The sequence below is a fragment of the Choloepus didactylus genome, chromosome 18 (assembly GCF_015220235.1).
Source record: "Choloepus didactylus isolate mChoDid1 chromosome 18, mChoDid1.pri, whole genome shotgun sequence".
Lineage (NCBI taxonomy): Eukaryota > Metazoa > Chordata > Mammalia > Pilosa > Megalonychidae > Choloepus > Choloepus didactylus.
Genome location: NC_051324.1, coordinates 1,974,254 through 2,106,864, shown reverse-complemented (window position 1 = coordinate 2,106,864; position 132,611 = coordinate 1,974,254). Strand labels below are relative to the sequence as shown.

Sequence of the window (132,611 nt, the reverse complement as noted above, 5' to 3'; positions counted from 1 at the left end):
CCGAGGAAAGGCTACTGGCTTCCGGGGTTCCTCTGCCACATGGGAAGGCACATGGGGTGTCTTCCAGTCTTTTCTCCTGGTTCTGGTTTCAGTGGCTGTTTCCAAATGTCTCTGGGCTTTCCTGCTTTACCTGCCTTTTATCCTCTCTTAAAGGATTAAGACCCACCTTGAATGGGCTGGGTCATACCTCAAATTGAAACAACCTAACCAAAAGTACCCACCCAGGATAGGTTAAAAGAACACAGCATGTTCTTGGGCACACAACAGCTCCAAACCAGCACACTGTTCTTTACCATAATTATCAGCTGCTTCTGGCCTCCGGACTTTCACAATAGCTGTTTCAGACACTTCCTGCCTGTTTAATAGTTGTTTTGGTGGAAGGACTGAGTCCTTGAGCACCCTACTCCACCATCTTCTCACAGTTCTCTCCAATAAATATTTCCAATGACTCTATTTCCAATAATCAAGAGGGCACTGACAGTCCATGGCATGAGTTGGCAAAGGAGATATGTAAAATAGCACCGTTTGATTCTTCTAATCACACTCTTGTATGAAGCAAGGCTCTGGGTGACAGTGTTTTTGACACCTTCACAGAGTTTTGTAGAATTAAGAGGTATAATGAAGTTGGCTGGCTGCTCTTAGATACCTTGGATAAAGTTGTAAGAGAAAGGGACGAGCTAAAGGCTTCAAATTCAAAACTTAAACACCATATGACAGATGTAAAGGTTTCTATGTGTGCCCAAAAGAAAATCTTATTTCCTGTGCCCGCAGACTTGAGGTTTCTGAAAACCAGACGCAGACTCTCATTGTGAAGTAGCAGGTTTACAATGTAGACTAAAATCTCAACCTCTCAGGGTGTCTGCTGTTATAAAGGCATTGATTGGAAAAGAATGGGATCCCGAAACTTGGGATGGGGACATATGGATTGATAATAATGGCAGTGAGGACACTGGAACCCTGGATTCTGCTGAGTCATTGTTAGATTTACCTGTAGAGGGCTGTCCTGGGGAAACAGCTTCCCCACCGCCAGTCTGCCCTAAGGAGCCTGCCACCCAACCCCCAGCTAAGGAGATTAACCTTCAGAGCCTGCTAATCCTGTAATCACCTCCCCTGAGGAAGCAGCCCTCATTCCTCTGTCTGGAGAGATTAATCCTGTTTTAAGAGATGAAAATGCAACAGAATATCCTGAAGTAAATGACTTGAGGGATAATTCTAACTCTTTTCATGACCCACCCCCACCACCAGTCTTTGCTTCAAGACCTATAACTAGACTAAAGTCCCAACAGGCCCCGAAGGGTGAGGTACAAAGTGTGACCCATGAGGAAGTACACTATACTCCAAAAGAACTGTGTGAGTTTTCCAACATATACAGACAGAAACCAGGGGTGTGGGAATGGATATTAAGAGTGTGAGATAATGGTGGAAGGAATATAAGGTTGGATCAGGCTGAATTTACTGATATGGGCCCACTAAGCAGAGATTCTGCATTCAATGTTGTAGCTCGAGGGGTTAGAAAGGGTGTTAACAGTTTGTTTGGGTGGCTGGCTGAAACATGGATCAAAAGGTGGCCGGCATTACCAGAGGTTGAAATGCCAGAACTGCCCTGGTACAATGTGGAGGAGGGGATACAAAGGCTTAGAGAGACTGGAATGTTAGAGTGGATTTATCATGGAAGACCTGCTCACACACCCCTGGAATGTCCAGAGGACACACCTTTTACCAGGGTAACTGTGCATTGGGGAAAAAGAAATGATCAGATATTTTGTGGATTATTAGACACTGGTTCAGAAGTGACATTAATTCCAGGAAACCCAACACGTCACTCTGGTCCACCAGTCAAGAGTTGGGGCTTATGGAGGTCAGGTGATCGATGGAGTTTTAGCTCAGGTCTGTCTCACAGTGGGTCCAGTGGGTTCCTGGACCCATTCTGTGGTATTTCCCCAGTGCTGGAATGCATAATTGGAATAGGCATACTCAGCAACTGGCAGAATCCTCACATTGGTTCCCTGACTCGTGGAGTGAGGGCTATTATGATAGGAAAGGCCAAGTGGAAGCCACTAGAACTGCCCCTGCCTAGCATAATAGTAAACCAGAAGCAATACTGGATTCCTGGAGGGATTGCAGAGATTAATGCCACTCTTAAGGACTTTAAGGATGCAGAAATGGTGATTCCCACCACATCCCCATTCAACTCTCCTATTTGGTCTGTGCAGAAAACAGATGGGGCTTGGAGGATGACAGTGGATTATTGTAAGCTTAACCAGGTGGTGACTCCAATTGCAGCTGCTGTTCCAGATGTGGTATCATTGCTTGAGCAAATCAACACATCCCCTGGTACCTGGTATGCAGCTATTGATCTGGCAAATGCTTTTTTCTCAATTGCTGTCAGTAAGGACCACCCAGAAACAGTTTGCGTTTGGCTGGCAAGGCCAGCAGTTTACATTTGCTATGCTACCTCAGGGTTATATCAACTCTCCAGCCTTATGTCATAATATTGTCCACAGGGATCTTGATCATTTCTCCCTCCTACAAGACATCACACTTGTACATTAATATTGATGATATCATGTTGACTGGACCTAGTGAACAAGAAGTAGCAACTACTCTAGATTTTTTGGTAAAGTATTTGTGTGGCAGAGGATGGGAGATAAATCCAACAAAAATACAGGGGACTTCTGTTACGGTGCCCACGAGTTAAAGTTCAAGACAGCCAATTAGAATTTTAAAAAAAGCCTTTATTAGCCGGCTGGCGACTGCTCAGCTTGACTCCCTCCGCACAGGGAATTCAGTGAGCAGCCCCGACCTGTGTGTGCTGGTGCCTTATATAGACAGAAATCGTATCCTAGAAATGCAAGCAAGCTATTCTAACAGAAGCAGAGTTGGCAGTTAGCTCTTGATTACAAAAAACAATTTCACAAAGAGTTTCACTTGGAGCTGGAGCAGCTATTGATTGTTAAAGGGTTATGCTTGGCTGATGCGTGCAACCGCAGTTTTGCTCCCTTTAACTGGTACAGTCTCACTCCCCCCTCCTCATGGCCTAATGCCATTTACACAACATTTTTGCTTTGCAGATGTTATAGGATTAAGGGGAAAGGGGACCCCACTTCATTCCCCACTGGTTTTTAGGGAGAATCAAATCATTGTTTCTTTTGAGGATAGGTGTTGATATTGAGACTGCAAAATCATGAGTTTTACGCTTTGACTGCGTCACTGGACGAACTGAATTAAACACTTTATAACACAAGGACCTATGATCAGGGCTAATATGAGAAGGACCAAGGGTCCAGCGACTGCTGACACTAGGGTAGTTAACCATGGGGACCAAGAAAATAAATTTTCAAACCAGTTTGCCTCCTTTTTCCTTTGCTCTTCCCTATCTTGTAGTCTTTTTCAGAGTTGGCTCAAACTTCCTTTAATTATACCTGAGTGGTTAGTATAGACGCAACACACTTCACCTAGGGCTAAACAGAGCCCTCCCTGCTTCAGGAATACAAGGTCGAGTCCCCGTCGGTTTTGGAGCACTACTTCAGCTAAAGAACTTAGGGACTCTTCAAATTTAGTGACGCTCTCCTCCAGGGTTTTTAGATCTTGATCAATTTGGGCACTAAGACTTTTGAAGTTTTGGTCTCCTGTGACTAGTGCTGTGGTTCCTACTGCAGTTGCTCTGGCTACACCAATCCCGAGAAGCACTGGCACTAATACGGGCACTCCTCGCTTGACCCGTTTTAAGTTAGTTAATCCAAGGTGTTCCCTACCCCCTTCACCAGAATAGTAATATACCTGGGGGAGCACATGGGCGAGAATGCATAGTCCTGGGGCTTCAGGTCGCATGAGAGCCGGGGGGTATAAGCATGGAGTTAGCCCTGTGGTGCAGGCAAACCATGTTCCCTTGGGTGCTACTAAATAATATCCGTGATGCTTTGCAGAGCTGTTGCCAAAGGTGGTCTTGGAGGCACAAGAGTTAACGTAAGGGGAGGTTGACAAAAGGAATTGGGGGGATAGAAAACATGTTCCTTGTCCTTGAAAGTCACCTAAAGTGAGCTTAGAGGTAGTGCCCCAGGGACAATAGTGTGAGTTTTGGCGATCATCTGACAGGGAAATATTTTGGATATCATCTTCAGCTGTTCCTAAACTTCGGTTAGCTCCTAGACCTGCATAGTAGGGTGGTTCAGGGTTTAGGCATAACCAGCAGTCTTTAGTTAAGTTGGGGGAAGCCTGATTTAGGAACTTGAACATAAGTTTAAGTGTATGGAGTACGGACTTTTGGCGGGAGCTTGGGGGTGAAGGAAGGGGGGTTGCCTTACGTGGTAAGGGACGGCTCATGGTATCGGAAAGATGGGTAGGTGCGGAAGGAGTTGCTATGGGTATTTCAATTGCGATGGGAACCAGGGGGCCTATTGGATTTAGAGACTTTGGGATTGCCTTTTTCTGAATAGTAAATAGCACTCCAGGATCATATCCTGATACATATAGGCGCAATCCCCAAGTTTTTCCTCCTAACCACTGGGAGTCCTCCCAAAAGTGCTGTGGTTTAAAAGTAACAGGGTTACAATCTCCAATTCCACAGTTCTTAGTAGGAGCTTCTGGCCTTTTATCCCTCGTGACCCTTAACAGACGGTCTACATTTTTCCATGGGGCTATGGTTTCACAACCCCAACTGTAACAGAAGTAATCATCCTCTCCCCCGCATGCTGACCTTCACGGCGGTCGGTGTGCTTAGGATCACCTGATCAGGTCCAGCCCAGCGTGCTTCAGGGAGGAGGGGTCTCTTTTCTTGATTCACACCAAGTCCCCAGGTTCAGCAGTAGGGGTTTCCTCTTTCACAGCGTCAGGTTTAGAGCGGTGGGCGCGGACGGTGTGGTGGATGTTTTTGGAGTTGTAGTGTAAGGCCTGTAGGGACTTGAGAAGTTCAGAGTTAGACAGGGAGGCGAGCTGCTCCTCCCCTAACTTGGGGAGGAGCGGGGAGGGCCTGCCGAACATGGCTTCATATGGAGTAATACCTTTTACATAAGGGGTGCACCTAGCTTTGAGCAAGGCAAACGGAAGGAGGCTCACCCAGTTTCCGCCAGTCTCCAATTTCAGTTTGGTGAGGGTTTCCTTAAGCGTCCGATTCATCCTTTCTACCTGCCGTGCGCTTTGCGGTCTATAGATGCAGTGTAGTTTCCATTCAATTCCTAATGCTTTTACCAAATTCTGGGTAACTTGGGCTATAAAAGCCGGACCATTGTCAGACCCCATTGTTACCGGTAGGCCAAACCGAGGGATAATTTCAGCTAATAATTTTTAGCTACTACCTGGGCTGACTCTGACCGAGTTGGGTAGGCCTCAACTCATCCTGAGAAGGTGCCCACCAGTGCAAGTAAGTACTTGTATCCCCCTGGTCCAGGAGGCAGTTCTGTGAAGTCTACTTCCCATTGCTCTCCTGGGAGCTGACCTCTTAGGTGGTGACCGGGGGTAGCAGGGGTACTTACATGACTTGGGTTGACTTGGGCGCAGACGTGGCATCTTCTGCTTACCTCTTTTGCTACCTGAAAAAGCTTAGGTATGTAAAAGTCAGTTCTTAGCAATTCAGCTAATTTTGTCCCCCCCAGGTGTGTACTCTGATGTGTTTGTAAAATTAAGTCTCTTCCCAGTGCTTCTGGTAGGAGGATTCTAGAGTCGGGGAGGACTTTCCACCCCTTTGAATCATCTCTAGCTTGGAGCACTTGACTTAGACGAATGTCAGAGTCTGAATAAGTTGGGGCAGTTTTTAGTACCCGGGGTGGTAGGAGGGGCTTCTTTGGCTGTCTGGTTGGCGAAAGCATTTCCCTTTGCTTCGGGTGTGTTTGAAGTTTGATGTCCTTTGCAGTGGATTATGGCTACTGCTCTGGGAAGCCAAAGGGCCGTTAAAAGCTCTAGTATTTCTGAGGCATTTTTAGTGTCCTTTCCCCTGCTGGTTAGGAGGCCGCCTTCCTGATAGATGGCCCCATGCACGTGTGCGGTGGCGAATGCGTATCGGCTGTCTGTGTAGGTGTTCACCGCCTTTTCCTTGGCCCATCGGAGAGCTTGGGTGAGGGCTATTAGCTCAGCTTTTAGCGCAGATGTCCCATGGCTTACGGCTTGGGCCCATACTACCTTAGAGGCTGTCACTACTGCTGCTCCCGTGACTCTAGTCCCGTCTTGGATGAAACTGCTCCCGTCAGTATAGAGAGTTTCGTCTGGGTCCTGGAGCGGCAGATCGGTCAGGTCTTCACGCCGGTTGGTGGTTGCGGTGAAGGTTTCGACACAGTCATGAATGGGTTGGCTGGGATTATTCTCTGGCAGCAAAGTAGCTGGGTTTAAAGCTGAGGTTTGAAGAAACTTTATTCTGGATGGATCAAGGAGAAGAACTTGGTATTGAGTAATTCTTGCGTTAGAAAGCCACCTGTCCGGGGGGCTTTTGAGGAGGGTTTTGACTGCGTGGGGGGCAATGATTTGCAATTCTTGCCCAAAGGTGAGTTTAGAGACTTCTTTAACTAGCAGGACGGTGGCCGCAATGGCCCGGAGGCAGTTAGGCCAACCTGCTGCAGCCGGATCGAGGTGCTTTGAAAGATAAGCCACGACCCATTTCCACGGCCCTAAGCGCTGTGTTAACACTCCCTTTGCTGCCCCTTGCGCCTCGGCTACATGCAGCTGGAATGGTTCTCTGAGATCTGGGAGTGCTAAGGCTGGGGCTTGGGTAAGAGCCTTTTTTAGAGCCCGGAAAGCTCCCTCCTCCTTGTCAGTCCAAGTCGGCTCTATGTCCTTTCCCTGGTGCTAGCATAAAGGGGGCGGGCTATTTCGGCAAACCCAAGGATCCACAGCCGGCAATATCCGACCGCTCCTAAAAATTCCCGGACTTGCCGTTTCGTTCAGGGCTTCGGAATTTGGAGGATGGCTTGGATGCGTTTGTTAGGCAGTGCTCTCTTCCCTTCAGTTATATTGTACCCAAGATAAGAGACTTGGGGAACACATAGCTGTGCTTTCTTTGCTGATACCTGGTATCCTAGCTGCCCGGGAGCTTTTAATAATTCCTTTGTAGCCTCCTGGCACTCCTCGGAGGATTTTGCTGCAAGGAGGATGTCATCTACATATTGGAGGACAGTAACCTTGGGTGTCCTTCCCAGAATTCTAGTAAGTCCCGGCTAAGGGCTTCATCAAAGAGAGTGGGAGAGTTTTTAAAACCTTGGGGCAGCCTAGTCCAGGTTAATTGTCCCAAATCCCCTACTTCGGGGTCTGTCCACTTAAAGGCAAAAAGAGGCTGGCTGACCGGAGCCAGGGTTAGTGAAAAGAAGGCATCCTTCAAATCTAGTACAGTGTACACTTTCCGATTGGGAGGAAGCAAGCTAATCAGGGCATATGGGTTAGGGACCGTTGGGTGGATCATCTCGACCCTCTTGTTGACCTCTCGTAGGTCTTGCACTGGCCTGAAGTCCTCGGTCCCCGGTTTCTGGACAGGTAGGAGCGGGGTGTTCCAAGGGGACTTGCAGGGTACAAGGATCCCTGCTTCCCTTAGTCTCTTAATGTGGACAGCTGTTCCTTTTTTAGCTCGGTAACTCATTGGATATTGCCGAATCCGGACAGGTGTGGCATGGCTTAGAAGCTGGACAACTATTGGGGGCTGGTGGCCAGCCAGTCCCGGGGGATTGGTTTCTCCCCATACTTCTGGAATTTCTTTCTGCCACTTTATGAGGAGCTCAGTCTCTTGTTTATGAGCATCTTCCCCGATTAGGAGGAGGTACTCTTTGGACAGGGGGCAGGTAATTAAGATGGAACTCGGCTGTCTAGGAAAGTTTACTTCTGGCCCTTCATCTCAGAAGGAGATGGTTGTTCTTAGCTTGTGGAGCAAGTCACGGCCAACTAGAGGGTAAGGGCACTCAGACATGACTAAAAAGGAGTGAGTAACGGTTCCTTCCCCTAAGTTACTTATCCGGGCCGGTGTCCATGGATGGGACTTGATTCCTCCAGTGGCCCCCTGAATTGGGGTCCGTTTTTGCGATAGAGGGCCTTCTGCTTCCTGGAGCACAGAGAAAGTTGCCCCAGTGTCCACTAAAAAGTCAATGTCTCGGCCCCCTACTTTAAGAGTGACCCTGGGCTCCTGGGGGCTAAGGGCGGAGCCCTGGCCCCTTCAGTCTTCCTTCTCTAAAAGGACCTTTGACAGTCCTCGACAGGATTTTTTGGGGGCACTCGTTTTTCCAGTGCCGCTTCTCCTTATAGAAAGCACATTGGTTTTGGCCTAGAGAGGGTCCTTTTCTCCCTCCTCTCCCGCCGGACGGTTTATTTCCTCCCCCTGACTTTTCTCCGAACTTCTGACCCCCTTCTTGGTTTTTATTCCGCGTCTGGTCCTCACTCATGGCAAGTAGGACTTTCGCCATTATTTTTCCCTATTATTGAAGACTCGTTGAGCAACCTCCACCAACTTGCTCAGTACTTTTCCCTCAAAGCCTTCTAACTTTTGTAAGTTTTCTTATATCTGTGGCTGACTGGGCAACGAAGACAATATTAATTGCCTGCCTGTTTTCTGGCGCCTCCGGATCTATAGGGGTATATAACCGGTAAGCCTCCTGGAGGCGCTCTAGAAAAGCGGCAGGGGACTCAGTGGCTCCGAGTCACCTCAGTTATCTTGGGCATATTTGTAGGCCTCCGCGCTGCTCTCGGAGAGCCCCCATTAGATTTTGGCAGTACCATTCAAGAGCCTCCTTACCTTGATCATTGCTAGGATCCCACCAGTGTCGGGTGAAGGGAAAAACAGCCTCAAGGCGGTCTACTTCTGTGGTTGGCAGACCGTCTGGCCCCACGACTAGTTTCCGTCCCTGGGCACAGATTCTCTCTCTCTCCTCTGACATGAAAAGGGTCTGCAGAAGTTGTTGACAGTCATCCCATGTGGGCTGATGAGTAAAGAAAACGGACTCTAACAGAGAAATTAGTCCCTGGGGGTTTTGAGAGAAAGAAGGGTTTTGATTTTTCCAGTTGTACAGGTCACTGGTGGAAAAAGGAACATAAACCATAAAGGGCTTTGGGTCTTCAGGGGGGCCCTGAATGACTTGCCTCAGAGATAATTGGGCTGGGACAAGGACCTGACCATGTGGTACGTACAAACTTCCAGAACGGGTATGGGGGGGGGGGCTGGAGAGAGTTGTCGGGGGTGTAGTGGAATCCGGAGTGGGAACAAGGGGTCCCTGTGTTTTTGAGGTAGAGGGCCCCGAGTTGGAAGCAATGGATCCCGGGCTGAGAACGGAGGGCTCTGGACTGGGAGGAAAGGGCCTTGGGCTGGGGGCAGAAGGCCCTGAGCTAGGGGGAAAGGCAAGGGGCCCTGTGGAATAAGGTGGGGGCCGTGTTAAGGGGGGACTATCCTGTGGGGGGTCGAGGACTGGGGGCCTTTTGGGTGGCCCCTTTAGAACGAGCACATCTCGCTCTTTAGACGGTTTAGGTGGTGAGCAATTTTTAAGCCACATGGGGTGGTCAGTAAGGATGTCGATTCAGGTTTCAATGTAGGGAATCTGATCCGGATGTCCTGGTTTCCCACAAATAACTTTTTGAACCTGAAAAGCAATCGGCAAATTTAGAGTGCCCTCGGGGGGCCAATTAGAGTCTGGAAAAGTTGGCCATTCAAGTTTGCAAAGGGCCTGAAGAGTTCCTGGGTTGACTGTAGCCCCCAACCCTGCAGCTCGTCAGTGGAAGTCCTGAAAATTTTTCAAGAAACACTGCAACAGAGAGCAAGCGGAAGCAGACGGAGACTGACCCATTGAGGGACTGACAGTTGACAAACAGAAACAGAACAGGACAAAGACACTAACAACAAAACGCAAAACAGAGACTAGGTCTGTGCTAAGAGACAATTCCGAACCTGAACCAGAACCTGAACCTGAGGCCACCGGCCACCGTCGTGGTCCGAGGCCGGGTCTCGGAGTTATGGCTGCGTCCAGCCCTCCTAAAGACCCTAAAGGGATACCTCACCAGACCAGATTAGAGATCTCTTACCATTGTGGGCCCACGTCCAGATGGCTCCAGAGGCGGATTTTTGAATTTCGAGGCTTGACCACTCGGTTCTCTGCCAGGGCTGAGGAATGTCTCTCAGTGCGCCCCCCTGGGGGAGGACCGGTAGTCGGACCTTTGTCTCGACTGATGAGCCTCAGCAAACGCCGAGGAGATCTCGCTGGGGCCTCCAAATGTTATGGTGCCCGCAAGTTAAAGTTCAAGACAGCCAATTAGAATTTTTAAAAAGCCTTTATTAGCTGGCCGGCGACTGCTCAGCTTCACTCCCTCCGCATAGGGAAATCAGTGAGCAGCCCCGACCTGTGTGCGCTGGTGCCTTATGTAGACAGAAACCGTATCCTAGAAATGCAAGCAAGCTATTCTAACAGAAGCAGAGTTGGCAGTTAGCTCTTGATTACAAAAAAACAATTTCACAAAGAGTTTTACTTGGAACTGGTGCAGCTATTGATTGTTAAAGGGTTACGCTTGGCTGATGCGTGCAACCGCAGTTTCACCTCCCCTAAATGGTAAAGTTTCGCTTCCTTTAACTGGTACAGTCTCACTCCCCCCTCCTCATGGCCTAATGCCATTTACACAACATTTTTGCTTTGCAGATGTTACAGGATTAAGGGGAAAGGGGACCCCACTTTACTTCCACCTTAGTAAAATTTCTATGTGTCCAGTAGTGTGGGGCCTGTCAAGATATCCCTTCTAAGGTGAAGGATAAGCTGTTGCATCTGGCCCCTCCTACAACCAAAAAAGAGGCACAATGCTTAGTTGGCCTCTTTGGGTTTTGGAGACAACATATTCCTCATCTAGGTGTGCTACTCTGGCCCATTTACTGAGTGACCAGAAAAGCTTCTAGTTTTAAGTGGGGACCAGAACAAGATGAGGCTCTGCGACAGGTCCAGGCTGCGATGCAAGCTGCTCTGCCGCTTGGACCATATGATCCAGCTGACCCAATGGTGCTGGAAGTGTCAGTGGCAAATAGAGATGCTGTTTGGAGCCTTTGGCAGTCTTCTATAGGAGAATCACAACGCAGGCCCTTAGGATTTTGGAGTAAAGCTTTACCATCCTCTGCAGATAACTACTCTCCATTTGAGAAACAGCTGTTGGCCTGCTACTGGGCCTTAGTAGAGACAGAACGCTTAACCATGGGCCACCAAGTTACCATGCGACTGGAGTTACCTATCATGAGCTGGGTGTTGTCCAACCCACCAAGCCATAAAGCTGGCATGCACAGCAGCACTCCATCATAAAGCTCAAGCAGGTCCTGAAGTTACAAGTAAGTGACATAAGGAAGTGGCCCAAATGCCCATGGCCCCCACTCCTTCCACCTTACCTTCTCTTTCCCAGCCCACAGCTATGGCATCTTGGGGAGTTCCTTACAGTCAGTCGACCGAGGAAGAGAAAACTTGGGCCTGGTTTACAGATGGTTCTGCACAATATGCAGGCACCACCCAAAAGTGGACAGCTGCAGCACTGCAGGTCCTTTCTGGGATGTCCCTGAAGGACAGTGGTGAGGGGAAATCCTCCCAGTGGGCAGAACTTCAAGCAGTGCACCTGTTCACTTTGCTTGGAAGGAGAACTGGCCAGAGATGCGTCTGTATACTGATTCCTGGGTTGTTGCTAATGGTTTGGCTGGATGGTCAGGGACTTGGAAGGAACATGATTGGAAGATTGGTGACAAAGAAGTCTGGGGAAGGGGTATGTGGATAGACCTTTCTGAGTGGGCAAACAACATGAAGATATTTGTGTCCCATGTGAATGCTCACCAGAGGGTGACTTCAGCAGAAGAAGATTTTAATAACCAAGTGGATAAAATGACCCATTTGGTGGGTACCAATCAGCCTCTTTCCCCAGCAACTCCTGTCATTGCCCAATGGGCTCATGAACAAAGTGGTCATGGTGGTAGGGATGGAGGTTATGCATGGGCTCAGCAACATGGACTTCCACTCACCAAGGCTGACCTGGCCACAGCCACTGCTGAGGGCCCAATCTACCATCAGCAGAGACCCACACTCAGTCCCCAATATGGCACCATTCCCTGAGGTGATCAGCCTGCTACCTGGTGGCAGGTTGATTACATTGGACCACTTCCACCATGGAGGTGTCAGATTTGTTCTTACTGGAATAGACACATACTCCGGATATGGGTTTGCCTTCCCTGCATGACATGCTTCTGCCAAAACTACCATCCATGAACTTACAGAATGCCTCATCCACTGTCATGGTGTTCCACACAGCATTGCTTCGAACCAAGGAAACCACTTCACAGCAAATGAAGTGAGGGGATGGGCACATGCTCATGGAATTCTCTGGTCTTACCATGTTCCCCATCATCCAGAGGCAGCTGGGTTGACAGAACAGTGGAATGGCCTGTTGAAGACTCAATTACGGCGCCAACTAGGTGGCAATACCTTGCAGGGCTGGGGCAGTGTTCTCCAGGAGGCTGTGTATGCTCTGAATCAGCGTCCACTCTATGGTGCTGTTTCTCCCATAGCCAGGATTCATGGGTCCAGGAAACAAGGGGTGGAAACAGGAGTGGCACCACTCACTATCACTCCTAGTGATCCACTAGGTAAATTTTTGCTTCCTGTCCCTGCAAGCTTAAGCTCTGCTGGTCTATAAGTCTTTGTCCCAAAAGGAGGAGTGCTTCCACCAGGAAATACAGCAATAATCCCATTGAACTGGAAGTTAAGACTGCCACCTGGCCACTTGGGGCTTCTTATGCCTCTGAATCAACAGGCAAAGAAGGGGATTGCTGTACTGGCTGGGGTGATTGATCCTGACCATCAAGGGGAAATAGCACTGCAACTACACAATGGAAGTAAAGAAGAGTTTTCCTGGAATACAGGAGATCCCCTAGGGCGTCTCTTAGTACTACCATGCCCCGTGATTCAAGTCAATGGAAAACTGCAACAACCCAATCCAGGCAGGACTACCAGTGGCCAAGAAACTTCAGGAATGAAGGTTTTGGTCACCCCACCAGGCAAAGAACCATGGCCAGCTGAAGTGCTTGCTGAGGGTAAAGGAAACATGGAATGGGTAGTGGAAGAAGGTCGTGATAAATATGAACTACGGCCACGTGACCAGTTACAGAAACGAGGACTGTGACGGCATGAATATTCCTCCTTGTTTTGAAATGAGTATGTTTGTATTTGTCTGTAAAGCAAATATTTTTGCTTTCTTCTCTATCTTATCCCCTTATCATACAGCATAACCTGTACTGTTCATTTTACTGTACTTAAGCTAAAGGAAATCAATTTTAAGAGCTAATGTCACCCAAGAACTTACACCCTATTCTGGAGGGATTTAGTGTTTCCAGTTGTATGCTGCACAGCGGAGTATTGTTAGGCAAAATATATGTCTGTTATTGTTATCTACTTAGAGATAAAGTATGGTTTTAGGTGATGTGTATAACTGCCAAGTTGACAAGGGGTGGACTGTCATGGTTAGGTTCACGTGTCAACTTGGCCAGGTGATAGTACCCAGCTGTCTGGTCAAGCAAGCAGTAGCCTAACAATTGCTGTGAGGATGTTTGTGGCTGGTTAATAAACCAACAGGCTGGTTTATTAAATTATCAGTCAATTGGCTGCAGCTGTGACTGATGACTCACCAAAGGGCATGTCTTCCGCAATGAGAGAATGCAATTGGTTGGATTTAATCCAATTAATCAGTTGAAGACTAATAAGCGAGACAGATAGAGGACCTTCACTTCTTCTTTGGCTGCCCAGCAAAGCATTTCCTGAGGAGTTCGTTGAAGTTGCCGGTTCATTTCCTGAGGAGTTCATTGGACGTCTTCCTTGGAGTTGACAGTTTGCTGCCTGCCCTATGGAATTTGGACTTGTGCATACCCACAGTTACGTGAGTGACTTTTATAAATTTTATAGTCATAGATACCTCTCATTGATTCTGTTTCCCTAGAGAACCCTAACTAATACACCTATCAACCACAGTCACACACAATTCAGTACTGTTAATTATACTCACAATAATGTGCTACTATCACCTCTATCCATTTCCACCCACTTAAATTTAACCTAGTTAAAAATTCTGCACATCCAGAGCAACTGCTCCCCATTCTGTAGCCTCATTCTATCTCCTGGTAACCTATGCTCTAGATTCTATGTCTATGAGTTTATATATTATAATTAGTTCATGCTAGTGGGATCATACAATATTTGTCCTTTTGTGTCTTATTTTACTCAACATAATGTCTTCAAGATTCACCCACATTGTAGCATGCTTCAGGACTTCATTCCTTCTTACTGGCTGAATAATATTCCATCGTATGTATATGCTACGTTTGTTTATCTATTCATCAGCTGATGGACACCTGGATTGTTTCCATCTTTTGGCAATTGTGAATAATGCTGCTATGAACATCAGTGTGCAAATGTCTGTTTGCATCCCTGCTTTCAGATCTTCTGGGTATATCACAAGTAGAAGATAGCTGGTTGTAAGGCAACTTTATACTTAGCTTCTGAAGGAACTGGCAAACTGTCCTCCACAGTGGATATACCATTTCACATTCCCACCAGCAGTGAATAAGTGTTCCTATTTCTCCACATCCTCTCCAACACTTGTAGTTTCCTGTTTGTTTGATAGCAGCCATTCTAGTAGGCATGAAATGATATCTCACTATTGTTTTGATTTGCATTTCCCTAATAGCTAGTGAAGATGAGTATGTTTTCATGTGCCTTCTGGCCATTTGTATATCTCCTGTGGAGAGATGTCTGTTCAAGCCTTTTGCCCATTCTTTAATTGGGTTGTTCATCTTTTTATTGTTGAGTTGTAGGATTTCTTTGCATATTCTAGATATCAAACCCTTATCAGATATGTGGTTCCCAAATATTTTCTCCCATTGAGATAGTAACCTTCTCACCCTTTGATGAAGTCCTCAGAAACACAAAAGTATTAAATTTCGAGGAGGTCCTGTTTATCTAGTTTTTCTTTTATTGCCTGTGCTTTGGGTGTAAGGTCAATGAAATGACCACCCATTTAATCTTGAAGATGCTTCCCTGTGTTTTCTTCTAGGGGTTTTATGGTCCTGGCTCTTATATCTCTCATGGGTGTATTTGTTTTTTTCGTGTTTGGAGTTTGTTTAGAGTCTTGGATGTGTATCTTTATGTCTTTCTAGGACTCCCATCATGCTCACATTGGCACACGTGATGGTGCCCCATGCGTTCCTCAGACTTGTTCACCTTTCTCCATTTTTTCCTACGTGGGATCAGACACCCAGGGGAGTGAATCTCCCTGGCAACGTGGAATATGACTCCCGGGGAGGAATGTAGACCTGGCATCGTGGGACGGAGAACATCTTCTTGACCAAAAGGGGGATGTGAAAGGAAATGAAATAAGCTTCAGTGGCAGAGAGATTCCAAAAGGAGCTGAGAGGTCACTCTGGTGGACACTCTTATGCACACTTTAGACAACCCTTTTTAGGTTCTAAAGAATTGGGGTAGCTGGTGGTGGATACCTGAAACTATCAAACTACAACCCAGAACCCATGAATCTCGAAGACAGTTGTATAAAAATGTAGCTTATGAGGGGTGACAATGGGATTGGGAAAGCCATAAGGACCACACTCCACTTTGTCTAGTTTATGGATGGATGAGTAGAAAAATAGGGGAAGAAAACAAACAGACAAAGGTACCCAGTATTCTTTTTTACTTCAATTGCTCTTTTTCACTGTAATTATTATTCTTGTTATTTTTGTGTGTGTGCTAATGAAGGTGTCAGGGATTGATCTGGGTGATGAATGTACCACTATGTAATGGTAGTGTAAACAATCGAAAGTACGATTTGTTTTGTATGACTGCGTGGTATGTGAATATATCTCAATAAAATGAAGATTAAAAAAAATAATAATAAAGGAATTAGAAATTAAAAAATAAATAAATAAATAAAATAATGCCTTGAAAATACCTCGAAAGAATAGATCCCAGCAACATGGGTCCAGCTTAAGAATACCTGTTCATAGATCTCTAATTAGAGTATGCTTATAGACAAAGATAATAATCACACACGTATAGTAACTGATTATCCATTTAAATTTTTAATTATTTGTTACATTGTTTCTCAAAAGTTTATTTATTCAGATAATGATATTTAGTTTTTTTCCTTGCATTCTTTTCCCCTCCCTGCCTCTTCCTCCTCACTTGCTTTGTGAGCTGGAGTGCCCCACAACTTCAGAGGAGCACATGACACAGACAATGACCTGCCTTAGCCATGGGGGGGCAGAAGGTTAAATGCCTTTTCCTTGTGTTTTTAGCACCACATGAGCAGCCCCCCCCCCCACACACCCCATGCCCCCAGACTCTTGTGCAAACCCCAGAGACGGGGAGAGAACCCCTGGAATGTGTGAGGTTGAATTTCCTGCCCTCACTTCATCAAATCAGGCAGGATGAGGGCTCAGACAGAAGTAGGACAATAAGAAAAAAAATGGTATCTTTTTCTTGAGTGTCTCTTCAGTTTGTTCATTTCTAGCATATAGAAACATTACTGACTTATGTGCATTAATCTTGTATCCAGCTACTTTGCTAAATTTGTTTATTAGCTCTAGTAGCTGTATCATCGATTTCTCAGGGTTTTCTAGATATAAGATCATATCATCTGCAAACAATGACAGTTTTACTTCTTCTTTTCCAATTTGGATGCCTTTTATTTCTTTGTCTTGCCGGATTGCCCTGGCTAGCACTTCCAGCACAATGTTGAATAACAGTGGTGACAGCGGGCATCCTTGTCTTGTTCCTGATCTTAGAGGGAAGGCTTTCAGTCTCTCACCATTGAGTACTATGCTGGCTGTGGGTTTTTCATATATGCTCTTTATCATGTTGAGGAAGTTTCCTTCAATTCCTACCTTTTGAAGTATTTTTATCAAAAACGGATGTTGGATTTTGTCAAATGCTTTTTCAGCATCTATTGAGATGATCAATTGATTTTTCCCTTTTGACTTGTTAATGTGTTGTAATACATTGATTGATTTTCTTATGTTGAACCATCCTTGCATGCCTGGAATAAACCCCACTTGGTCATGGTGTATGATTTTTTTAATGTGTCTTTGGATTCGATTTGCAAGTATTTTGTTGAGGATTTTTGCATCTATATTCATTAGGGAGATTGGCCGGTAGTTTTCCTTTTTTGTAGCATCTTTGCCTGGTTTTGGTATTAGATTGATGTTAGCTTCATAGAATGAGTTAGGTAGTGTTCCATTTTCTTCAATGTTTTGAAAGAGTTTGAGTAAGATTGGTGTCAGTTCTTTCTGGAAAGTTTGGTAGAATTCCCCTGTGAAGCCATCTGGCCCTGGGCATTTATTTGTGGGAAGATTTTTGATGACTGATTGGATCTCTTTGCTTGTGATGGGTTGGTTGAGGTCTTCTATTTCTTCTCTGGTCAGTCTAGGTTGTTCATATGTTTCCAGGAAATTGTCCATTTCCTCTACATTATCCAGTTTGTTGCCATACAGTTGTTCACAGTATCCTTTTATAATTTTTTTAATTTCTTCAGGATCTGCAGTTATGTCACCTTTTTCATTCATTATTTTGTTTATATGGGTCTTCTCTCTTTTTGATTTTGTCAGTCTAGCTAGGGGCTTGTCAATCTTGTTGATCTTCTCAAAGAACCAACTTTTGGTGATATTTATCCTCTCTATTGTTTTTTTGTTGTCTATGTCATTTATTTCTGCTTTAATCCTTGTTATTTCTTTTCTTGTACTTGGTTTAGGATTGGTTTGCTGTTCATTTTCTAGCTTCTTCAGTTGATCCATTAGTTCTTTGATTTTGGCTCTTTCTTCCTTTTTAATATATGCATTTAGTGCTATAAATTTCCCCCTTAGCACTGCTTTTGCTGCATCCCATAGGTTTTGGTATGTTGTGTTCTCATTTTCATTCGTCTCTATATATTTAGCAATTTCTCTTGATATTTCTTCTTTAACCCACTGATTGTTTAGGAGTGTGTTGTTTAACCTCCAGGTATTTGTGAATTTTCTAAGTCTCTGATGGTTATTGACTTCTAATTGTATTCCATTGTGGTCAGAGAATGTGCTTTGAATAATTTCAATCTTTTTAAATTTATTGAGGCTTGTTTTATGTCCCAGCATATGATCTATTCTGGAGAAAGTTCCATGAGCACTAGAAAAGTATGTGTATCCTGGTGATTTGGGATGTAATGTCCTGTATATGTCTGTTAAATCTAATTCATTTATCAGATTGTTTAGGTTTTCAATTTCCTTATTGGTCTTCTGTCTGGTTGATCTATCTATAGGAGAGAGTGATGTGTTGAAGTCTCCCACAATTATTGTGGAAACATCAATTGCTTCCTTTAGTTTTGCCAGTGTTTCTCTCATGTATTTTGTGGCACCTTGATTGGGTGCATAGACATTTACGATTGTTATTTCTTCTTGCTGAATTGCCCCTTTTATTAGTACGTAGTGGCCTTCTTTGTCTCTCAAAACATCCCTGCATTTGAAGTCTATTTTATCTGAGATTAATATTGCTACACCTGCTTTCTTTTGGCTGTAGCTTGCATGAAATATTTTTTTCCATCCTTTCACTTTCAGTTTCTTTGTGTCCCTGTGTCTAAGATGAGTCTCTTGTATGCAACATATTGATGGTTCATTTTTTTTGATCCATTCTGCGAATCTATATCTTTTAATTGGGGAGTTTAATCCATTTACATTCAACGTTATAACCGTGAAGGCATTTCTTGAATCAGCCATCTTATCCTTTGGTTTATGTTTGTCATATTTTTCCCCTCTGTCTATTAATATCCTTTATTGTACCCATACCGAATCTCTTTAGTACTGAACCTTTCTCCAAGTCTCTCTGTCCTTTCTTTGTTTCTCTGTCTGTAGGGCTCCCTTGAGTATCTCCAGTAGGGCAGGTCTCTTGTTAGCAAATTCTCTCAGCATTTGTTTGTCTGTGAAAAATTTAAGCTCTCCCTCAAATTTGAAGGAGAGCTTTGCTGGATAAAGTATTCTTGGTTGGAAATTTTTCTCACTCAGAATTTTAAATATATCGTGCCACTGCCTTCTTGCCTCCATGGTGGCTGCTGAGTAGTCACTACTTAGTCTTATGCTGTTTCCTTTGTATGTGGTGAATTGCTTTTCTCTTGCTGCTTTCAGAACTTGCTCCTTCTCTTCTGTGTTTGACAGTGTGATCAGTATATGTCTCGGAGTGGGTTTATTTGGATTTATTCTATTTGGGGTTCGCTGAGCATTTATGATTTGTGTATTTATGTTGTTTCGAAGATTTGGGAAGTTTTCCCCAACAATTTCTTTGAATACTCTTCCTAGACCTTTACCCTTTTCTTCCCCTTCTGGGACACCAATGAGTCTTATATTCGGACGTTTCATATTATCTATCATATCCCTGAGGTCCATTTCGAGTTTTTCAATTTTTTTCCCCATTCTTTCTTTTATGCTTTCATTTTCCATTCTGTCATCTTCGAGGTCACTGATTCGTTGTTCAACTTCCTCTAGTCTTGTACTATGAGTGTCCAGAATCTTTTTAATTTGGTCAACAGTTTCTTTAATTTCCATAAGGTCATCCATTTTTTTATTTAGTCTTGCAATGTCTTCTTTATGCTCTTCTAGGGTCTTCTTGATTTCCTTTGTCTCCCGTACTATGGTCTCATTGTTCATCTTTAGTTCTTTGAGTAGCTGCTCTAGGTGCTGTGTCTGTTCTGGTCTTTTGATTTGGGTGCTTGGGCTTGGGTTATCCATATCGTCTGGTTTTTTCATATGCTTTATAATTTTCTGTTGTTTTTGGCCTCGTGGCATTTGCTGAACTTGATAGGGTTCTTTTAGGATTTGTAGACCAATTGAAGTCCTTATCTGTAATTTATCAGATCTGCAGCTTTGTGGAGTACACTTTCTCTAACTAACCAGCAGGTGGCGTCCACGAGCCACCTGTCCTCCACAAGCCAGTTCTCCCCTGCTTAGCCTTTTTGGTGAGTGGGGGAGTGAGTCTTGTGGGGTCCAATTGGTGTACCAAGCTTGCGTGTGTAGTTGGTGTTGCCTGCCCTGTGTATGGGGCGTGTTTCTGGGCAGTCAGGGAGGGGGGTGTGGCTCTAACAATCAAATCTCCCTGGTGATCCTAGAGTTTTAAAGCTGCTGCAATAGTCTAATCCTTCAGTTCAGTCCTGCCACAGTTTGTCTCTGCCACTGACCCACAAATCCTTGGTATTGGCGTATGGCTCCTGAGACTTGCAAGTGGGCCCCTCTTCCAGGCCGTGCACCCTGGGTCCTCTGTTGAGGGATGACTGTGCTATGTCACAGGTGAGTGCTGTCCCCCCAGGGCAGTTCTGGGCTGCTGGGCTGTGAAGGGAGGCTCCCAGTCTGCTGAAATGATGGCTGAATGGGGCTTTGTTAATTCACACTGCTCTACCTTCCCAACTCTGGGACAATCAGCTGAGGTTGCAGGGAAGGCTAATGTCCACGCCCAGTTTTGTGGTGTGTGCCTGTTATTTGAAGCACTTCTGTCACACTGGGTTGTCTGGGGCAGTTCTGGGCTATGGGGCTGGCGATGGGCAGGAGTGTTTCCTGTCCACCAGGATGATGGCTGTGAGCGGACACCCCCCTTTTCTTGGGAAGTTGTGTTGTTTAGTGAATTTTCTCAGCCACTGGATTATTGCGTTTTGTCTCAGAGCTCTCCTAGTTCTGCTCTTGACTTGACCTGCCCAAATTGCAAGTCTTTGAAGCTTTCTGTATTGGGCTTCTTAGAGTAATTGTTTTAGAAAAAGAAAAAAGGATTAAAAAAAAAAAAAAAAAAAAAGGGCCCTCCTCAGAGATCTAATGGGTTATTGAAATGCTAAGAGACAAAGGAACCAGGGCCATCAAGGAAAGGTCCACAGGGCAGAGAGATCAGCTTTTCTTCGGGATTTGCATATGTGTCTCAGGGCCTGAGCTCTGCCCTTCCCCCTTCTATGTTCACCAGAACTCCAAAAATCCTCCGCTTTTATTTTGGAGTTTTTCGTGTTGTTTTTTTCTATGCCTGTCTCCTCTCTGCTGGGCTGGCTGCTCTCAGATTCTCTGGTGTCTGGTCTCCGCCTATCTATGGTTGGTGTTTGGATCAGCAGAATGAGTTTCCGATAAAGGCTGCCACTACAGTTCTCCCTTCTCCTTCCCAGAGCTGACAGCCCCTCCTCCCACGGGACTGAGCCTGGCAGGGAGGGGCGCAGGTACCCTGGCCGCAAAAACTTACAGATTTCGCTGATCTCAGCAGTTCCACATTTTCATGAGTGTTGTATGAAGTATGCCCAAAGTCAGATTGCTCTGTGGTGTCCAGTCCATGCAGGTCCTGGCTTTCTACCTACTTTCCTGGAGGAGTAACTAAAACTTACATCTCACCAGTCCGCCATCTTGCCCCACCTCCTAGTGTGGTTTATATTTCAAATGTGCCTTCAGTAAAGAGCATATGGCTGGATTTTGCTTTTTTATACAATCTGACAATCTGATTTTTAATTGGAATCTTTAATCCATTTACATTCAATGTCATTAGTAATATGGTTGGATTTAGGTCTATCCTCTTGGTGTTTGTCTGATATTTGATCCATCTATTTTTAAGCATATGTTCCTTCTTTCCTGACTCCTTTCGGGGTAACTGAATATATATATATACTTTTACCATTCCATTTTTTTTCTACAACAATGAAAACATTGATTTTCTCCAGACGGTTATAACATTTCTTGCTTTTGTAAAAATACCATTACATTCCATTTTCTTAAATAACAAAATCCTCCCAGTATGTATTAAATTGTATACAGTGCATCACGCTTCATCTTATATTGTAAAATCCACAGTGTTTCTGTATGATTCTCAAAGTTGCCTGTTAGGAGCATGTTTACAAATGCGGCCTTGGCGTCGGGGCTCTGACTCCCCTCGAGGATGTGGGAAGGGCAGCTTCCCTTGCGGGCAGGGGCAGGGCCCTGGGGGGGGTGCTTCTAGACGCCTCCCTCCCGCCGCAGCAGGTGCACCTCTGAGCGCGCCGCAGCGCACCCGCCAGCCGACGGGACGCGGGTGTGGGGCCTCCCCGAGGGCGCGGGCTGCAGGGCGCTGCGCCCGGGATCCGGGGGTGGTGGGAGAGTGGGGGGGGCGGAGCCCTGCCGGGCGCCCCGCGGGTTGGGCTACCGGGGCGGGCACGGGGCTGGTCCTACTGGACGCGCGGGGAGGGGGCGTGGCTCTGCCTGTTGTCCGGGGGGCGCCCCCAGGAGCTCCGAGACACGCGGCGTCGCCCCCGGGGAAGGCAGCCACACGGGTGGGTGCAGGGGCCCCTCCCGGGCCCCAGGGCAGGGCAGGTCTGGAAACGGGGCGCTGGCCTTCGGGGTGTCCCGGAGCCCACCTCTGTAGTGGTCCCCGAAGCCCTTTGGGACGCTCCCCCCCGGCCTCCTCCAGGATCTTTGCTGCTGCGTCCTGTCCTTAGCTTTTTCAGGGTCAGGCTGCACACAGTACACTGGCTGGGGGCCCGGTGTCCCCACATGTGAAGTGGGGAGGGAGGGGGGCCCAGGCCCTGGAGGAAGGGCTGCAGCAGGCAGTGGCACCCCGCTTGGGAGAGGGAGGAAAGGGGTGCAGAGGGCACCCCTGAGGCTGGGACGATGCAAGCGCCAAGGCTGGGGCCTTTGGGAGAATCGTCTCCCGGGAAGGGCCTGGCCTCCGGGGCGCAGGCTGCTTGTCTCTCAGCGCGGTGGACAGAGCCTGCTTGCAAATGGCGGGGACCCCTGAACTGGAGGTGGCACTCTTTCTGCAGCTGGGGCGCTCAGCCTCAGGAGCCCTGTACCGGAGGCCTGCTGGTCCCCAACCCTCCCTCTCGCTCCTCAGGGCAGGCTCGAGGTGCAGGTCGCCTACCTGGCTGAGGACAGGTGCGGGGCCAGGGCGGGCGAGGCCGCAGAGCACGCAGCCCTGGGGCGTTTGCGTCTTCCCTTAAAAGGGGAGGCAGCTCACGGGAGGGAGGGAGGCCGGGGTCTCACATCCTGCTGCCCACATGCTGCCCGCCCGTCCTGAACCCAGTCACCTTAGAGAACTGCAGGGAGATGGGGCCTGGCGCAGGCCGCACAGGGCCAGGAGCTGCTCCAGGGCGAGGCCAGATAACCCCAACCCAACCAGCGGTCACTGGGCGCCTATGAACATGTCCAGTAGTGTTTGATGGGTGAATAAATGAATGGATTCTTTATATGACCACTCCCACTACTTGCTCTGCTGGCCACAGAGCTATGGACAGAAGCACAGAGAAAGAAGCGTACACGAGGGTGTCTGGGTATTGGGAACGGGGTCCCCAGATGGAGTTCTCAGGCTCTCCCAGGGTGGAGGACACCCACCGTGGCCTGGCACCTGGAGAGCAAAGCCAGAGAGCCAACACATGAGCCTGAGGCCGTCTTACACTTCAGGGGTGCAAAGCCCTGGGGTGCTCTCTTGTGTGGGGCCAGGCCAACCCTCAAGAGAACCTCGGGATTCTCCCCGTGCTCGTTTCAAACCATAAAGAGCAAGAGAAACTGTGTGGGGACAAAACAGAGGCAAGAAAGACAGAACATCCTCCCGGCGAACCCTGGCAACACTGGCATCACCATCACCTCCACCCCACTGCTCGGATGCCCCCATTCCGGGTCAGAGTTGGGGATGCAGGGACCCCGGGGCCTCGAGGCTCTGCGTGCAGCTGAGGAAGCAGGAGGATCCGGGCTGTGCTCCCCAGCAGCCTGGCACCCCTTCCCAGTCTGCGGGAGGCACCCCCATGGTGGCCAAGGTTATCCCCCAGCAGCCTGGAGCTCACAGAGGGACCCCGTGTCCTGGGCACTGGCACTTCTGGTCACTCACAAGGGGCTGCAGTCATCTTGTTCACTCTGACCCTTGAGCTGCTTCTTATGGATGGAAACTGAAGTGGCAGGTGGAGAATGTTCCAGATTTCTCCTGAGGAGCCAGGGTGATGCCAAGCCCTCAGGGCCCCTGAAGCAGGAACACGGCGGGACTTGACCGTGACGAGCAGCAGGAGCTTTGCCACGATGGCTGTGACCGTGAGGATCAAAACAGAATCTACCGTTCTGTTTTGATTCGTCTAATAGCAATTTAGCTGTACCATTTTTGTTTTATTTTTTGGTGGTTGCTCATGGCATTATGATATGCACCCTTAACTTATCACAGTCTAGATAGAATTAATACTGTATCGCTTCATATAAAATGTAAGAAACCTGCAAAATATGCTTTCGTTTTCCACCTGCTCCTCGTATTACTGCCGTCTTATATTTTACATTGACATGTAATAAACCCCATAACCCAATGTTAAAATTGTTGCATGATGCCGTTGGTGTTTTTAGAGAAATTAAGAAAACAAATACCACCTTTGTGTTTTATATTTCTCCACGTATTTACTATGTACAGTACTCTTCATTCCTTCTCGTGTATCCGAATTTCCTTCTGGTGTCGTTTCAGCCGGTAATCCTTCCTTTAGAATTTCTTATAATGCAGGTTCACCGAGTTCTTTCAGCTTTTGCTTTTGTATAAAGATCTTTATTTCATCTTTATTTTGGAAGGATATTTTTGCTGGGCATAGATTTCTAGGCTGACAGCTTTTTCTTTTGTTTTCCTTTCACCACTTCAAATGTTATTCACAATTAAACCACATAGAAAATCATGGATTGCATTTCTTTTCTGCACAATGTGTTCTACCCAAGGTTAGTAATTGTCTAATTGTTTTAAAATTTTTGCTTTAGTTTCTAGATACTTCCACTAATTTATTACCAAACTTTTTACTAGTTGTCTAAATCAGTGTTGCTCAAAATAATAGTCTGCAACAATATAAAGATCTTGCCCAGAATATAAATCGACATGTAGCTTTTTTTCCTTAAAAGTCTTGCTATGAAAGAAATGTCAACTGAAGTAAAGAATGTACTAAATGATGCAGTTTGATAACATTTTGGAGCAATTCCTCATCTCGCTGTGGACAATAACGAAGAGCTTAGGGCTATCACCAGTCTGCAGAGCGTATTTTGAGCCACACTGGTATAAATCGCTCTCACGTGGGGTTTTCAATCAATTTCACCTAAAGCATCCAACCCTTGTCCAACACAGACCGGCTGTTCTCTGACTTGGTACATCCTGAAATCCAGGTTTTGCAATCATCTAGGGATTCCTTCACCTCTCTCCTGGGTTGGACATTCTTTTCCTTGGATCCCACGTCTTCCTCGTCACTGCCCCGTTCTCTATATTGGTAGAGTGTACTCTCCAGCAGTTCCATAACAAAAGGTGTGGGAGAGAAAACTTTTTGAAACTCAATGGTCTGAAAATGCCGTTTTTTCACTCTGATATTTGATTGATAGTTTGGGTCTAGAATTCTAGGTTAAAAATTCTTTTGCTTCAAAGTTTTGAAAGTGTTGCACCGTTCCCTCTAAGCCTTTAGCGTTATGGAAAACTCCAGAGCCCTACTTCTGAATGCTTTGTGTGTGACTGGATTTCCCAGTCTGGAAGCTTGTAGAATACTTTCTTTGTCCCTAATGTTCTGAAATTCAGTGTGCCCTAGAGGAGGTCTTTTTTCATCCATTGTACTGGACCCTTCCAGTATTCAAGTCTGAGATTTTCTTTTTTTAACGTTTTCTCATTGATGATCTCTTCCCCTGTACTTTCTCTGTTCTCTCCAAGAGAGTTTCTTGAACACTTGTTATTCAAAATTTGGACCTTCTAAATTGGTCCTGCAATTTTATCTTTTCACTCCTCTCTCCTATCTCTATTTGGTTGTACTTTCTGGGAAATTTCTTCCACCTTATCTTTCAACCCTTCTATTTAGTTTTTAATTTTCTTTTATAACATTTTTAGATTCCAACAGTACTTTAAAATCTTCTCTGATGGTTTTACTCTATATCACCCTGTTTTGCATTAAGGTTACTATAGTTTCTGTTCCCTCTTTGAGGATATAAGTTTATTCCCTGCAAAGTATTTCTAGCTAGTTGCTGCCTCATATAATTAACTTTTTGGGGCACATACCCAATAATCCTAAATTGCCCTGAGTCCTTGGTGGGGCTTTGAACAGTGAGCAACACACTGGGGAATCTAATGGGCTTCTTGTTATGGAACGTCCGACATCGGCAGTTTTGGGACTTTTTCCTTGGCCTGGTCAGACTCTCTAGAGAAGCTCTAACAGTCTCTGGTGTTGAGGGAGAAGCCATAGTCACCAGCATTCCTGGAGCTGAGCAGAAGTGAACATAGATTCATTTTCTAGTTAATGTGAATGCTGCCCCTAAATTTGTTAAAACACAACAAAACTGAAAGTTATTTTTAAGATTGATATTATACCAAAATATTGTCAGGATACATTTTACATTTTAGAGCATTTATTTTGGAAAAGGTTATAAGGTAATAATACCTAAGATAGGACCTGATGTGCAGTAGGCACTTAATATCAGATTAAATAAATTAACTGAGAAATAAAAACAAAACTAGGTCAGCAATTAGTATCTTCTACAACAATGAACGGCTTTCCTTTAAGAAGGAGGATGTTCAAGATAAAGGGTGAAGAACACTCACACCAAGGGAAATCAAATGTACACATTTAAGAACCATGATAGAGTTGACATTGGGACAATAGGTGGCTTAAGGTTACAGCTCCTTTCTCGATCTCCAGTAGGACACAGCAGTTTGTGGAAAAACCAAGAAAAACCCACGGTTCAGGGCAAACCACTGCCCATGTGACCAGCTCACTTCCATGCCTTCCGTGTGGCATATGATTATCATTTCCAATTTGCAGGTTGGTGGTAATTCTGTTATTTTAGCCCCGGTCATTAAAAACTCTCACTAGGATTCCTGTGACGAGGACAGCGATGGCAGCGGCCAAGGCCATCCCGCGGTAGAAAATCAGCCGGGCCACCGTCCGGACGTCCCCGACGGCGGGCACGGCGAACGCGGCGTCCTCCTCCGGGGCCATCAGCTGGGTGCTCTGGCTCTCCGGTCTGATGACATCAGGCAAAACCACTCCGTCAGCTGTTTCTCCTTCTAGGACAGGGAGCTCTGTTTGCAGAGAGAACCGTGTGGGTGTTCACTTGGTACTGGATCAAGTAAAGGTACTTCACCCACGGTTATGCAAATATGCCCTTGACTGGTGTGTGCATGATTACACTGTAAACGCTCCATGGAAGAACCCCGAGCTGATCTCACCGATTACTGGGCAGAGACAGACACGTCTTACTGCTCAAGAGGGCAGGATCTCATTAACCAAGCAAGTCTGGCCACGTTAAGCTTTAGTCTGTAAATGGTGTCATCATCCAAAGAGAGTTTACAGTCCAACTTCCTGCCCTCTGTAGTTTATTCCCCAAATAAACCAAACTGAATACAATATACCAGTAAATAATGTTTACTAGAGGTGGGTCTTCTTTACCTGTTGAGGTCGGTATGGTCTCTTTAATCCCTTTTAGCCCAGCTCGAACCTGTGCCTAAAAGCAAAGGTCACATAAGTAACTGGAGAGTAAGCCAAATTAAACCAGTACTCTTTTATTAGGATTCAGTTTAAAGCAACTGCTGAAACTACTGCTAAAGGGTTACAACATCTGGCAGAGTCTTTCTTGATCCTGGCGATGCCATATGCCGAGAGAACACACCAGAAGACCACGAGTTTCCCCCAGCACTGCGCTCTAAATAAGACTATAAAAAGTTACCTATTGCTACAGTTGCAAGCCTAATATTTTCTTTGCACTTGTTCCCTTCAGAGTTAGTAAACACAAATAAAAGGAATAAAGTCTAACAAAAATGGTGTTATCATCTAATGGAGAGATTATGGTCCAACTTTATGTCCTTTGTACTTTACTCCTGTTAGGAAACCAACTGAAGATAGGAAAGATACAAAAGAGGTCACGGTGAGGCAAACTGAAAGGGAGCTGAAACCTACAAGATGGTCATGATAGGTGGTGGCAGTTCAGGCATCTAGAGTCGCCCTCCTGTCTCCTTGTTGACACAACCAAAGGGCTCCCGGTGCAGCACATCGACCCCCAAGCCAGCCACGAGCCTCATCCTCCGGCCACGCATGGTGGTTCTGCCCCCAGACTGCTCTCCGTTGATCACAGACACTTAACACACCACTTTTGAGTAAACCACAGGCAAAAAACTAAACCAAACTAAAAAACAGCTAACAAATCAGTATAAACAGGAAACGAGCTACAGTTTTTCTAAGACTATTACACTAAAACATCCGAATCCTTTGTAAGCTAATTTTTTTTTAAGGGTTGAGTCCCTGGTTAGTAAATAGTAAATTAGCTCCCTATTGATGGGAAAATTTTCTCTGTCCCCCTCACCCCACACACGTTATTAGATGGATCAGGATTCACATTGAATTCACCCTAAAAGATTCCTTACCAGGCCACGGGATCTAACACAGCCTCGTTTCTAACACGGCACACTGATTCGTACCTGCTCTGCAACTCTATTCCAGTTTGTCTTCAAGACGAACACCAAAAAGAAGAGTGCTTGAAAGAAGACACAAGCCGTCAGTCCAGACCAGAGACCTGGGGTGTCAAATAAAGACTGTCACACTTTAGATTCTCTCCAGTTCTGTTCCCATTACCATTAGAATTCTTCCCGGACTACTATCCAGAGAGTTAAAATCTCAATTAAATTAACTTCTCTAAAATTTTAGCAATTATGGACCAAGGATTAGACTCAACTTGACCATTGTGTTATCACCAGCAATCAATCAACCAACAATACAAACAACCCCCCAAACTGTGGGCTGTTTTAACATAAGTTGATTTAACAAGTATTTAGGGGATGATTTTTTGCGTGTGTGCCTGGTACGGTTCTAAGTGCTAGAGATGCAGATGTGAACAGGCAGGGCAGTTTACACTTTGTTGGGGGAGACAGTCAATCAACAAGGAAACAAAAAACACCATAATTTCAAAGCGTGTCAATGCCACAGATGACATCAGGCAGGGTGGCGAAACAGTGGCCTGCAGAGGACATTTTAAACAAAAGTCTTGGGAGGGCTCTCCGGGTGCCCTCCGGCAGTCAGGAGCCAGCTGTAGATCCAGGAAAGGGCATTCTGGGCTGAGTGAGCCACTGGGGAAAGGCCCAGGTAAGGAAAGCAGCTTGCACGAGGGAAAGAAAGGTCAATGCGGATGAGCACAGCCAGCGAGGGTCGTGTACAGAGGCTGAGGTCAGGGAAGCAGGCAAATGTCCAGCCATGCAGGGGACCTGTCAGCCAGGGGAGCTTATAGTTTTATTGTAACTCTAGTAAGAACCCACTGAAGGGTTTTCGACTGGTGCATACATTTAGGTAGGTGAGACCCGATGTTTTAAAAAGCTCACTTTGAAAACAAGCACTCTACCCACAGTACGGAAAAAATTATTCAGAATACAAAAGTGCTCCATAAAAGGACATGTAAACAACGCTTGCCTTCTTATGAGAAGAAATTACTTCTAAACGTTAAAAATATCCGTTTACATAATGCCAATTTCACTGCAAAGCAAGCTGCTCTGGCTAGTCTATAAATTGAAATAGTTGACTAATGCATTTGTAGATAAACGGGGTCTCCACATTGGCAAAGACACTCCAAGGCTGCCCTCCCGTGCACTCCCGACAATAGCCCTGACACTGGAATATCCTCTCCAGTTCAGGAGGAGATTGACTGAGGATTTAAACCCTTTGACTGAGTAACTGCATTCCTAGAAATCTACCCTAAGGAAAGATTCAGAAATGTTGTTCATAATTCATATACATGGGATGTTCAACATAATGTTATTTATAGAGAGAAGCAACTTAATGTCCAATATTTGGGAAGGATTAAATAAATAATACAAGGAAATATTATATAGTTAATAAAATCATGTCCTTTACAATTATACAGAGAAAACTATACATTCAGTATAACCCAAAATTTGTGAATAACAGAAAAAGTACTGAAAGAAAATACATGGGAATGTTGACAATTTTTATATCTGAGGAGTGAAATTTAAGGTGATTTAAATTTTCTTCATATTTTCCCAAATGCTCCCAAATTTTCCATGATTTTAATGTATTGCTTTAATAATTTAAAAAATGTTATTTAGAGAATTATGGGAAGATGGTGGACTAGGAGGCTCCAGGAATTGTCTCTACAGAAACCTCTTTTGAACTGGCAGGAACATTAGGGAGCTCTGCATCCACCAGGGAAGAGCTGGACAAAGAGGCTAGTAAACCTCAGTGAGCTGTGCCCAGGGGCCATCACACCCCAATACACAACCTCTTGGCAGGCAGCCGTGGGGACCGCAGCCCGTGTTCCTTATGTGGCTTCTGATGCCAGGTGGGTAAAAAGGGCCCTGTCTTCCAAAAGTCAGGGTTGTGTGTTTGGGCTGCTGATCGCTGCCTTAGAGCTCTGGGGGCACACAGTGAATGCTAAGAGTGTCAGCCCCACAGGCTGGTGTGGCAGGAGGTGGACATTTAAAGAGATGGTGCTTTTTTCCCTCCTTCCCCCATTTGGGAGCAAAAATAGTTTGGAAAAGTCACAAATGGACAGCTCTGGCACTCAACAAGCAGATTTCAGTGATCCCTGAGGCATGAGAGAATTTTATCTCCAGAGTTACCACAATATAATACTCAAAATGCAGAGTTCTCCACAAACAATTACAAAACATACAAAGAAGCAGGGAAGTACAGCCCATTCACAGGGAAAAAAGAATCTGACAGAAATCGTCCCTGAAGAAACACACTGAAATTATTAGTCAAAGATGTTAAATCAACTATCTTAAATATGTTTAATGAGCCAAAGGAAACCACGGACAAGGAACTAAAGGAAATTAGAAAAACGACGTCTGAACAAAATGAGATTATCAATAAAAAGACAGAAATTACAGGAGAAGCCAAACAAATTCTGGAGCTGCAAAGTACAATAACTGAAATGAAAAACTAACTGGAGAGCTCCGACACCAGATTTGAGCAGACAAATGAAGGATCCATGACCTTGAGGAAAAGACGACTGAAATTATCCAGTCGGATGAACAGAAAGAAAAAATAGAATTAAGAGATGTAAACAGAGCACGAGGGACCTGTGGAACATCACCACGCACTCCAACATATGCGTTACAGGAGCCCAGAAAGAAAAGAGAAGGAAAGGGCCAAAAGGAATTCAAAAAATGTATAGCAGAAAACCGCCCAAATCTGATGAAAGACGTGCATAGACACAACTAGAAAGCTCAACAAACTTCAAGCAGGAAATACTCGCCAAGACACACAAACTGTTGTCACCCAAAGACAAGACAACCACTTTAAAATCAGTGAAACAGCTGGTCACATATGAGGCATCCCTCATAAGACTAACAGCTGATTCCTCCCCAAAGCCATGGAGGCCAGAAGGCAGGAGATGAAATATTTCAATAAATTAAATAAATGTCGTGAAAGAAAAAAAGAAAAATAAACCATCAACCAAGAATTCTATATCCTTCCAGCATGAGGGAGAAATTAAGGTATTTACAGGTAAACAAAAGCTAAAGGAGTTCATTGCCTGCAGATGTGCCCCGTGAGAAATGCTAAAAGGAGCCCTTCAGGCTGAAACAAAAGGAAAACCAGACATAAAAGGACAAATGCTGTACGACTCGGTTGGTATGTGGTGTCAGGAACAGGCAAATACACCAACAGAAAGTGGAGGTGGTCGCCAGGGACTGGGGGAGGGGCGGAACGAGGAATCACCGCTCAGGGGGACAGTTTCTGTGTGCGACGATGAAAACGTTCCGGAGAGAGACAGTGGGGATGGTTAGACAACATCGTGTATGTGCTTAATGTCACTGGATTTTAAACTTAAAAATGATTCAATGTTATGTATGTGTATTTTACAATACAATAAGAAATAGTTTTTAAAGAGGGTAAAGAGATATAATAACCAAAAAAATGTGATTTAAAAAGCGTGAGCACCTGTATATACAAGAGCAAAAAGCTTTTAGTGGACAAAGAGGGAAATTTGATGTGTAACTTATTCTTAAGGAGCTTCTTGTCTAATATGGAAGCAGTTTGCTTTTGTGCTTGTGTGCTGGTTTGAATGTATTAAACCATTCAGAAAAAGCCATATTCTTTGATGCAATCTTGTGGGGCAGACACATTAGTGGGGATTAAGTTGGAATGTTTGGATTAGGTTGTTTGCATGGAGATGTGCCCCACCCAACTGTAGGTGACAACTGATGAGATATTTCCATGGAGGCGTGGCCCCACCCATTCAGGGTGGGCCTTGATCAGTGGAGCCATATAAATGAGCTGACGGGCAGAGGGAACTCAGTGCAGCTGTGAGTGACATTTTGAAGAGGAGCTACAGCCAAGAGGGACACTTTGAAGAAAGCACAGGAGCTGCAGATGAGAGACAGTTTGAAGACGGCCGTTGAAAGCAGACTCTTGCTCCAGAGAAGCTGAGAGGACAAATGCCCCAAGAGCAACTAAGAGTGACATTTTTGAGGAACTGCAGCCTAGAGAGGAACATCCTGGGAGAAAGCCATTTTGAAACCAGAACTTTGGAGCAGATGCCAGCCACGTGCCTTCCCAGCTAACAGAGGTTTTCCTGGACACCATTGGCCATCCCCCAGTGACGGTACCCGATTGCTGATGTGTTACCTTGGACACTTTAAGGCCTTAAGACTGTAACTGTGTAACCAAATAAACCCCCTTTTATAAAAGCCGATCCATCTCTGGTGTTTTGCATTCCAGCAGCATCAGCAAACTAGAACAGCTTGTTTTTGTTTTGTTTTAAATAAAGCTGAAATGTAAAACCCCGCCAGCTCCCGAAGGGAAGGGGCTCTCTTTGTATGGTGAAAGGTATTTCCTGTGTCCAGCACTACCCTTGGCAGAGATGAGGCTAGTAAATATTTGGCAGTTCTGTGTCCCAAATAGAGACCGGGATTTCAACTGGAGATTAATCAAATCACTCCTAGTCTCCCACCTGTTCTGGCCCTTACAGACAGAGATGACGGCGAAGACAGTTACTCATTTCCACCAGATGGTAACATTTTCAAAAGGAAAAGATAAGAAACTGCCTTTGGTGTGGGCACGAGAAAGCTCTGATGACAGCTTGAAGATTAAACTACATGGAGAAATGGGGATGGCACCATAGTACTTTTACAGGGTAAAAACTCACTGCTGGGACACAGAGCAAAAAGGGCTACCTGAATACACACGGCAGCATTCATTCAATTCTCTAATTAGGCTACTTTTTTCCTAAAGAAAATAAACTTCTTTGGTCTTGCAAGAAATCTCTGGAAATGCAGATGTGGATTTATTTGCAGAACCCAAATAGAGCAACTTATTTGCAAAGAACATAATACATTATTTTGCACAATAATTTCCCAGGAAAATATAATTTACCAACATTGACCCAAGAAGAGATAGAAAGTCTAAACAGACTAAGTTTTTGAGAAGACATTGAGAAAGCTTTAAGAAGGATAAACTCCCCCAAACCCCAGGTCCAAATGGTTTCACAGAAGAATTCCACTAAACCTTTACAGATCAGATGATACCTTTGCAATTATCAATTGTTCCAGGGCACAGAAAAAGGGAAAACTTGTGATTTTGTTTATAAACTGAGTATAACAATAATATCGTTAATATCAAAACCTAACAAAGATTATACAAAAAATAAAATGGCACACCAATCTTACTTAGGAATATTATTTTAAAATTTTTAACTAAAGTATTAACAAAAGGAATCATTTTTGCTCATTAAAGGAATAACGCATCATAACGAGCATTTTTGCTCATTAAAGGAATAACGCATCATAACGAGCAGGATGGCTCAATGAGGACATCAGATGGATAGGATTTATCATCTTGGTAGAGCTAAAGGAGAAAAATTGTAGGATCGTCTTCGCAGACATAAAAAGGTATTTCACAAAATGCTCAACTATTCTTGTTAGAAGGTTTCCACAGATATGTCCTAACATAGTTTTAAAATAGAAAGGAAGAAAACACACCCAGTTATCCATGTGTATGTGTGTTTCAGCCCCAAATCCAGCCTGATATTTAGTAGAGAAACATTGGGGTTGTGAGCTCAGGCATGTTTCCTGTCTTCCCCAAAGTTGTGGGAATACAAGGATCCCCACAAACACCCACAAACACCACAGCGATGGCAACGAAAGGATCAAATGTCTAGGGATCAACTTAACAGGATCATCTGAGCAGGAGCTAGCATTTCCAACAATGCCCACCAGACGTGTGGACATCACAGCTGAGCATGTCGTGGGGACGGAGGTGGCCCGGGGTGGGGCCCGGCAGGTGGCTCTCAGTCCTGCAGGACGGCTCGGGTGGGGCCGCGGGGCCGAGGCCTGGGAGGGAGGATTTCCCGAGGGAGAAACAAGGTGGCTGTGGAGAAGGGGTGCTGCCTCACCCCCTGCATGCCCTCTGTGGGAATGGAGGTCACAGCGAGAGGCGGGAGGATGCCCCAGCCAGGGCAGACCCCCAACTCCCCCTCGATGACCTCCCACCAACAGAGGGACAGAGCCAGGAGACTGGGCAGCTGAGGGGCAGAGGGACTGGACAGAGAAGAGGGGCTCCGAAGGGGGCGCGGGTGTCCCCTGGCAGGATGTCCCCTGGTTCCGCCCCACAGGGAGCCATCGGCACGGACAGGTGGAACCCAGGGAGGCTCAAGGGGGACAGGCAGGGGGAGAAACGCAAAAAGAGCACCCTCGGACACTTGGAGAAGGCCCGTATTTCAAGGGCAGAAAGTACTAGAGCCAGAGAGCGGCCGAGAGGAAGGAAAGCTCTGAGAACAGAGCTGAGCTCATGGAAGACGGGCCCTGCTTGTTTCTCCTAATATGAGTTCAGGGCCCGACAGACAAGAGCTGCTCAACTCGCGCTGCGGGGTGACCGGGGCCTTCTGAAACCCAGTGGGGAGCAGCACCCCGCACAGGAGTCACAGAGCGGCTCCAGGGCCAAACGCTGTGGCTCCCAGTCCTGTGGGAGTCTGAACAAATCACTCAACTGTTTCAGGTTTTTGGTTCTTCACGTGTAGAGCGGAGCTCATGGGGGATCACATCGTATGTAGTTGTCATAAATTTAAGTGAGAGAATATGCATAAAGGGCTTCGCATGTTTTTGACAAAAGTTCTTTATGAATATGCATTTGCATCCCATAAATTTTAGCTATTATGTAATTTATTTAAATTAAAAATAAAGGTACTGGGAGAAAATATAGAAAAGTTGTTAAAATCCTACAGTGGGATCTTACACCCAAAGCACAAGCAATGAAAGAAAAAATCGATAAATGGGACCTCAAAATTGCATATTTCTGTGCTTCAAATGACTTTGTCAGGAAAGTGAAAAGGCAGCTACTCAATGGGAGAAGGTATTTGGAAACCACATATCTGATAAGGATTTAATATCCAGGATATACAAAGAAATCCTACAACTCAACAATAACAATCCAAAAACAAAAATGGGTAAAAGAGATGAATAGACATTTTTCCAAAGAGGAAATACAGATGGCTAAAAAGCATATGAAAACATGCTCAACTTGACAAGCTATTAGGGAAAAGTAAATCGAAATCACAATAAAGTATCATCTCACACCTACTAGAATGGCCATTATAAAAAAACAGAAAACTACACATGCTGGAAAGGATGTGGAGAAACAGGAAACTTATTCGCTGCTGGTGGGAATGTAAAATGGTGCAGCCACCTTGGAAGGCAGTTTGACAGCTCCTCAGGAAGCTAAGTATAGAATTGCCATATGATCCGTCAATCCTGTTACTAGGCATGTACCCAGAGGAACCGAAAGGAACGCGGACAGACATTCGTACACCGATGTTCACAGTGGTATTATTCACAATTGCCAAAAGATGGAAACAACCCAAGTGTCCATCAACAGATGTATAGATTAAAAAATGAGGTATCTACAAACAATGGAATATTATTCACCTATAAAAAGGAATGAAGTCCTGAAACACGTGACAGAATGGATGAACCTGGACACAAAAGGACCAATATTGTCTGATCTCACTATGAACTGAATACAATGAGCAAACTCATGGAGTTCATATCTAGAATACAGATTACCAGACGATAGAATGAGGATAGAGAATGGGGAACTGCTGCTTAATTTGTGCAGAATTTTTAAGTAAGTTTAATTGTAAATGTCTGGAAATGGGTAGAGGTGATGGTAGCACATTATCGAGTGTGTAAATTACAGCACTGAATCATGTGTGATTGTGTTTGAAAGAAGTTTATTGTTGTGTACGTCACTAGAAGGAAAGCTAGAGGATGAAACAAGGGACTGTACAGCATAGTGAACCCCCACTGCGGATGACGAAGGTGGTTAATAGTACAAATAAAGAACGTTCTTCCGTGAACCAGAACAAATCTCTGCCACAACTACAAGGTGTTAACAATAGGGTGGTACATGGGGAAAAATGCACCTAATGCAGACTGTGGACTAGAGTTAACAGTAATATCTTAATGTTTTTACATCAGTTCTAACAAAAGTACCACACCGAAGCTAAGCGTCAGTAATAGGGGGATATAAGGGCCATGGGGTTGTTCATTTTGGAGCTATGAAAGTCTTCTAAAATTGATTCTGGCAATCAAAGCACAACTCTGATTACACTGAGAGCCACTGATTGTACACTTTGGATGGATTGTACTGTGTGTGAATAAAACCATTTTGGGGGGAAAAAAAAACCCTACGGCAGGATGTTCATAGACTCTAAGACTCAACATTGTGAAGATGTCAATTCTCCCCAAATAGACCTGTAGATTCACTGCAAGCCCAATCATAATCCTAGCAGGGTTTGTTGTGGAAATTGAAAAACGGACTACAACATTTAAATGGAAATACAAAAGACCTCTAATATCCAAAGCAATCATGAACAAGCCGTACAAAGTGGGAGAACTCAACTACCTGACTTTAAGTCTAACTAAAGCTATAGTCATCCAGACAGTGGTGCCGGTGTGGGATGGATCCGCGGAAGAGAACAGAAAGCCCAGAAACAGATCCGTACTTGTAAGGCCATTTGATTTTTGACAAACGTGCCAAAACAATCCAATGGTGGAGGAAAGTCTTTCAACAACTGGTGCTGAAGTAACTGGATATTCTAACGGGGAAAAAGGAGGCTTGATTCCTTCCCTCGCCCATTAATAAAAATTAACTGGAGATAGAGCACAGACCTAAACGTGAACCCTAAGGGAAAACAGGAGAATATTCCCATGAATTGGAAGAAAGCAAAGGTTTTTTTTAGGACATAGAAAACAATAACCACAAATGAAAAAAACGGATAAATTAGACTTCATCATATTAAAAACTTCTGCTCGTAAAAAGAATCCATTAAGAAAATGAACAGGCAAGCCACAGACAAAGAAAATATTTGCAAAACATATATGCGATATAGAACTGATATCCAGAGAACTGGATACAAAGAACTCCTACAACTCAATAGTAAAGACGAATATCCCAATGGAAAATGGGCAAAAAATTTGAACAGACACTTTACAAAAATGCCTCACAAAGAAGACACACAAATGACCAATAAGCAAATGAAAAAGTAATCAAGTCGGCCACCAGGGAAATGAAAGTCAACACCACAATGAGCTGGTGCAACACACCCACCAGAAGCGGTAGAATTAGAAAGAACAACCACGCCAATGACAAAGCCGCGGAGCCACTGGAAGCCTCACATCCTGGTGGTGAGAGTGGTTTGGTGAAACCATTTTGGAAAAAATGTCTAGCAGTCTCCTATAAAACTAAACGTACACATGTAATTCTACTCAGCAATCAAACTTATAAATATATACCCAAGAGAAAATGAAGACATGTTTCCTCCTAAGACTTGTATTACGAGCTTTATTCACGGTACCCCTAACTTGGAGACAGCCCAGGGCTCCAATCAAAAGGAGAACGGGCAAACTAAGTTCTATTCATCCCATGCAACCCTACCCAGCATTAGAAAGGAACAAACTACTGGTACATGCACCAACATGGATGAATCTCAAAAACATCGTGCTGGTCAAAAGAAGCTTTATTCAGAAGAGTGTATACTACAGGTTTCCATTAATATGAAGTTACAGAACAGGAAAAACTTGCCTTTGGTGGAAAAAAATTTGGCACAAGGGTTGCCTCTGGGTGAATGGGGAGGAGATTTTCAGGGGAAAGACATAATGGAACTTTCTGGGGTGTTGTACGGTTTTACATCTTGATAGGGGTTTGGATTACAAAGGTGTTTACATTCGTCAAAACTTGGTGAATGTACACTTAAAATTTGTTTTTATTTCATGTAAATTTTACCTCAAAAGAAAAAAAAATAAATAAATATTTAACTCTAGAATAATAAGCATACTGAAGAATCTCGGGAGAATAAATGAAACTAAATCTGAACGAATCAAAGAGAAATGATAGGTAAAAAGCTTCTAGTTCTACTTAACCTTCCAGAAGGCAACTTACTGACCTACCCAACAACCTAAAAGTGCCAGGAAAGGAGTCCACTTTTTATGACAGCAGAAAAAGCAACAGTTCAAAAGTCCAGGAAAGGAGGTGGGCTCAGAAAGCCCCTGACACAAAGAGTGCAAAGGACTATTTTTACAGTGTGAGGAACCAGAATTAAATTTTTTTTCTGGCTGGTTATAATATATATATATATATATGATAAAAATTTATATTATAAATATATATAATATATATATATTTATTGTAGAAATCCATAGTTTACCAACCAGAGACAATTACTGTGAATTTCTCAGTAAAACACCTGCTAAATTTGATCATGTCAGTCCCTTGCCTAAAACTCTTCAGTGAGTCCCACCTACTTCAGGATGAAGCCTAAATTCCTAGCATGGACTCCAGGGTGCCTGCTCCAGCCCCCACCTGCCTGCTCCAGCCCTCACCTGACTGCTCCGGCCCCCACCTATCTGCTCCGGCCCCTACCTGCCTGCTTCGGCCCTCACCTGACTGCTCCGGCCCCCACCTGACTGCTCCGGCCCCCACCTGTCTGCTCCGGCTCTCACCTGCCTGCTCCGGCCCTCACCTGACTGCTCCGGCCCCCACCTGCCTGCTCCGGCCCCCACCTGACTGCTCCGGCCCCCACCTGTCTGCTCCGGCCCTCACCTGCCTGCTCCGGCCCCCACCTGTCTGCTCCGGCCCCCACCTGACTGCTCCGGCCCCCACCTGCCTGCTCCGGCCCCCACCTGCCTGCTCCGGCCCCCACCTGACTGCTCCGGCCCCCACCTATCTGCTCCGGCCCCCACCTGCCTGCTCCGGCCCCCACCTGCCTGCTCCGGCCCTCACCTGCCTGCTCCGGCCCCCACCTGTCTGCTCCGGCCCCCACCTGCCTGCTCCGGCCCCCACCTGTCTGCTCCGGCTCTCACCTGCCTGCTCCGGCCCCCACCTGCCTGCTCTGGCCCCCACCTGTCTGCTCCGGCTCTCACCTGCCTGCTCCGGCCCCCACCTGACTGCTCCGGCCCCCACCTGTCTGCTCCGGCTCTCACCTGCCTGCTCCGGCCCTCACCTGACTGCTCCGGCCCCCACCTGTCTGCTCTGGCCTCCACCTGACTGCTCTGGCTCTCACCTGCCTGCTCCGGCCCCCACCTGTCTGCTCTGGCCTCCACCTGACTGCTCTGGCTCTCACCTGCCTGCTCTGGCCTCCACCTGTCTGCTCTGGCCCTCACCTGCCTCGCCGGCCCCCACCTGGTCTCTTTCTCACTCTCTAGGCTCCAACCCCTCTGGGATCAATCCCACGGGCCGTCGCAAACGCTGCTGCCTCGGCGGGAGTCCTGCCCCTGCAGGCCCGAGCTGACGCCTTCCCGCCCTGGCCCGGCCGAGACGGTCCCCAGAGGCCGTCACAGGCACACCCACGCTCTGTCCCTCCCCTCGGCAGCGCTCCACCAACCGCCGCTCAACACCGCACAGCCATTACTCCTGCTCTCCCCCGAGGGCAGAAGCACGACTATTTTGTTCAATCCTGTAACTCCAGTGAATGTACAGAGTAGACACTGGGCCCTTGTGAAGAGAATCAGTTTTCCTCTATAGAAACCATGAGTTACATTAAATTTCATTAAAAAAATTTTAAAAATATTTCAAAGGCTATATATTATTCTATTGGATGGAGGTACAGTTTCTTAATTTTTAAAAACTACTGTGCCTATACTATGCATTTAGTTGGTTTCCATTTAGCTATTATGAAGAAGGGTGCAATAAAACGATTTTAATGTATTTTTTTCTTCTTTCTCTGGTGTGTCCTAAGGAGAGAGAACCCAGATTTGGATGGTGAGGGCGAAGAGCTATGGAATTTTAAGAGGGAAGACCCAAAATGTCTTAATCAAGTTTATTCAGAAGTTTGGAGAAGATCTGAAAACATCTCTCAAACTAGATGACAAAACAGACTCTAAAGAGGCAAGGACCCAAATTCTCGCATATGCTCATTCCTATCCCACAGGGACAACCTGCCATTTAGCTGCTTTGCATCTCCAGCAGCCGATCTGATTCGGGGTGAGCTGGTGAGGGACAAGCACATACCTACTATCCCAAGTTTAGCAGCGAACATCAGAGAGACTCCAATGGGGAAACCAATCACATAATAGCCGATGGCATTCAAGATGGCACCGGCCTTCTGCTTGCCCGCTCCCCTCAGGACTCCGCCGCAGGTGCCCTGAGGAGAGGAAGATCACAGGTAACACTGCAGTCCTTTACCCACCGTCACGCCACGTTCAGGTAACTGTGCTAACACGTCACACTCTCGGATGTGGGCAGCAGAGCTGTACTGCAAAACAGGCACGGCACATGAGGTAAGAGACGAAGGAAAACGTTTTGCTTCTAAAGTTACGTTAACAACCACTGAAAAAAAAACTATAGCAGCTTTTATCAGAAACCCATCAGGCAATGTGATTTAAATCTCTGACTATCCTGACTGTTGAAAAATATTGTGGTAACAGCATATGTTACAAAAAGATTTAGAGGTTTTCCTCTAAATCTCATCAGGAACTGTCAGGTATCATGGCTGAAAATGTGAATGCAATCGTGGGGTTCAGGAGCACCCAGCGTCAGGAGGGCGACAACCGCTTTGCCGTCTTCCACAGTACTCTTGCCACAGCTGGTGTTTACTCTTGGGTCCTGCATCTTTATGGTGACAAGGACTAAGTAGAAGAAATTCCACTGGGAAAATGCAAGATGGCAAACGAGCCTAGGAATCATGTCATGAGGAATAATTGCCAAAACTGGGAATAAGCTTCAAGACCTGATTCTAGGGCAGAGGTCTTCAAATACCTGGAAAGCCCCAGAAGATCAGCCTAGAGAGGTACTTTCTAGGGGCCAGAATGAAATCAAGGGCGGCACGGCCTGCCTTGGGGAATTCAAGCCAAGATCACTTAACTTCTTGGCTAGGACATCAGGCACTCTTGGCTAGGATCCAAAATTTCTTAATCAAGTTTATTCAGAAGCTTGGAGAAGATGGGAAAACATCTTAGAAGAGGCTAGATAACTCTTCCAATTGGGTATGCTTCGATCTTAAGTAATCCATCTGCCCCTCAAATGGCTCAGAGTGCTTAAAGCAAGAGCTCTCTCTTTACAAAAAATGAAAGCACATGCATTTAATTAAAAACCCAGAAACACCAATTGTGCTTTACATTTTTCTACTGGACAGTCAAATCACTCCAAATACTCACTGCGATGGCATCAAACAGATGGAAGGGTGCAAACAGAGGCATCACGCGGCTCACAAGGGAAACGATATCTCTGTGGCAGGAAAAGAAAGTAGACAATAAACTAAAGTCGTGTTTACCTGGGACTCTAATCACTTACTGATCTAGCAAACATAGTCAGTCAATTCAATCAAAATAGTTCATTTCTTTTTGACAGAGTACACAATACAACCTCATTAGTTTAAATTTTACTAAATTAGAATTTAGGTAAAAGGGAAAAATAGGCTCGGCGGACACCGTAGAGGACACGTCTTAAAAGTTCTGTGCAGGGGACATAAATGTGTGGGTTGGGAAGAAAAAGGAGGAGCCAATTTTTTCATATAGGTCTTTTCTTCAAAAATGGAGCTCACAGTCGGTATTCGTATAGGAAACATTTGCTCTTCATGGAGCCCCCAAACTTTCCCTGATTATGGTGAAGGAGCTGCCTGGGGAAGAGCCACAGTGTGGGGTTGGGGAGAGACAGGGCATAGGCAGGGAGGGGTGGGGGGACAGAGGCCTCCATAATGGATCCAATGTGGATGCAATACAGATAGATGCAGCAGCTCTCCCCAAGGCAGAGGATTTCCGCTCTGCTCCCAACCACCCTAGTGGGAACCAGCTGGTCCACAGGTCCCTCCAACTCAGAGCCTGCAGTCAGCCGTCCCATTCAGAGGAGAGACCTCTTTGGATAAACCTAGAGGACTGCAAAGTCACTGAGCCGGTGTGCCGTCTCCACCAATATGGCAGTGTGGTATTTCACCCATAGATACAAAGTGTTGACCGGACACTGAGGAAAACCAATGGCACAAAAAAACGGAAAGACCAAAAGTAACATGTAAAAGAAGTGACACAAAGGAAATAGAAAGAATGCAATGATATATATATATATATATTTTTAATTATAATTACTATTCTTGAGTCTTTCATAAACTATCAATAGGCATTTAAGGAAAAGGAGCAGTTGGAAAAAAAGTGCTTGGAAATAAAAACTGTGAACACTAAAAACATTCTACTTAAGGACTGAATAATGAAATGGACGTGGCTAAAGATGAAATTTCAACTTGGAAGATGAAGTTGAGGAAGTATCCCAAACATCAAAGAGGCAGAAAATAAGAGAGAAGAGACATGCCGGACAAATGCAGAAATTCCATTATTCGTCTAACAAAAATTCTAAAAGGAGAGAACAGAGGAAGTTAATTGGGGATGAGGGGTCTTGAATAAAATAAAATAAATTTCCTAGAGCTAAAGAAAAATCCAATACTTTATATTGAAAGTCTACAAAGTGCCAAGCGTAATAAAAGAAAAAAGATTCACCCCGATATAAGTACCATCAAGGATAAAAAGAATATCTTAGTTTTTTGCCCCATGCTAAGAATGAAGACCATTCTTAGCATCCAGATGGTTGACAATCCAGAAAATGTTGATGTCATGCTGAAGGGACGACGTTACTGCGAAGGGCCCCCGAGGAAAGCTGAGAGAGTTAATCATGTCAATACAGAACTTGGTGTCCTTGGGAAGAAAAACAAGAGGCTTTGGGTTGATGAATAGGGAAAGAGAAAGAGACTGGCCACAGTTGTCACTATCTGTAATCATGCACAGAACATCATCAAGATGGTCGCTGGGCTTCCGGACAAAACGAGGTGTGTGTGTGTGTTCACCTCCCCACCGATGTCATTACTCAGGAGAGTGGGTCTCTTGTGGAAATCTGAAATGTTGAGGGTGAAACGTATATCTGTAGGGTTCAGATGAGGCCAGGTGTTTCTTGGGTAACAGCTCAAGCCCAGAAAGGTGAGTTAATTCTTGAAGGAAATGACACTGAACTTGTATCAAATCCAGCTGCTTTGATTCAGCCAGCCACAATGGCTGAAAGCAAGGATGTGAGAAAATTTATGGATGGTTATCTACGGCTCTGAAAAAGGGACAGTTCACCGGGCTGATGAATAAGATCTAAGAGTTGTCCAGCTATGGAAACAAGATGCCAGACCGATTTGTGGTATTTTAAAGATACAATAAAATCCATCTGTTGGGAAAAAAAGGGATTACTGAAAGCTGTCCTGATATTAAAATAAAAAAAGAATCCTGCAAAGGAATGAGTCAGATTGGCATGAAAATTCTACAGCCAGCCGAAAAATCAGTTAATTGTTAGAACGAAATAAAGACATCTTGAGTTATGCAAAGATTCAGAAAGTTTACCTCCCAGGCATCCTTTCTGGGAGGAAAAATGACTGTAAAATGAAAAAGGAATTCAAGAAAGAGGATGATAAACTCCAAGAAATGGTGGACCCAACCAAAGAGTGTCATGAAAGAAAGCCTAGACCGATAGCTATGCAGCAGGCCTAGAAAATAACCGGTTCAAGCTGGACCAAAATATTTAAGGAGAAAATAGACTCTAGTAATAATAATATTACTAGTCATAAATCATAGGGTTAAAAGCCTAGAAGGTGATGGGTAACAGTTTCTCTTTGGGATGATGAAAAAGTTTGGGCAATGGTTACACAACATTGTGAATGTAATTAATGCCACTGAATTGTACACTTAAAAATGGTTAAAATGGCAAATTTTATGTTACATATATTTTTCCACAATAAAAATTTAAATAAACCCTAAGAGCAGTTAATGATACAATGAAAAGATGTCTGTTTTGTTAATAAGAAAAAAAAAGAAATGGAAACTCCAGGAAAAAGAAAAAGTTACATGAGAAATTCACGGTCCAATTATGAAATATGGCATGATTTTAACCAACTGTCAGAACATAAAAAAAAAAGAAGAACCAATTTAAGTTAGCATCAGTTTAGTATCAGAGAGCTGAATCACCTCTCTACACCGCTTGGTTTTACAGTCAATAATATTTACACAATCATAATGTAAAAACTGACCAATGGCTTTCAGATTTTAGTTCCAAATAATAGACAAAGTACAGAAAACTCATCATGACAGAGCAGAATTTAAACGTTACAAACCTTGACAATAAACACAGCTGAAAGCAGTTGAAAGGTATGAGTACAGAAAGGAGTAGAAGTAAGTGGAAGTGGAAATTTCTCATCTTAGCAAGAAGTCAATAGATTTTGAGATTAATAAATCAAGAAACAGAAGCGTAAGTAATGTATAAGTATAATCATAGTCAGAAGAACTCCAAACAAACACATGTAGAATTGGTTACCTCTAAGGAGTGAGACAGGGCATACATATCAGACAAGATTTCACTTCCATCGGTACCCTTCTTTACTGTTTTATTCTTTTAAACCATGTTATTTTATAGGAATATAATTTTAAAAATTATTTTTAGTTGTACAATGAATGAAAAGATAACTCTTATTTGGTGTCCCTGCCCGAGGTGGGAAAATGTTCTGACTCATTCAATTTGTCTCCCTCAGGAAGCTAAAGCAGTTCTGCCAACAGGAGACCTTTTCTCCCGGTGGGAAAAAGCCTGAAGAGAGATAAACCTTCCCCACCCCACCCGCCTAGATTTACCCCTCGTCTCTTCACCTCATGCCTCAACTTTGGGAGGATGGACCAGTGAGAAGCTGATTTTACTCTGCGTGTGTGTTGGGGGTGGGGTGGGGTTGGTAGGGATGGCAGTAGGGTTGTTGAGAAGAGAGTTGACTCCTGGCCACAGACTGGGGCGGCTCAAGTTGACGTTACATTCCATTCACCCTGTTACAGTCCATTCACCTGCCTCGCTGACTCTACCCAGAACAGCTCGTTAAGTCAAGGCTCAGGAGAAACCAGTAATATTGCAACCCCCTAGTTACACCCTTTCGAGAAGAATCTTCTGTTCTGGGACCAGATGGTGTCCATCATCTGGTGTCCAACGTAAAAGTGGGTTTATGTTGGTTGTGACATGCCGATAGGTCAAAGACAATTGAAGTCGGCTGAATTATTGCAGTTAGTCCAGACAGGTAATGTTGTAAAAGCAAGTTAGGAAATGTCCAAATTACTGAGAAGCACAACTGGATAAACGCAACGGATCCTAATGCAAAGGCAACTGGAATGTCGCTGGTCTCCACAGAGACGGTTAGAAGATAAATGAGTCTCTGAAATCGGAGGGTTCCTCTCCCCTCACCAGGTACTCGGATACACCGATGCCTACTTGAACGTCTCTAAGGCCAGCTAAAATGGGGTGTTCTCTGCCTTAAGTGAAGCAACTGTGTCTGGCCAGGAGGGAGAGTGCAGAGGGGGTGAGCCAAGACTGATGCTTGGGCTCTGGAAGGTAGACGGCTAGACCAGGGGCCTCTGGGAAGCACCTGCTTTGTTTTCCTGATAATAACAGGTACTGATTCCAATGGACAGGCAAGACAGATACGACTGTTGTTCCTAATTTACACATGAAGAAACTGAGACTTAAAAAGAGGGACAGTACACAAACACTGACGACTGACAGCTTGATGTGCTGAGCCCTCTGTCTTGGGGCTTGCTCCTGTGAGGCTTGTTGCTGCAAGGAGATTGTGCCTAAGAGTCTCCCCGAGTGCCTCTTTGTTGCTCAGATGTGGCCACCCCCCTAGCTAAGCCAACTCGGCAGGTGAAATCACTGCCCTCCTCCATACGTGGGACCTGACTCCCAGGAGCGTAAATCTCCCTGGCAACGCAGGATATGGCTCCCGGGGATGATCTGGACCCAGCATTGTGGGATTGAGAACATCTTCTTGACCAAAAAGGGGATGCGAAATGAAATGAAATAAAGTTTCAGTGGCTGAGAGATTCCAAAAGGAGCCGAGAGGTCACTCTGCTGGACATTCTCACACACTACATAGATAACACCTCTTAGGTTTTAATATATTGGAATAGCTAGAAGTAAATACCTGAAACTACCAAACTGCAACCCAGTAGCCTGGACTCTTGAAGACGACTGTATAACAATGTAGCTTACAAGGGTGACAGTGTGATTGTGAAAACCCTGTGGATCACACTCCCTTTATCCAGTGTATGGATGGATGAGTAGAAAAACGGACAAAAAATAAATGAAAAATAGGCGGGGGGGGGATGATTTGGGTGCACTTTTTTACTTTTTATTTTTTATTCTTAATTTTAACTTTTTCTGGTACAAGGAAAATGTTCAAAAAATAGATTGGGGTGATGAATGCACAACTATATAAAGGTGCTGTGAATAGCTGATTTTACACCATGGATGACTGTATGGTATGTGAATATATCTCAGTAAAACTGAATTAAAAAAAAAAAAGGGTCAGTAACTTCCGGTTTCATGTGGCTAGGAAGTGAAGGAGCTGGGACTTGAGCCCAGGGGTCTGCTGTCAGGGCCCTGAATTTAACCAGGAAGAAGGCACCAAGCTGAGCGAACGGCACGTGCCTGGGCCTCGGAAGGTGGACAGATGGAGGGAAGTGGATTAAGGGGGGCTACAGAGTAGAGGAAGTGTGTTTTTTTTCAGAAAGAGAGAAACTCGAACATACTTAAAATGGATGGGAGAAGAGCAGTGTCAGCAAAAATGGCAAAGCAGGGAGCTCCGAGGCCTGTGTGTCCACAGAAACACTGAAAAAAACGGTCAAGATGGTCAGAATCAACTTTGTTAGAGCTCTGGAAAACAGTCCAAGATTTACAGCAACCAAATGCACGCCGAATCAGGAGAGAGGCAGGCTAGCCTTGCGGCACGCTTACTGGCCCTTTCACCACCCCTCACGTCCCTGGCTCGGCGCTGGGCTCAGAGACAACACCCCACGTTCCCAGAGTGGGTCCCTGGTCCCTGGTTCCGGAGGGGGAAAAGCAGACTTGGTTCTCCAGACTTCTGTTGGTCTATTTTGACCTTTCATGGCGACGTGAAGGACTGATGCCAGACACCTGCCTTTGTTTCACCCAACACAGGAATCCATCAGGTAGGAAAAGGTCTATGCAGAGGGCATCCCCGTGCACACACCGAAAGGCAAGTGAACAACCCATGGTCACTGAGGTTCAAAAAAAAGGCCATCAAGGTAAATAACAGAAATGTCAAGCCTCGGAGGAAAAGCCGAGGAGAGAGATTCTTTGGAGAATGAGGGCACTGAAGGCTACACGGAAAGCAGCAAGCCACATGCGTGCAAGGTTGGACGCACACCCCAAAGCCATGCAGACACCCTAAGTTCTCACCTTTAGCTGCTTTTTAGGGCCAGCTCAGGCAGGACGAGAAGGCTGAGAGAGCTGCAAACAGCCGGGTGAGGCACCGAGGGCATGCCCCAACACACAGCCAGTCTGCAAAGACTGGGAGAATTGTGGTGCTGGTTATTATTATTTGCTCCAAGTGTCCAAGGAAATCTCTGTCAACACACCAGCTGACCACAAGCTAAAGGAACAGACTTCGGAGACCACACATGACAAAGAACGCGCAAAAAAAGTTTAGAAAAGTCACTAGACAAACAGCCAACTACAACCTATGCAAGCAACAAAAACAAGCCCTGAGGAGGGACAACAATCTTATTTTCAGAGTTACCCCATTATAATGATCAAAATATCCAGTTGTCAACAAAATTGGAGGTCTAACTTCATTCTTTTGCATATGGAGATCCAGTTAACCCAGCACTGTATGCTGAACACCTGTGTCACAGCTTATACAAAAATAAACTCAAACGGGAACATCAACCTAAATATAAGAGCTAAAACTATAAAACTCTTAGAAGAAAATATAGTGGTAAATCTTCACGACCTTGGATGCGACAATGAATTCTTAGATACAACACCCAAAGCAAGAGCAGCGAAAGAACAAATAGACAAATCTGATGTCATCAAAATTTAAAACTTCTGTGCTCAACTGACATCAAGAGAATGAAAAGGCTCCTACAAAATGGGAGAAAATATTTGCAAATCATATATCTGATAAGGGTCTAATATGTATATGTGAAACAATTCTTACACCTCACCAACAAAAAGACGACAAACAACCCAATAAAAACGGGCAAGACTTAAATATACATCAGAAGACAGTCAGTAAACACATGAAAAGATGCTCAACAGCCACAGTTATTAGGGAAATGCAGATCAAAACCATGTTAAGATACCACATCACACCTGCTAGGATGGCTACAATTTTAAAAACGGAAAGTAAAAAATGGTGTTGAGGATGTGAACAAATTAGGATCCTTATAATTGCTGCTGAGAATGTAAAATGGTGCAGCTGCTGTGGGCGGGTCCTCAAGAAGTTAAACGTAGAATTATGTAACCCAGTAATTCTACTCCCCAGTATGTACCCAAAAGAATAGGAAACAGGTACTCAAACAAATACCTGTACACAAATGTTCACAGGAGCACTATTCACAGGAGCCAAATGGAGGAAACAGCTCAAGAGTCCATCAATGGATGAATGGATAAACCAAATACATTCCACTCAGTAGTATTCAGCCCTAAAAAAGTATGAAGTTCTGATACACACCACAACACGGATGAACTTATGCTAAGTGAAAGAAGCCAGACACAAAAGGTCACGATTCTATTTCTATGAAATGTCCAGGACAGGTAAATCTATAGAGACAAAGCAAACTGCTGCTTGCCAGGGACTGGAGGCAAGAACCTTAAAAAAGGAAAGAACCAAGGAAAGAGACAGCTAAGAAGAGCCAACCTGGAGTGAGAACGAACCTCGAAGGCTGGCCTCAAACATTACTCCTGCATGAACTTATTTAGATCAAATTGTGGAGCAATTTATGCCCCAGGGCATTGCAAAAAATAATAGCAGACCCAGCTGGTAAATGGGTTCATACTGTTGAAGAGAACATACAACGGTGCTTGCCTGTGGAAAAAAGTTTGGCCGTTACTCAATTAAACATGGGTCACCATAGAACCCAGCAATTCTACTCCCAGGTATACAACCCAAAGCCTTGAAAATGGGTGTTCAAACAGACATTTTTACATTAGATTCAGAGCAGCACCATTCCCGATCACCCAAAGGTGGAAATAACCCAGATGACCAACTGATGAATGGATAAAGAAAATGGTACATGCTACACCATGGATAGATCTTGAAAACATGCTAAGTGAAAGAAGCCAGGCAGAAAATGCCATGTATTATATGATTCCATTTATAGGAAATGTCTGAAACAGGCAAATAGGCAAATCTGCTCTGTATATTAGTGTTTCCCAGAACACAGAGAGTGACTGCCAACAGATACAAGGTTTCTTTTTGGGTTAATGGAAATATCTTGGATGAGATAGTGGTGATGGTTTCATAATACTGTGAATGTGCAAAATGCCATTGAAGTATACTCTCTGAAATGGTGGATGTTTAAAATGTGATATGTATCTTATATTCTAAAATCACAAAAAAATTACAAAACAATTATCTTATATGGTATTTAGTTCCAGTTCTGGTTTATAAGATTAAAAATTAAGTCTTGGTTGCATAGTCAGAACATGACAGTTGGGCGACTCACATTTTTCCAAATATTTCTTGAAATAAGTCTGAAATATGTTTTGTTTAAAAAATTGTATGAAACAATACATATACACTATTGCACTGTTGGACCTGTAACATATAGAAATGTAATATATTAACAATGATAGTACAAAGCAGGTAGCTGGCAGCAAAGTGTACGGAGTAAGGGAATTTCACCAGATGGTAACTCAAATCCAGAAGAAAAAAGGAAGAGGACCAGAAATGGTAACTAAAAAGGTTAATAGAACCCACTCTTTAAAAATATGAATGGGGGGACCCAACTGAGAGTGAAAGTATCAACAGTTCCTGGGAGGGCAGCGGGGACGGTCGCCTGGGGAAGGGGCAGCTCCTGAAATGGAACGGGGCGGGGCGGGGGGGGGGCGAGGACAGGTGCAGACACGCAGGTGGGGGCACGCTGACGGAGGGAAGTTAAAGGAGTCCCCTGTGGTGAGCGCTATTTCCTCCGTAAGGGGAGAGGCAGGGTCCTTTGCTGAGCAATGAGGGAGGGGCAGAGGTTTCAGGAGAGTGTTGGTGATGGACAGTGAGATGACCAGAGAGCCGAAGGAGAGGCAGTGCTGAGGGCTCAGTGGTGATGCAGGACATACGTTTCTAGTGGAACCAATTATGTCCCATCTGTGTGTCTTTTCTCAAGTGTGACTGGCTATTGGCTGATGTTGCACAATTGAGTTCCCCCAGTGTAGGGTTCTGCCAAGATAGGAGGGTCTAAGGAATTTAGGTTACTGGCCGGAGAACTTACTAAAACGATGGGCCAGGGCGTCTAAGCTGCACCAGGAGGGAAGTAAAGGCAGGGGTGTGATGACAGATTGAGAAAGGGTGTTAAGACCACAGGTGTCAACGGACTGGAAGGCCCAAGGGGCTGAGGAATTCTCTTAGGTGGTCACAGCTCAAAAGCATGCTGGAAGGACTACAGTTCTGACCAACTGAAGGAGAGGAGGTGGAATGGTCGTATACGATGACCAAGCCTGCTCTGATGAGGGGAGTGGGTGCCTGAAGTAGGGCAGACGTGCTGGGGTGAGGAGCAGGACACTGCAGCGAGAGGCTAGGCAACAGCTGGTTTATCCCTGTGGATGCCGAGTGCACCCAGGATGCCGGCAGGACTGCGGATAGAGAGGAAGACTGTAATGCAGGTGCCAGGTTTCTGATCAAAAAGGAAGAAGTGGAGACATCAAAGCATATACCACATGAACAGATGCCAGAAGCCAGAAAAGGACAGGAAACACTGTGACTGAGACAGAAGTAGGACCCCAAAGCATCCAGAGTCAAAAATAAGGAAACAAAGATTAATGGGGACAAATGTAAGATTCTGCACTTGGAGTCAAGAAGAAAATCACAAGTAAAGAATGGACGTGTCACGGCTGATCATGGGCAGACAGGCAGAGTTTTATCAAATTTGAAAATTTTTCTTGCCATTATTTTTTCAAATATTTTTTATATCCCTTCCTATCTCTTTTCTGCATACATCTACTAGGCAACAGCTCATTGAAGTGCCAATTCTTTTTTTTGTTTTTCACTTTTTTTTTTCTCTCTGCATTTCATTCTGGTTATTTACCATTGTTATGTCTTCAAGTTCACTGATCTTTTCTTTAATAGTGTCTAATCTGCTGTTAATCCCATCCAATTTATTTTTCATCTCAGACACTGTTTTTTAATCCCTAGATGTTCAATTTGTTTTGTTTTAATATCTTTGTCTCACCTTAACATGTTCATATTTTCCTCTATCTTTTAAACATATGAAACACAGATATAAAAACAATTTTAATGCCCTAATTTTAATTAGACTAATTAGACTAATTCTATTGTCTTTTTTATTTTTGGGTCAATTTCATTTCATTTCATTTCTATTTCTCATTATGCTGTTACTTACTTCTTCATATATGCTTGGTAATTTTTAACTGGATGCCAGACATTATGATATTTACCTTGCTGGGTGCTGGGTATTCTTGTATTATTTTAAATATTTTTCACCTTTGTTCTGCAATGCAATTAAGTTGTTTGGAAACAGTCTGATCCTTCCAAAGTCTGCTTTTAGGACTTTGTGAGGCGGGGCCAGAGCAATCTTTTTGCGAAGGCTGATTTTCCTCCACGGGTGAGCACGCCCTTTCTGAGAGCTCCACCAGCTGCCCCAGGTGTTCTGGCCGGTGGGAACACAGACTTCTCCCGCCCTCGGTGATCTCCAGGGGCCATTCTGCCTGCTCCTCTCAGGTGTCTCCCCAGCCGCAGGTAGGAACGTTACATACACACACTGCTCAGCTCTCTCTCCGTGGAGCTCTCTCCTCTCAGAAACTCGAGCCACATGGTCTCCTTGAGACCCCAAGTCCATCTCCTTAATCCAGGGAGACCGCCGGGCTTTGCCAGGGGCCCCTCCTGGGGCTGGGGCCTAGAACCTCATCCAACAGGTGGGACAAACAGGTCAGCTCACTTGTTTCCTCTCGTAGGGAAAACGGTTCCAGGCTACCTGCTGTCCAATATCTGAACAACATTTCTTCTTTCACATGTTGTCCAGTTTTTTCAGTTGTTTATGGCGGCAGGGTAAACCCCGTCCTGTTATTCCATCTGGACCATCTCCGTTACTGCAGAGATTTGATACAAATGTGTTTAGGCCTTGGTCTAAGTGCATCAGATGAAACCAGGAAAGCACACTTTCAAGGAATAAAACTTACTTCCTTCATGAAATTAAGACAGAGCAATTGCTGCAAATTATTGACGCTTTACTGTAGAGAGAATTAGGTTTATTCAAGAGACACCACATTGTGTCTAAAATACAACAAAACTCAACCTCGGATTGGGTCAGCAATTCATGCAAACACTTCCCAGAATGGTCTGTGGTTCAGGCAACGACGCCATGGCCCCATCCCTGGACCGGCCATTTCTTTCTGGGGGTGAGACACTCGATAAGCCTTTTCTGTATATCGCTACGCAAAACCAGCACGAGAACAGGACAGCCCCACCAGTGTCTTGTGAGTAAATGAACCAGGTGTTGGAGGAATGGGGATGATTTTCATGAGCTTCCTTCATTCACATTCATCACTGTGGCTCCCACTCCTGGCTGCCCACAGAGTCCCCTGCAAAGGGCACTGCCACCCCCGCTCCTGTGCAGAAAAGTAGAGTGAGCAAGGAAAGGACAAACTAGAAATATTTTTTCAGGAAGATGAGTACGTACTTGTCTCTGGTAAATATATAGCCAATCACATCCTTCAAAGCTGCAAGTAAGACGCCCACTACGAGTGCAGAAACGCCTGGAAGACAGAGAAGAAGCAAGAAAACATGAAAATTCTGCAGTGTGATACATCTTAGGACTGACTTCTGATGGCTTAAGAAATTTAAGAATTGAAGTAGTGTCTCTTCCTATTGTCTATGAAAAAAGCAACTCAGGTCAGGTGGTTCTGACTCCTTTTCCAAGAGACTCATAGAAAAGACACTCCATAAAGAGGCCAATGGAATCAGAAATCTTTTCTATTGTTGCAGATTTCACAGCATTAAAACTGATACTTAAAAGTTCTGAATTGGTCATGCAGAACTTTGGTCATAATGTAAACCTGCGTTGCCTTTGAAATGATTTCAATGCTACCAAGCTTGACATTGGCTGGTTGGTGCATAATCATAGAAACTCGTCATCAGAAGCTTTAATTAACCAAGTGAATTGGGAACAGCACAGAGAATAAGGGTTTTATTTGAGTTTGTGTATCCGACAATTCCTAGAGAAATTCTGCCATGTTTACGTGAACTTGTCAAGGCTGGTGCGGACACTGGGCAGCGGACGGCGTGTGCTCACCTGCACACACGATGACGGTGACGCAGGACCTCCGCGCCTGCTCGGCGTCCCCTGCCCCCAGGGCGTTGCCCACCCGGACGCTGGCCGACACCGCAAAGCCAAGGGGCACCTGGGAAGTGGGGACAACAAATCACAGGACTTGAAATTTAGATGGTTCGCACACTCGGGGCCCACTCCACGGAAACCCCAGACAGAGAGACCAGGATTCTAGAACTGGCCGTGTCGCATCCTGGCTGTGTGGCCGTGAACAAATGACTCACCCTCGCTGACACCCAACCTCTCACTGGTGAAGTAGCGTGACAGCTGTCCTGGACCTAACGTATTGGAGCACAGCCTCGCCGTGACTCTGGATTTGAGGGCAAAATGCCTCCTAAACACATAACATCGAGACATAATTCAACCCAGCTACGTTCTACTGAGAACGAGCTAACTGATTATGAACACAGAAGTCATTTGCAAAAGTCAAATGTGCCACGTGAAACAGCACTTAGAACAAAGCCTGGCACACTGTGGGAACGCGACAAATGTTGATTAAGTCTGACCCTATAACAATACCTCATGTGTCCAACATGGTGGGATGATGAAGCACTCCGATAACTGAGTATCCAGTAAATGGAACTAGGCCCCCTCCAAATGCCAAAACTTTATTTGAACCATAGCTTTTGGGAATCTAAAGCTAGAGGCTTCTTTGCTTCTTAAATGAAACATCAGTCAACCTTCAGGTTCATCTTCACAACCCCCAATTTGTATGCTGTGATTCAGTGCTGCCCTTGGGGGCTGTTTGGGCTAACGTGGGTTACAGAGACAACTGTGGTTTTAGGTATCATGTCTGCTTTTAACAATTTATGCATCAGCTTTAATTCCTCATTCCTAGTAGAAGCAGTGTCCCCTCAAGAGTCTTCAAATTTGTTACAATTTTGAAAGCTAACCTAAGTTCAGTTGATAAAAGATTGTATATTAAATTAAGGTCTAGCAACTTATTAAATTGTTAAGATTTAACAACTTGAAAAGCAATAAACTTCACTATATAAAATTTACAAGCCTTGCATGTCCAAAGTAGACATAATTGGCTCCCAGCTTTCAAAATGCCTGACTGGCTCCCACGCTTCATGCCCCGCTCTCCAAAAACACCATGAAAATATCCAGAAAAGCTGCTTAAGGAAAAATAAAGTGATTAACCACACTGAGAACAGGAAAGCAGATCCAAGGGCTGGTGAGCTTCTGGAAGAGGGGAAAAGCTGGTGCCCTCATACTAAGGTATAACCCCAAGAAGCCACAGTCTAACTACACGAACAGAAGGCCGAATCTTGCTTGTCCTTCCCCGTGGAGCCCCAGAGTGGCACAGATGAAACAGCAAAATCAAGATGACTCCCCAAAGGAGCACAGCCAGCAGCTGGAGCACAGAGCCTGCACAGACAGACCCGGCTGAAGAGGACGGAGTGTGGGAGCTCCCGGGGGGCCCGGGGTCCAGAGCGAAGCCCCTGGTTTGTCTCGGGGGAGGAGGGGGGTGGAGGATGGCGGCAGGGTGGTGCGTGAGCTGTCAGCCTGCCCGCTGCCTGCTCCCCACCCGTACACCCTAAGTGAAGACGGCCAGCCGACACGCTCCGTCCACGTACTGAGCGGAAGGAGCCGGAGGGGGACAATTTTCCTCATTTGACAACCTGGCAACTCAAGTCACAGAGGCCCAGGAGTTTACGTAAAGCTGTGACAGGGACCACCGAGGGTACTAGGAATAAAATAACAAAGCCACAGGGAGAGGGAGGTGCTGTTAGGGGCTCACGGTCCCCTCTTGCCCACCGGGGGGTCGGCCGGTGCTGCGTGACAGTGCCACGACACGAGGCCCGGAGGCTCTGGGCGCAGCGTCACAGCTAAAAACAGAGGTGCCACCAGGCCCAGCCCCGGGAGGTGGCCTGAAAAGGGGAAACACACTTCCTTTCAACTATATTAAAATACTGAGTTTATTTCACATGTATAGTTTTGTCTCCCACCATTTCCATTTGTCTGACCACGGCTACTACTATGTCCTATCGTAACATTCCACACAAACTTAAAACCAAGCAAAGGGTGGAGTTCCACCTTTAAAAACTAAACAGGCATTTTGGACAACACATTCTTGGCAAAGGAACCTGGACAACATTTATCAGACATGGCAGGGAAAATTCTCACTCTGCATTATAAAAAGGACAGCCAGATATCAACTGTTACACATATGAAATAAGACGGAAAATTTTAACAAACTATTTAAACTATCTTCTTAAAGAAACTTCCTCCACTGCCAGAGATGTTGAATAGCCTCCTGGTCAGTCATCCGGAAGCAATTCCTCACAGAATTGATGAATTTGGCTTCCAATTTGGGAAGAGAACCACGGTTTTCTATACTTGCTTGTGTTTTTGCTTTAATGTCTTCTACAGAACTAGGTGGTGTTTTAGGAGTTTTTTCTTGTTTTTTGAAGGATTCTTGACCTTTTGATCTTGGTGTTGATGGTTTTGAGTCTTTTCCATTCTGGTTTGATTTCTGTGCATTTTTGGCTGGAGTATCTTGTACAGATTTCTTCACTGGAGCTTTTTCTTCCGTTTCCTCATCATGAAAATCATCATCATCTTCTTCATCTTCATCATCACCATCATCATCTTCATCAGCAGCAAGTTTTACTTTTTTCTGTGGAACCATTCTACCACTTCCGGGGGCAGATCACTTTCCAGATGTATTTAAGAGTGTCACAGCCTCCACCCCTTCATCTTCTGACTCTCCATCTTCCTCCACCGCTACTAAGTGCTGTCTGCTAATATGCACAGGCCCTGAACCACACTTCAACCATAAGATCATGGGTGGATTTATTTCAAAGTCTCCAAGGGAAACCGTTGGTTGGACGGACATTTTCAAAGTTGCCAGCATTACTTTAATTGCACTGCCTTCATAATTCATTGCCTCTGCCTCAGCAATGTGCTGTTCATCCTTTGCACCAGCCCCTAAACTGACCGTTCTTAGAGATAACTGGCGCTCATTTTCACCATTATCCACCTTGAAGTGATAATCTTTGTCAGCCTTTAGTTCACAACCAAAAAGACAGTTCTGAGGCCTCAGGGGGCTCATGTCCATGTCCATGAATATTCCGGGGGGTGGTGGCACGCACTTAGGAAACAGAGAAGGCGGACGGATACAGACAACCACTGTTCCAGAGAACAGCCACACAGGATGGAATCACACCAGGATGAATTGCTTTCAAAACAAAACATTTTTAAGAATACATAAAAATTTTAAGGAAAATGGGAAAAAATTGCCACAAATACTACTGAAAGAAAACCAATAACTATTTTCTAGTTGGAAAGAACTCCTACAAATTGATAAGAAAACCAATAGCACTAAAACCCAAACTGTTAAACAGGCAAAGGACATAAAGAGATAATTAAAAGAAAAATAGCTAATCAAACAAAATTAGAGACAACCTCACTAACAGAAAAGAGCAAGGATGTTAAAATACTCACTTGTCATGCATAGTTAGCAAACATGTTTTGAAATACTCATTTCTGAGAAGATTTTCTCCAGGTTCCCAAGGATAAAATTCTACGTGGAAAGATATTCATTGAAACAACGCTAGTGGTCATAAAAGATTGGAAACAAACGAAAAGTCCAATTATAGTGAAGTGATTCAGTAAATAGTGCTATATTTGGAGGCTGATTTTACACAAGCGAATCAGAATTTTAAATTATTTTTAGGAAAAGCCTATGAAACACAAAAGAATGCTTGTCTGATAAAGTGCAAAAAGCAGGACACAATGCTGGAAAAAGAACACAGAGCAAAAAAGATTTGAAGGAAAATAACTGAACTGTTAATAATGATTCATATTTTTCGGTTTTCCTAAATTTTATGGCAGATGTACTTTATTTTCATAATTAGAAAAACCAATTTTGAGCCAGTAAGTAATTCCAAGTCTGGGAGTCTGGTCCAAGGAAATAATTCTGAATAAAAGGTTCATGTTTAAAAATGGTTATCATAGCATTATAACTGCAAAGCATTTGACAGGACCTAAATGCATGAAAGTGAAACCCACTTAATGGATATTAAGCGGCTGATGAGAAAACGTGGGAAAATGATACTCGTATGTTAGGAATTTTCCCGTCTTCAACTTTCCTACTTCTCGTGTTCTAAGTTTCCTTTAGCTACTAAGTATGTGCAGTTTTTATAGTAAGACTATCTTTTAGGGTGTGAGTGGTCTTGAACAGGGGCCGTGACTGCGTGGGCTCTGTAAACGAGATTTTGCTCACTCAGGCCTCTCCCAGGCGTGTGGGAGGAGGGCGGTGGGGGCGAGTGGACGTGAAGTGGACCTTCTGGAAGGGTGCTGAGGCTGCCTGGGAAAACAAGCCTTCAAGAAGTCCCCAGGCTTTGACCAGCTTTCCTTCCCCTTCCAACACACCTGAGAGATTTGGGGTTTCCATCAGAAACAGCGGCCACCTTCCACTGTGCTTTTACTGGAGAGCTGCCTGCATTTTGCTTTTTCCTGTAGGCTAAAAATCCAGGTATCAAAACACCCAAGCTTGTTCTCAGTGGACATGAGCAGTCATCTCCCCAAGGCAGGGGCCGCGCTGCACCTGGCTCGCTGCCAGAAAATGTGTTTTGAAAGAATGAATTGTGTTGTGTTATTACGATAAGCTTGGAAACAATAGAAATATCTAACACAATGCCAGTGAAATACATCCACGGAATGGAGTCTTATGGGGTAATGAAAAACATGTTTTAAAAGAGCATTTATAAGCCAACTTGAAAGGTGAAATCACTGCCCTCCCCCCTACGTGGGATCAGACACCCAGGGAAGTGAATCTCCCTGGCAACGTAGAATATGACTCCCGGGGAGGAATGCAGACCCCGCATCGTGGGATGGAGAACATCTTCTTGACCAAAAGGGGGATGTGAAAGGAAATGAAATAAGCTTCAGTGGCAGAGAGATTCCAAAACGAGCCGAGAGGTCACTCTGGTGGGCACTCTTACGCACACTTTAGACAACCTTTTTTAGATTCTAAAGAATTGGGGTAGCTGGTGGTGGATACCTGAAACTTTTAAACTACAACCCAGAACCCATGAATCTCGAAGACAGTTGTATAAAAATGTAGCTTATGAGGGGTGACAGTGGGATTGGGAATGCCATAAGGACCAAACTCCACTTTGTCTAGTTTATGGATGGATGTGTAGAAAAGTAGGGGAAGGAAACAAACAGACAAAGGTACCCAGTGTTCTTTTTTACTTCAATTGCTCTTTTTCACTCTAATTATTATTCTTGTTATTTTTGTGTGTGTGCTAATGAAGGTGTCAGGGATTGATTTAGGTGATGAATGTACAACTATGTAATGGTACTGTAAACAATCGAAAGTACAATTTGTTTTGTATGACTGCGTGGTATGTGAATATATCTCAATAAAATGATGATTAAAAAAAAAAAAAAAGAGCATTTAACGACATGGGGAATGCTTACATCTAATACTAAGTTTTTAAAAAACGTAAGGAAGAACGTGATATGTAGTTAATAATACATAGTATTGGTGTGCCCGTGTGAAAACAAACAAGACTCCAGTGATGTTAATGGCTTTTAGATATAAACACAAAAGAATTGAAAGCCAGGACTCAGACACTTGCACACCAATGTCCACAGTGGCAATATTCACAATTGCCAAAAGCTGGTAACAACGCAAGCGTCCATCAGCACATTTTTCCATGGCATTTTACCTGAGAAATCACCGTTGGAATGTCATGTAAAGGTCCTAGCGAGTGCTCTGATGCCTCCTCAGGGCATGCTAAATCTTCCCAATCCATTTCCTCAGGAGCAGAGCGCTGCGGGCAGGTCTGTCTAGGAAAGCCACCTGTGTCAGGTGCCTGAAACCTTGCACAGGTGACTGGCCCTGATGGTCACACTGAGGCAAGCACTCTTGATGCTCATCATTTTTGTCCCTGGCCTGTGTTAACAAAACCAACATTTTTCACTGGAAATTACTTCTGAAAGTTACTACAGGTCCGAAGGTTATGAGTAGAATGCATCCTTCGTCCACAAACTTGGCTAACAAAATCAGAATCCTCTCTGGGGCCTGTGGAAGGCACAGTGATCATAAAACAGACTTGGTCTCCTTCCACACATGCGGTCATCAGCATCCTTCCTAACGTCAGTGATTAGCAAGGAATGGACATTGGGGTCCTGGTCCCCCGTCACCTGCCTCTGCACGCTGTCACTGCACGGGCACTCACGGAAATCCCCAGGACGCTGGGCAGTGCTCTGCTGGCATAATCCTAATGCTCTACCTGGACATCATTTCAAGGGTGTTGATCATCAACAAACTTTGACCTTTCCCCAGACCCTGCTCATGTTTCCCAAACAGTCTGGAGAACATTAGTGTTTCACGTCATGGTAAGCTGCTCCGTGAAAATCTTCATTTGGGAACTGTATCAGTTAGGTTCTCTAGGGAAACAGAATCAACAAGAGACATCTATAACTATAAGATTTTATAAAAGCATCTCATGCAACCTTGGGTATGCACAAGTCCGAATTCCATAGTGCAGGCAGCAGACTGGCAACTCCAATGAACGTGTCCGATGAACCCCTCAGGCAGCGAACTGGCAACTTTTATGAACTCCTCAGGAAATGCTTTGCTGGCTAGCCGAAGAAGTGAAGGTCCTCTACCTGTCTCACTTAAAATCACTTAAATCCAGCTGATTGCATTCTCTCATTGCAGAAAACACTCCCTTCTTGATATAATCAGCCACAGATGCAGTTGATTGACTAATAATTTAATAAACCAGCCTTCTGGTTTATTAACCAGCCACAAATGTCCTTGCAGTGATGGTTAGGCCAGTGCTTGCTTGACCAGATACCTGGGTGCCATCACTTGGCCAAGTTGACACATGAACCCAACCATCACAGGAGTCAATCCCAGGATTACATGGTAACTCCAAGCTTAATTTCTTGGGGAACTGCCAGGCTGTTTTCCAACATAGCTGCACCATTTTACAGTCCCCCTAGCAAGGTATGAGAGTTCCAATCTCCACATTTCGCCAACACTTTTTATTTTCCATTTTTAAGATTTCAGCCATCCTACTGTGGGTATGGAGTGCTATCTCACTGTGGTTTAGATTTACATTGCCCTAAGGACTAATGAGGTTGACCACCTTTTCATGTGTTTATTGGCCACATGTATATTTTCTTTGGAGAAATGTCTATTTAGATCCTCTGCCAATTTTTTTTTGTTGGGTTATGTCTTTTTACTGAATTTTAAGAACTCGACATATTCTGGTTACAAGACTCGTATCAGATTTATAATTTGCAAATTTTTCTTTCCCATTCTCACAGGTTATCTTTTCACTTTGATGGTGTCCTGTAAAGCACAAGTTTCTTACTTTGATGAAATCCAATGTATCCGTTTTTCTTTTGCTGCTTGCACTTTTCATGTCATATCTAAGATACCATTGCCTAACTCAGGTTCACGAGAAATTACTTCCGTTTTCTTCTATGAGTTTTACAGTTTCAGCACTTACATTTGGGCTTCTGATCCTTTTTGAGTTATTCTTTGTATATGGTGTGAGGTAGGGGTCTAACTATTCCTTTGGAATATGGAGATCCAATTATCCAATTATCCTGGCCGCATTTGTTGAAGGACAGTTCTTTCCCCCAGTGAACGTTTTTGGCGCCCTTGACAAAAATCACTGACCACGGCCATATGGGATTACTTCAGGGCCCTCAGTTCTGTCTATCCTTATGTCAGTACCAAACTGGGTTGACCACTGTAGCTTTGCAGTAAATTTTAAAATCAGGAAGTGTGAGTCCTCCAAATTTGTTCTTGTTTTTCAAGATTGTTTTGTTAGTTATGGTCACTTGCATTTACATATGAATTTTTAGCACCAGCTTGTTCATTTATGCAAATACAAAGCAGTTGGAATTTTGATGGGGATTGTATTGAATCTGTACATCAATTTGGGAGGTATTGTCATCTTCACAATATTAAGTCTTCCAATCCATGAACATGGATATCTTTCCATTAATTTATTCTTCTTTAACTTTGTTCAACGATTTGTAATTTTTAGTGTGCAAGTTTTACACTTACTTGGTTACATTTATTCCTAAATATATTATTCTTTTTGACATTATTACAAATGGAATTGTTCTCTTAATTTCAATTTCAAATTGTTCATTGCTAGTGTACAGAAATACAATTGGTTTTTATATATTGATTTTGTATCCTGCAACCTTGCTGAACTCACTTATATTTTTTTTGGTGGATTTGTTAGAGTTTTCATAAAGTCTGCAAATAAAGATTGCTTTACTTCTTCCTTTCCAATCTGGATGCTTTTAATTTCTTTATCTTGCCTAACTGTCCTGGTTAGAACCTCCAAGACAATGTTCACTATGAGTCTTGAGTATTAAAATTCATGTCTTACTGTAACTGTGTTACTTAGCCAGTGTCTCCGAATATTTCAAATTGGCCAGTCTCTCCATTCTCTCCTTGTGGAACTCTAGCAAGATAGATGATGGAACTTCTTATTCTATTGCCTGTGTCTTATAATTTACCCTTCATGCATCCTATCTCTTTATAGCTTTTTTGCTTTATCCTCAGGAATGTCCACAGATCTATCTCCAATTTCATCAATTGTTTTTTCAGCGGTAACTCATCTGATCTTTGGCCTGTCTATTATGAAACTTCAATGACTCTATTTTCTGTTTCTGGAAATTCTATTTTGTTCTTTTCCCATGTTGTTCTTCTGGTTTCCATTCTTTCATGTGCAATCATTTTAAACACAATAGTTTTCCATTCTCTTTCTGGTTTATTATACCATCATTTCAATTTCTTTCCTGTTTGCTGTATCAGCTAACTCATGTTCGTGTCGAACTCTCTCTTTGTGTTTTATCATTTTTCTTGTAAAGCTCATCACTAATGGGGCTTATTTTAACCAAGCAAATAATGAAGAATTATTGTCTTCTGTCTCTAACAAAAGGAAGTAGATATTGATATAGGCTATTACACCATCAGCCTGTAACACAGCAAGTAGAAATCAGAACATAAGATGAAATTTAATAGACAGCTACTGTTTACCAAATACCTAAAGCAAGCTCTAGTGTCACCATTTAAGACAGAAGCAAAACCAATCCCACCACCACCCATTTCCTACCCTCTGCAACCCAACCTCTACACAGACTCGTCTACCTGGGCGGCCTCCACCTTCCGCCTCCTTCGAAAGTCCCTGTGCGTGAATCCGGCGTGCGTCCCTCGTCAGGCCACGAGATCGGGCGGACACCTCTCGGCCTTCCTGGCGGGCGTCCCACCGGGAAAGGGAAGTCTGTTCCCACTTCCTCAACTGCACGCGCCCGTGGCTTTCCTCCCCCTACCCGGCCAGCCCCTCGGCTACCATCTCCGACCTCTCCATCCAGGCTTGCCTCCGACACACTCTTCCTTTTTATTCCCAGATGACTACATCAATGCCCATGATAGGTTTTTTTGGTTATTTTTGCATTTTTAAGACTAAAAATATATATACAAACAGAAAAACAAAAAGAGGCCCATAATCCCATTCCCTGATCCCCTCTGTTCATCTTAAAAAGCAACATATGAACAAAACAAACCTATGGTCAGTACAGGGTGGGAGGGCTGAAAAGTGGTCAGAAATTAAAAGGCACTGTCCCCCTCCCGCCCCCAGCTGGCTGCTCAAGCCAGCAGCCCCCCAAGTCTGCTGATGCCCCCCAATGGCAGAACCCAGGTGAGCTCCATCAGGTCTGCATCCACCTGCTTTGCTCCCCGCCGGCTGCCCCTGCCTTGCCCAGCTGGAGGGTCCCACAGCCCCTGCTGCCCCCGCCCCACCCCGCTGCCCCCCAAGCCGTCTTCCACGTGCAGCAGGAAGGGCTGTGTCTTCCCAGAGCCCACAAGTCCCCGGCTGCTTTCTCCGGCCCCACGTGACGTCACCCCCCTCCCCAGCTCCCTCGGCTGCATCTCCCCAGCCTGGAGGCTTGGCCCAGGGTGACCCTCCCTTCGGGCTTCCCAGGCTGGGCTCTCACCTGTCGAGGCTCAGCTTAAACAGCGGCTCAGAGAGGCCTTCCCCGACTCCCTGTCTAAAAAGTTGTCCCTCTCTGTTTTCACCCCTCACAGACCCTGTTCTGCCTCTTCTGTGGCACTTTCCACCATCTGTGATGCTCCTTCATCTGCTGGTTTGTTTCTCTCTCTCTCCACCAGACCACAGGCAGCAGTGGGCAGGGCCTGGGCGCACCCCACTCACCGCTGAACCCCAGCACCCCCTCCAGGGGCCCACAGAATCTGTGGAATGAATGTACCAGGCCGTGTCCTCTCGGAGGCCTCACCTCACTCAATCCTCACCTGCAAAGTACATGTTGCTTTTCTCCAGGTTGCACGTGAGGAAACCGAAGCTTGGAAAGGTAAAGTAACCAGCCCACGGTCACGCAGTTGGGAAGCAGCGCAGCCAGGACTGGAACCCGTCCACCTGGCTCCCAATGGACAGGTGCGCCCTGGGCTGGGCTGCCTGAGTCCCCTCTCCCGGGCGCAGAGCAGGGGTGGGGGCACGCAACACAGGTTTGTGGAGAGAACCGAGGACACGGGCTGGGCGGAGTGCAAGCAGAGAGCGTGGCGAGTCAGCCCGGGGCTCTTACCACGTAGGCCACCGAGGCCAGCTCGTAGACGACAGCCTGGGCGCCCAGCTCCGTCACGCTCACCAGACCTGGAACGTCGGCACGCGTTACAGAAGGCAGGTTAAAGCATCATTTCCTTATGAGGCTAGAACACACTTTAACTCTACGAGGAGCCAAGAATGCCACGTAAGCAAAACCCCATGGCAGAACTCACTGCCTGTGCCAGGGCCCCAGACACCCCTTCTCAGGGAGCTACTGAGATCTCAGCAGCGCAGATGTGAAACTGTCGTTCTAGAAGCACCCAGTCCATCAGAGAACAAACATCAGGGCTACAGCAGATAAAAAGGAGGCTCCCTGAGGTGCCGGTGTCTTCTAACGTTCTCTGGGGAGATGGGGGGGTTGCAGGGTGGGCAGGGGAAGGACGGTAGCCACAGCACTTTTAGATAACCCACAGGACGTTTGAAGCATTCAGGTGTCCATGAAACCTTTGGCATTGATTATTATCATCCTCCGTCTCCACAGTTGGCTCTACTGCCCTACTGGTGATGAGACAGCTCAGGTGAAGACCCATGACCAAAAATATTACAGTTCAGATATGAACAGAGGTCATGAAACGAACAGCCAACTCAGTCAGCTCTGCATCTGGAGACGATGCCAACAGCAGCCAGCTGGAGGCGAAGATGGACTGGGGGAATCAGGAGCCCAAGGCCAGGCGTCTGTCCTCCCAGTCCACGGCCATCGGCGAACCCCTCAACAGCCGTGTCCCCTCACCTACAGAGCAAAGGTGCTGGGGAAGAGTCAAGGCCCAGCCCTCTCGAAGATGCTATGGTCGGACGAGGATTTAAACCTACACTGAAAACTTCCAAGAGAACCCGATGAAACATGGCAGGAGAGGGAAGCAAAACTTAGGTGTCTTTAAAAGCTCTGGCTGTGTGTGGTTTAAGCTGAATTGTCGACCAACCTGCAAGGAAGGTTCCAATCTCAAGGGTCCACCACTTGATACACACCATTATCATGCTGGGAACGGCCAGGCGGACGAAGGCACCCACTCCTGCAAGCAGTCCCTGCTCCAGCCTACGGGACAGGGGGAGACGGGCGGTTATACTCCCAGCGGTCTCCGACACCAGCGATTCTCGCTCGCACACCTGCTTCCTCCAGATGGCCAGAGCCTAGGACTGCTTGACGGCCATGGGGGGTGACAAGGAAGGGGCAAGGGTGGCCGTGGTCAAAGCACGAGCCCCAGGGAGCCAGGGGCTGACGGGGTGCTGGAGGCCCAGAAAGCACCGTCCCCATCCGGGAGTCAAGACCAGAGAAGCTGCCAGCTGGAGTCACAGGCACAAACAAGCAGCTGTCCTGGGTCGTGAGTGGAAAGGGCCACCACGTGCAGAAAGGAATGTGACCTTGCAGTACAGACACGGAGAGTGTGCGGGTTTGGATGTATTATGTCCCCTAAAACACCATGTTCTTTGATGCAATCCTGTGGGGGCAGATGCATTAAGTATTAGTGTTGATCAGGTTGGAATCCTTTGATTGAGTGTTTCCATGGAGATGTGACTCAATCAACCATGGGTGAAACATTTGATTAAATTATTTCCATGGAGACGTGGACCCCGCTCATCCAGGGTGGGTCTTAATTAAATCACTGGAGTCCTATAAAAGAGCTCACAAACAGAGGGAGCTGAGAGCAGCTGAGAGTGACATTTTGGGGAGCAGCTGAGAGAGATATTTTGGAGACGGCCACTGAAAGCAGACTTTTGCTGACACTTTGGGGATGCTAGCCCAGAGGTGTCTCTGGAAAAGCTAAAAGAGGACAAAACACCCCAAGAGCAACATTTTGAAGAACGCACAGGAGCTGAGAGAGGAGCTGGAACACAACCTGGGATCAGCAGATGCCAGCCACGTGCCTTCCCAGCTAACAGAGGTTTTCCAGACGCCACTGGCCCTCCTTTGGTGACGGTATACTTGTGTTGATGCCTTAATTTGGACATTTTCATGGACTTCAGACTGTAACTTTGTAACCAAATAAAACCCCTTTATAAAAGCCAATCCATTTCTGGTATTTTGCATAACAGCAGCATTAGCAAAATGGAACAGGGAGGAAACCCTAGCCTAAGAAGCTGGGTTTGTAACAGGTATATTCCATAACACCTGAGCAGACACAGCTCTGCAGGGAAAAAAAATGGACAGGGCACAGGTGTGACTCCCTTGGCAGATAAGCTCACAGACAAAACCATAAAGAAGTCAGTAAAACCACAGCCTGAGGCAAGAGGCATCATTCAAATGATGCTTAGTAGAAAAGTACCGCATTTCATCAAACCACAGATGTCATTATGTGTCACAAATAACTTGCCAATTAAAATATGACACAATATTTTACCACATTAGTTGAAAGATGAATTCCAACTTCAGAGATATTAAAATGTGAAAATATGTCTTAGAATCAACAAAATATGGGTATACATGTAGGACATAAACAGATAAAAACCCAATACCAGAAAAGAAATGTCACAAAACCAACACATGAAAGATTTCATACCTGAGAAAGTAGAAATATTAGGGCAATCCCAAATAAATTTTAAAATAAACATTCTAAAATTTTCAGACAGGAGGTTTTGAAATAAGGACAGGCAAACATAAAAAGAATCCAGTAAAAATCTTAGAGATTAAAACTATAACTGCTGAAATTAAAACCTTAATAATTGGATCAGAATGAGACTAGACACAGCTAAAAAGAGAATAAGTAAAGTAGATGATAGAAGTGAGAAAACCTCCCAGAGCACAGCAGAAAGAGTTCCAGACACAGAACACATGAAAGAGAAATGGAGAGATATGGAAGATAGCGAAGTGCAGGGGAAAGAATAGTCAGAAATGGAGAAGAAATAGTAGAAGAAAATGTTACACATTTTCCAGAATTGAAGAGGCTCTCATGTTAAGAAAGCTTACCAAATGCCTATAAGATGATAATAATAAAAGAAGCCACATGTGGACATGTTGTAGTGAAACTACAAACGGAAAAAGGAAAAAATCTTTAAAGTTATGAGAGAAGAGACCTGGTTGTCAACAAGGCAAAGACAATCAGGTTTATGGCAGACTTATCACCAAGAACAAGAGGTAATAATGTAATATCAGCTGAGGAAAATTGCTATCATCTTAGATTAGTATATACTGCAATATTCAAGAATGAGAACAAGAAAAAGATAGTTTTTAAAATATTCAGAGACTATGCATTTACTATTTATAGACCCTCACTGAAAGATCACTGAAAGATGTATTTTAGCAAGGAGAAGATGCAAGAATCAACAGTGAAGCTGTTGGTAATGGACAGTGGTGTTAGTGGAACAACATTGTGAACGTAATTAACAGCAATGAATTATATATTTGACTGTAGTTTTTTAAAAGGGGAAATTTTAGGTTGTATATGTTACTAGAATAATTTTTTTTTAAATGGGACTGTATAACACAAACAGTGAACCCCAGTGTAAACTACGGAAAATAGTTAATAGCACAAGTATAATAATATTCTTTCATCAATTATAACAAGGTATCACACTAACGGTGTTAATAATAGGGTGGTATATGGGAACACTGTATTTTCTGCACAATTTTTCTGTAAACCTACAACTTGTCTAATAAAAAATTATACGTTAGAAAGAATCAACAGTGAATAAAGCTCTAAAACATGTTGATAAACCTAAATACGTAATGACTATAAGAATAATATTTTATTAAATTTTTTTAAAACCTGGAACTAAAATCATAATTAATAATATGGTTAGGGAAATGCAAATCAAAACCACAATGAGATACCACATCACACTAGAATTAAAAAAAAATGAAAATAACAATGCTGGCGAGGAAGTGGCTGGTGAGGATGTGGCAAAATAGGAACCTTAGTAGACTGTTGGTGGGAATGAAAAATGGCGCAGCCACTGTGGAAAAGTTTGGCAGTTCCTCAAAAAGTTAAATATAGAACTATCATGTGACCCGGCAATCCCACTTGTAGGTCTATACCCAAAAGCCTTGAAAGCAGGCTCTCAAACAGACACCTGCACCCCAATGTTCACAGCAGCTCTATTCACAACAGCCCAAAGGAGGAAGCAACCCGAGTGTCAGCAGACGAACAGATAAAGAAAATGTGGTCCATACACAATGGAGAATGATCCAGCTGTAAAAAGGAATGAAGTTCTGATATACGCAACAGCGTGGATGAACCTTGAAGCCGTATTGTGTGAGCTAACTCAGACCCAGAGGAAAGATACTGTAAGATTCCATTTATATAAAATAGCTAGAATATGCAAATTTGTAGACCAAAAGCAGATTATTGGGGGAGGGGGTTGATGCATAACGGGTGTAGGGTTTCTGTGTGGGGTGATGGGGAAGGCCTGGTTATGGAAGGTGGTGACGGCCCCACATCCTGGTGAACGTGATTAATCCCACCGAATCGTAAGCTTGGGAGCGGATGGGACGGGAAAGTTCATCTTGACTATGTTTCCAAAGCTAAAAGGAAAAAGAGAGAGGGAGACAAAAGGGACCAAAATAGCTAAATGCAACATATGATGCTGGACTCTATCCAAAAAATGGAGGAGAAAATGCACAAAGGGACATTATTGAGAGACATAAAAAAAAATTGGGAAGACTGTAAGCTTTATGTCAATGTTAGATTCCTGAACTTGATAACTGGACTTAAGATGATTACATAAGTGAATATCCTTGTTCTTAGGAAAAGTACATGGAACTATTATGTGCTCAAGGAGCGTGATGCATACAACCCACTCTCAAATGTTCAGAAATGGATGGCTGGATGGATGGATACATGGATGGATGGATAGATGGATGGATGGATGGGTGGGTGGGTGGATGGATGGATGGATGGATGGATGGGTGGATGGGTGGGTGGATGGGTAGATGGATGGATGGATGGATGGATGGATGGATAATTGGATAGATGGATGGACGGACGGATGGATAGGTAGATGGATGGTTGGTTAGTAGGATAGGAAGGGAGGGAGGGAGGGGAGATGGCAAATGTGGCAAAAATGTTGAAAGTTGGTGGATCTTAAAATCTGAGTGGAGGTATATTGGAGTTCTCTGTATAGGTTTTGTTATTATTTTTGCAACAGTCCTGTAAGTTTTAAATTATTTAATAATTAAAAGTTTATTAAAAAAAAAAAAAAGAAACCAGGAATATGCAGGTGAAGGGCGATGAGAGAGAACCCATGCTCCCAGGCTTGTTTCCCTCTGGTCCCTTGTATTGTTTTCCTAGGGCTGCTATATAAAAAGAAAAATTAATAATAATATGGGAGATAGGGTTGGGGAGAGGGGAAGTCACGGTGTACTACCTTCTCTGGGAACAGGACAGAGATAAGAAAACCCAGATGTTTAAAGGTAAGTGAGGGGGCATTATGCTGCCTGCCCAACAACCAGGCCCCCTCCTCTTGGGAACCCCGGCTTTCCGGGAGCTGCCTCATCTCCCTCGCATGGCCCACTTGATGGGTGCAAGGGGTGTGCGTGGACCGTGGGCTTTACTGCTGGCTGCAGCCACTGGTTAGTGAAGAGCCACATGGCCCCATCTGGGCAGTGGAACCCAAGAAGAAATTTACTAGAGGTGCTAGGAGAGACCTTTCCTTCTTTCCCAGGAAAGCCTTCAGAATCAATAACCAACTGCACAGACACACTTGCTCGCTCGCACACTCTCTCTCTTCCCGGATACAGATGTGAATGAGGAAGCAAGTCGTGCTGGGAGTTAGAAGTGGGCATCTTGGAAGAATGAAGGGAAAACAACCTGGGGTGAAACTAACATCACAGAGAAGAAAACAGGAAGAAACTGTGCTCCTGGCGACACTGTGGAGGTGTGGAATCACACCTGTCCTGAAACGTCTACTCTTGGACTCCAGGTACGTGAGCCAAGGATGCAAACCTTTAATGGTGAGCCTAGGTGGAGCCGGGGTTTTGTTTTGTTTTTTTTCACTTACAAGTGAGTGTATCTCAACTGATACAAGTACGCGTGCTAAAATTTTAAGAGTATCTGCAACCATCAATGGAATCACGAGTGGATGCTGAAACCATCTGGGTGAAAGGCCACTGGGGAACCAGATGGTCAAAGGACCCCAATCTCCCTACAGATTACCTTCTAATTATAAAGGAGAAAATAATATATCTCCAATGGAGACATCTGGCAATCACTACCTCAACCAAATGATCAAATTGAGCATCTCCTGAAATTACATATCTCCAGATGAAGTAAACAAGTACATGTCATCCACACAATGTTCCAGCCCAAAACTTTAACATGAATCTAATTATGGGGAAACAAACGCAAGGAGACAAGCCAGAGGGTAGGACATTCTAGAAGACAATTGACTTAGATTCTTTGAAAAATCAGTGTCATAAAAACAAAAAAAAGATGGGAGGTTTGTTCTAAAGGAGAAGAGAATTTAAAAAACACCAAACACAATACAAGAAACTTGACTGGATCCTGGAGCTCAAAAATAAGTTTAAATATATGACATTTAGGTACAAATAAGGAAATTTAAATATAGAATGTATGTTTTATGATATTGTCAAATAACTTATTAAATAATTTCTTCATTTTAATTTTCTTAGGTATGATAATGATATTGTGATTGCTTAGGAGAATGTCCTTATTCTCCAGAGATGCATGCTGAAACAATTGGCGGTGAAGCATCTACCATTTACTGGATGGCAAAAAAATGGATGTACACACACACATACACTCGCTGAAAGTGAATCAAATACGGCAAAATGTTAACAATCGGTGAATCTAGAGAAAATGCATTTGAATGTTCATGAAGCCATTCTTTTCCCTTTTCTGTGGGCTTAAACATTCAAAAATTAATATTGGAGGGAAAGATGGAAAAGTGTTTGGTACGAGAAAACTACTAAAAATATTTGTCCGTCACAGTAAATCCTCAAAACAATCCAACGATGCAGGTCCAATTATCAAGATTTTACAAACGAGGAAACCGAGTCACAGAAGTTGGGTAATTTGCCCAGATTCCACCACAATGAAGTGGTGGCGCCAGGACTTGAACCCAGGCAATCTGGCTTCCAAGCCAATGCGCTTAATGACTGTGCCCTAAAGCATCTCGATAAAGATCAACAGTGAGTGGAGAATAGCAGAGGAAAGAAAGAAAACTGAGCAAGAATACAGAAAAAGAGAACCAAAAGCACACTGAAACCAGGAAAAAAAAAAAACCGCAAAAACTCAGTCCTAATATATCTTACAATTAACAATAAATGCAAATGGGTTCAATTCACTGAAATATAAGCAAAAACATGGCTGGTCCTTTTCCCCAGCAACCCCTGCATCTTCAGAATGCCTTGGGATGTGTCTGTCGTTCTGCATGGTGGGCTCAGGACCTCACTTGGCGGTGGTGGTGGGGGGTGGGCTCAGGACCATGCCTGGTGGTGATAAGGTAGGTTCAGGACCTCACCTGGCGGTGGGGGGGGGGGAGGGTGAGCTCAGGACCGCACCTGGCAGTGGTGGGGTGGGCTCAGGACCCAGCCCAGCCATGGGGCTAGGGGGTGGGGCTCTGAGCCACATCCCGTCAGCCCCACCCAGGCCTCCAGGAGGGAAGGGGCTGCAGATGGAATTCCAGCAGGCTGAGGCTGATAGCACCAGCTCTACCTGCATAACGAGACCCCACATAAACTCAGGACACCTTCCACCACTGACAAGTCTCATCTCTGGCCTGGAAGGCGGTGCGTTCTGATTCCACGTAGCCAGCTGGTCAGAAGTGTGGGGGGCCCTGGGAACCCCCAGTCTCGCAGCTGGTGCCTGAAAGGCAGTCAGAGCCACAGTGGAATTGACCAACTACTGCAGCCTGTGCAGGTGCTGACCAAACTCCACACACTTGCTAACTACAACCCACAGGTTCCTGGGGTGGGTGACGCAGCAGGCTGTCTACAAAAGAAACGCCAAAACCAAAACATCTCGGAGTGGCGGAATATGACAAGCTAGCCAAGTATCTGGGGCAAAGCGAACTCTCCTACCACAGGAGGTGTCAGCCTGCTAGTGCGTGATGGCTGGTGAGAAAGGAAAGCCATGGTTTTCAGTGAGCCACACTGAAGAGAGGCCTTCAATTTCCAGTAAACCGGACCAGGCCGCACAGGGAGCGAGTGGTTTAGGCTTACGGGGCTGTGCTCTGAGGTTACCACACCAGGACAAGCTCCTGTTAGGGCGAGCAGACGTCAGGCTGTACCACGGAAGGCAACCACTCAGGACAAGTATTTTGGGGAAAGAAAAACAGGGTTTGAAAAAACATCTGACTGTCCACAGACAATAATGTAATGGAGAAGGTCTCCCCACAGAAGGGCTCCCTATAATAGTCAAAGCATCCCCAAATCACTGAGCCCCACGACATCCTTAGGCTCAGCTGCCTGAGAAGGTAAAACCTTGCCCTCCGGGTTACAGGAATAAATTTACTCCTTCAGGGAGAATGACAAGGTAAGATAAGATAAAAAGAGTGTGAAGAAATGAATTTATGTTTTTAACATGAAGGCTTTTGTGACACATTTCAGCATAAGTATAACTGATCATTAAAATAATAATTAGAATCATTGTAATTGTCATAATCATTATACATGTTGCAAATATTTTTTAAAACTGTTTTGAAGGTGGCTTAAAGCATTTCAGAGGCTGACAGATTAGACTTCAGCTTTTGATGAAAAGTTTTTAAGTGATAAATTCACAATCAATGTTCACATGCTTGATGGAATCTAAACTGCTAATTCTTAGGTTACTGATTTTTAGCTAAGCACTGTATAATTATTTGGAAGAATGGTTAATAAATCCATGAGATAATGAAAGGGCACTGAACAACAGGTTAATGAGAGTGAATATTCACTTCAAAAGCCACCAGACACTAACGAGTCGACCACCCTGGTGTAATGAACTGGATGTGTAAAGGGTCCCAATATGCATTTATAAAAAATTATTATATTTAGCTCATTTCTTCCACCACTAAAAGTTGGGGGTGGGACTGAGAAAGAGATGAAAGTCGCCTTTACCCAGCAGATTTAAGTTCTCCTTCCTTAGCTTATTAGTTAAGAGCAGAATCTGTTAATTACTGGCAATCAGCCACCTCTAAAGGGAACCACTAACTTGTCTCATCCCAGACGGATCCCTTACAACACACAATAATTGAGAAAGTCCAGAAAAGGTTAAAAATACGGAGGCAGTGAGCAGATTCGTGGGTGCCGGGCTCGGGGGGCAAATAGGCAGGAGGAGCCTTTTTGGGGGGATAGAAATGTTCTAAAACTGGATTGTGGCGATGGCTGTACAACTTTTTAAAACTGCTAAAAATCATTACATCATGCACGTAAAATGGGGGATTTTTACGGTATATAAATTATGCTTCAATAAAACTGAGAATGTTTTCCTCATTTTGACTCTGAAACACGAAGAATCTGACGCGACTGAGCACTGGATCTGACAAGAGGAAATGAGCGAGGGCTGAGGTTTCTCACGGGGTGGCTGGGGAGACGGAAGCTGAGAACTTCTCTAAGCTTTCATCTAATTCTGCTTTTAGAAGAAAAAAGAAAACACAATGAAAGGAGGCTGAGTATAAGGAAAAACTGAGGTTTAAGGGCCTATGCTGGATCTTACTTTATCAGTTTTAAGTGAGTGACTTTGTTTTAAAATACGTATACTAAAGTTTTCTTGCTGCAAGCAGACTTCGCAAGCTTGCATGACACGTACAAACACACTGGGAACCAACTGGGCTAAAACCCTCATTCTGCTGTTTCTGAGCTTACTTAATCGAGGAAATAATATTTCCATTAGTAAAACAGTAAACGACTTCCTCAGGGAACTTCCTGGTCCAGCAGGAGCTCACATGTTCAAGCAAGAGAAGGGAATATCTGGGGTGAGGGTAAGAGAATGTAAGAGTTACAGGGTTTTGTTGGTTTGTTTACCTTTTTATTTCGAACTACTTTCAAAATTACAGGACAATTACAAAAATAATACAAACCTCAGAGAACTCCAACACCCCCCCAGATGCACCAATTTTAACATTTTGCCACATCTGCCATGTCATTCTCCCTCTCCATCTATCCATTAATCCATCCATTCACCTATCCATTTTGTGAACGCTCAAGAGTAGGTTGTGTACATCACGCTCCTGCCATGTACTTTCCCTATAAACAAGGACATTCTCTTATGTAACCACCTTAAGTGCAGTTATCAAGTTCAGGATATTTAACATTGACATAAAGCTTACAACCTATATTCCAATTTTTTTCTCCTTGTTAGATCCCATCCAGGATAATGTATTTCATTTAATTGTCATTGACACTTTAGTTGCTCCTTCTTCCTTTTTTTAATTATGGTAACATAAACACAACACAAACTTTCCATCTCACACACTCCTGGGCACACCACACAATGGGATAATCACGCTCACAATGTTGTGGTACCCTCACCACCTCCCATTACAGAAACTTCCCCATCTCCCCAAACAGAAACACTTCCTGAGTGTTCCGTAAGTGCCAATGGAACTTCTCTACTAAAATCCATTTTTCCTCTTGGTCATAGAAATAAACCCATCAAATTTCAACTAAGTATATGGCCACTTGGAATACCAATTACATTTCTTGCAGCTTGGTATGGCCAGGTAGTTAAATTTTGGCCAGTGGGATAAAATCAGAATTAGTTTGGGAAACTTTCAGGAAATGTTCTTAAAGGGAATATACACGTGTCTTGTTCTCTCCTTCCAACTAACTGGAATGTGGCAGCAATGCTGGTGCACCAGCAGCCATCTTGGTCCATGAAGTAACTCCAGGAATGGAAACGACATATGGTGGAGAAACTTGAAATCAGAACCTCCGTTAACCTATTTGGTGCCTTTTTGCAATTTAGAAAAAGGCACTGCCTCTGGCTGGATACAACCCTATGGGCCTAGAGCTTGATTAGTGAAGCAAAGGTTGGATGCCAACCCCTGCTCACTGCCCCAGCCGGGCACCTCTGCTGACTGCTCCCCCACTCGTGATGGCCCTGCCGAAGACCTGACACTGTGGGAGACATGGAGCCCCAGACAACTCCCTCTGGATTTCTTGCAGGAGAAGGAAAAATAAACTCTAATCTCATTTAAGAAATTACTATTTGGATTCTTCCGTTATTCACAGCAGAACTCTTATCTATAATGTTTAATCTCTTTTATAAAAGAAAATGGTGAACTGGTATAAATGTATGACAGTGGTACAAAGAGTGGTAAGTGGGGGAAATACCTGTTGCAAGCTATGGACTATAGTTAATGGTTATACCTTAAAATTCTTTCATTGAAAGTAACCAGTGAACCACACCAATACTGGGGTCAATAACAGGGGAAGATAAGGGATAGAAGGTGTTCCAGTTTGCTAATGCTGCCTTTTTGGAAAACACTAGAAATGGATCAGCTTTTATAAAGGGGGTTTATTTGCTTACAAAGCTACAGTCTTAAGGCCATAAAGTGTCCAAGGTAACACATCAACAATCGGGTACCTTCACTGGAGAATGGCCAACAGCATCCAGAAAACCTGTTAGCTGGGAAGGCACATGGATAGTATCTGCTCCAAAGTTCTGGTTCCAAAACAACTTTCTCCCAGGACGTTCCTCTCTCAGCTTCTGCGCATTCTTCAAAGTGTCCCTCTTGGCTGTAGCAAGCTTGCTCCTTCTGTCTGAGCTTATATAGTGCTCCAGTGAACTAATCAAGGCCCATGTCAAATGGGTGGGGCCACACCTCCGTGGAAACTATCCCATCAGAGTCATCACCCACAGTTGGGTGGGTTGCATATCCATGGAAACGCTCAAAGAATTACAATCTAACCAACACCAATACGTCTGCCCACACAAGACTGCATTAAAGAATATGGTTTTTTCTGGGGGACATAATATATACAAACCAGTGCAGGGGGTGTTTGGGGTTTTCTTTTTTGTGTGTCTATCTGATGATTTTCTTTTTGGAGTAATGAAAATGGTATAAAAGTGAGTGTGATGATGATTACACAAATAAATGATACTGTGAGATACTGAATAATCTGGATGGGATATATAATAAATGAATATATCTCAATAAAATCTGAAAGGAAAAAAAGAAAATGGCAGGAAGAAAATAACAAAACATTAACATCTATTAAGTCTGGTATTATAAACTATGGATATTTGTTATGTCATTATTTATAGTTTCCTGTAACTTTAAAATCTTCAGTAATTTGTGACTTTAATACCTAAGACATCTCTTCAAAGACAGGAGAGATGCGGAATCCAATCAGGTGCCATTTCAATCTGTGTCCCAGCCAGACAGGAAGGACACTGAAGGGCAGATTTCAATCAAATGATAAAGGTGAAGGAGGTGACAGAAGAATTACGTACACCTGTAAAGCACCTGCTGGAATGGCCAGACAGGTAACTAAAGAAATGTAAAAGGCGAGCAAGCCAACAAGCACAAGAAAAGATGCTCAACATCATTCGTCATCAGGGAAATGTGGATCCACCTCCAGTGAGACAGGACTTCACACCCACTAGGAAGGTGAGAATTTTTAAGAGTAGACAACAACGCGCCTTGGTGAGGACGTGGTGGGAACGTAAAGTTCCTCAAAGTGTTAACCACAGAGTTACCACACGGCCCAGCAATGCCATTCCTAGGCATTCTCCCGAGAGAACTGAAAACATATGTCCACACAAAAACTTGCACACAAATGTTCATAGTAAATTATTTATAATAGCCAAAGAGTGGAAACAAAGCAAATATGCATCTATCCATACGTGGAGTATTATTCGGCCATAAAAAGGAAGGAGGTTCTGATACTGCAGAGACCTGGAAAGCCGCCACGTGCAAGGACCACATACTGTGCGACTCCACTCACACGCAACGTCCAGACGGGCAAGTCGACGACAGGAAGTAGACTAGGGGGGCTGGGGAGACGGGGGGTTGGGGGAGGATGGTGACGAGGGGCAGGGTTTCTTTTTGGGGTGATGAAAGTGTCCTAAAATTGACGGTGGTGATGGCTGCACAGCTCTGTGAATCCAGTAAAAGCCACTGAACCGTGCACTTCACGTGGGTGAAACTGTATTATAGCTATTTTTCATTTTCAGTAAAGCAGATAAAATAAAATAAAATAAAGCCCACCAGCAGTGCAGGATGCTTCCTGTGCTCGGACGGCGTGCTTGGCTCCCATCTACTCGGACCCCACGGGAGGATGCAGGGCCACGCGTCGGCGATGGGTGCCCTGGCTGCAGGAGTGGGCATCACCGGGCACGCAGCCCCACCCCGGCCCCCACGCACCGCGCCGGGAAGCCACACGTGTGTCCAGACGTGGCAGGCGTCCTCTGGGTGCAGAGTCGGCACTCATTTAACCCCAGGGACGCTGTGAAGTTACTCAAGCACCAAATGCAAAGGATGATTAAATATGTAATCGTCTTATATTAAATGTAAGGGGAATCTGTGGTCTTGGATTTAAAGCAGTTATTACATTTAAGAGAATTTTACACATTAGAAAATGACAGATTAACCTGATGATTTCAAATTTAACTGTGTAATTGAATAATCAATTTTAGACTTGCAATTGTAAATTGAAATGAATAAAAGAGTTTAATTAAATTTATAAACAGTACCAGAATGTTTAGAGTTTGAGATTCAATATTTGCATAAGTTTAATTTATTCAATTAACCAATGATTTTATAATTTGGGAAGGTTTTGTTTGTCAGGCTAGGCAAAGCACATGCATAAAAAAAGTAATTCAATTTTATTAAATTTATAAATATAATATAAAATATTTAAAGGAATTTGGCTAAATTGTAAGTGGTACTGAGTATTTCAGAGAGTTTGATCTGTTCGTGTCAGTTGATAAGACATTAACCAAACATCTCTTTAAAAGAGCAGAATGATGTGCAAGGGAAAACTAGAATTTTATATTGACAATTTAAACTAATTAAATGTTAATTCTTTAAACCCCAGTAGCCACAAATAGTCTTTTCTATGAAGAAAAGCCACCTTCATAGACGTCAAAAAAAACTGCTATTGGCACTGTCGCCTTTACATTTTCAGTAACTCGAGCACTTTCTGTAACTTTTGTATTTCCCATAAAATAAAAACAACAACAAACCCTCTGGGAGTTAAAATCCAGAAACCAGAATTATATATTTCCGAGAGACAAATGAACAGTATAAAGTCGGTGTCCCCTCACCTCCCCAGGTGGCGACGTGGAGCCTTCTCCAGCACACGTACAGGGTGAGCAGAGCCGCCAGGCAGAACTGGGAGGTGGTGTTGGCCCAGGCCGAGCCCCTGCGGGGAGAACCAAGTCACCTGCGAGGTCACCCCCCAAACACAAACCAACAGACGAGCCTCGGAAGCTGTTTCTGCCCCAGACTCACGGCCACGCAGTGAGCTTGGGAACTGCTGCGCTGTCTTCCTGTCGTGTTTTGAACACGGCACCCGTTTAGAATAGACCTGTTTTCTCTCCACCAAGACGGAATTTTGTGGAAAAATCAAACGTTCCTGCTGGTCAGTGGAGAAGCGGTGGTGGTGGTTCACAGCGTGGCACTGCGAACGTAATCAACAGCACTGCGCTGTATATTCCAGTGTGGGTAAAAGGGGGACTTTCAGGTGGGATATATGTTACTAGAATAAAAATTTTAAAAAAACCATGTGATGGTTTGGAGGCTTTGTGGACACCAGAAAATCATGTTCTCAAAGCTAATCCACCCCTGTGCGTGTAAAGCCATCGTGGCGGGACCTTCTGATGAGGTTATTTCAGTTGAGCTGCCCCAGGCGTTCTCAACCCTCTTACTTTATAAGAGGATGAAGTTCGGGCAAAGAAAGGGGAAGACAGGAAAGCAACGAAACCCGGGAGGGAAGGGACAGCCCAGCAGACGCCCCGTGGGAGAGGAGCCGGGGGTCTCCGGCAGCCGGTCTCGGGGAGAAGCATCGTCCGCTGAGGCCGCGATCTGGACGTTTGCACAGCCTTGGAGCCGCAAGCTTGTAAGCTAATAAGGCCTCATTGTTAAGAGCCAGCGCACGCCTGGCACCTTGCTTTTTGGCAGCACAGGAAACTAAAACATCACAGAACACAGTGAACCCTAACGTAAACTATGGATTACAGTCAATGCTATAATTATACAGTATTTGCTTACCAATTATAAAAACAGCACCACACAAATGCAAGGTGCTAACAACCGGGGGGGTAGTGGGAACACTATTTTTCTGCATGGATTTTCTGTAAACCTTTAACTTTTCTAATAAAAAAAAATGCATATATATATATATATATATATATATATATCTTTTAAAAGGACAGAAAGATTTAGCATCATTCCTTGAGTTTCCTAACAGGCTGAAATAACCCATCAAATAAATTCTTGAACATAATTCATGAAAAGGATCTGTCCAACAAGCCGCTGTGTTCAGAACATTTGTCTGGGTCACGGTAGTTTTATTTGCTAGGATTATAATACAGTTGTGTTCTCTTTTCGAGAATAACTCACAGCATCTTCAATAGGTGACATTTTATAATCTCAAATTAAAATGGTGCCTCTTTGGAACCAAGAACCAGAACTCCAGCCTTCTCCTCCACCTTTTTTTCCTTTCTGTCCCCTGGCCAGCCCTCACATATGATCATTTATTAATCTGTTCTGGAGTCCTTCTCCTTCTACCCACCCACCCCAAACCGTTCCTGTGTACCTCTGTGCGCTGCGGACACTCCTAAGAGCTCGGAGGCTCCCCTGGGTTGGGGGGGCTGGTCAACGTCACGGGCCCCTGAACTTGCCTGTCTGCCCGTTTCCCCCAAAAGTGCTTTCGGTTTTCTGGCATAAGAAAGTTGTCACAAATAGGTTTTCATTGATTGCTCCCATGTTCCAAGCCTCCTCCAATCTTTAATTCATGGCATATATATGTATAAATGTTGCTGCCATCAACGGTGGGAAAGACCCTTGCTCACATTGCTCTCCAGTAGCCACGAGATGTCACACGTGCTGTGTGGCACCCAAGGACCCATCTCCCAGACCTGAAGCAAAAGTTCCACCTGATGCACTCTGATTGTTTCTACTCCAATATATTTCATTTTTCAAAAGTGCTCGTCACTAAGGCAATTTTGGTTAGAAAGGAGCACACGGCCCTCAGGCACCTGTGAAGTACCGGTGCTGGGACGATGACACAGGGCCTGGAGGGTCCTCAAGTGAGGGGTGAACTTGGCGGGGTGTCCCCCAGGGGCTCCGTGTGCGAGCCTGCGGCCTCTCAGGCTTCAGGAGGGGACACAGGCTCAGCCCCCAGGGCGTTCGCCCCACCCCTCTCCTTGCTGGGGTCCCGTCTCCCCTCTTCACAGACCCTGCAACCCTCCCTCTGCACTCACCCCACCCTGACACACGGATTGGTTTATCCATTGGTGCTTCTGAGCCCCCAGCCCTGCCCACCCAGCCCCACCGACCCCCAAAGCACCAGGCCCATCAAGCAGCGGCTGCCCGCTGCCCCGTGGTACCCCCACCCGGCCAGCGTCCTGAGGGTGGGGACGTGCACCGCTGTCCCTGCCTCCCCAACCCCAAGCAGACACCCGGGGAGCATCTGCTGAGAGAAGGAGCCACTACTCACACCACCCCGAGGTCCAGGGCATACAGCAGCAGGGCGTTCAAGCCCACGTTGATGACGTTCGCCACGATCCCGGTCACCACTTGAGGCGCAACGATGCCCTAAAATCCCCAAGGCGGGACATGTAAAAAAAAATCCAGTGAACCCTGAGTTAAACCATGGACTACAGTCACTAGTACAATTAGAACCATGTGCTTTCACCAGTTGTAACAAACGCTGCCACCCATGCAGGGTGTTAATAATAGAGAGGGGTATGGGAACCCTGTATTTTATGTATGATCATTCTGCAACCTTCAACTTCTCTCTCTCAAAAAAGAGGAGCACGGGGACATGCTCAAAAGCTGGCTAATGAGGCCGTCAACAGAACGTTCACGATTAAGAGGCAAGGACCGGAAATTACGGCAGGTGACAGCGGCTGCAGCAGCCGGGAGGTGACACTCGGCAGGTGCAGCTCCAGCCAGACCCAACCAGAAGTCTGTCAAAGGCTTCTGGGTGACCCAAGTGGGTCACAGGTCCCCAAAGAGAGAAAGAGAGGTGACAACCACGGGAACAGCAAATCAGGTCCTGGTAGGGGGTGTCCTGGATGGGTCACGGCCCCCAGAAAGGTGGGGCCACATTATAACCCCGGCCCCAGGGATGGGAACGCATCTCACAGTGGGGTCTCTGAAGGGGCTAGCTAAGCTGAGGCCACATGGGAACTGGGGGTTCAGTCCAAGACGACTGGCTCCCTATGAGCACAGCAGGAGGGGAAGGCGGGGAGGGGCACAGCCAGGTGATGAGGCGGAGGCTGAACTATGGACGGCCGTGGCCACCACCGGGACACCCTGATTCTGGACACGGAGCCCCCAGAGCTGTGTGACAACACGTTCCCATGTTCCCAGCCGTGGGCATTTGCCACAGCAGCCCCCGCAGGCTGAGACGCGGCAAAGGAGAAAGCACCGGGCACCACGTGGGCCACACCACTCCACGTCCCTGCCGTGAGCTCTGGGGGCAGCGGGGAAAGTCCATTCGTCGTCTTGTTCACGGCAGGTGCCCAGGATCGTCCATCCCTTCATTCTGTGGAGCCCCCATTCCCCATTTCTTTCCAATGTGTGGCCTATTCCACACTAGGACTCAGATAGCTGTTGCAAGTAAAATGTCCACACTCTCTTCCCTGCATTTAAACAGAGAGTTGACGGCCATCAAAGTCACATATGTTCCTTTCGGGCTTCAGTGGACAAAAGATGCGGCAGAGGTGGGGGGCAGCTGCGGAGAAGGCTGCAGAGAAGACCCCAAGCCTCCCGCCCCCACCTCCTCCAGGGTCCTTCTCCCCCTGCTGCTCTGAGGGCTCCCTGGGCCCCCCGTGCATCACCTGCGGCTGGGCAGGGCGGGGGGTGCGGGCTGCAGCGAGCAGCGAGGTGCCCAGAGAAGACGGACACCAGAGTAGACGGACGAGAGCACCTGTCCCAGGCTGCACAAAATCCACCCACAATCCCCACGCTCCCCAGGCGAAAAGCGCTGGGGCAGAAATGCAGAACCGTATAAAACCGTAAACTTAGTTTTATAGAAAACTCCCCAAGAATATTGACTCTATGTTTCCAGAATTAAGGAGTGAAACATAAAAACATTATTACCTGACTCAGCAAATACCTCGTCTGCAGCTGGAACAGGAACGAGGCCTATGAGGTGAAAGAGAAAGCAAACGCCTCGAGTTACTGTGAAAGTAAAATTCCGGCAGTTTACTTCAGTTCTGCTTTTTAATAAGAGTCTTCCTCTTGATTTGTGACCTCAAATCGGAGAACTGGACCCACACTAAGCAGATGCTCGGACGCTGCATTTTTCTAGCGTGTGGAAAAGGGGGACCCCCTGGAGGACCCACATAAGCAAACTGCAACTGGCTGACGCAGCGGCCGCTGCCTCGACAGCTCGCAGCTCCGAGGCGTTTGCCGTCTGTCCGTCCGTCCATCACCAGCTCGTCTCATGCAAGGACACAAGTTAATTCCTTTGCAATCAAGAGTCGGCACAGAACAAAGAAACAGGAAGGGAACTTCTTCCCCTCGTTAATGTTTGCTGGACTTAAGTGTAAGTTGTTGGACATGAAAGAGGTAGATCAGGGTGTCACCGAGGTCGGGGGGACAGGTCCAAGGAGCACGTTGGATCAAGACTGAACACACGAACAGGGGGCACGGGGCCCGGGCGCCCACGGAGGACGGCACGCATGAGACGCTGCACGTGACACACAAGGACGTTCTGGAGGTGACACTTACGGGAAGGGCAGGGATAAAAATCATCACGTAAACTTGGGCTAATCTGAAATAAACAAGAAATAGCCTTCTGTTAATATTAAAACAATGGCCAGAAGAGATTTAATAACAGTTAATCGTAACTGCTTTCCTACCACCTAAATCGACGTTGCCTCGGGCACGCTGAACGGCTGCTATACGTGGGTTTCAGCTCCTTCTCAGTGCAAAGGGGGGGACGGACGTAGCAAAATGAAATAAAACTTATGCAAAACCCAAAAACTTTTTTAAAGAGTCAAGGCTGTGGCTGTACCTTGCAATGAAGCAAGACACGTATCCCAAGGACAGCACAGAGAGGAGGCTGGAATTGCGGGTTTAAACAAACAAATGAGCAAATTCTAGAACAAAGGTGAAGGCAATTGTGTAGCTATCCCGCCTTTTTGGGGGGTAATAGCCTAGACATTTACCAAAGGCCAAAAGAGAGGAACCACATGAAAGAAAGACGGGGGTCAGGAGAGTTGCGCCCTTGTTGCCCGGGGCTCGGCACCTGCCGGTTCTGGGGCTCCATGGGCCACGGGTCACGGCTCCCATTTCCAAAGGGGTTCAGATCTGGGAGGCCGGCCGGGGTGCCGCAGAGGCAGGTGACCTGACAGCCACTCACTCGCGCTCCGGGCGGGGGCTCGGGGATCAGGGACGGACGGGGCTGACCTGGCGACGCCGGGGTCCTGCTTTAAGAGCAGGAGGACACGCTCGGTGTTGATGAAGACGGCCCAGCAGGGGAAGCAGCACAGCAGCAAAATGAGGATCCCCCTCTGAAGGATGACCCCCACTCGTTTCAGGTTCTTGGCTCCAAAGGACTTGAGAAAACAAGCACAACCATAAAAAAGGCCCCGGTGAACAGGCCAGGCCTAAGCCTGGACCCCTGCACAACACACGGCCCCACACACGGCCCCTCCTGAGCGGAAACCGCCCCATGGGCCTCCCTGCTGCCAAGCGGCCGAGCCTCCTTCCTGCCGCCCCTGCCCACCCAGAGAGGGACCAGGGGCGAGTGTCCACCAAGGGTGGCCGTGAGCTGGCTGACCCCATGCCCCTGTAAACCTGTTCTGGAACATCAGACTCCTGCTCCTGAGAACTGCGGCTCTTAGACATGGAAGGGTTGGCAAGAGGCACCAAGGCTCAGAAGGTATGGCAAGGAGCGGGCCGGGTTAGAACCTTCCAGATTCATCTGGCAACTACTCTTTCGAAGCCTACTGTGAGACAGGCACACCGGAGGCCTGGGGGACTCAGCCGTGGACCCGGCAGGCAGAAGCCACTGCCCTCGGAAAGTGCACGTTCTAGGGCGATGGGGGAGACACTGCGCAGGACAAAGGGCCGAGGTCTAGAGTCTGGGGTCTGTTATCCAGACGTGGGGACTGCAGGGGATTTGAAAGAGGGAGGGGCGGAGGGGAGCGTGGCTGCAACGAGGGCCACTGGGGACGGTGAAGAAGGCCTGAGCTGATGAGGGGCAGCCCTGGGCCATCTGGGAAGGCCCGTGCAGCCGGGAGCCGGGACAGCAGGAGCAGGCAGAGGGGAAAGGGATGGGAGCAGGTCCCGGAAGGCCCTGTCGGCCCCACCAGGCCTTTGTCTTCTACCCTGAGCGAGACGTGGCTCGGGGAGGGTGCCAGGCGAGGGGTGACTCACCGTGACTTACATTAAACAGAGTCACGAGGGGGAGGAAACCACCATCCATCATCCATCATCCATTCATTCTCATCCATCATCCATCCATCCATCCATTACCCATCCATCATCCATCTATTATCCATCCATCATCCATCCATCCATCATCCATTCACCCATCCATCATCCATTCACCCATCCATCATGCATCATCCATCCTCCATCCATCACCCATCCATCCATCCACCTATTATCCATCATCATCCATCCATCATCCATTCATCCATCATCCATCCACCCATCCATCCATCCTCCCATCATCCGTCATCCATCATCCATCCATCATCCATCCATCCATCCATTATCCATCATCCATCCATCATCCATCCATCATCCATCTATTATCCACCTATCATCCATCCATCCATAATCCACCCACCCATCCATCCATCATCCATCCATCACCCATCCATCCATCATCCATCTACCCATCCATCCATCCACCTATCATCCATCGTCCATCATCCATCTATCATCCATCCATCATCCATCCATCATCCTTCATCCATTAATCCATCCCTCCCTCTCACTCATCCAACAAATTTTGAAGGTACCCCCTATACAGCAAGCACAATGCTAAACTCTGGGGACTCAAAGACTGAAAGAGATCTAGTCTTTCTCACTAAGGAGCTAAGAGTCTACTGGGAAACCAGGATGGTTACAGAGCAGATGGGAAAGTGGGAGACAGAGTCAGGAGTAAACACCTGGACCAGAATCTGCCTCTCCTCCCTTATCCTGGGCACCCCACCCCAGAGCTCCCAATCCAGTGGCAAATGCTGTTGTCTTGGGCCAGGGTGTGCTGGCAAGGAGGCTGGAGAGAAATGAGCCGATTCAAGAAATATTCTGGAGTCAAAATTGAAAGCAAGCAATAGTTGTGCTAATATTTGGAGACGGGTGATGCAGAAGGCTCCTGGCGTGAGAGAGGATGGGGTTATTCCTGAGACAGGAGACCCTGGAGGAGAAACAGTTAAGAGGGGAGAGACTGATGGTTTCGCTCTGGGCGGGCTGGTGGGTTTGGGTGGCTGGAGACAGTTCAGTACCTGCGCCTGGTGCTCAGGAGAGGCAGGTGGGCAGGAGACGGAGACGTGGGAGTTGAACATCAAGGTGGGGACGGAAGCTCGGGAGAGGGTGTGGCAGGTGGCAGGTGGGGGGGTGAAGGACCTCGGGGGGACGGTGACACTCCAGGGGCGGGCAGTGGGGCCCGAGCAGGAGCAGGGCGGGGGTTAGGGCCGCGGGACCGAGTCACGAGTCACGGGAGGCCCGGAGGAGACGGGCTCAGCGGAGGGGCGGGAAGGGGGAGAGTCCCACGGGCCGGGTGGGGAGCGGGAAGTCGGGAAGGTGAGCGCAGCACAGGGGACACTTTCCCGAGCTTGGCTGTGAGGGGAGGAGAGAGAGAGACAAGGGTGGGTGGTGGCTCAGGGACGAAAAAAGAAAACAGGGTCCCTGCAAAGATGAGAGCCTCCGAGCTTGATTAACGACCCTAATTCTGCTTGTACTGACGGCCACTGCCAGCCTTTCATCTGACAGATAAAATGCAACAAAAAGCATCAGAGCAGAGGTATAGACGACATAGATAAATAGAGACTAGATATATACAGATAGAGAGTATGTACATTTATATGTAGAAATATGGACTATATAGGAGGGGAAACTGACCTGAGACATTAGAGTGTCACAAGCTGAGGCCAAACCAGTCCCAACCGAAATCCCAGTAATGTTCACAACCTGCAAAAAACAAACAAAAAACAACACACCAGGTGCAGCCGACATCCAGAGGCTATGCAGAGACAGCATCACCGTGAAGCAATCAACAAACCTCAACAAGCTTAGCTCTAAAGAGTAACTCATAATCGCACACTTCGCGTTCTACAGTTCAGATCTGGGTGTCCACATCCCTCCTTCCCAGTGAAAGTCAAAAGTGTCCCCTCTCACCAAAGGCCGAGCATTGCCCCGTGTCAGCCAGGGAAGCTCAGAACCCAGCCTTGCTGAAACGATACAGGCCGACGGGACTCTCCTACAGTTCAAAGTTAAGTTATTCTTTGAATAGGAGGTGATGCCCCCCTCTTTCCGACGGGTGTGCACTTGATGATAACGCGTGCAGATGAGGATCTGAGCTTGGAAGGCTCCACATCCCAGGCTCTATCGCAGCCCCTTGTGAGAAACGGGATGAGGTCTGTGTCACCCTGTTTTCGGCCCTTGACCAGTCCCCAGGCCAAGAGCCAGGGCCGAAGGGGACGGGATGCAGGGCTGGGGGTCTGGAGACCCTCATTTTCATCTTGGCTCCCACATTTGGTGGCCACGCCAAGCCCAGATGAGTTCACTCCACTGAGCTTTCAGTTTTCTCACGCGTGTAAAGAAAAGATGGGGAACTCACCCCCTCACCTGCTCACCTGAAAAGTCCTGGGGGTTAAATGGGCGTGAGTGTGATGTCCCATGCACACTGGGGGCTTGGCATTAAGTGGGAGCACGACTCTGGCCCGGCGATCACAAACCCTGACCCCCAGTCCCCGTCCAGGTGGTCCCCGCCACAGGAGGCTGGACCTGATGGGGCAGGGAAGGGCCGGACACAGCCTCACCAAGACCCTGTCTGCCTGAAGCCCACCCCAGAGCGAGGTCAGAACTAAGCCCCCAAACCACCATAGCCTTCCACGGAAAGACAAAGGTAAAGTACATAGATTTCTAAGAAATCCTGTATTTTTTTTTTTAAATCACACATAGAGTTTTTCTTTGTAAACTTGCTTTGGTTAGCTTAGGGTACCCTCTCTGCTCTACAGCCTAAATTTTATTCCCAAGTTGAGATATATTTTTAACTAGGTTTAATAAAATAAATGAAAGAGCAGGAGTCATAAGATGCTACATGAAGACATATAGTAATGTTCGGAAGCCTCACCATATTACAGGATGGAAGAGGATGAAGGGCTGGGGGTGACAGAGGGAAGGAAAAGACAAATTCAGGGCACACTGAGATGAGAGCCGCTCACAGAGAGCAGCACATCTGAGCTACGAGTTTCTCTGATCTGCACCAGGGACCAAGCTGGGCAAAAATTAATATGACAAAAGGACAAATATTGTGCAATTCTACTTGTATGACATGCCTAGAATAAGCCAATTCATAGAGGCAGAAATGTAGGATAGAGTTTACCAGGGGCTGGGTGGGGGAAGGAGGGAAATGGGCAGTAATTTCTTACTGGGTGCAGAATTTCTGTTTGGGGTCATGAAAAACTTTGGAAATAGACAGTAGTGATGGTTGTGCAACACTGAGAATGTAATTAATGCCATTGAATTGTACACTTAAAAACTACTAAAATGGCCAATTTTATATTATGTATATTATATACACACACACACATATACATTAGCCCCGTGACAAGGCAGGGACGGTGGGAATGAAGCGTGGGGGGAAATAGCTATAATGAGCAGCTGGGAAAAGACAGAAGAGAAGGAAATACCCGGGCTCGAAACACTCCAGAGCAGACAATTATTTCCACCGGAATCCAGAGAGAACTGAAATTTTCCACTTTTTTACAACGTAGGAAGGAAATTCAAACTGTTCGTTCTGGTTCATTCATTTCAGTTCAGAATCACCCTCTGGTCGGAAAACTCCACTGGCCTTTTCTGGGTGAATTTTTATGTCTTCCATGCCCTCCAGCACCTCATGCATTTTGCTCCAGGCTCCGAAGTGTTGTTGCAAAATTATCATCTGTTTGAAACTGACTGTCTCCACCTTTCCATAACCTTCCATCTCCTACGCCGGCTGTAACATAAAAGGATCATTGGGTGTCCCCAGTGGCATCAAACATGCTGACTTTGAGGGTCTCTGGTATGTTCACGTTGACATATCCTGCAAGCAGTCAGATATCCTGGGCTGAAGTTGAAGTCCAGGTCAGGGATAGAGACACGGATTTGGGAAACACCAGCAAACAGGAGACATTAAAAAAATAAAGCAAAGAGGGGAAGAAGGGAGAGAGAAAGTGAAGGGTATCTATTAGAGAGGCACCAGGTGACTCAAGAAAGAAAAGTGATGGAGGTGCGGATGCCACAGTCAAAAGAAGTGAATGTGAACGAGGCCAGGTAAGAGCAAATCCTCTGGATTTGGCAAAAGGTGGGGAGGCACCAGCAACTTTTGTCAGAGCAGGTTCAAAGGAGCAGGGGGAGAACAGAGGTCAATGAGAAAAGGAAATCGGTGCAATATGCAGACTTTCCATCAAAGAGCACAGATGGGAAGAGGCCAGAGAGGGGTCTGGGCTGGGGGGATAGGTAGATGGAGGTAGACAGAGCTACCTGCATAACAGGAAGGACTTGAATGTGTTCGTATTAATTGTGATAGATTGAGTCATGTACCCCAGAAGAAAAAACCATGTTCTTAATCTTGATCCCATTCCCATGGGTGAGAACTCACTGCAAACAGGACCTTTTGAAGATGTTGTTTTTGGTTTAGGTGTGGTCCAGCTCAATCAGGGTGGGTCTTAATCCTATTACTGGGGCTTTATAGAGAGAAAAACACCGGGAAGAGTAAGGAGTCAGTGGGAAAGTGGAAGAGAAGGGAGAAGACATCGCCACATGACAGGAAGCCGAGGAAGCCGAGGAAGCCGAGAGTCGCCAGCCAGAACGCCACCAACCCCAGGAGAAAACAAGCCTCCAAAGCTGTGAGATGATGAACTCCCAGGTGATTAAACCAGCCCACCGCGCAGCATTTGTCATAGCAGTCTGGAAACTAAGACAGTTATGGAGTGTGAATTGTTTGAGAAGAGAATATTCAGGGCAAGGGGCTAGAGGAGGAAGGAAGGTTCCGGAATACGGCTAAAGGCTGGTCTTGAAGAGGGGTGTGATGGAAGGTCTGGGGTGACGGAGGTGACGATGTAGGTGAGAAGAGGTTGGGAGCTGACATTTTGACCCAAGATTTAGGGAGAAAGGCCAAGAGGGGCCCCGAGATTGGAAGAAGATGGAGGGATCCCGGCAGCGGAAGGCTCAAGGAAGTCGAAGGGCAGGCAGGATGAGTGTGAGGCTGGGACAGGGCTCTGGGCGCGAAGTGGAAGAGAGAGTGGGAACACGAAGTTTGAAACTCCTCCTGAAACTGGGGAGCAATGCAGAAATGTTGGACTTCCTCAGCTGGGTTATTGCTCATTTGCTCGTAAATGCTGAGAACTGCCAACTGGGTGGGTCGAGCCCTTGGTCTGGGGGCTTTCCCCTGCGAGGCATTTGCTGCAAAGGAGAAGCTAAGCCCCCTTATAATTGTGTCTAAGAGTCTCGCCCAGAGAACCTCTTTTGTTGCTCAGATGTGGCCTCCTCTCTCTCTAAGCCCCCTCACCAGGTGAGCTCACTGCCCTTCCCCCTACGTGGGATGTGACTCCCAGGGGTGTGAATCCCCTTGGCAATGCGGGAAATGACTCCTGGGGATGAATCTGGACCCGGCATCATGGGATTGAGAGGACCTTCTTGACCAAAAAGGGGAGGAGAGATGAAACAAAAATAAGGTTCCAGTGGCTGAGAGATTTCAAATGGAGTCGAGAGGTCACTCTGGAGGGTATTTCCTATGTGCTATACAGAAATCACCTTTTAGTCTTTAGTGTGTGGGAATGGCTGCAGGGAAATACCTGAAGCTGTCAGACTGCAACCCAGTGACCTGGATTCTTGAAGACGACTGTATAACTATGTAGCTTGCACAGTGTGACTGTGTGACTGTGAAAACCTTGTGGCTCACACTCCCTTTATCCAGTGTATGGACAGATGAGTGGAAAAATGGGGACAAAAATTAGATGAAGAATAGGGTGGGATGCAGGGGATGGAAAGTTTTGGATGTTCTTTTTTGCTTTTATTTTTATTTTGGAGTAAGGGAAAGGTTCAAAAATTGATTCTGGTGATGAATGCACAACTGAATGCTGGTGCTGTGAATAACTGTACACTGTAGATGACTGTAGGGTGTGTGAGTATATCTCAATAAAACTATTTAAAAAAAAGTAAATGAACAATGTGGGGGAAGAGGGGAATGGGATGTTTAGGACATTCTTTATTATTTTAATTTTTATTTTATTTTTTGGAGTAATGAAAATGTTAAAAGACTGATTGTGGTGATGAATGCACAACTATATGATGATACTGAGAACTGATTGTACACTTTAGATGACTTAATGTTATGTGAACATATCTCAATAAAGTTGCATTAAAAAAAATCCAACTCCTCCAGAGGGTCCCTGCTGAGGGCTGAGAATGTGCAGGCTGTGCATGGGCGGGCCTGAATGAACTGGGGGGGGGGGTGGTCCTGGAAGTCAATGGAGGGGGCAAGCAAGCTGCATCAACCCTACACACTGAAGGATGTCAGCAGGTCACGGGGAGCCATCCGTGAACCCCAAGGAGGTCATTTACTGGCCGTGAGACAACATCAACAGGGAGAGACAGGTTGGTGCACCTGATGGGTTGCCTAAAAATGAGCACCAAGGGGGTGATGGTTTGGAAGGAGTAACAAGAAAACGGGGCCCACCATTCTGGGTCCTGCAGAGAAATCTGAAAAAATACTCCTTCCAGTTTCAGACAGTTACCCACTGTTAATCTAGGTTCACACCCTAATTCACCCAGCAGGGTGCCTGGGAGTAGGGTGGGAGTCCCATGGACAGAAGGGTGAGGCTCGTCTTCATCTGAGGGCATGCCGAGACAGCCGGCAAGGAAAGCTCTCTTCCTTCTCGACTCTTCCCAGAGGCCCGATCTGCACTTCCAAAGGAAGCAGAAATGTTCCTCAACCCAGATCAGTTTACAGGTGTGTTACCTGGAAATAAAATGTCCGATCTCAAGGTCTTCTCTATACAAAGCGGAATGAAAAATATCTCTGAGCCTGCCATCATCTCAGGGTACATACCCACCTCCTAAGAGGACAGATGGTGAAAACGCACACCCACCACCACCAGCGGAAGTAAGTTTCACCTTCTGGAAAAGCCCGGATGAAATGCAAGAGAGACAACTTTCTAATCTCCCTGGCACATGGTATATGACTCCCAGGGAGGAATGTAGACCTGGCATCGTGGGATGGAGAACATCTTCTTGACCAAAAGGGGGATATGAAAGGAAATGAAATAAGCTTCAGTGGCAGAGAGATTCCAAAAGGAGCCGAGAGGTCACTCTGGTGGGCACTCTTACGCACAATTTAGGCAACCCTTTTTAGGTTCTAATGAATGGGAATAGCTAGCAGTAAATACCTGAAACTATCAAACTGCAGCCCAGAACCCATGAATCTCGAAGACGATTGTATAAAAATGTAGCTTATGAGGGGTGACAATGGGATTGGGAAAGCCATAAGGACCACACTCCCCTTTGTCTAGTTTATGGATGGACGAGTAGAAAAATAGGGGAAGGAAACAAACAAACAGACAAAGGTACCCAGTGTTCTTTTTTACTTCAATTGCTCTTTTTCACTTTAATTATTATTCTTGTTATTTTTGTGTGTGTGCAAATGAAGGTGTCAGGGATTGATTTAGGTGATGAATGTACAACTATGTAATGGTGCTGTGAACAATCGAATGTACGCTTTGTTTTGTATGACTGCGTGGTATGTGAATATATCTCAATAAAATGAATTAAAAAAAGAGAGAGAGAGAGGCAACTTTCTGCTCCATCACTAACATGAACCCGGGGACAAAAAGACTTCCACGGAGGTGTAATTCCAACCCAGGTGTAATTTCAAGGTGAAACTGTGCCAGCTCAGTAAAGCAGGTAATATAAACCAGGGGCAGGTGATTAAATGACCTGAAAGCTTTTCAATTTAGTTCAGAACAGGGGAAAAGGCAGTTTCTTAGTTTTACCAGCACAATGCATCTAACTGCCAAAAACTCCCAGCGATAGCCCCTTTCCTCTGTAATTAGAGCTCGGCTCCTAAGGGATGGTTTTAGAGACCCGCAAACACTTTTTCTAAGTAGTTGACACAGAGTCATTTCAAACTGACATCTTGGAAAGATAAGGTAATAAATAGTAAACTATATATAGGTCCTGCCCAGACCCTATAAAGAAACACAGGGTAAGACAACACAATTTAAATTACTGGGATCTGACCATGCCGTCAACTCAAATAAAAAGATAAATAAATATATCTAATTTACACATATTATCTACACACACATATATTTGAATGTGGGTACAGAGGGAAGTTTTAGATCATATATGTTAAGTTATTAGAATAAAAATTTATAAAAACATCCATGGACCTGAGAACACAGTGAACCCTAAGTTAAACCGCGGACACACTTCGCACAGTTATGAGCACGCGCCCCAATCAGCTGTAACAAGTGACCTCCCCAGTGCCCGGTGTTGGCTCCAGGGTGGGGTGCGGGACCCTGGGTCTGACGCGCGGTTTTGCTGTGACCCCGCAGCTTCTCTAATAAGATAATAATTTTTAAAACTCTGTACACCCTACCGACACTGCGAGCGAGACGGCGTCCAGCTCCGCCTTGCCGAGGTGTCCGCAGAAAACGGAGCTGCCCACGTTGACCAGGTAGAGCATCAGCTGCGCCAGGGCCTGCGGGAGGGGACGCGGGGCTGAGCGCTCCTGGGCGCCCGAGGGGACCCGCCTCCCCGCCTCCCCGCCTCCCCGCCTCCCCGCGCCTCCCCGCGCCTCCCCGCGCCTCCCCGCCTCCCCGCGCCTCCCCGCGCCTCCCCGCCTCCCCGCGCCTCCCCGCGCCTACCCCCGCCTCCCCGCGCCTCCCCGCGCCTCCCCGCGCCTCCCCGACTCCCCGCGCCCCCCCGCCTCCCCGCGCCTCCCCGCGCCCCCGCGCCTCCCCGCGCCTCCCCGCGCCTCCCCGCCTCCCCGCGCCTCCCCGCGCCCCCCCCGCCTCCCCGCCCCCCCGCCTCCCCGCCTCCCCGCGCCTCCCCGCTCCCCCCCGCGCCTCCCCGCCCCCCCGCCTCCCCGCTCCTCCCCGCCTCCCCCCGCCTCCCCTCGCCCCCGCGCCTCCCCGCCTCCCCGCCTCCCCTCTCCTCCCCGCGCCTCCCGCGCCTCCCCGCCTCCCTCGCCTCCGCGCCTCCCCGCGCCCCCCCCGCGCCTCCCCGCGCCTCCCCGCGCCCCCCCCGCGCCTCCCCCGCCTCCCCGCGCCTCCCCGCTCCCCCCCGCCTCCCCTCGCCCCCCCTCCCCCCCGCCTCCCTCGCCCCCCGCCCCCCTCCTCCCCTCGCCCCCCCTCGTCCTCCCCTCCCCCCCGCCTCCCCGTCGCCTCCCCGCCTCCCCGCGCCTCCCCGCGCCCCCCCGCGCCTCCCCGCCCCCCGCCTCCCCGCGCCCCCCCCGCGCCTCCCCGCCCCCCGCGCCTCCCCGCGCCCCCCCCGCGCCTCCCCCCCCCCCGCCTCCCCGCGCCCCCCCTGCCTCCCCGCCCCCCGCTCGCCCCCCCGCGCCTCCCCGTCCTCTCCCCGCCCCCCCTCGCCTCCCCGCCCCCCCGCTCCCCCCTCGTCCTCCCCGCCCCCCCCGCCTCTCCCGCCCCCCCGCGCCCTCCCCGCCCCCCGGGCCTCCCGCCTCCCCGCGCCTCCCCGCCTCCCCGCCTCCCGCGCCCCCCCCGCCGCCTCCCCCGCCCACCCGCCCCCCCCGCGCCTCCCCGCCCCCACGCCTCTCCCCGCCCCCCGCCCTCCCCGCCCCACGCGCCTCCCCGCCCCCCAGCGGCCTCCCGCCTCCCCGCGCCTCCCGCCTCCCCCGCCTCCCCGCGCCCCCCCCGCGCCCTCCCCGCCCCCCCGCCTCCCCCGGCGCCTCCCCGCCTCCACGCGCCCCCCGCGCCCGGGCACTCACCACCGGGCCCGCGAGCGCCGCCAGCGCCGCGCCCTCCCGCCGCACGTCGGGGGGCAGCCTCCGCAGGGGGGGGCGCCGGCGGGGCGCGGCCGCGGGGGGCTCCGGAGCGGCGGGGGGCTCCATGCGCGCGGCCGGGGGCGGCGGCGGCGGCGGGGCGGGGGGCGGCCTCGGACCCAGGGTCGCCCTGGAGGGCCCCGCGCCGCGTCAATGGTCGCCGCCCGCGGCCCCGGGGTGGGGGTTCTTGGGAGGGGTTGGGGGAGGGTGGGGGAGGGGTGAGGTTTCCTGGGAGGGGTGAGGGGGTGGGGGTTTCTGGGAGGGGTTGGGGGAGGGTGGGGGAGGGGTGAGGTTTCCAGGGAGGGGGTGGGGGGTGGGGGTTCCTGGGAGGGCGGCGTCGGGGCCAGGCCCGCGGCCCCGGGGTGGGGGTGGGGGTTCCTGGGAGGGGGTGAGGGGAGGGTGGGGGTTCCGGGGGGTGGGGGAGGGGGTGGGGGTCCCTGGGAGGGCGGCGTGGGGGCCAGGCCCGCGGCCCCGGGGTGGGGGTGGGGGTTCCTGGGAGGGGGTGGGGGAAGGGTGGGGTTTCCTGGGAGGGGGTGGGGGGAGGGTGGGGGTCCCTGGGAGGGGGTGGGGGCCAGGCCCGCGGCCCCGGGGCAGGGCTCCGTCTGACACCGGTTTTGCTAAAGAGTTTCCGGCTGGGCCCAGGTTTGGGGGGCGGGGTCCGCTTCCTGCCTGGCCTCGGTTTCCCCGCGTGCCTGTGAGCACATCCACCCCCCTCCCGGGGGCTCCCCTCCCCGGCTCTGCCCCCCCCCCCGCAGTGGGACCCCTCGGACCCCCCCAGCTGCGGCTGGAGGCTGTGCCCGGCCCCCAGGGCCCCCACCTGATGGGGCAGGTAGTGGGAGGAACCCCTAGTGGGGAAGAGGGTGTCTGCTGGGGAGGGAAATGGGGGGGTAAAGAAAGGGTTGTGGCCCCGGGGGCTGCATTCAGGGCAGGCCTTTCTCTCTGTCCCTGGTGCCTGGACTTGTCCAGCCAGGAAGAAGAAAGCTGTGCGGGTGCAGCCGCCTCACCATGAGCCCTGGTCCAAGTCCGCAGCTGCTTTGTTGTTTTGTTTTTTCCCCACTGCTGGCTAAGCTACTCTGAAAGCCAGAAAGTTTCTCCTTGATGTACAGTTAGTAGGCACTGCACACATGCACAGACCATGGAAATTACACATGTGTGGTTGTTGGCCGCGGTTTTCATGTGGTTCAAGACTTGTTGGTACAGGTTGTGGGGGACGGATGCCTCCTGCCCCCCCTTTATTTCTGGGCTTGCTTAGGTTTTTGCATCCGACCTGCAGGTGTGTACTGAATGTGTACTTAGGCTTTAGCACTCCTACAGGCAGGTTGAACTGAGCTGCAGTTACTATTTAAAACCATTATTCAAACCTTGTCACCCTCTGCCACCCTCTCCACCCCTTAAAGAGTCCCTGATGGTCCCCAGTGGCCTTATAAATGGCCGTTTGGATTTTCACCGCTCCCAAGGCTTCACAACAATCTTCCAAGGCTGAGGAGAAGGGGGAACGTTCGCTAAGTAAATCCTCAGCTTTCCGAGCCCGGGTGGAGCCTTCTGGATGTGTCGTGTCCGTCACTGGAAGCTTGTGCCTTTTTTTTTTTTTTAAGACAAGGACAGAACCAAAGAGAAGGAAAGCAGGACCCCAGCCTCTCTTTTTCTCCTCCCCTGGCGTCCTCTGCAACTTTCTGCTGCCTTCCAACTTCCTAACCCCTTCCCTCCAAGTCAAGAAAGGGTCTGGCTTCTTCCCCCTGTCCGGCTGGGTGAGTTCTGCAGACCCCTTACCTCTCCGCGGATTGCCGTCCGCTCTGGGGAAACGAAGTGCTGTCCCCGTGGGCCCTTAGCCTGTGGCTCCATCCCTCCTTGCTAGCAGAAAGCAGGCTTGTCCGCGCCGTCGGACTATTCTCAAGAATCTGTCTTTTCCCCTTTTAGTTTCTGAAGCATTTCCAGTGTCCCCCAAACAAATATTGATAAATGCCATTTACCCATCAATCAATAACCTAAGGCACAAGGACAGGCATATTGTAAAATGAACTTTAAATAATTCAGGCTTTAGAACTCCGCACGCACTCAGTACACGGGTTGGTGTCTGTACAGTAATGCGTTTGGCCTCCAAAAAGAGGTCTGGCCTTGGTCCTGACTCCCAGGGTTGGGGTTGGGGCATAGCCTCTAAATCTTTGGGATTTTGCATGACGATTTGTTGTTATTCATGACTCAGGTGGTCCTGGGTGGGTGGGGGTGGGGGGCTGGCTGGAATCGATTCCGTGGACCGTGCCTCCTAATGAAACCCCAGTAAAACTCTGGGGCACTGACGCCCCAGGGAGCTCCAGAGAGCTTCCAGGGTTGACACTACTGACCCATGTACCAGGAAGGTGACAGGTTCTGACTCCACAGAAGAGGACACGGGAGCTCTGCGCGGGCCCCTCCCAGACCTCTCATCCTGGGCGTCTCGTCTTTTGGCTCCTCCTGATTTGTGGCCCTTTTTGCTATAAATAAAACGGTCATCAGGAGTCTTGCACTTTCCTGAGCTCTCTAAGTTGTTCTGGCAAATTATCGAACCTAAGAGGGTGGTGGGATTCTCAGAGTTTGTAGCCTGTTGGTCAGAAGTGAGGGGTCCCAGGGGATCCCCTAATTTGCAGCTGGTGGCTGAGCGAGGACAATCCTTTGGGGAAACTGCCCTTAACCGGTGCAGTCTGACCTGACGGCAGGTAGCTCAAAAATTGAATTGTAGTGTAGTTCATGGTAGAAGTTATTGAGGTAACTTGCAGTATCTACACACACAAAAAAAAAACAGTAAGCATTAAAAGGAGATAATTTTATGTATTATGAATTTCACTTCAATTTTTTAAAAAAGGAAGGAAAAAAACAACAGTAAGCAGAAGATATGTCAAAGCTACAGATAAATGCAGCCAGCACACGGCAGGCCTTGGTTGAAGTCCTCGTGGATGAATTATTGGCATTAACTCAGACTGTAAAATAGTTTTTACACCTCCTCCTCACTCCTTTTCTTCATGAGGAAAATATATCTTTGAATTCCCAATTTGTGAAATTCAGGGTTGCAGCGAATTATGTTAACTGAGAAGGAATGGCCGCGGTGGTGCCTATGAATTCTATTTGTAAGCCCAAAAGAACCACTTGGCCCAGGTCTCGCTCTCTGCTGCCCCGTCACTGAATCGGCACGTGCAGTCTCACGAACATCCCCGCCAGCAGGACCAGGAGGACAGCCAGGAGCAGCAGCCCCCGCCGAAGGACCAGCTGCCGGGCGGTCAGCGCCGTCCTGCCCTCCCGGGGCGCCCGCAGGGGCTCTTCTGGGTCCGTCCGCGTCTCCAGAGGGGGCTCCTGACCCTCATCCTTTTTTCCTACATCTCTCATTAAAATTCCTCCGTTGTTTTCCAGGCTCACTGCGGAGAGCGGGAAAGGAGCTCAGTTAGCAGCTTTATGGGGATTTTCTTTTCATCTGTATAAAAGGTGATGCGTGGATGTGTGCGTGTGCTCATGGCTGAGAGAAAGTTCATTCGGGAAGCAGTTGCCACAGTGAATAAATACCAGAAATCACCTTCTCTGACCGATCCCTGCTCTGTCAGCCCCAGAAAGCTTCCCCCCTGAGAACTAGGGAAATAGGCCCATCTCCGAGTTGTAAAAAGAAATAAAACAAAATCGAGTCCCCAGAGGTGAGAGATTTCAAATGGAGTCAGGAGGTCATTCTGGAGATGACTCTTGGCAGATCTCAGCTCGAGATGACACAGTGCCAGCGCACGCAGGGCCTCAAGCAGCAGTGCACCTCGAAACCCCAAGGACACCCGGACACCAGAAGACAAACTCCAGGAGAGAGAACTCAGCAAGCTCCGTAACCTGCAGGGTGATCGGGGGACCCCAAATAGCCACCAGCCACCACCACCATGTCTAATCTTTTCCTTTAAAACCCCTTGCCTGGAATTGCCACCGCGGGACCCGCTTTGCATTGCTCCCTGACTCTGCTCCCCGAAGTGCATTTCTAAGACCCCAAATAAATGCCGTCGTTGCTTGGCAGCTTCATTTGTGAGTTCCCAGTTAACAAAGTTAACCCTTGTTTTGGGGGGAAATTTTCAAGGGGCCAAACCCATCTCATACACATTTCAGAAAGAGAACAAAGCAGGAAATAATTTAAGGCCATTTACAGAAGTGAAGAAAGATGTAAATCTTTGCCTCGAAAGGAGCTACTGTCAAGTACAAGCAAGAAAATAACTCAGACTTGGTCTGGTGACATTCCCGAATAGTCAGAAAAAGGAAAACATCCCAAAAGCTTCCCAAGGGGAAAACAAGGGCAGATGCCTAAAGGAGCAAGAATAAGATGGACATCAGACTGCTTAAATCCCAGCGGATGTGAGGAAACGATGTTACTAGACCTGCAGAGTTGGGAGGGAAAATAATTTTGAGCCTGATCACACCAGCTCACATGGACAAGTGCCTTCTCCGGGCCAGATGCTTTTCTCGAGACTTCCGAACGTTAGCCGACGCACCCTCACGACAAAAGTAAGAGATCGAGACCCTGATTATCTGTGGTGGATTGAATCATGTGCCCCAGCAAACACGTTCTTCCTCTTAATCCACGTCCCCATGGGTGCAAACCCGTTGTAAATGAGACCTTTTGGAGACATTATTTTTGGAAGTTGAGTGGCTCAATCCATGGGCTGTAACAAGGGTGGGTTGTGATCTGGATGCCGAGAAGGGAGAAGACATCACCACATGAGGGGAGGGACAGGTAAGCCAAAGGACCCCAGGGTCTCCGACAGCCAGCACCCGGACGCCACAGACTTTGGGGAGAAAGCATTGCCCTCCCCGATGTTGGACCCCTTCTAGCCTCAAAGCTGCAAGCCAATAAATCCCTGTTGTTTCAGCCCAAACCAGGTTGTGGTATTTGTGATGGCAGCCTGGCAAACAAAAACATTATCCCTATTTTACAAATGATAGAAAACATGGAGCAACCCTATCTCTGAAATAATTATAAAAGCCAGATAAAACAAACTGCAACTATCTACTTGGAGGCATTTCAGAGAGCTAAGAGCACGATAGAAGATCACCGGGGTAAGACCTAGGGGGAGCTGGAAATCCAGAGGAAGAGGCTGGGCTGCCTCTGTCCTGAGAGATCTCCATCCAGAACACGTGGCTGAGGGGCCAAGCAGTGCTTTTGGGGTCCAGGACGGGCAATCCTCAACTTCCCCGGGGCCCCATGATCCTGGACAGCAGTGACGGTTAAGAAATTCCCCAAGCTCTGTGTTCTGAGTAAGCTGTTTGCAAGGAACCCCTGTTCCCCAGGTCCCCCCCCAACCTTGTGGACCCAAGCCAGGTCCGGGACCCCTCATAAATGCTTAGCTGAACCAGTTGTCCCCACAGATCAATCAGAGCCCAGCACTTGTTAACCAAACTCTAGTGAAGCTCCTCTCCTTTCCCCAGGTCCCTAAATTATGATCAACGCTCGGCCTGAGCCAGCAGGCACCCCACCCCATTCCTGCCACACACACCCACACCCACACAAAAATAGTCTGGCTTCAGGGAAAGACACTTTGATCTACCTCTGATTACGACACCCTTTCATCCCACTTCCCCACACTCAGTTCTTTCTAACCTCATTTACTCCCCTCTCTCTGTAAAAACAACCTCTTTTTGTCTTTTTTGCCTAACCCTTGAGGAATCTGCAGGTCTTATGGGCAGAGCCTTCTCCCCATTGCAATATCCCCTCCCCCCTATTGGATAGCCCCTTTCCCCCACTTGCAATAACCCTTTCGAATAAAGCCTCTCCTTACCAAGGGCAGGTGTGTTTCTATTTGACAGAACCTATAAGTAACTACTGCGGGTGGGGCCCTGGTCAACCCCTCTGTAGTCTGGGTTGGAACCCCAAAGGGCTGCACCCAAGAATTAAGGATGAATCCCGCCCTCCCCTGACTGCAGCCGCCTGTGAGTCCATGGGTGGTAGAGAAACCCCAATTTCTGAAATTGCCCTAGATAGTGAGAGACACAAGAGGAAACCCTCTCTGAAGACAGGTTACATCGTTCGAGTCCTCAAATTACTTCAACAAATGATTTTTCAAATATAAAGTCCGGAATACAATGAAAGACAGCCAGGCACCCAACAGACGAGCCCATAAGAATAAGAAACGGTGGGACCACAGAACTGGGCCCTGGCTCTGATTTTGCTGCTCTGTCAAATCAAAAGGGTTTAAATCGTGAAAGAGCAAGGGATTAGTGTGACTGTGTGGCTAAGGGACCTAGACCAGAGATATGATAAAAAAAAATCAGTCAAGATAGTGTGACGATACTGGAAGCAGTAGTTAAAAGGATAGCATGTTTAAAGCCCATGCGTATTTTCCCGATGAACAGCAGGAGTTCCATTAAAACAAACGCTTAAGTGTCAGTTTCCAAGATACGGTCAAAGCACAGGACCACCAAGCCATCAGAAACGTCCATAGGATGCTCGGGTACCACAAACCAGCCAAGGAACTGGATATCTGTGCAATCGTCAATCACCTGTAGCCATATGTTAACATGTGGAATTCAAGCAAAGACACTTAAAGCCAATTTGCCTCCAATCGGGTGTCACTTGGCTTCATGCACAAGTCATCAATCGTTTCTCAAACACGACTGCCCTATTTAAATGGGGGCTCCCAGCAGCAAATCCGGCTGTGCCCCACAAATGGCACTTCCAGTACCACCTAGACAGGGTCTGTTCAAAGAGCTGAAGCATTCATATCCCACCTGGGTAAAGCGGATCCCAAGAGACAGCAGAATTCCCCGCCTGCGCCATATTTAGTTTCAAGTTGGCATGTACTCGAGCCTAGAAAATGAAACTCAAAGTGAGTCCATAAGGCTTTATGACAGGATTAATAAAACATCTTCCTTGATTTGACCTCCCGGTTTAGGAAAAGGCAAGCTCTTTTCCTAACTAATGGCCAAAGTTAAAGCTTCTCTAGTTCACAGGTCTGAATGAATCATCCTTCCTAAAGGTTGGAAAGGGGGCAGAGGGTGGAAGGAGTACTAGTTAGGAAAAGTATAAGATAAAAGATAGGGAACAAGATCATTTTGAGTTCTCCCTTCTTTTTACTCCATATCCTCTATCTACCATCTATTTTCATACCCCACACTGACCCCAGCAAGTTGAAGGGAAGGATACACACCAGTATCTTAACAAAATATTTTGGGATCATAAAAAACAATATTAGGATGAATTTGATGACATCTCACCTTTCTCTCTGATTCCAACTCTCACCCTGAAATTGGCTTTTCTGGCCCAAGGATTTAGCCAAGCATGCAATGCAAGGGGGAGATAAAAGGAATCTCATATTTTTCTATTCAATGAATAAAGGGGAAAGGATCAATTCAGGGCCATTTGGCCCTTTATATCCAAACTAAATCCAACTAAAACAGAAGAAAAAAAAAAAAAGCATTCATGACAAAAGAGAGAAGAACCTTCCAAAGGGAAAGCTCTGATCCTGCTTGTTTTCTAGGAGAGGAGCTTTTCGCGAACAGTAATGAGCAGAGTTACCTGTTGGCAGGCTTTTTTCCAATTTAGCTGAGCAATAAAGCCAAGAAAACACACAGCTTGGGAGACCGTACAGATGATCATTCCCGACCACAGACCTAGATGTGAAAATGAACACAGGTTAACTCGGTGGGAGACCGGCGGACACAGCTCACCTGCGACGGCCTAGCTGTGCATCTGCCTGCACGGCTGAGTGGGGCCTGGGAGCCAGAGAGCAAACCCTGCTCTCAGCGGCTTCCAGAAGATTGTGGGAGGCCCAGAGCTCCCCGAGGCCACCTCCTGGGGTTCTGGATATCGGAACAAATGTTCAGAGGCTTCTTTTGGCCTTTGTGGTCATAAATTTTCCAGAACAAACTACTTCTGCCGTATTTCCATTTTAAAAAAAAGGGACTGACTTTTTTTTTTCTTTTTAATGCAGAAATTTCCAGCCATATAAAGTCATAACACTCCTCCACTCAAAGCTTCCTGCAGAACTTTACTTGCTTTGGGCACAGACTTTGCTGGGAAGTTCCCAGGAGAGACTTATCCACCTGGAGACGACTAGAGAACCCAAGAGAGGCTGGGTGGAAATGGACGATGCGGAAAGGCACGCAGACTCTGCTCAGTAAACCTGCACGGGGCACAGAAGGAGACCTCAGACGATGAGGGGACTCATGGGAGAATCCAAAAGTCTGATGATAAGCATCCAGGTCTGGGAAGGGTTAAGGTAGCTGGATTCCATGCAAGGGTTAACAGCTCTGCTCTTGGGTTAAATCACCCTCACACCACATTTTCCAGGGGTTCGCCTGGTTTTTAGAACAGCAACGTTGATGGGCATCTGCAGCTCCTATAATGGACGAGGAAAAGCAAGCCGCTGGCTGCTTCTTTCAAACCCAGTGTCCCCAGTACACAGGAACCCTAAGTCTCCCCTAACCATCTTAAACACCAACAGTACACAGCTCTCTCCAGCTGTGAACTGAAAGGTATGGATTAGCTTCCTAGTAATTCCACTGTACGCCATTTAAAAGATTTCTCTTTGACTCAAGCTAGGAACCCCAAAGCAGGACGATTAGGATGATCATCAGAATCCCCTCAGCCATGTCCGTTGGCCAGGAGGCAAGATGGTGGGCCTTGACATTTGTGTATTTGAAAAGCCTCCCAGGGAAGAATTACGAAGGCTAAGATTTGCTTTTTGCTCCGGACACTCGGTGTAGGTGTACTGCATAAACCCACCAGAGGTGACGGTACTCTAAGATGGGGGTGGCAGCCTTAGCAGAACGTTCAGCGTCCCCATCATTTGTTTTAAGTGACTCTTAAATCCCTCCACTTTGCACATGGTAGGCACGCCACTGTTAAATGAATGAGTGGGCCTGGTTTGTACAGCAGTTGGGACATAATTAGACCTACAGTTTTGAGTTAACTCATCTAACACCTCCATCAGCAAGACCATCAGTGAATCCAAAACAGGAACAATGCCAGAAACTCAGCTAAATAATATTCTACACCAGGGTGCAAGGCCAATGAACTTTGCATTGGTCACGCCAATATTTGAACATCTCCCATATTTTTCACTAAAATATTATTGAACTTGAGAAGAATGTGCAACATCATGGAACATACTGGACTGAAAGTTCACTTGTGGTATCAGATGACTTCTCACTACCTCAGAGCCCGCCAAGTACCGATGGAAAGAAAATGAACCCTGCTCAGGTTCGCCCCCAAAATAATGGGTTCAAGTTTTAATATAATCACTTATTATCCGCCAGTATTTTCCAAATTGTTATTTTAGCAATCATAGCTGGGCAGTCGTTTATTTCCAACCTTTGTAAAACGTTAGCTGAATCCTGAGAACCAAGTTCTTTCCTCTGGATCTAGTAAGATGATAAAGGGGCACCGCCCTGCCCACCTTCCATGCTGGTTATATGCATGACATCCACGCCCCTTGTGGACAGACCCACGGATCACGCTGCAAAGACAGTGGGAGGTGGAGGCTGTGGGTGGAGATGAGGGTGACACCGAGAGCACCTGGGTGACCCTGTCTTGCTGGACACAACGGGACACTGCTCTGGGATGTCCACAGCCATCCTGCGTGCTTCCAGAAGGGTATAAAAATCATCTAAGCTGACCGTCCCTCCCTCACCCCACACGCTCCAGTGGAGCCAGCTTATCATGGCCCTCGGCCAGCAGACATACTCTAGACTCACCACACAAGGGGCGTCGCTCAGAGAGCAGAATGGGGTCCCCGAAGACTTCTTCAGTGGCCCCCGCTGTCGTTTCCTCTTTCTGTCCCCCCATACCCATCACCCGATGGGCTATAGTTTATTTTTGTCATTATTCTTTAAATTTTATTGTGGCTAACATCTATGCAACATAGTTTCCCATTTCGACCACTTTCAAGTGTACAATTCAGTGGTGTTGATTATATTCACGAAGTTGTGCTCCCATCACCACCATCCATTACCATAACTTTTCTCCATCACCTCCAAGAGAAGCTCTCTACCAATTTAGGATTAACTCCCCATTCTATACCCCAAGCCTGCCCTCAGGTAACCTGAAATCTACTTTATGTCTCTAAGAGTCTGCATATTCTACTTATTCCATGTAAGTGGGATCATCCAATATTTGTCCTTTTGCGTCTGGCTTCTCTCTCCCGGTAAAATGTCTTCAGGGTTCATCCATGTTGTAGCATGTATCAGGACTTCATTCCTTTTTAAGATTACATAATATTCCACTGTATGGATAGACCACATTTGGCTTATCCATTCATCCACTAATGGATCCTTGGGTTGCTTCCACCTTTAGGCTACTGTGAATAATGCTGCTATGAACACTGATGTGCAAATATCTGTTTGAGTCCCTGCTTTCAATTCTTTTGGGGATATACCTAGAAGTGGGATTGCCAGGTCATGTAGTGATTCTATACTTAGCTTTCTGAGGACCTGTCAAACTGTCACCTCTTGAAGTGAGAACTTGAGCCAGGACAGGGAGATAAGCAGGAAGGGCATCTTATTCTGTTCAAGTATGTCAGGGTAGAAGATCGCCCACATGGGCAAGAAGGGTATGGACACATGGCCTTGGGCTGCTGGCCGGAGCCAGAGGCCACCTCCTGCCCCCTCCCTGCCATCTCTGCTGACGAGGCATGGCACGAATATGAGAAAGCTCCGAAGCTCAAAGAAAGTCTACTGGACCCATGAATAACTAAGCTCTGACTGCCAATGGTTAAAGCTTGCCCATCACTCCAAGTTGAGCTTGCCCATCACTCCAAATTGAGTTTACTTATCACTCCAGGTGAGTTTACCCATCACTCCAAGTTGAGCTTGTCCATCACTCCAAGTTAAGTTTACCCATCACTCCAGGTTGAGCTTACCCATCACTCCAAGTTGAGCTGCAAACATCAGGGAAATCCCAACAGGGAGGCCAATAGCATAATACCCAACAGCATTAACAATAGCTCCGAACTTCTGGTTTCCAGTGCCCCGCAGAATCCCACCACACGTACACTGTAAGGCAGACAGCAGTCGGTCAGTGGCAACGCTGCTGACACCTGGCCAGTCCTCTGCCACCCGCAGTGCTTCTCAGAGACCCTGTCTCCCCATGGAATGGTGATTCGGGCTCAAAATCCCATGATCATATGCCAGTATTCTTGTCATTTGCGTATAAGAAAAATACTCAGGATTACTTACCAACCTACTTACCTAGACCCTGTTCTCAATTTAAATTTGCCATCATCAGAAGTACACAGATCATGAAAGAGCTTAAGGGCACAGCACACAACACTTACAGCAAGACCTTCAAAGAGGTGGGAAACAGCATAAATTGGAACCACTTGAGCCACCAGAGCAATGATTTCTCTGTCAAGAAGAGAAAGCACACGGTAATTAGTAGGAGGCAGACGTGAGAGGAGAAATGCACAGTCGCCAGGGGGAAGACCCAGCTTGTGCCACAGCTCAGCAAGGCTCAGCCTTTTGTATTTAAGCCACCTGCATCCCTCCTTCCGGCCAACATCCTACGTGAAGACAATTCTGCTTTTTCCTGGCTACAGATGAAGCCAACTGTGCATTGGATCTCACCACTTTTGTAAGAAATATACAGCCATTTGGTCAATGCAGACAATTAGATGACGTATCTCCCTCCACCCGCCCCTACCAAAATAAATTTTGGATTCTACTGCCATCCTTTTAACCTGACTCCACAGCCCAGTGTGAACATATCTCCACGTGTCTGAATGAGGCACAACAGAAGAGGATGTTCTCTCTACGGAACCAAGGTTGGCAAGCTCTGAAGGCCATGGATCCACTCTGCAAAACTATCTTTGCATCTAGGAAATGGATTCTAGCCCCTAAAGCTGGAGACTTGGATTTTATGGCCTAGTTAAAGGGAGACTAGAAAAATGCTGCCCACTCACCTGGGGAGGCCGGAAATTCATCAAGTCCCCAAGTGAGTTTAGTTGCAATTAAACCTAGAATATTGCCTGGCAATAAGTATTTGTTATGAACAAATAAGAAATCCTGCACTGAACAAGACGATCAAATCCCGCCCATCAAGACAAAACAAAACAGAACAGAAATACATTTATTTTATTCAAATTTTACTTTACTTTTTGAATAGTAAAGATGCAAACTGTTAAAAGAAATCGAAACAGTATGAAAAAGCATATCAAGAAAATTCTGACTTCCACCCTTTCCAGTCTACCCCGTTACCACCCTTATCCCCGCCAGGTAACAATTCTTAGTATTTTCTCTATTTGTCAAGTGTTTAGGAAAAATTAAGCAAATATATATATTTTTATTCCCCCCTCCATACTCTAATATTTCATTTTATAGCATTCTCTATGTGAAGTTCTGCACCTTGCTTTTTCCACCAAACAATACACTCTGGAGATCTTTCTTTATAGAGAGTTTCTCCATTCCTTTCTAAAGCTGACTGATATTTCATTGTGCGTGTGTGCATTTGTGTAATTTGTGTATGTGTGTGCACACCACACATTAACCCACCTCCAATGTAGATGCACACTTGGGGGGCTTCCAATCTTTAGCGATTATGGATAATGCTGCAGTGAATTACCCTGTATAAACATCATTTCTTCTATGTGCGGGTTTAACAATAGAATAAATTCCTTGAAGTAGGATCGAAGGATAAATTTCTTTGTAATTTTAATAGATATTGTGAAATTGTGCTTTGCCCTCCAGTGGCAACATATAAAGATGCTTATTTCCCTCAAGCTTTACCCACAGGTATAATTTTGGATTTTTTTTTTCCAATCTGAGACGTGACAAATGGTTTTCCACCCATGAGTTTTTAACTTGTATTCTCACATTACGGGTGAGATTGAGCATTTTTTCATGTTTATTTCATGTTGTATTTATTTCCCCATGGATTGCTAGTTCATATCCTTTGACCATTTTTCTTTGGGTCATGGATCTTTTTCTTCTTGATTTGTCCAAGTATTTGATATACTACGGAGATTAACTATTTGTTTGCAATGCAAGTTGCAAATATTTTTCCCAGTTTGTTATCTTTTTCATCAGTATTGTAAAAGGATTTTTACATTTACATTACACTTTCCATTGTATCTTTTTTCAACTCTTTATTTTGAAATATTTTCAAACATATAGGACAGTTACAAAAATATTACAAACCCCATTCAGAGAGCTCCAATACACCCTTCCCCCCACTCCCAGATAAGCAGATCCACCCATTTTAACATTTTGCCACTTTTGCCATATAATTCTACCTGTCCATCCATCTGTCTATTTATGAATCCATTTTCTGAACATTTGAGTGTAGGTTGTATCCATCATGCTCCTTGAACTCTTAATACTGCCACGTACATTTCTTAAGAACGAGGAGAAATGAAACCACCTTAAGTGCAGTTATCAAGTTCAAGAAATTTAACATTGATACAATAAAACTTTCAGGCAACATTCCAATTTTTTCAAATGTTCCTTTGAGCCCTTTCTTAAGTTGCTCTTTGTTGTTGTTTTTTTTTTTTTATAAATTGTGAAAACATAAATACAACATAAGCTGTCCCATCTCAACCACTCCCAAGTAAATCATTCAGTGCGATTAATCTTATTCACAGTATTGTAGTACCCTCACCATCTTCCGTTACTAAAACTTTCCCATTTCCCCCCCAAAAAAAACTCTAAACCATTATGCACTAACTTCCCATTGCCCCTGTCCCCTGTCTCTGGCAACTTGTACTCTAATTTCTATCTCTATGAGTTTGTGTATTTTCCAGTATTTTCTTTGTGGTTACCATGAGGCTTAAATTTGACATCCTGAATATACAACAATCTCATTTGCTTTGATACTAAACTAACTTCAATAATATACAAACTCAGTTCCTACTCTTTTATGTAGTTCTTGTCACAAATTATATGTTTATACATTAGAGTCCTGAACCACTGGTTTCTTGTTACATTTTATGCATTTGCCTTTTAGATCTGGTAGGAAGTAATGAGTGGAGTTACAAACCAGAAATACAACAGTACCAGCATTTATATTTACCCATGTCGTTATCCTCACCAGAGATCTTTCTTTACGTGGCTTCAATCTCTTGTCTATTGTCCTTTCCTTTCAGCCTGCAGAATTCTCTTTAGCATCTCTTGTAGGGCAGGTCTAGTGGTGATGAACTCCTTCAGCTTTTATTTATGATGCCTTCATCTCTCCCTCATTTCTGAAAGACAGTTTTGCTCAATATAGAATTCTTGGTTGACCAATTTTTGCTTTCGGCACTTCAAACATGTCCTCCACTGCCTTCTTGCCTCCGTGGTTTCTGATGAGATATTGGCACCTAATCTTATGGAGGCTCCTTGCACGTGACGCATTGATTCTCTCTTGCACCTTTCAGATTCTCCCTTTACCTCTGGGATTTGACAGTTTGGTTATAACTTGCCACAGTATCGGTCTATTTCGGTTTATCCTGTTTGGAGTTTGTTGAGCATCTTGGAGGTGTATATTCATATCTTTTGCTAAATCTGCAGTTTTCAGCCATTATTTCTTTAATATTCTCTCTGCCCTTTTCTCTCTTTCTCCTCCTTCTGGGACTCCCCCAGTGTGTGTATTAGTGAGCTTGATGGTGTCCCACAGGTGCCTCAGGTTCTGGTCACTTTTCTTTTTTTCTTTCTCTTCCTCAGACTGAATTCCAGTGGTCTTATCTTCAGGTTCACCGATTCTTTCTTCTGCCAGCTCCAATCTGCTGCTGAACTCCTCCAGGGAGTTTTCAATTGTTGTTACTGATGTCTTCAGCTCTTCTTTTCCAGAATTTCCACCTCTGTACTGATAGTCGCTTTGTGTTCGCCTATCATTTTCCGATTTCCTTTAGTTCTTTGTCCGTGCGTTCCTTTACCTCTTTGAGCACATTTAAGACCATTTTTTTAAGCCTTTCTCTGGTGTGTCCCAGTCTGCTCCTCCTCACTGACGGCTCCTGACGCTTTCATCTTCTCCTCTGCCTAGACCATCGCTCCCCGTTCTGCTTCTTTGTATGTTTTATAACCCTCTGTTGAAACCTGGACATTTTGATATTTTAGTGTGTTATCGCTGGAATTTAGACTCTGAGGCATCTTCTCCTTAAGCTTGTATCTAGCTCTGTTATGACAGAGCTTCCCTTGAATGCCACGAGCTAACATTAAAAAAAAGAAGGAAAAAAAATAAAGTCCCTTTCCCAGTGTTTGCAGATTGGCCTGTGGGAGCTTCCCCTCAGGGCCTACCCAAAGCTTAGGGGCCGTCCTGATCCTTTATGCAGTTCCAAATGTCCCCTCTTCCCTAGGAAATAAAATTTTCTCACGGTCCCGGCACTGCATGGCACGTCCCCCAGCCAGCAATGCCCCACCCCAGGCAGCACACCCTGACTGCTCGCCCACAGTGTGTTTCTCCAGGGGAGCTCGGCGAGCTGCCTTCTGCACACACGGTAAGTTCTGGGACAGCGAGTCCCACCACCAGACAGATTGGGCCAGACATCCACGCTCCCAGTGCGCGCACGAGGGTTACTCTGCTCCCCGTGGAACCAGGACCAGGGATCCACACTGTGCTGAGCCAGTGAGGGGTGACGGAGGGGCCGGCCAGGGCAGCTCCTACTGCTTTTAAGTAGCCTTTTTCTTGACTCGGCCCTCATCCTTTAACTGTTTTCTGGAGCTCTGAGAAGATGCTTCTGCCAGTTCTTGCTGGTTGTTCAAAGCTTCTGCAGGGGACAGAACCCGGAAGCATCTTACTCCGCCACTGTGTCTTTTAACTGGTGGTTTAGGAAGGCTGCTGGTTTCTCTATGGGAATACATGATACATATATTCTGCCAACTCACTGAAGAATATTTTTTTGTAGTAGTTTTTAGTCAGTTCTTTTGGAGTTTCCAGTTGGGTTTTTTCCATTTTTTTTTCCAGTTCTTAAACTCTATTTTCTTTCTCTTGATTAATTGTCTTGAATTATGTCTTTGTTTCCTATGGTGCTATAACAAATACCACAAACCATGTGGCTTAAAACAACAGAAGTTTACTGTCCCGCAGTTCTGGAGATGAGGAGTCTGAAATCGAGGCGTCGGCCGGGCCGTGTTCCCTCTGAAACCCGCTCCTTCCCAGCCTCTTCTAGCTTCTGCAGTTACCAGCTTCCTTGACGTGCCCTGGTTTGTTGTCACATCACTCCACTCTCTGCTGCTGTCTTCGTACAGCCTTCTTCTCTCTGCTCTGTGTGTCCCGGCGTCCAAATTTCCCTTTTCTTTTAAGACACCAGTCACACTGGGTCAGGGCTCACCCTAAGCCAGTTTGACCTCATCCTAACTAATCACATCTTCAAAGACGTCACATCCATTCATGGCGTTCCTGGAATAACCCACTTAGTCCAAATACATTATTTTTAACATGCTGCTGTATTCTGTCTAGTGATATTTGATTTTGGATTCTTAAATCGATATTAATAAGTGAGATTGTCCTGTGGGTTTTTTTTTAATATGCAAACTGTGTCATGTTTTGGTACCAAGGTTACATTTGCTTCATAAACAGAATGTGGACGTTTTCCTTTTTTCTGTGCTCATCCTGAAGTGAGAGATATTTCAATATCTCATTTCCTCAAAGCAAAATGGCTGAGGCTGAAAAATGACAACCAACCCCGAGAAACCAAAAGGCAAAATATCTGAAAAATGAACTGCAAAACTTAGTTCTGTCCGCTTCACCTGCTTTTTGAATCCATGAAGGAAAATTCCAATTTGCACCTTGTAATTGTCGATAAATGGCTAAGGCATCCCAATTCAGAGGTTCTCCCACAACATCTCCACGTGGTCAGAATGTACCAGCCTGTCTCATTGATGAAGAAAAAAAAAAATTCTACAGGGCACAGAAGAGGTTCATTATGTTCAAAACTTCTTCAGTAATCCATCTAATAATGTGATTTTTTGAAAAGTTCATTAGTGAGATTTTTAACTTTGATTCAGTGACAAATATATTATGCAATTACAGCAAACCAGGCATTTTTGCAGATTCTGACATACAAGGTGATTTTCTCTTCAGGAAGCAAATCATTAACAGAAAATGTAATCAATGGTACCCAAAAGGAATTCCTTCCTATAATAGACATGAGTATTCCGATGGCTGGAAGGATGCACCACCATCAATTCCTATTAAATTGTCACTCTAGACAATTAATCAGTTCCTACTGGGTAATATCTAATCAGTTCTTCCCTGATAGTATCTGTGGAGTTTCTGATCTTGCAAATAACTCAAAACGCTGTCTAAAATGCAGCAACCCTAGGAAGCCCCATGTGAATGCATCTTGGCTGTTTCTTTATCACAGATTTCACATTTCAAGAAAATTTCAATTGTAATTTGTTTTTGGAGAGCTGAGTACTCACCTGTCAGTAGTAAAAATGTAGCCCACCAGATCCTTACAGCTTGACAGCAGGATGCAAAAGGTTACAGCAAAGAGTTCTGGAGGTAAAAGGGTGGGAGAAAGCACAAGGTGAAAAAGGAGATCTTCTGGAAACCAGGGAACCTGGGTTTTCCCGTGCAGAAACTGCATTGCAAATTGCTGAGGAAATGAGCATAATATCCACCTGTGATCACCAAGGCAACAGTGGAAGATTTCTTTGCTTGCTCGATGTTTCCAGCCCCCAGTGCATTTCCAACGCGGACACTGGCCGCCACACTGAAGCCTGTAGGTATCTAAAATGGAAAGAAAACCTACAAGGAAGACACTGCAAAGGGGAGGCGGTGTGGGAGATAGGCTGCCCTGCCCTCTGCTGTCAGTTCTGAGCCTAACGCAAGTTCTCCCCAGAGAAGAGGGATCTGGTAAGTCACACTTCACGCCCCACGATAAAGCTTTATCCCTGGAAGTTCTAAAAAGGCCAGTTTGCAGCATCTCCTTGGCTCATGCACAACCTGGAACCCCAGGCTAGGATACTCGCTACAGCCTGGGCTTTTCTGCAGAGCCTCCAACTTCTGCATGGGATCGTGTAGGAAGATGCTACACCATCACGGCCCTCCTCTCGGGTGGAGGGGTGGACTGTCACGGGAGGAGCTGGTTTCTGTTCTGGAAGACCATCAAGGGGACCCGCTGAGCAGACAGACAGAACCCTCAAACAGTGAACAGTTTTATTTTTCAATTGTTGGATAAGAAGATTGTAAGAAAACAGAAAGATTCATACTTAATTGATAACAGGGTTACCCTTTTTGTGAAAGGGAGGGATGGGGAGAAGGATGGGATTAGGAATGGTTTTAAAAACACCTGGAGAAGCTGTGGTTAGGAATGGGGATGCTGAAGCCAGAAGGTCTGGGTGCAAATCCTGGCTCAGCCACTTATCTGCTGTGGGACACTGAGCAAGTTCCTTAACCTCTCTGCCCCTCGGTTTTTCTATCTGTAAAGGGAGATAGTAATGGATCCTACCCTAGAGGACTATAGTGGGGATTTGATGAGTCAATACCTGCTAACTGCTTGGAATAGTGCCTTACACACAGTGACTGCTCCAAGAAGGCCAGCCATTACTGTCATCTATACATAGATCCTTGGATAATTAAATATTAAAAACACACAGAGAAAAGATTCATCACTCATGTACATATGAATTTTGCCTTATAGGAAGGATAATTAAGGACAGATATAAAGAAAATCTGACCCCCAGATTGAGGTTTTAGAGGAAAGTTAAGATTCGATCCCTGCCTACACACTCCTGTATAGTAGGAAAAAACCATATACACAGTCCAACAACGTATTTATTAGTTACAAAGGCACAGAGGGTAACTCTGCAATGGAGAGACTTGCAGGCTATAGAGTTAATGTCATCAACAGCCTGCTGAGCCTCCCGAGGGGACGTCCTGAGGACACAGCATCACGGCTGTCGTGTTCCTGCCAACACAGATAGTCTGAATCGGTTCATGAGGGAAAACAAAAATCAAGGGGCTTCTACAGAGTAAGGGGCCTAGGTTTCTCAAAAACACTGATGTCAACAAAGATTGAAGATTTGTCCCAGGTCAAAAGATACGAAAGAGATGTGACAATTTAACCCCAGGAAAAATAGTTATAAAGGACATTACCAGAATGGTGGTATTTGAATTGATGGATGGATGGTGGGTGGATGGGTGGATGGACAGACAGATACAATGAGAGAGCAAATGGGACAAAATGAGTAAACAATTGGCAAATCTGAGGAAAAGGTCTAAAGGAGCTCCTTGTATTATAATTGCAACTTTTCCGTAAATTTGAAATCATAACAAAATGAAAACTTGAAAACAAAAATAAAAAAGCATCAAGTTAACAACTTAAATTTAAATAATTAAGTATAATAGTAATGCAGAGGGATTGTGTATGTTCCAGGGTCTCTGTCCCCCAGTTTGAAGCCAAAAGAACACTAGACTCTTTTGGTTTGGGAGACACACAAATGCAAATACTTAAAAGCCTGTTGGAAAGCATTTGGCAATATATGCAAAAGACTTCATATTGTCAATAAGTTTCACTTTTAGGAATTTATCTTAAAGGAAAAATCAAAGATTTATACAAAGATATTTGTCCATTTGTCCTAGGATGTTGCTGGAGGCCTTGTGAGTAATATTGAAACACTGGAAATGAACTAAATATTCAACGGTGGGGGGCGGGTTTAAAAAGTATACTGTATACCATGGAATACGATGCACTGCATCACTACACATTTTGATTTAGAGGCAGTTGCTGAATTAACTAAATATAAAATGAATATAAAATATACAAAGTGTCTGTGAAAAATAAAGGTTTAAAAATTCTGCCAAGGATTGGAAAAAAAACAAAACAAAAAACATAGGTCCTCACCAGAATGATTCTTAAAGACAATAGTAAATGTATGCTGTATGTATTCTAGTTCTAATAATAATGTTCATCAACTGTAATAAAGGTATGGCACTAATGAAAAATGTTCATTTGAACTGCGTTAGGAGATGGAGAACTGTGGGGAGGGAGGGGGGCGTAAAACAGGAACTCATATTTTCTGTGGAATTTTTCTGAAAACCTACAACTGCTCTAAAATGAAGTCTATTAAAAATTGTTAGAAAGGCAAATTTTATGATTTTATAATTATATTTTATAATTATATATTTAAATTTATATTTTAATATTTTAATTTATTATATATATATAAACCCAATAAAAACTTAAAAATATATACATTACTTAAGGCTACGGACACCTCTGCTCGTCCCCAGGACTCTTCCGGAACATTCCGCCAGGACCGGCCCCGGGACACTCACCATGTACACGATGACGGCCAGTTCGTAGACCACAGACTGGGCGCCCAGCTCCACCGTGCCGAGGAGACCTGGTGGAGAGACACGGCTGGGTCCCCGTGTCCAGGCGGGACCCGCGCCCAGCCCTCGGCGTCCACCCTCCCACTGACCGCTCAGGAAGCTCCCGATCTCGTAGGCCCACCACTCTATGCACAGCATCAGCATGCTGGGGACGGCGAGGGAGAAGAAGGCGCCCCAGTCCTGCAGGCACTCCAGGGACCAGCCTGGGGACAGAGGACAGACACACGCCCCGTGCGGGTCCAGCCGGGCCTCCGGCCGGGCCAGTGGAAGCCCAGAGGCCGCCTCTGGTTCGGTGTGGAGAGGCGGAAAGGTTCTGGGAGCAGGTGGCGGTGAGGGAGGCACAACCAAGAATGCAATTAACGGCAACGAATTGTCCTCTCAAAAGTAGGTACAACGGGAAATGTAGGTTGCATATATGTTACTGCAATAAAAACTTTTTAAATAAAGACCCACAGGACTGTACAACACAAAGAGTGACCCCTAATGTAAACTTATGGAGTATGGTTAATAAAATAATTATAATAATGTTGTTTCATTCAGCTGTAACAAAGGCACCTCACTACTGCACCAAGTTAATAATAGGGAAACGGTGGGGAGAGGGACATGGGAACTCTTCTTTCCACATGATTTTTCTATAATTGTATAACTGCTCTAATTATTATAATTTGAAAAAAGGTAAAACTTTTATGTTATACGTATATGACTGCAGTAAAAAATTTTTTTCAAAATCCCCCAAAATGCAATTACATGTTAATAAATAAAACTTTTCTTAATGTTGACTTTTAAAACTATACGTTAGTATGACTACAGGATTTTTGGAAGAGGAGGAAGGTGGGGTCTCTTCCTATCCTACGGTGGCTGGATGCCCACACCGAAGGACTAAAAAACGACTGAAAAGACAGTGAAACACGTCACAGCCAGTGGAAAAAATCACAAACTTGGACATAAAAGTAAACACCGAAGAGTTACCGTCATCTGCAGTGGCAGCTCTTTGAAAACATGCACCTATAGAAATTAAAAAAACACTTCCTACTAATGCCATTGTGAAAAAATCTGAATAAAAATTGTCAGGCGTTTTTGCTGCACTGTTTTACTTAATGGACTCCTTCCAAAAAGGACTTGTGAGAATAAACCATTTTTTCTAGAAAAAAATAAAATAAAAACACACGTGAAAGCCACCCTTCAGAAGAACCCTTCCTGAAAAGGCTATCGGTACCTCCCCAGGTGGCCTCGTGCAACTTTCTCCCCAGGATGTAGAGGAAGAGGAGCAGAGCCAGGACGAACTGCGAAATCGTGTTTGCCAGCGCGGACCCCCTGCGAGGAAGGGTCACAGTGAGGGACGGGGACGCCCTCCGTCTTCTCCACCCCACCCGGCTGAGCCACCCCTGCTGGCGCTCGCGGCCCTAGGTGGTTTTCTCTCAAAGGAGCGTCCACTCCACCCTTGACAGAATTCCCCAGGGTGGCCCGAGAAGGACACCACGTGTGGCCACACTTCGGCCACAGGGTCCCCTCTCTGTACAAACCACACGAGCCCCCTGGACACCACCCGCCAGTCGCCCCTTCTCCCTGCACCAAAGGGATCGGTAGTGACGATGGCACGTCATGTGTGCAATTGAAGCCACCGAATCGTAGACTTCAAAGTGGTCAAAATGGGAAATGTGCTGCTGTACATACGTGACCACAATAAAACACTTTTTTTTTTAATTAAAAATGAATAATTTAAAAAGGAATGGCATGGACTCACATCACCCCAAGGTCCAGCTGATGCAGAAACAGATAGTTGGCGAGGGCGTTGACCAGGTTGGCGGTGACGCCGGTGACCACCTGGGGCAGGACAATGCCCTGCAACAAGGAGACACGGAGGAGACACGGTGCAGCCTTCACGGAGCCGTCTGGGGACAGCCAGATGCGTGCCCAGCTCCGGCCGGCCGCTCGGGCAGGGGGCAGCACACCCCAGGGCTCGCCGAGGTGCCACATCCTCACAGCCACCCCTTTCCCACCCTCAGTGACCGGTCCCGTGAAGCTGTGTGTACCCCAGAAAAGGCCATGTTCCTCAAGCTAAGAACCAAGAGTGAAAATCGTCCTGTCGTTCACCAGACTGGAATCACAGACACAAATTAAAGCAGCTGCAGAGCTAACAGGAAGTATCCTTCCCCCGACGTCACGCTGCAGCCATCACCCATCGCGACACCCCATTCGCTGAAGTCCTACTGCATCCTACTCAGGAGGGGCTCTGCGCTCTGAAACCACGGGCTACAGGAATTTTTTGCTATTTGAAACTCTATTGGTAAGGAGCAAAGCCATCCCACTCCTGCTGCAGGATGAAAAGTCCCTTTAAGGCAGAAACGCAGCCTCTCGTTCTGGATGTGACATGTCCACCTCCACCGAGGAGACAGGCTCCTGGGTCCCCTTCACGGCGCAGACCTGACGGCGAGACTCGACTCGGCGTCCTGCTTGCTTTTGGCGAATCAAATCCCAGCCCCGATAAAGGTCACCCCAACTCCACGCTTCTGCAAAACCCAGTACTTGGTCTTTTTCCTCTGTATGATGAGACGCCCCATAGTTCTCTGGGCTGATAAACCCGACACTGCTGGACCACGGGTTTATTTCTGGGGGTCTCGGGCTGGGTGGGCCAGGACGAGGGTCCTGGTGGGTCCCCTGGAGACTCATGAACTTTTATCAGGGAGCGAGGCGATCAGATTTAACATTTCAGAGAGATGGTAAAAGAAGTGTGGGGTTTGGGTCGACTTGGGGAAGATGGAAGCAGGGAGACAGGTTAAGATCTTACTGATTGTGTGATTTCTCTTACCTGAAATAACTAGAATATGAGAATTTATAAAGGCAGGAAGTAGATTTCCAATTACCAGGGACGGGAGGGGAATGGGGGGTGAACGCGTGGTGGGTGCAGGTTTCTGTTGGGGCGATGGGAGAACGCTGGTGATGGATGTGGTGATGGGAGCACAACACTGCGAAGGTGATTAACGCCACTCCCAGCAGCCAGCTCCTTCTCTCTGGTTCCAGCTCAGCTGTGTTCCTAGGGCTGGGCCCCGTCATAGTTTGGAGCTGTGAGTACCTCAGAAAAGATCATGTTCTTAAAGCTAATCCGTTCCCGTGGGTGTGGACCTGTCGTGGGTGGGACCTTTAGATTAGGTTACTTCAGTTGAGGCTGCCCCAAGTGTGTCTTAATCCTCTTACTGGAGTGCTTTAAAGGAGAAGAAATTCAAAGAAGCTGAGAGAGAAAAGCCACGGAAGCTGAGGAAGACAGAACAGAGAGGAAGGCACTGAAGCCAGAAGCTGGAAGCAACAAAGCCAAGAAGAGAAGAGAGAGGCTGGCGGCCACCGCCGTGTGCCAGGCCAATGCCGAAGGAGCCCCAGATCGCCGGCAGGAAGGCATCGTCCTGTTGATGCCTCGACTGGGACATGTTCACGGCCTCAGAACTGCAAGCTTGTAAGCTAGTAAATCTCCATTGTAAAAGCCAGCCCATTTCTGGCATATTGCATTTTGTCAGCTTTAGCAAACGAAAACAGCCCCCTGGGTGGAAACTTTGGATTGAGGTACAGCCCCTTGCTCTCCCCGTGTCCCCATGAACGGCTGGGATTTGGATTCGGCAGACCTCATTCCTCTGCATCCCCTGTTGCTCCCTCAAGGCTACCCCCTCCTCATCATTGACCTTCGTTGGCTACCGTCCAGACAGCATCCATCTCTCTCACTCTTCTCCTGCCAATTAATTAGTTCCCTACAAACTAAAATCCCCTGCAGAAAAACCAAGGCCCCATCTGGGCTGACCAGTCCCACTGTATCATCCGCTGTGTCCACCCCTGCTCGGTGGGTGGGCCACATTGGATTACACATCCCCTCATCGACATGTGCTTCATCCACATTCGTGTGGCTGGGAGCCCATGGTAAATGGGGTGTATAGAGGATGTCACTTTAGTTAAGGTGGGACCCCAAGGAGTGAGGTTGAGTCTTAATCCAAAATACCGAGGCTTTATACAAAGAAAGAAACCGGAAGCTTGAGTCAGACAAAGTCATGGGGAGGAGCCGAAGTCAGAGGGGACCCAGAAAGAAAGGAGGGGACATCGCCACGTGATGAGCAGAGACAAGGCCAGCCGGCCAGCCAACCCCGGGAGAAGCCAGCCTTCCAGCCTCCGAAACCGTGAGCCACTAATTTCCTGTGGGTAAGCTGACCCGCTGTGTCGTGTTTGTCGTAGCAGCTCTGGCAAACCAAGACGGCGGGCTACCTCCACCTCTGGCTGTCCCAGAGGCACCCTGCGTGTCACCTCCTGCTGCCCGCTCCATCTAAGGCCCTTCCCTTCCTCTGCCTCCGGAAACTTCCACCCAGGACAAACCTCCCTGACCCTCTCACCTCCAGCTCCTGCTTCTAGTTCTTTCCCTGTGCCTCAGGGTATTAGAGAGAGGACCGTGAAGTTAGGGGCCTCTGCCTTTGCTGGGAGACTGACCATTGGAGAAGGCGCTGCTGGGAGCTAAGGTTTCCAGTCTGCTTTCAATGGAGTTATATACTGAAAGAGCACAGCCCAGTGTTCCAAGATATTGGTTATTTTCTCTCCATCCTGTGGATATTTCAAATATGTAATTCTAATACTAACAGAGATCCGAAATATTCTTGTTCTACTAGTAGAGTAATCTCTCAATTTTAAGAATGTAGAAACATGGAAAACTTTCTCTCTTCTTTCTCTTCTCTCTCCTCCTTCCCTGGGAAACCTGCCCACGTGGCCACAATCCACTGCCTGAGCCCCTCACCCACCAGGATTGACCTGGAAGGCAGGCGTGGTCCCACATACACTGCATCGTAAATCCACAGCCACCCACGGCCTTTGGTTAATGCATCGGAAGAGCTCTGGCTGACATTAGGTGTCCTTGCAAGCTGAGCTTTACTGTCCCCACTGGGAAAGGGGGCCTGTTTGAGAGAACCGATCAGAGGTGGAGTCCCTGGGGCCCGGTGGGAGCAGACGGGCGTGTACCCTCACTTCCAGGGAGCTGAGCTAAAAGGCAGGGCCAAAGAACACCACAGCTCTTCACCCACCCTGCCAAGGACAATATTTACAAGTGGGAATTGGGTAAGAATCTTCCGGAGCCAAAAATAACGCGCCCTCTTCTTGATATCACTTAACAAACCTCTCGACACCAAAGTCCTGAGCACACAATGTGGGAAAGGCCTTCCTGAGGCTCCCAGCAGGTGGGCCTCCTCCCCCTGGCCTCCCTCATCATCCCCAACCCCAGAGACGCACAAATTCCCAGGAGCCTCCTGAAGAAGAAACGACAGTCGTCATTACCTGGTTGAGCAGATATTTAACTTGTAATATGTAAAGAAACGTCGCCTGCAAGAGAATAAGAGAGAGAGACATCAGCGGCTTGTCTCGGCCTTGCCACCCAGCAGGGAGGCCAGGCCAAGTGGGAGCTACAGCTGGTTCTGCACCACAACCAAGATGCAGCTGCCCAGAGACCTCACCCAGAGCCTCCGAGGCCCACCCTCCGGGGACAAGGTGACAGTCAGGTCTTCTGAATGTCTGATGGATGGATGATGATTATCCGAGATCCCTCAGAAAAGCACAGGGTTCCGGTAAAAGGAAGGGCAGTTTCTTGGGGTATGTGGCAAACACACTGGGGGCAGGAACTATAACGGGGTCCCCTGGGCAGACTCTCAGTAGATACCTCCAGTGCGGGAGTGTAGCCCTCGTTAGCGGGATAATGAAAGAATATCAAATTCACAGGTTTCAGGATAAATTAAGGAGCTCAATGCCAACTGTGAGGCAGTGGCTGAACTGTCCAACAGAAGGAAACTTAGCTTGAATTGCTCGCTGTCAATACGACACTGTGCAAGACACTAAACACACTTAAGGTTCTGTGTGATCACACTCAGAAGACAAAAAAATGTGGAGGTTCAGAGTGATGACCTCAGGGTTTTGAGATGGGTAAGACTTTCCCCCTAAACAAGAGAAACAAACAAAAAAGTTGGAGCTCTTCTCCACGGGCAACCCCAGAGGTCCCTCCAGCTACAGGAGCACAGGACCAGGGCTTTCTGTGGTCACCTGGACCCAGGTGTTTGTTTCTTCCAGGAACAAATGTTTGTGTCCATTAAGGACTTAATGAAAACCACACTTCCTTGAGGGAGCCAACGCCACTTGTCGGGCTTGGATATCTCGCCATTATCCAGCTATATCTGGCCACTTTTCTGGTGGACCCCACAAAGGGATGCTCTTAACCCTTGAAAACTTACAGGAAGGGCTGGAAGGAAGATCATGACGTAGGTCTGCGTTAGCCTATACGATGAGGAGAAAACACAAGGTTATAGACGTCTCCAATTTGCGGGAAAGACAGGCAAAATAAAATAATGAATCTGCATTTTCTACTCTTGGCTCTTTCTAAGTGAATGCGCTTAAACTGCTGGAGCAAATGTAAGCACTTATACGAAGAGCTCATCATCTTATAACCCAAATGACCTCTTTAGCCTTAGGTTTAGGACAGGGTGTTTCAACCTCAGCACTATGACCGGATAATTCCTTGTGGTGGGGAAGCTGTCCTGGGCCTGGTTTGTTTCGCAGCATCCCCGGTTTCTACCAGTAGCACCACACACACAACAGTTGTGACAACCAGAAATGTCTCCAGACATTGCTAAATGTCCCCTGGGTTCAGAGTCATTGGCCTGGAACAAGGACTTTTTAAAGGTCTAATGGTCTTTATTAACTAAACCAGTGGGTCACACAGTAGAACCATCTAGAGGGTTTTGAAGGCAACCCAGGCCCAGGCCTCACCTCTGACCAATTCAATCAGAATTTTGGTGGGTGGGGACCTGGCGTGGATTTGAAAGCACCCAGGAGACTGTGAGATCAGCCAGGGTCTCGAATCACCAAGCCAAGCACAAACCCCACCAACGACCATCCGCCTGGATGATGTTTGCAAATCTCACTTCGCCCAAAGCCCTTCACCCTGCAAGTCGTGCAGGAGAGGCTGCTTCTAGCCCTTGGGTGCTGGGAGTGCAAAGCCAGGAGGGCTGGGAGAAGTCAGCCGGGGAGAGCGTCACCTCGACTTTGTGCCTGGCCCCCCGGAGGTCCCAAGGCTGGACCGGGAGTGGACCATCTCCCCGACGGTGCATCCCGCTTACCTGGACACGGCGGGGTCCTGCCCGAAGAGCAGCAGGAGGAGCTCGGTGTTGAGGAAGAGCGCCCAGCAGGGGAAGCAGCAGAGCAGCAGGGTGAGGGCACCCCGCTGCAGGATCACCCCCACGTGCTTCAGGTTCCGGCTCCCGTATGTCTGGGCGGCACACAGCCGACACAAACCCATCAGCGTGGAAACGACACCACCACCCCCTGCGCCCACAAATCCTTCCGTGGTGCCTCCGGAGAGAGCAGGTGGCACCAGAGACTTTGCCGTGTTTACCGGGTAGGAGGGCACAGGTGGGGGTAAACATGAGTGGTTCTCAAACTTGGGGAGCAATTATCAAACTCCGATGCTGGGGTCCCGCTCCAGATACGCTGACTTTAACTGATTTAACTGGTCCAGGGCAGGACCCAGCTACCCATCATTTTTAAAAGCGCCCCATGTCTCCCCTGTACCATTGGAAATTCATTTTATTATGATTTAAAATAAGCAAAATGTAACATACAAAGGTTAAATTATATGGAATATAATCCCAATTTTTCCGATGCACAAGGACCTTCAATTTCTTATAATTTAAGGTTATTATTACAAATATGGGGAGGGGTGAGCAGGGAGAATACGGAGGAATGATATTTAATGATTACTGGGCATTTTTGGGGGGCACTATGCTAAGGAATTTATATACGTTATCCTATATATTTAATTATTATTCTTCTCTGTATGTATAGATATTCCAATTCATATATTTTCTTTTTTAAATAGCAGACTCTACTGTATATTATATATACTATTATCATCAATCCAATATTATGAAGAAAGGAGTAATTTAGGGCAAGGCTCGGGTGGAATGGCAGCCACATGAAAATGGCGGTTGAACTATGTTGCATGATCTGCCCCCCAAAATTCACGTCTATCCTGAACCTCAGAATCTGACCTTCTTTGGAAATAGAGTTTTCACAGATGTGGTTAGTTAAGATGAAGTCATATGGATTGGGGGGGGGCCTTGAATCCAAGAAAGGCTACGCGGCAACACAGCCACGCACAGAAAGGAGCACCGTATGTAGACGGAGGCTGAGATGGCAGCGGTGGGTCTACAAGCCAAGGATGGCAGATTTCAGGTATCTAGCCTCCAGAACTGGGAGAAAATAAATTCCTGTTGTTTGAAGTCAAAAAAATATTAAAAAGCTCCCCCTTTGATTCTAATGGGCATTCGGGGTTGCCATCGCCTGGGAACCTGTTAGAAATGCAGACTCCACTGAAGCAGAAACTGGGGGTAGGGCCAACTCCCACCGGCTTTCGGAAGCCGACGGTGCACACCTCTTCCCTGCTCCCTGCTCAGGGACATCTCAGCGGCCACTGGAAATCGGCCATGGAGGGAGCATTTACACCACTGGAATTGGCAAACCCTACAAGTCAGAACATTTCCTTCCCCCACAACCCAAGACCTGGCTGTGAAACATCTGCCAGCCTGCCCCTGGGTGGCCCCAGCAGCCTGTGTTTAAACAAGCTCTCCCGTTGATTCTGTGGCACACTAAAATTTGGGAACCACAGGACTATACCAAACTCAGTGATTCCCATACCGTGGCGAGTGGCAAAGAGCCTCGCACAGAACGCCCTCTATTTAGCCAAAACATAGCTGTAATGCAGTCCTGGAGATAAACTCTAGTTTGCAAGCCTGAAGGAAACCCAGGCACATCTCAAAGAAAGCAGGCAAGGAGAACCAAGATGGACAGCGGACAAAACGCTGCAGGCTGCTGGCTGTTTGGGATTTCCTCCGTCTGCGCACTTGACGCCCCCTTCTTGCTGAGAGAAGATGTCTCACCCCGAAAGAGTGTGACGGCGTCCATTTACCTGGGAGATGAGGGTGTCACAAGCAGAAGATAAACCAAATCCCACGGATACACCAGTGACATTGATGACCTGGAGAGAAACCCAAGGAGATGGGGTCACAGTTAAAGGCGAAAAGGATGAGGGAGCCTCTATCTGCGCTGATCAGAGCCTGCAAAGCTCCTAATTCGACACTAAAAAGTCAATTTAATCAACTTTGCAAACTGCCAGGAGCCCCTGCGCAAATCAGCTGGGCCAGCTTACAGGAAGCCTGAGTACCCTAGTAAAAAAAACACGTTATTCATCTTAATCCCATTTCTGTGGGTGAGAACTCATTCTATATAGGACTTTTGAAGGTGCGAGTTTTTAGGTAAGGGGTGGCCCACCTGAATCAGGATGGGTCTTAATCCCATTACCAGAGCCTTCCAGAGAGAAAGCCCAGGGCAGGAGTCGGAAGCCAGAGGTCAACAGGAGAGGAGAGAAAAGTCCAGAAGAGAAAGGAGAGCCCATCGCCACGAGATGGGAAAGCCAAGGAACCCAAGGATTGCCAGCCCTCCAGAATGCTACCCATCCTGGGAGGAAGTACCCTTTCTAGCCTCCAACACCGTGAGATGATAAATTCCTACAGTTAAGCCTTTGTGTGCTATTTGTCATAGTGTCCAGGAAACCAAGACGCTCCCCAGTTTCAGAGGAACATGAGCCCTTCTTAAGGGGACTTCGATGTGGTCCAGTAGGAGTTCTGGAAAGTCCACTTGCTCAAGACCTCGTGTGACCTGTGACAACATCCTGAGGGACACTGCAATGCAGAGGCACGTCTCTGAAGTCAAGCCACAGGTCTTCCAGGCGTACTGGACTTGACCAGGATCAGCAAGAAAACCCTCGGGTCCCTGGAGCTTTGGGGAGCCCAGGACAGTGCCCCCCAAAACCAGGGAGTGTCCTCACAGGAAGCCGGATGCTACTCCACGCGAGTCTACAGGGATGTGGCCGTGGAGCACGGCCCAAACTGGACCCAGCCTGGAAGCACCAGCTGCTATAGGTTCTCAGCTCCACCCCAAGTCCTCGGCCAAGAAGCACTGCCTAAGGCTTGCTGAGTGTACTTCTGTCTTCCCTGCAATTCTAGGCATTTCTGTTTTTTTAAATGAGGTTCCCATTTGGAACGATGGAAATGTTTTGGTAATGGATGGTGGTGACAGCAGCACAACATTGTAAACATAATTAAGAGCACTGAAATATATTTCTGAATGTGTTTAAAAGGGGGAGAATTTAAGATTGTATATATGGTAACAGAAATAACTTTTTTTTTAAATCCATGGGTGTGCACTACACAAAGTGAACCCTATCTTAAACCAAGGATGATAGTTAACAGCACATTTATAAAAATGGGCTTTCATCAATTGTAGCAAATGTTCCACACCAATAAAAGGTGTTAATAATAGAGGGGTGTGTACGCGAACCTTGTATTTTATGCATGATTGTTCTATAACCCACAGCTTCAACAAGGAATAAAAAGTTTTTTTAAAAAATGGATAATTAAAAATGGGGTTGTTCCTACTGCTCCCTAAAGGCAAAATAAAGTACATATTCGGTGCCTGGTTCTGCGTTCTTGAGTGCGGGCCTTGGTGGGGCAGGCCGGGGGGAGCAGAGAGTGGAGCCACTGAACTCAGTTTTACAGTCACCTAATGGTCAACCCAAAGGGCAGGTTCCCCCCATCTCTGCCCAGCCAGTCGACCCCAACAGAGATTAATGACCCATCTCTCTCGTTACTGGGGTGCACATCTGGAGTACAGAGAGGGTCTGGGGTCCCTCCCAATTTTGGGTCTGTACACTAGGATCTAGGATTTCATCTTCCGGCTCCAGTTCTGGATTAGGGATTCCCAGTAAGACAGACAACTCCTGGGGGTGGGGGCTCACCATCCCCCTTTTATGATTCCTTTCTCCCACCCAGATGTGAGAGCAAGAGCAGGTCCACAGCTCCACAGATCACCGATGGATGGTGTGGTGGGCAAAATGTGGGCCATCCCCCAAAGATGTCCACGTCCTCACCCCCAGAACCGGAGACCACGTTAGGTCCCGTGGCCAAGGAGAAGTGAAGGCTACAGGGAGCTTCAGGACTGTGGCTCAGCTGACGCTGACACGGGAAGGTTCTCCTCGACCACCCGGGGGGGGCCAGATCGTCCCAAGGGTCCAGCGGAAGAGGGTGTGTCAGAGGCACGTGACGCAGGAAGACTCGAGCGGCCACTGCTCACTCCGAAGACGGAGGCAGGGGCCGCGAGCCAAGGAACGCAGCAGCCTCTGGAAGCTGGAAAAGGCAAAGAATGGACTCCCCCAGAGCCCCCGGATGGAACACAGGCCCGTGGACACCCTGATTTTAGCCTGGTGAGACCCAGTTTGGATTTCTGACCTCCAGAGCTGTACGACAATAACTCTGTGTGTGTGTCTCTAAGCCACACGCTTATGGCAACCTACAGCAGCCATGGGAAACGCGTGCAGACGGCTTTAATAAATGAGCGTTAGAACGTTTACCACGTACCGCGATGGCGAGTGTGACGGCGTCCAATTCGAGCTTCCCCAAGTGGCCACAAAACACGGAGCTTATGAAACTGATCAGAAACACCATCAGCTGGGCCAGGAACTGGGAGGAGACAGAAAACAAGGGCTCATGATCGAGTGTCAACCACTGCAGTCGAAAGGGGTCCTGGGGATCTGGGCACAAACTCCCCCTTTCCGAGTCCACTCCGGTCACAACCAAAGAAGCTTGGCTTTTAGAGAACCTCTGCCACCTTCCATGTAAACAAGCACTTTCTGATGGGCTCCTTGAAATACTAAAAAGATCATTTGCAACCACTGTCAGAATCGCATTTTTGAGAACATCCTAGCCAAATTTTTAAGTTATATTTCATTCCAGATACACTGTGGTGGGCTGAATTATGTACCCGACAGAAGACATGTTCTTTTAATCCATGCCCCTGTGGGTGTGGAACACACTTAAATAGGACCCTTTGAAGATGTTATAGTTAAGGCATGACTCAAACGAATCGGGGCAGCCTCACCTTATCACTGGAGGCCTTTATGAGCAGAAGAGATTCAGATTCAGTAAGAGAAGACCACACAGGAGCCAGAGGCCAGAAGTCAACAGAAACCAGAATTGCCGACACAGGGACAGAGCGAGAATGCCACGCAACAGGAGGCAGAGACGCAAGCCAAGGAACCCCAAGGATCGCGGCCAGCCAGCACCAGAGCACCACACAATCCTGGGAGAAAGGAGGAAGAGGGAGGAGGAGGAGGAGGAAGGAAGAGGAAGAAAATGCATAAGCCCTGGCTGCAACCCAAGGGGCCAACTCAGGAGGTCCAGGGCCCAGGAATCTGCATTTCAACCTGCCCCGCCACACCCTGTACACACCCAGTCAAGATACAGGGGGTTGAGGACCACACTTGGACGATGTCCCAGCCCATCAGCTCCGTCCCATCACAGGGCAGGGAATGAGCCAATTCTGGAGAGAAGTGTGTCCCCCAGGCCCCTCGAGGCTGCTTTCTGCCCCAGCAGTGACTCAGACATAGTCAGAGCAGATGATGGACCCCACCAGACTGACCGTGCCTCTGTCCCTCCTTCTCATCACAGGAACCTGCCCATTTTCTGCCAGGCAGCCACAAACAACACTGGCAGCAAAATGAAGCCTCTCGCTCTCCAGCAGCTTCAGCAGGGGGCTCTTTAGGGCCACGGAGGGACACAGCGCCACCCTGCTCGGTGAGTCACCAGGGCTTACTCCTCTCCAGGGATGCCTGAAAGTCCACTCTTAGCAGCCGCAGGTCAGCCCTGGAAGGAACCTGAGAGGACATCTGGAACAGCCCCTCCTGGAAACACGGGGCTGAGCGGCCAGCCCAACGTCACCCAGCTGGTGCCACCAGGACCTGAGCCACCCAAGGCTCAACTCACAGGCAACTGAGTCAATGTCTTTGGGACGTCAAGTCTGCGCCACGCACTGGGGATACTGGTAGAAGAAGGCTGACACACACAGTTCAGCCCACAGTTCAGCAGGGGAAGATGTCCAACGGGGGCTGACCCAACTAACTACACTTGGGATGAGCCCCACAGAAGAGGACAGGACACGAGAGCACAGCCCAGGAGTCAGAGAAGGCTCCTGGAGATGAGGCTGAGGAACACAGGTCAACGATGAGCAGCAGGTGAAGAGAGCTTGTCCCAGGAGAACTTTCCAGGCAGACGGAACAGAGCGTAGCAGGAAGGTTCGAAGTGGGTGAGCTACTGAAAGGCGGCTGGGGACGAGACGCTGAGCCACAGTGAACCAAGACCAGGCCACACCACACCGGGCCTTTCAGGCGCAGTTAAGAACTTGGGAGCTTCTGCTGAGACCAGTGAAAGGGTTTTGATCAGACAGCTCAGATCCACATCTGGAAAGGCCCTTTGGGGCACGGGGTAGAGCATTTGGGGCAGCACGAGCTGTAGAGGGGACAGACCAGTTTGGCTACCAGGCCTGGGCCCTGGCAGTGGAGATGGGAAAAAGAGGATCCAGCTCAGAGAAATTTAGGGACTAAAACCTAAGACCTTGGTGAGGATGATGGGAAGAGGACACGGGGAGGAGAGGAGGCCCTGGACCACTCCCAGTTTCCCCCTGCCCAACTGCCCCCCATCATTGACCACTTCCTCAACCATCATACCCATTCACCCCTCAAACCGCTCCCCCAGGTGAACACAGCCTTCTTCATTTAAGTTTATCCCTTTTGGTTTATCCTGTCACTGAGCTCTCCCCACTAAGTATTTCCCCACTGCCGACAGGATAAACCCACACTGTCAGCCTGCATTTGTGCGCGTACCCCTGCACCACCATCAAGCCTGGATTTCCAGGTGCCTCTCACCCAGGTGGGGCCTTTCCAGATCTCTCCAACCCTGCAGCCCAGAAGGTTCTCTAGCTCCTTCACAGGTGTTCCTCTCCCCACAGAGATGGAAACTCACTTCTGCAGGCTATCCCACCTTTTTTGCATTCCTGGCCATGCCGGGCACAGCCCATGTCCCCAGGAAGCAGGCAATCTGTCTTTGGGAATAATTTTCAGAATTCTGATAATTCAGCCTGTTGGAGATTGAACCACGTGTCCCACAAGATATGCTAAGTCCTATCCCCAGTCCTGCTAGTGTGAACTCATTTAAAAATAGGGTCTTTGGTGATTCTACTAAGATGAGGCCAAACAGAATTGGGGTAGGACTTTAATCCAACATGACTGGAGTCCTTATCAGAAGAGGAAATTTGGACATGGAAGTAGAAGCCAGAGGAAGAGACAGAAGGAGACAGACGGCTGTGTGATGGAGAAAGATTGTTTTCCAACATGAGAACACTACAGACTTCAGAGAAAGCAGGGCCGGCCCACACTTTGATTTCGGACTTCCAGCCTCCAAAACTGTGAGACAAGAAATTCCAGTTGTCCAATTGTTCAAGCCACAGTCTGTGGAAAACCAGGGCTCAGCCCGGCGAGGAGATGCAAACAGCAAAGAGTGAACATGGTTGAAACACCCGGCAACATAATTTCCACAACCACCTTCCCTCCGTCACAAGTCCGTGCTTTCCTAAACATTCCGCAGGATAATCTGGAAAATGTATTGATAGCATCGTTTCAGATTTACTTCATTAAACTCACGTTCTTTCCTTTGCACTCTACATTATTCTCTCTTTATAGGCCTTGTTTAAACTCTACGGGATGGTAGGTGGTGGTTTCTTAGACCTCACAGCCAAAGCATAAGCAACAAAAAAAGAAACAGATATATGGGACCTCCTCAAAATTGAATACTTTTGTGCCCCAAAGGGCTTTGTCAAGAAAGTGAAAAGGCAGCTACTCAACAGGAGAAAATATTTGGAAACCACATATCCAATAAGGGTTTGATATCCAGAATATATTTTTTAAAATCCTACAACTCAGCAATAAAAAGATAAACAACCCAGTTTTAAAATAAGCAAAAGATCTGAGTCTTTTCCAAAGAGAAAATACAAATGGCTAAAAAGATGGTCAAAATCACTGGCAAGTAGGGAAATGCAAATCAAAACCGCAATGAGGTATCATTTCACAGCACTAGAATGGCTAGTATTAAAAAAAAAAAAGAAAAAGAAAAAAAGCTACAGATGCTGGAGGGAATGTAAAGAAACAGAACACTCATTCACTGCTGGTGGGAACGTAAGATGGTGCAGCCGCCATGGAAGCGAGTTTGGCGGCTCCTCAGGAAGCTAAGTCTAGAACCGCCATATGATTCGGCAAACCTGCTACTAGGTATATTCCCAGAAAAACTGAAAGCAGGGACACGAACAGACATTTGCACACAGATGTTCACAGCAGCACTACTCCCAACTGCCAAGAGATGGAAACAACCTAAGCGTCCATCAACCAATGAATGGATAGACAACCGTGGTCTACACATACGATGGAATGTGGCTCAGCCGTAAGAAGGAATGAAGTTCTGCTGCACGTGACAGCATGGATGAACTGGAGGACATTATGTTGAGTGAAATAAGCCAGACACAAAAGGATGAATATTGTATGGTCTCGCTTATAATTAATAAGGAGCAAATTCATTGGCTGGATCGTATGGTGTGTGAATAAAACAAAAACAATACAAAAACCACCTCAATGGGAGAGTATCGTAATAAGTCCTAAAACTTTAGCCTGAGTCATTTCTGGGACTCTCAAGAACAAGGGTTTTGATAGAGAGCCTGGAAAGCGAGTGGAAGAGAGAGAAAATCACTGAGTAGAGAGGAGAGCCCGGCTGGGGCAGCCCATCTATTTTACAGCAGAGCCTTAGACACTGGAAAAGAACAGGACAATTTCCTTTTCCTTCCTGCGCCTCTGGAAATAGAAAACTAACAGCAGACTAGCAATAGGATGGAAAGGGACAAAGGGGGGCTCTGAACACATCTTATAAGAGGCTATAAAACAGGTGCCAGAACTATGTGATCTCATTTGGGTAAAGCAGTCACACGGTACCAGAAGGAAAATTCCCAAATCATCTCTCAGTGGGGAGAGTTCAGATTATTTTTTTCCTTTCATTAGTCTTGGTTTTCTAATTTTCTGACAATGGATATGTATTACATCTGTGAAAAACACCGTCGTACACAAGCTACCCCAGCAAGCAGGGGCACTCACCCCTGGAGGCCTGGGGCATCTCCCATCTCTAGGGGCCCAGGTTCCGGGGTGGCCGGTGGAGACAAAGCCGACACCGGGAGGGGCCGGGTCTCGGAAAGCCGCCCCTTTATTTTTTGCACTATTAAAGCAGGAGTTGTCGACACCGGCCTTTCTCACAGCAATCTGCGAGGGAGGGAGAAGGGGCCCCAGCACACGTTGTCATTTTCATGTCACGGATGGATAGACAAGGCTAGAAGAGGTGGAGCGTCTACTCAAGTTCACGGAGCTGTTTCCTCGCAGCCCCCCAAGAGCAACACACAGGACCGAGCCCCAGGTCTTGGGGTTCCAGAACACAGGTTCCTTCCGGGCTGTGCACAGGGTGAGTGTCATTCTGTCGTTCTGTCCTCGGCGTTTTTATTGTCGCCCGTGCATACCACACTGGGGCTCACATTATCCCACAAACCCTGGGGCCCCCTTCCAGGAAGTCACACCTGCCAGCCCTGGGACCCTGTCAACCACACACCTGGTTCTTCTTGCCCCGTGGAGTCGCTCTCCCACCCCCTTGGGTTGAAAACCACCCAAACCGGCAGGAGAACATGGATGGGGTTTTATTTTTTGTGGTTCTTGTGGTTTTTTCAAAACCCACATGACTTCTAAAAGCAATCAAGCAGAAAGAGCCCTAACCTAACGGCAAGAAAGAAAAAAAAAAGAGAGAGAGAGAGAGAGAGAAGAAAAGAAAAAGAAAAAAGAATGCCTCAATTTCAAAAGAGAACCACATTTTAAAACCTAAAAAAATAAATGAATGAATGAATACAGCTGTGGGCACGGGGGAGCGTGACGTTGGCCAAGAGGCTGCCTCTAGATAATTCCAAAGGAATCAATCTGGGGAGACCTAAATCAAAACTAGACACTTCCTCCCTCACTCCCTTGTGCAGCCCCTTGAGCTCCCGCCTCCACGGCTAGTTTTCAAGCAAACCCAAGGTCCCCCAAGGTGCTGAAGTTCTGGAAACAGTGGCCGCGTTCTCTGGAGCCCGCACCCACTTGCCCGGACGGTCGCCCCGGGTGCCACCGCGGCCTGAGCCCCGAGAAGGCGCCCCGGGCTGAGCCGCCTTCGGGGGGCAGGTCCGCGCTCCCCGGGGGTGCGCACGCGGAGGCGCCCGGCTCGCTCTGCCCTCCTGTCCCGCCGCCCCCGCCACCAGCCGCGGGCCCTCCGGGGTGACCTGGTCGCCGGCCCGGCCCGGGGCCCCCCGACTCACCGCGGGGCCGGCCAGGACCCCGAGCGCGCGCAGCTCCTCTCGGAAGCGGGACAGCGGCGGGCAGCGCGCCCCGGGGCGCTCGGGGTCGGGCCCGGGTCCCCCCGTCCCGGAGCCGGGCTCCTCCATGTGCCGCGCGCGCTGCGGCGGGGAGGGCGCGGCGGGTGGCGGGGGCGCAGGGTCAACCGCGCCGCTGTCCCCGCCCCGGGCCGCGCCCCCCGCGCTCCGCCCGCCGCGCTCGGGGCCTGGGAGGCGCAGTCGGGGCAGCTCCGCGGGCGCCCGAGGGAAGCAACGGCCCGGCCCGGCGGGCGGCACGCGCGGGGCACCCCCGCATCACGCGCGCCCCTCGGTTTGGGGGCACCTGCTCGGCGGAGGGCGCTCCGCAGTCGCTTTGATCCTGGACCCGGATTTTGCCTGCTCCTCTCCTCCCACCAATTAAT

At 46.8% G+C, this 132,611-nt stretch overlaps 2 protein-coding genes, 1 long non-coding RNA gene and 1 pseudogene across 4 annotated transcripts; 1 reads left to right on the top strand and 3 right to left on the bottom strand.

Annotated features, from left to right (window-relative positions):
• Nucleotides 1-26,724: 26,724 nt before the first annotated feature.
• Nucleotides 26,725-94,786, bottom strand: LOC119513884 (multidrug and toxin extrusion protein 2-like). The gene is given in 18 exon segments (XM_037809331.1): nt 26,725-26,963; nt 27,331-27,385; nt 28,356-28,450; nt 40,390-40,522; nt 41,535-41,604; nt 53,079-53,154; nt 53,691-53,799; nt 64,323-64,390; nt 65,263-65,346; nt 65,349-65,375; nt 78,487-78,584; nt 80,883-80,980; nt 82,493-82,537; nt 83,126-83,168; nt 83,807-83,955; nt 86,474-86,542; nt 93,216-93,317; nt 94,563-94,786. Coding segments are annotated over 18 exon segments (1,683 nt in total). The 5' UTR covers nt 94,686-94,786.
• LOC119513885 lies at nt 53,806-58,349 on the bottom strand (annotated as a pseudogene).
• Nucleotides 94,787-95,538: 752 nt separating the features above from the next.
• LOC119514294 lies at nt 95,539-97,180 on the top strand. The gene is made up of 3 exons (XR_005212780.1): nt 95,539-96,122; nt 96,212-96,364; nt 96,970-97,180. It is a non-coding gene; the product is annotated as an uncharacterized LOC119514294 (long non-coding RNA).
• A 221-nt stretch (nt 97,181-97,401) lies between these two features.
• Nucleotides 97,402-132,309, bottom strand: SLC47A1 (solute carrier family 47 member 1). Of its 2 annotated transcripts, XM_037809028.1 has the most exons (17): nt 132,175-132,309; nt 126,330-126,431; nt 123,824-123,892; nt 121,977-122,125; nt 121,092-121,134; nt 120,148-120,192; nt 116,597-116,694; nt 116,069-116,166; nt 114,942-115,055; nt 114,796-114,863; nt 112,137-112,245; nt 111,936-112,011; nt 105,878-105,947; nt 105,464-105,596; nt 102,121-102,215; nt 101,334-101,412; nt 97,402-98,002 (listed from the first exon to the last, which is right to left on the bottom strand). In XM_037809028.1, the coding sequence occupies exons 1-17, from the start codon at nt 132,298-132,300 to the stop codon at nt 97,767-97,769; spliced, it is 1,710 nt and encodes a 569-aa protein (XP_037664956.1). In that variant the 5' UTR covers nt 132,301-132,309; the 3' UTR covers nt 97,402-97,766. The 2 variants fall into 2 exon arrangements, 1 of the variants encoding a protein (XP_037664956.1); XR_005212678.1 differs by lacking the exon at nt 97,402-98,002 and having other exon boundaries at nt 101,369-101,412; nt 105,792-105,947.
• Between the last annotated feature and the right edge of the window lie 302 nt (nt 132,310-132,611).

What these genes read in the sequence shown, in the direction of transcription:
- SLC47A1 (XM_037809028.1), bottom strand. Translation starts at nt 132,300, where the DNA reads ATGGAGGAGCCCGGCTCCGGGACGGGGGGACCCGGGCCCGACCCCGAG. An exon ending in CCGTCACACTCGCCATCGCG is followed by an intron (nt 123,893 to 126,329) that starts GTACGTGGTAAA and finishes GTTTCTCTCCAG; the next exon opens with GTCATCAATGTCACTGGTGT. An exon ending in TGGCCGTCATCGTGTACATG is followed by an intron (nt 112,246 to 114,795) that starts GTGAGTGTCCCG and finishes TTTCCATTTTAG; the next exon opens with ATACCTACAGGCTTCAGTGT.